Source organism: Cryptomeria japonica, chromosome 5 (genome assembly GCF_030272615.1).
Source record: "Cryptomeria japonica chromosome 5, Sugi_1.0, whole genome shotgun sequence".
Lineage (NCBI taxonomy): Eukaryota > Viridiplantae > Streptophyta > Pinopsida > Cupressales > Cupressaceae > Cryptomeria > Cryptomeria japonica.
Window position 1 is genome coordinate 646,768,224 of NC_081409.1, and position 144,179 is coordinate 646,912,402.

Here is a 144,179-nt window from a genome sequence, read left to right on the forward strand (position 1 = left end):
GATTTCATGAGTTATATGCTCCATGAGCATGTTTTGGTCAGTTGGTATTGGCTTTGTAATTAGATGTTATCATACATTCTGGTAAACCCTTACCGATACTAGTTTAAGGCTTTATTGATAGAGATCCATGAGCATGTTTTGGTCACTTGGTATTGGCTTGATAATTGGATATTATCATACACTCTGGTAAACCCTTACCGACACTAGTTTAAGGCTTTATCGACTGAGCTTTCATTGAGGAATCATAACAGGATGCACAATTAATGTTGGTGCAGCTTCTTTGAGGATTTCAGGATGCTGAAGATGTTCTTTGATCATGCTTCAAATGCTTGAAGACATTGCTTTGGCATGGTGGACCCAGAATAGGTCCAGTACCTATCTAGGTTATGGACCCGTATCATGCTAGCATGTACTCTACACGTTACCTGGATGATTCGAGATGATTTATGGATTTGTTATTATTTTTTTGGTCTTAAGCTGACATGGCATATCATTGTAAATAAAATTATGTAATGATATTATTGTAATATCTTTAGGTGGCCAACCTAATTGGTTTAGGCTTTAGGGTTTGTATAAATAAGAGATAGAAACTCTTTGTAAAGTATCATGGTTATTAGAAAGGTCATGGTCAAGGAATGTAATGTGCAAATATTATAATATCATTTAGGTAGAGGAGTTGATCGATCATTGGTGATCGAATTGGATTCAGAAGAGGATTTAGTCCTTCAACATTGAGCTTAACTAGGACTATAATCAGGCATCGTAGATGCTATTTCCAGCACTTCACTCTATTGGATTGTTGTCCTTTTATCTTGAGAAGGTTGTAGCATCTCTGTAGTTAGTGAGACTCTTTTGTAATGAGCAGTACGCTCTAAGCAATGGCAAGTGCAGGCCCCTCATTGTAACACAGACTTTCTGCAAAAGTATCATTTGACTGTGGGTAGGCTTCCCATCGTGGTTTTTCCCTTTCCGGGTTTTCCATGTACAAATCATGGTGTTATGTGGTATGGTTGCTTTGCATTGATTATCTGGTTAATTGTTAAGTTGTATTGTTTACTGGTATCTATTCCTACCACCATCTGTCTGTGCTTTACCGATACTTGATTTGTTTAAGGTTGTATTGTGGATTAAAAGTTATAATTTGTTAACAACTTATTCACCCCCCTTCTCAGTTGTTCATAGGTTAGCCTAACAATTGGTATCAGAGATTTGGCAGAAGCTTAACTGCTTGAGGTAGATCCAATGGTAACTAACACTTCTAATCCATTGACAACTATTTTCAGAAGAGAAATCCCTAAGCTTGATGGAACAAATTATGGGATATGGAAAATTCAAATGGAGACTCATCTTAGATGTCTTGGCAAGGATATTTGGGAGATCACTAAGAAAGGATACACACCTTATAATCTGACATCTGGCAATCCTACTCCTGCAGATGTGGATAAGAATATTGAAAATGATTGCAGAGCTAGAGAAACCCTTTTGTGTGCACTTACTAATCAGCAGATTATGGGATTGATTGACAAATAATTGGCTAAGGATATATGGGACAAATAATCGGCTAAGGATATATGGGACAAATAATTGGCTAAGGATATATGGGACAAATTGCAAACTCTAAATGAAGGTGACCCTACTGTCAAAATTGCTAAACTTGATGGTTACCGAGGAAGGTATGAAAACTTGAAAATGAAAGAAAATGAAAGAATTGTTGTGTTTATGGAAAGAGTAAATGAGATTGTTATGGGAATTCAATGTTGTGGAGGATTTCTAAATGAAGATGAAATAGTTTCCAAATTCTTCAGAGCCCTTCAACTGACTTACAAGATGAAGGCAACTACAATTAATGAGTTAAGAACAATGGCAAACACTTCAGCCAATAGAGACATTCTGATTGGGAGATTATCTGCTTTTGAGCTTGAAGAATTTGGATCTTCTGGAGTTGTAAAGTCTGAACCTGCTTTTCATGCATCATCATCATCAACATCCACCAGCAAAAGTGATTGGAGAACCCTATATGCAAAAGAATTGGAAGACATGAGGAAAGAAGATGAAGAGATTGAGCAACTTGAAGCCTTGTTTGCTAGAAGAATATCTAAAGGTCCAACTGGAAGTAAGTATGAAGGAAAAACACCTTTTAAATTTTTTGCATGTAATAAGATTGGTCATTTTGCATCTAGATGTCCTAAAAGGAAGTTTGAGGAAAGAGTTAATAAAATTCTTCAGCCTAACCCAAATAGATATAGATTCAAAAAAAGTAAACAATGCTACATAGCAGATGAGGAAGGAGTAATTGATGACTCTGGAGATGAACCGACATAAGACTCTGCTAGTGGATCTGGAAATGGAAAAGAATGGGTGTTCTATTCTTAGAAGGAAGATGAACCAGAACCGGCTATCAAAAATGAAGAGAAGGCCCTGACAACAAAAAGTTGAAGATAAGGATGAATGGGTAATTGATAGTTGATAAGGGTTTTCAACTTCAGTTTAAAGATAGAAATTGCAAAATTATTAACAAGACTCATTTGGAAATTGCAATTGGTATTCAGACAAGAAGTAATTTCTTTCACTTGAACATTGGTAATAAGACATGTTTGATTGCTCATATTGATGAGAGTTGGCTATGGCATAAGAGGTTGTGTCATGTTAATTTTGATTGCATTATTAAGATCAGTTCAACTAAGGCAGTTAGAGATATACCTATGATTATGAAGCCTCATAATTCGGTATGTAAGGAATGTCAATTGGGTGAGCAAATAAGAAGTTCTTTTAAGAGCATACATGATAAATCTAATGATGTACTTGATTTGATTCACACTAACTTATGTGGTCTAGCAAGGACTAGAAGCTTTCAAGGTGATAGGTATTTAATTTTGATTATTGATGACTACTCTAGAATGATGTGGGTGACTTTTCTGAGGGAGAAGTTTGAAGCCTTTGAGAAATTCAAGATCTTTAAAGCAAAGGTTGAAATAGAAACTGGATTGAAAATCAAATGTCCAAGATCAGATCATGGCAGTGAATTCACTTCTCAAGAATTTAATAATTATTATGAGACAAATGGAATCAGGAGACAACTATCTGCACCTAGGACTCCTTAGCAAAATGGAGTAGTTGAAAGAAAGAACATAACCATTTTGGATGCAGCTAGATCTATGATGATGGAAGCCAAATTACCTCATATCTACTGGAGAGAAGTAGTGAGTACGATAGTCTACACATTCAACAGAGTTCACATCAAAGGTGAAACTGGTAAGACCCCTTATGAACTATGGTTTGGACATACACCTACTGTTAAGTATTTCATAATTTTTGGAAGTAAATGCTATATCAAAAGAGATGATTCAATTGGAAAGTTTGATCCTAGATGTGATGAAGGGATATTTCTTGGTTATTCAATTAAGAGAAAAGCATACAGATGTTATAACAAAATATTGTAGAAAATTATTGAGAGTGCTAATGTGAAAGTGGATGAACAGTACAAAAATCATTCTATATCATATGGCAGGGAACCAATAGTGGAAATGATCATAACTGAACTAGCAATGCCTCAACCGGTATAAGAAGCTGAGACAGTTACACCGACACAATTAGAAAATTCAACTGTGACTGATGATCAGAGTGGTGAACCTGAAGTTCAAAAGACACCAAGGTATGTAAGATTAAATAATTCTGAAGATCAAATTATTGGAGACAGAAACCAGGGAGCTATGATAAGAAGAAAACTAGCAAATCAAGAGGTATATCTTATTTCTCAAGTTGAACCGGCAACTGTTATTGAAGCTTGTAAGGATAAAGATTGGTTAAAGGCTATGGAAGATGAATTAGATCAAATGGAGAAGAATGAAACTTGGTCTTTAGTTTCTCGGCCTAAAAATAAGAATGTTATTGGAACTAAATGGGTTTTTAGAAATAAACTGAACAAGGATGCTCAAGTTATAAGAAACAAGGCTAGATTGGTTTGTAAAGGATATTCTCAAATGGAAGGAATTGATTATGGTGAGACATTTGCACCTATAGCTAGAATTGAAGTTGTTAGACTTTTTCTTGTCTATGCAGCTTATAAGAACTATAAGGTTTATCAAATGGATGTCAAATGTGCATTTTTGAATGGTGTGCTTGAGGAAGAAGTTTACATTGAGAAACTTGATGGATTTTCACTTACAGATGACAAAGACATGGTCTGTAGATTGAAGAAAGCTTTATATGGTTTGAAATACGCTCCGAGAGCTTGGTATGCAAGGTTGGATAAATATCTTTTGAAGCTTGGTTTTACTAAAGTTTGTGTTGATAGTAATCTATATTATCAGATCATTGATAATGATATTCTGATTATTGAATTTTTTGTTGATGATATCATTTTTGGAGGAGAAGATAAACTGTGCATGGAATTTGCTAACAACATGGAATATGTATTTGAAATGTCCATGATTGGTGAGATGAAAATTTTCTTAGGTTTGCAGATTACTCAAAATGACAAAGGCATTTTTATCTATCAAACTAAGTATCTAAGGGAATTGGTGAACAAGTTTGGTATGGAGAATTCCAAACCGGTAAGTACTCTTATGGCTACAAGTGAGAAATTATCTATCAAGGATACTTCTACACAGGTAAATCCGACAAGGTATAAATCTATGATTGGTGGTCTATTATATCTAACTCAGACTAGACCTGATATTATGAATGCAATAAGTATTGTTTCAAGATATTAAAGTAATCCTAAAGAAAATCATGAATGTGTAGTAAAGAGGATATTCCGGTATTTGCAAGGAACAACAGAATATGGTTTATGGTATTCCAGAAATGATGATTTCACTTTATGTGCATATACTGACTCAGATTGGGTAGGTGATACTGATGACAAGAAGAGCACTTTTGGTGGAGCTTTCTTTCTTGGAAAGAAACTAGTTTCATGGATAAGCAAAAAACAATCATGCATTTTTTTATCTACTGCAGAAGCTGAGTATGTTGCAGTAGCAACTAATTGCACTCATGTTTCATGGATGAAGCAAATGTTGAAGGATATCAGAGTAAATTGTAGTGAACCGGTAGTTATCTACTGTGATAACTTTGCAGCTATTGACATGTCTAAGAATCCGGTATTTCACTCTAAGACTAAGTATATATTAGTAAAGTATAACTTTTTCAAGGACAAGGTAGAAGAAAAGGAAGTCAAATTGGTTTATGTGAACACTAAAGAACAGTTTGAAGACATATTCACTAAACCGCTGTCTAAGGAATCATTTGAATATTTAAGAGATAGGTTAGGGGTTTCTGCCCCTCCAACAGAGACTTGATTGATGAAGTTTTTCATCAGTCCGACATATATTATCAGAAACATTATTCATTCTGGCACTGATGAGTGGTTCTACTTCTAAGGGGGAGTAGTCAGCTTTGAGATTCAGAGGTTTATATCATTGCTTTGATATTTTTGTCAGGTTTCTGGCATTGATATCAAAGGGGGAGTGATAGTAATGTGAAAAATCATTCCGAACTTTACAGAGATATCATTCATAGGGGGAGAGCTATTGATTGTTGGTTATCTTCCATAGGGGGAAACTTTTTTGGCGTCTCTTGGTACTTAGATGTTTTTCACATCTAGTGTTGCCATCAATGCCAAAGGGGGAGATTTTTGGCATTATGGATGAATTGATTATGTGGTGTATTGATGTTTTGTCATTGATGTCAACACTAGCTGATATGGATGGTTACCGACAGACAAGTTCTAGTTAACTATAGAAGATCTAATGTTACAGACAGAAGAGATTATCTGTTGACACTTCCGACATGTTTGGATCAGTGAGGTGTATTGGATTTCATGATTTATATGCTCCATGAGCATGTTTTGGTCACTTGGTATTGGCTTGATAATTGGATATTATCATACACTCTAGTAAACCCTTACCGACACTGGTTTAAGGCTTTATAGACAGAGCTTTCATTGAGGAATCATAATAGGATGCACAATTAATGTTGGTGCAGCTTCTTCAAGGATTTCAGGATGCTGAAGATGTTCTTTGATCATGCTTCAAATGCTTGAAGACATTGCTTTGGCGTGGTGGACCCAGAATAGGTCCGGTACCTATCTAGGTTATGGACCGGTATCATGCTAGCATGTACTCTACACATTACCTGGATGACTCGAGATGATTTATGGATTTGTTATTATTGTTTTAGTCTTAAGCTGACATGGCATATCATTGTAAATAAAATTATGTAATGATATTATTGTAATATCTTTAGGTGGCTGACCTAATTGGTTTAGGCTTTAGGGTTTGTATAAATAAGAGATAGAAACTCTTTGTAAAGTATCATGGTTATTAGAAAGGTCATGGTCAAGGAATGTAATGTGTGAATATTGTAATATCATTCAGACAGAGGAGTTGATCGATCATTGGTGATTGAATTGGATTTAGAAGAGGATTTAGTCCTCTGAGATTTAGCTTAACTGGGACTGTAATCAGGCATGGTAGATGCTATTTCCAACAGTTCACTCTATTGGATTGTTGTCCATTTATCTTGAGAAGGTTGTAGGCTCTCTGTAGTCAGTGAGACTCTTTTCTAATGAGCAGTACGCTCTAGGAAGAGTGCCTTCTTGCAAGTGCAGGCCTCTCATTGTAACACATACTTTCTGCGGAAGCAACATTTGACTGTGGGAAGGCTTCCCACCGTGGTTTTTCCCTTTCTGGGTTTTCAACATACAAATCATAGTGTTATGTGGTATGGTTTCTTTGCATTGATTATCTGGTTAATTGTTAATATGTATTGTTCACCGGTATCTATTCCTACCAGCATCTATCTGTGTTTTATCGATACTTGATTCCTTTAAGTTTGTATTGTGGATTAAAAGTTATAATCTATTAACAACTGATTCACCCCCCCTCTCAGTTGTTCACTATTTATCCTAACAAGATGTAATCAATTTTCATGGAATAAAACAATCTGTTTTGCATTGCCTCCATCATATCTTTGTGTCTTCATTGTGTTACTCTTAGTGACCAGTCCAGATTGATCTCTTTGAGGTTGCTCCTCACCGGTGACTACTTCAAGTGCTATTAGAGTGAAGTTTCAGTCCAGAGGTTGCATGTCTTGAAATTTTGTTATAGGGTAGCAGATTGTGGATCTGACCCGTAGATGCAGAGGACTAGCGTGAACAATGGCACGAAGAGGAGCTAGGAATGGTGGAGCACATGGGAATGCAGACCCTAGTGTGATGGATATGTTGTGAGGTATAGCAGCCTGGTCAGAAGCCGTGGAGACAACCTAGAGAAGAGGCTGACATATCAAAGATGTGAGTGAAGATGAAGGAGAAGAAGCTTTGACAGAACAAGGAAACCTGCCGGTGATTGATCTGGATGAGGAAAGGTTTTTGAGGGTTTTGAGTCGAGAGAATACTAAACCTCATTTTACCCCACTGGAATATGATGGGAAGTTAGATTCAGATGAATTGATGGATTGGATCTCGGATATGGAGAAGTATTTGGATTTTGAAAGCACTACAGAAGAGAGGAAGGTGAAATATATCTATACCCGGTTGAAAGGTCATGCATCTCTTTGGTGGGAGAATTTGCAGGTTGATAGACAGAGAAGAGGTAAAGAGAAGATTAATACTTGAGATTAGATGATTGCTAAGCTAAAGTTAAAGTTTATGCCAGCTGATTATCAAGTGAATCTGTTCCAAAAGTTTCAGAATTTGAGACAAAAGGAATCTAGTGTGAAGGAGTACATCGAAGCATTTTATAAGTTGAATATCAGATCCAGACATGTTGATGATGAAGTTGAACAAGTTGAAAGATATTTGAATGGATTGCAGATGTCTATACAAGATGAACTCAACTTGATCAAATTGGAGAGTGTAGAAGAGGCTTACCAGTATGCCCTAAAGGCAGAAGAGAAGTTAAACAAAAGACATGAGTAGATGTAGAGAGGCAGAGGTGGAAGGTTTACTGGAGGAAGATTTCAAGGAGGAAGAGGATATACCAGAGGAAGAGGAACAAGTATAGATCAGAACAAGGACAAGGAAGTGAACAAAGAAGGTAATTCATACCAGAAGGATGATAGAAATTTCTATCGGAGGAGAGAACCAGATGGCTACCAAAATGAGAATTTTGGAAGACAAGACAAGAGAACATTTAGAGGAACCTTCTTTAAGTGTGGAGGAGAAGGACATCATGTATTCGAGTGTAAGAAGAAAGAAAATACTGGAAGAGCAGCAGTGGTGGAAGAAAACCCCACCGGATTAGACAATAAATCAGAAGATGGAGAACTGTTGGTGATGAGGAGAGCTTTGTGTAATACGGAAGGAGATAAAGAGCCCTTGCAGAGGAAGAATTTGTTCAAGACCAGATGTAAAGTATCCGGTAAGTGTTATAAAGTTTTTATTGATAGTGGTAGTTCAGATAATCTTGTTTCAAAAGAAGTGATGAATAAGTTGAAATTGGAGAGATTGAAACACCATAAGCCTTATCAGATAGCATGGATTCATGATGAACATAAGTTGTTAGTAAGTGAGCAATGTTTGGTGAAATTGAAAATTGGGAATTATCATGATGAAGACTCGTGGGATATTATGCCTATGGATATTTGTCATCTTTTGTTGGGTGGACCTTGGAAATTTGATAGATAAGCAGTACATGATGGGAGGAAGAATACATACACTATTGTGGCCAATGGGATGAAGTAAACCTTGTTTCCTTTGGAAGAACCTTTGAAGAATGAAGTCTATACGAATGCTAGAATCTGTTTGGTAGATGGAAGGAAATTCCTGGGTGGATTGAGACATGAGAATGTGTGTTTTTCCTTAATTCCTAAGAAGACTGAGAAACTAGAACCGGAAGGAGAACACCCAGAAGAGATACAAGATTTGATGACAGAATATGAAGACATCATTTCAGATAATGTGCCTGATGGATTGCCACCTATGAGAAGTATTAGTCATTGCATGGACTTGGTTCCTGGAGCTAGTTTGCCTAACAAAGCTGCACACCGATTGACACCGTCAAAGAATGAAGAACTGAATAGACAAGTGCAAGAGCTATTGAAGAAAGGTTTGATTCGGGAGAGTCTGAGCCCTTATGCAGTACCAATAGTGTTAGGTACTCCATGAAGGCTTCTAATAATCCATTTGGCTATGAGGCACACTCCTTGTGGAAGTGGGTCAATCACTTCCAAACCCCGTTTATTTTTGGGATGAATGCAATGAAGACACAAAGTAGTTGGATGACCTTTCTATTATTTCATTTCTACCAAAGGAACCCTCTAATTAATTTTGTTAATTAAGTATAAGAATATTTTGAAGGAAGTCAACATGATGAAATATAAGCATGACTAGCTATAAGATATATTGGCAATTTGAATGCGTACAACCATAGAAAGAAATTTGTTTGACCAAAGATCAAGTTTCTTTTTAAGTTGGTGGATGAATAATTTCTAGATCTCGGATAGAGAAACTCCTATCCCAAAAGCAATGCCAAAGTAGATCTTGAAATCAAACCATGATTAATGTATCTATATTGTGGTGGTATCCAGCGTGGTAACTAATTTATAAAAGTCATGAAAAAATTCAATTTTATTGAGAGAGAGTTGAAAGCTTAATGTTGAACAAAGCAAGTCCAAGAGTTCAATAGTGCTATTGAGTTCTTCTTGAGAGTTTTGAATGAAAAGAAGACTATCATCAACAAACTGAGGTATGAGAGTAACTTCATCTCCCAATAGAGATATACCATGAATGAGTTTTTGTTGTTTTGTATGTTTTAAATAGTATCTAAGAGCATCAATAGTGAGAACATAGAGGTAAGTAGCTAAGGAGCATCCTTGTCTTGTCAATATTTGAAAAGAAAATGTCTGAGTGATTGAACTATTGATTGCATGAAAAACATTATTATCAACAAAGAGGAGTTTTATGTGACAAATGAGCTTGGGACCAAAGCCTAACTATTTAAGAATCTTTAGTATAAACTACCACCTAATTTTATCATATGCTTTATCAAATTCCAATTTAATGAGGCAATTTTGGTGAGTCTGTTGGGCTTGTTCCATAATTTCCTAAGCCAACACCAAGTTCCCAATAATGATTTTTCCTTCTATCAATCCAGTTTGCTTAGGCCTTACAATCTCTTGCACTGTGTCCTTGATTATTTTAGCAATAGCTTTTGCTATAATCTTGTAAGAGGTATTAAGAAGAGTAATTAGTCTCCATACTGAAATGTTATTCTCTTTTTCCCCTTTAGGAATTAATTTAGTCAGCCCTTGATTGATAGAAGACCCTAGTGATCCTTGATAAAGCTTATTTAGAGACCTCTTGGAAGTCCTCCCTATTGAAAGGCCTCATTGTTTTGTAATATTTTGCATGTAACCCATCCATTCCATAACTTTTTGAATCATCCATATCCATAAAGGAAGTATCAAACTCTTGAAGAGTGAGCATGTGATCAAGGTAGGTTTGTTGTTGAAAATCAATTTAGTAAAAAAAGAATTGTAAAAGGTATTTTTTTTCAAGGGAACTCAATGCTCTCTATGGCATCAATCTCTCATTATTAGATGTATCTAATATTTTTTTTTTTCTATTCATATTTTTTAACATATTCCTTCTTACATACTTTGTCCAATCAAAAAAGGAATAATAATAATGACAATTCTGTCCAATCAAAAAAGGAATAATAACAATGACAATTCTATGTGTGAAATATTTGAATATAAATTTTAGATTGTTTATAAGTTTATCATCTATTTAGGAGAATGTATTTAATACAATATATTACTATATACATTAATCTCAAAGAGTTATTAATGAATATTCTATGTACTAACATTTTATTTCTAAATAGGCATTGCATTCAGAATTGGAGAATTTGCAAAAAGGAATGACACAATTAGAAAAAATATATAGGTAAGAATTTTGAATTGATTAGATGATATTTTTTTATATTTAGGTTATAGATTTTGAATTCTAATATTTTATCTTGTTTAATAATAAAAAATATCTTATGATATAGGCATATGATTGGTGAAGATTTGGAATTGCTAAATTTTAAGGAGTTGCAACGTCTTGAAAAGAAAATTAAATTGGGTGTTAGGAAAATACACTCAAGGAAGGTAATTGATAACAACTTTTAAATTTATTTCAGTATTATATAAGTTTTCTTGAATATAGTTTTAGTTCCTCTTTTAGTACTTATCAAAGTTATATGATCTTAGATTAGTAAACATGGACAATTCTTTGAACATTTTCTTTTGTCAAAAATAATTATATTGAGAAAGACAAAATTGACTTATATTACATTTAATTAAAATTATATTATCTTATGGAGATCATGTTATATGAATGTTGCAGGAGAAAATGTTGCTAGAGCATATTCAATCCCTAAAAGAGAAGGTAGCATATAATTTCCTTATGAATAAAAAATATACTTCACTATTTTTTCTGATTGTATTACTAAATAAAGAAATGGTCTATAGATCATATCTCAAAATTAATAAAAAAATAATAATTATTAGCAATATACAAAAATACCATATCATTTTTTTTCTTAAGAATTAGATAATTAAAAGAGGATATTTTGTAAGTTTATTTTACATTTTTATTGGTCTCTTTAAAATACAGATATAATATACAAGAAAAAATGCATAAATCATTTGATTAGTGTACATAATAGTTTTTTACAAGAGTAAAGGAGGGTTTTACAATAACCCAACAAAATTTTACCAAAAAAAAGGAATATCAATGATAAACATAAGAATTAATCATAACAAAAAATGAGAAAGTGATTGAAAAATAGTGGTAGACCGCACATAAATGACCGCCCAACAACGAACATAAAGCAAAATGAAATAGGTTAAAATAGAAAAAATGTTGAGTTAGTGTAGTTTAAATCCAAAGTGTGCTCCCAAGATCTTTAAATACAGCCACCCAACTGACTCAATAAAAATCCTTATTATCAACTCTACCTTTTATGGTAATTTTCCTTAAATGACAAGAATTCAAGAAGCATATCATAAAACTCTCCTCCAAAGACTTCTTTCTTTCTTATTATATCTATATAAGAGATTGAGTGGTATTCACTATATCCTTGTTATATATTATGTTGTTTGTTTCAATTAATGACTTTGAGATATTCTAAAAGAATGCCAATCTTTACGCTTAAAGACGTCAAGGTTTTGGCCAACTTGACAAAGGATCACCTCTGCTAATATGATAACTTTTTTCTCATTAGGTTCTATTGGACTTAGGTGGGTCACCATATGCTAACACTTAGTTGAGAACTAGTGAAAACACAAGTGATGCTACACCAAATTGAATCTTAAACCCTAAAAAGAGTATACAAAGTTTGGAAATACGATGTGAAACTATTGTAGATTCTTAGGCTTCTATGAGATGGAAATTAAAAATATATCCTAACTAAATTGAACTATTTATAAATTTTGGCTTTGTGAGAGGATAAACACGAGCCTTAGTGGGATTAATACTAGACCATTGCCTAGAGAAAAAGAGTCAAATGGTCAATAAGTATCCTTTTATTATACTAAATCATAATTTAATGGATTTTATAGTAATCACAACCTTACAGTGATGCAAACTACTGAGGGCTTAGAACCTGAACATTATCAACAATCCAATTGTATTAAGATGCACTCTTTATTTTGTTGTAGAAGAAATTCTTCCACTCTTTGAGCAGAAGACAACTATAACAAGACAAAATGAAGGTAATTTTTTTTGGTAAAAGATATAATTCTTAACTATATATTTACCATAATACACCAACACAATGTTGAAGATACCGAATTAAAGCATGTATACATATAATAGTAATTAGATGAGAATTAAAGAATCGTAACTGCATTAAAGACTAGATAGTGTGACTATTATGCATAAAAATACACAATTAGTAATCCTTAATAAAAAATATAAGCTTTTATTCACATAAAAATATAACTATCCAATAATCTAACCCTTTGGATTGATTACTGTAACGTCCTAAAATTGCACCCCTCACAATTTTCGATTGCATTTGGGTCTTCGCCTTAGTGTTTGCGCCCCTCGAGCTGATCAGAGACCTGAATATGCTCATACAAATTAAAACTTGCATTCTTCTCAACCCTACACCTCAAAGACACCTTGATCTTGCCCCAAAATAGGGTAGGATCAGAGCATGGTGCCCTAGGATCCTCTATTTGGGACCTATCTTGGGGTCCCTCCCTTTGGCTCATTCTCAAATTAGAGCAGGAAAATCCCCCTATGTCAGCCTAAGTTGGAAAATCAGTCAATTAAACCCCACTGACAAGTATATAAGAGGAATTTCCCCTCTCATTTGAGAGGATCATGAAATTCAATCAAGCATCTGAGCATTCAAGCATTCAAGAGCAACTGAGCATTTTCAATCTTCCTTCAAGATTTGGAGTAGCAATAGAGACAAGATTTCAAGCATTGAAGACGAGATCAATATTCTACTTCATGAAACCCTAATTCCATGTGGAGGCAAGAAAAACTTCACAACGAGGTGTAAGCATTTCATTTTAAGTCAATTCAACATCCCCTCAAAGAGGAGGATTTCTAATTTCAGTCATTTCATTTTCATTACTTCAACCACTTGGTTAATTCCAAAACTAGGGTTTGATATGAGGACAAACCCCCATTCCCAATACATTTCCCTTTCTTTTTGTGTGCAGGAAACAGGTACGTAGCTGTACTTCTGGAATTGAGCTTTATTCGTAGAGACAGAAAAACCCTTTTCAATGTGCGGAAAGTTTAGAGGAGCGATAGGAGGGCACCCCTGTCTGGACACACAGTCCCTACAACTTTTGATGGATTTCGCAGAGCAGCTCGAAATCATCTCAAACTTCTCAAATCTAGGTGCACGACTAAATCCCGAATTTGTAGCTCGTTGTTTTCTCATACTTTGTCTTCATTTCCAACACTTTGTCTTAATTCAATCAATCAACTTACAAAAGAGGGTCAATTGCATTTCAATCACAACCAATATACTTAGTATTCAATCCTTGCATCCTTTGGGATTGGATCTAGTAGATTTATTCCCTATTTTGAATGTAAAGTTTTCCCCAAGTGAAAATTGAACCTTAGTAAAGTTCCCCTCTTCTTCCGAGTAGTGAATTGGCTAAGGTTCCCAATTTTCCACTTTGCAATTACAATACTTACCTCTATAGTTCAAGCCTAATTAATATGGGAAACTAAACTCATAATACAAAATTTAAACCTGCTAAGGTTAGAAGAAGAATTAATATCAATCTAATCTCACACATGTGGAAAATATCTTCATAGCATAAATAATGAATTTCATAGAATTATTACAATTGAGATTGATAGTTATCCTTAAAATTTCATCTGAGATGTTAACTTAGATACTCTATTAGACATGTTGGCATTGAGTTGTCATTGATGTCAACCGGTATTACAGGCTACCGGTAGGGTATGTCAACCCGGTATGAAGAAGATTGAACCGACATAAGATAGATTAACATGAAGGCTTGTCAATCGGTATGGTGGAAGACAAAATCGGTATGAAGGCGTGGAAGACAAGCAAGTATTGAGACTATCAGTGACATCACTGGTAAGAGGTGATATGAAGTTATGTGTTGGCATGACAAGTTGTAACTGGTATGAAGGCAAACTATTTGTTTGTGATAATGTTTGTGATAAAGAGGCAAAGTGACAAAGAGATCACAAACCACCGGAGGTGAAGTTGAGCTACCGGTGTAGTGTATGTTGTTGGATAGCAATAGGAGAAGGTTTTACCGGTAAGCATTTATGCCGGTATGAGGATTTGTCGAATGTGTCAGTGAGCTGAGTGTATGTCGATGTGATGCCACGTGGATCTGAGGTGGCAAGTGTAGTACCCCTACCGTAATCGATCTCTAACCTTGGTTTAATCTTGATTAGTTAATCGTAATATTATGTTATAGTCAGATGTTAATTTTACGCATAGCTATTGATGTGGTTCTCACACTAGTTGTATGCAAGTTGTTAGTGTTCTTATTTCATGGTATTCATCGAGCTAACGCATTCATTAAGTTATTATATATGTATGCATGTATGATCGTTGGTTGCAAGAGATTTCAGGTACGAAGTCGCATGAGTGCGAGGTTCGTCGTCACCTGGTTTTGCAGGTATGAGCATACCTTTTAATCCTTAGAGTTGGATTAGGTGGTCGTAAGACCCTAGTCGGCCTTAGTCGTGCTCAAGTGAGCATCGCCAGTCATCGTCGGTAATCCTTGTTTGTTTGGGTTTGCGAGTCGTCTGTTTGGTTGACTTTCTCGATTTGCGTGCTTGGTGTGCCTGGTTAAATTGATTAATTAGTCCTTAGTGATTATGTTGAGTATATATGCATTTGTGCATCGATGATTAATGGATTAGATTAATCTGGTTTCCGTTATGTGATTTTCGTTGATATTGGGTTGCTCGTTTTAAATTGGGAGTGAACTCGATTAAATGTCTGTTTTCGAATATTTAATGCATTGTGTTTATGCTGTTGAAAGAGAAAGTCTGATATTTTATCGCAATAGATTAATTGTATTCTGTTGGATTATTAAATTAGAAAGATTAAATTTGTTTAAATGAGAAATCGAATTTTGAATTGAAAAGGCAAGTTAATTTGTTGTGTTTGTGAGAAAGGAATTAAATTTTGTGAATTATTTTTAAATAAGAAATTTTATTCCAAAAATGGAATTTTTGGGTCAACTTTTCCATATAACCCAATTTGGGGGAAAATTGAAAAGATGGACATTTTTGGTAAAGATTTTGGTTGGGAATGAAAATTGGAGGATTTGGGAGCTGAAGATTGGGGCTCTCCTTCAGCCATGCCAGGATTGCGTATGAAGGTAGGGTTTATCCAAACTGTTCTTCCTTCTTGTTGTGAAAATGGTTGCTTGTTGCCAAAATCCAATCTTTTGATTGTTTTCAGATTTTAATTTGGGATATGAATTGGAAATGACTGTTCTTGATGAATTTCGGGTGTAAATCTTCCTTGGGTGTTAGTAAAGAATGAAAACCCTTCAAGAAAATGTTATTCCAAACCCAGTTTGTTTCAAACCGAAATTGTTAATCCAAATTTTGAGTTGGGTTGTATTGCTGTTTTTAATCCGAACTGTGTTAAAGAAAATTTATATGTTTTTTTTTATGAACTGTGCGTTCATTATAGTTCGGACTGTGTTTTAATGGAAATGAAAACATTTAATTATATTTTTATTATCGAACTGTGTGTTCGAAGATGATTTTAGTGTTTTGTTATCGAGCTGGGCGAACAGATTTCACTAAACCCGAACTGGGCGTGTGTGCGTGTTTCATTGTGGGTCGGGGTTTGGGAGAGCGGGGAGCGGAGCTCCACCCGCTCCCCTCCCCTTCCCCCGCGCGTGTCCCCCACTTCCTCCCCTCATCCCCCGCGCGTTCTTTGGTTACTGCCGCTCGCGCCCTTTGTGTTCCCCCCCGCTGGCGTTGCAAGCTCCGGCCGCGGCACACTGCGGTGGCCGCAGGGCGCCGTGGAGCCTGCGGGCACCGCAGCGGCGCCGCCGCTCGGGCAATGCCCTGCGGCTAGGGTTAGGGCATGGCCCGCCCTCGCCGCTAGGGTTTTTAACATGCGTTTTTTAATCAAAAAAAATAAATAAAAGAACATAGTTTATTAAATGGTATTTTGTTTAATGTATTTCTTTTTTTTTTATATATGATTCAAAATGGCATATGATAGTTGTAATATTATTTTAATGATAAGATTTAATTAGTGTTTAAAAGATGTTTTTTTTTATGTATTTTTTTTAAAAGAAAAGAAAATATATAATGTTTTTAATATTGTTTTATGAAGATTGTAAATCAAGTCGTGATGATGAGAAATGTGGCATAAATGGATTATGGCGAAGATTTTCTTTGTTAACGTATTATGCAAGCTTGAAATTTAATTGAGTATATTTGGGAAAGATCAATTATTGATATATTGGAGATTCTTGTTGAGTTAAAATATACCTTAATCACGAATAAATATATTGTTGAAGATTTTAATGTTGTAAGCCATCTAGAGATATTAGAAACGAATAATCAACCATTGGGCATTAGAAATTTAACGATATGCTTTTGAAAATGATTATCTTCTTTTGGATTTCCTTTTTATATTAATATTCCGTGATCCGCATTATGCATCTGGGATTGAAAATTATGAATCTGTAGGGATTGATTTCGAACCAGTATGTTAATGATGTTTGTTGGAGATTAAATACCTTGTTTAGTTGATTAATGGTTGTCCAAATTTTATTAATATGATTTGGTTTAAAAACTCATTATGGCGTAATTTGCCTGTTCGATGCTTTGAAACTTAGGAGTTAGAAAACCAAGAACCACTTATCCCTTGATGAGGTAGATAACTGTAATCTGATTTGGACCTTGTAGAAAACTTGATCGCCTTGTAATGATTAAATCAATTTGAGGAATATTGTCTTTTCTGATTATCGCCCTTGCGAGTTTAATTTCTGTATTCGCCTTTAATTATGAAATGGCATGTTTTGCTTTGTTTAGTAGGACCCTGTCGTATGGATGATTTGGTGTTCCTGTTTCAGTCCTCGGTTTCAAGTTGACTGTTGTTTTGTGATGTTGTCATAATTGATCATATCCTCCTTGTGTGTGAGTCGAATGATGATTGTGGTTGACCTTAATTTGTCAGGTCTCTAGTTAGAGTACCGTCAGTAAGTGTTCATCCTTGAGTCATGTTCGACCAGATGATTGTTTCTCTCTTCTTGAACTCCGTTCGTCTGACCATGTGTATTCCTTGGTTTTGAGTTCGTCTGAGTTTAGTCTAGTGTCGTATGGGAAAGTGGCTTTCGATTGGGGGCCGCACCCAAAGTGGTTGCTGGGTAACCCGTCGAAAGTGAGTCTAATAAGTGATAACCTAAATAGATTAGAATGTAATTTATAAATAAGATAATGTGCCTCACACATGGGACGAATGCTATCATAGATTCGACATGCTGTGAGAAGGCCTGAAATGGCAAACCATCTTCCTTGTCTTCACGAGAGGATGTGTGGGTCCACATGAGACTTGGATGGGCCGGAAGTTCGGATTAGGTTGCCAGGGTTACCAGTGTATGGGCCAGGACCTATGAAGACTTGCCATGGTATCCATACCAGGTTGTGTGATGACACTTGTCCCTAGGTTCGCTAGTGTGTTGTCGTTTTGTCCTGTTTTGAGTACCTTTGTGAGTCGTCCTTTGCCGCTGCCCTTGTGAGTGTCAGTTTCATGTTAGACCTTGGGTGGTGATGGCTCAGTTTTATGGATGCTCTTCTGGACCTTTGTTTTAGCTTTGATTATGTTCAGCTGGATCCTGTTCTTTTCAGGGATCGTTTATGTATTAATGGACCGATGTGGTCGTTGTATATTGTTTATGTATCGCCTTGATGGCTAGATTGTATGGTGTAACCTCTTGTACTCTTAACTGTATTATTTATCAGAGGGGGTCTTGCAGTTGAGCAGACCCGGAGATGTAGCCCTTTAGGGGTGAACTCCGAGATCATTATGGTGTTATGTGATGTATTCTCTTATGTTTTCATTTATTCAGCTTTATCATGCATGATTATCTTATGTTAGAATGGTTAAGTTGATAAATGGAATTAATTTTTAAATGCTTATATTCGGTTCTATCTTGAATGCCATGTTGACCGAATGCGTAAGTGGTTTAGATGAGATATCGTAGATGCTAGTATGCAATCGTCTTTTGAAATGCAATAAGTTGGAGTATAAAAGAATGTAACTTAGAGTAATGAATTATACTCAGTTGTTGTTAAGGTATTTAAATATGCTTGGAAAGATCTCTTATGTTGATGAAATCCTAGTGTATTAGAATGTTAGATGTATGGTTTGTAATTTTAAAAGAAAAGCTTGAATGAGAATTATGAATGGTTCCTAATGGATGAATCTTTATTGTGATTTATAATTCCATCCTTTGAAGAAATTATCCTGATTTTGAATTACCTCGTTATTAAGATATTTAGCTTATTGGATTAATGGTGCGAGTTAAATGAATTTTGAAATTAAGTAATCTCGTTGGGAAACTCTTTAGGAGATTGTTGCTAATGTCTTCCGCTATGTAATCTGAATCTTTGTTATCTTGTTGCATCTTATGTGTTGTAACTTTAAAAAAAAAATTTGCACTCTATTCTTGTAATTTTGGCTTATCCCTTCGGGGTTTCCTGGCGGGGCATTACAGCAAGCATATACAGGTCGGTGAAGTTTGCATCGACATGGTTGTTGGAGTAGTTAGTTGACATTAAATAAAATAGCCACAAATCATAGGTTGATGACAGATTGGTGCGGCTCGAGGAAGAATGAACGACAGAGAAAGATTAGGGAGTTGTTGGCGCTTGGATCGAAGCAAGGAAATCAGATTGCAGGAGGACCTCGAGAAGGAAACAACTAGGTCATAAATGTGTCAACAGATTTCAATGCTGGAAATCAAGGTCGGGTTTGCTATTCTTGGCACATACTTTAGACAAATGAAAAACAAGTGATGACTTATCTGTCCAAAGAAGGTGTGCAATCAAAGGTAGATCGGATCAGAATGGATGCAAATTTGGTCGGTAGAAGGAAACTCTATCTACCCTCTGTTTAAATTGGTTTTTAGTGGGAAAGCTTCAGGTTAAATATGGTGACCTAAGAAAGATAGTGTTGCAACTGAAGGGTGAAGAAAAGAGTGAAATTATTATTTGAGAGTCGAAGAGATAACCACATGAAGTGTTTGTGAGTAAAGATTATACCGGTAAGGAGAAGAAGGGTAAACCAGTATAAGGAATAAACTGATAGAGTGAGAATAGAACGCAGAGGTGACAAATTGAAAGAAGCAGTACCTAATAGAGAGTGACCAAGTGTGAGTTAAATTCAGCAAAACAAAGGGAGAGAAGATTTAGCAGAGTTAGAACTAGGAGAAAGGCTAAGTTGCAGTGTGTGTTGAGTTAACACGAACCGGTAAGATAGAAACTGGTAGTGCAAATCTTTGAAGGGTTGCAAAACTTCATTTGCAATAGGGATCTCATTTGTATATCTGAGTTTTCATAATGTTTTCATTGAGTAGGTTCTTAGTGCAAGGGTTGTAGCTCCTTTAGGTTGTAGCCTATAAATTGTGTAGGGGTTGGTGCTTCTTTGAGTTGGTACTCATAAATAAGGGGTTGGTGCTCCTTGGGTTGGTGCCCTAAAATTTGTAATCAGATCTTTTCATTGTGAGGCTGGATTGGAGTAGAAGATCTCCAGTAGCTATTCTCACCGAGGTTTTTGCCACAATTGGTTTTCCTCATATATCTGGTGTTGTGTGTTGCATCTTCATGTGTGTGTTGTATTAATGTTTTAGATATTTCTTCTACACACCTTGTTTGCATTGCTTTGGTAACCAGTCTACATTTTATTTATTTCATATCAAACCGGTATAGCTCTGATTAAGTAAAAATTATTTAAATCACTCATTCACCCTCCTCTCAGTGATCCATTATGTCCAACAAGACATTCAATACCTTTGCATGTTTTAAAGAAGCATGGCCATGAGAAAATTGAACCCTTAGGGTATAAAGGATAATAAATACCACCATTATGTTGTCTTGGATTTGATAAAATATGGTTGGAAGAGTTGGGATTCATTAAAAATGTCCTTTGTTCTTAGTTGTTTCTATAAAAAAAACTTGACCACCATGATCATTGGAGAATATTTAATTTTTTAAAAGTTAGTCATTTCTCTTAATCCTTGGTATACAATTGGACACTAGATAGGGCTCTAAAGCTTACATAATTCAACTTTAAAATAAACTCACTAATTAAAAAATATCCATGGTTAGCATGCATAATCTTCATAACTTTATTATGGTAAACCCAAGATAAGTGGAATATTTGTATGTAATAACAACTTTTAATGGGCATTGATAATGGCAATGTGCAACTTCACGTTACCATGCAACATGTGCCTAGTAGGGTCCATGGAACTCAATTTTTTAATACTAGCACTATTGGGATTAGGGTGATAGATCTGACGAGAGTGCAAACAAACAACACTTGTAGGGTTGATCCAACTATGCAATGCCTAATTGTGCTATATTTACACATAACAAATGAGGCTCTTAACTAATGACTGATATCTAAATTAATTTTTTTGCGTATGATTAAATTCATTGAGGTAGTAAGTAGGCCAAGGGGGTGGTAAAAACATGATAAAATTGTTGGCAATATGTGTTGTAATTGATGTCAACCTGATGTCTGACAATGTATATTTCCCTTGATTTTTATGGTCATTGATGATATTATGATTGGTTAGTAGAGTATTGTTGCAGTTGTTGAGAATATGACGATGAGATTGCATTGGTTACTATTTGATACTATTTGTCATTTGTTGTCATTATTTGTATGATTGGTATGAATAGTTTGATATGAAGAATAGATGGATATTGGTAGTATATGATCTATAGATGTCAACCTTCTTATGTGTAAAGTCTACACTAAGTATGTTGTATTGATACTATTAATGTTGCTGACAATATGGATAATGGAAATGATGGAATGATGAAGTTTATATAGGGTGTAAATGGTCAAAAGAAGACACCAACCTGAATCTGGTCAATAGAAGACGTTTTGGATATGTTCCCAAAAGTTTGGCCTAATTTTTTAGGACCAGGGCTCATCAATTCCCCATGGTCCTCCAAATTTCTCGTGATTAAAAGCTAAACCTATTCGCCTCTATGATTATGTTGATCCTTTCAAATGCAGCTTTGTACCTATTTACTACACATAGAAAGAAAGGGGAAATTGGTGGGAATAGGGGTTTGCCTAAGTCAAACCCCATTTTAGGAATTAACCTTGAATGAAATAATACAAATACTAAAATAAATGCTGGATAGATATGTCTTAGATCTGCAATTGTTGATGTTGATGCTTTTCTCTTTGAATGTAATCACATATGTTGTATGAAATAGCATGAACATGACAAAACCATAATCACACACACATGCTTGCATGAAACTTAACATGACTTTTCTCCACAATGCATGATGATGAATATGCAGCCTTGAAGATCTTTCAAAATGCATTACTATGGATACTTCACAGATGCAAGAATACATTAGGTCAAATGTAGATGGAGAATTAGAATGGATTGTTGAAAATTTTGGACAACTAAGAGGGGGAGGAGTGAATCAGTTGTATATGTTGGTTCAAAATTTTGTACACCTGGGAAGATGTGCAAAATTGTGCTTTCAGCAACAGTGTGTGAGTATAAAACTCTCCTAATTTAGGGAAGGCCCCCCATTTGCTTTCTACTTCAATAATTCAAAATAAACTCTAACTCTAAATCTATTCTAAATCTAGTTGAAACTCTGTCTTTTTCTCTTTTTTTAGAAAAGAAACTTAATTCTTTTCTCTTCTTTCAAAAAAGAATCACAAATGATTAATGAAATAAACTAAATAAAGAAGTAAAGTTTCCATAAAGGCACAAAGTCCTATGTTGCTTCTCTAGGATGGGAAAATAGAAAGAAAGCTCAAAGTCTTCAACTATCTACTCTCCTATCAACATTTTTAGATGATTTTCTAGTAACTAAGCATAGTATATAGTAGCTCAAAATCTAACTACATGATGCACCTCTTATGCACAAACATAGAAAATAAAAGCAACACAAAGTCTGCAAGTTACCCCCTTTTCTTGAGCATCCTACAATAGTTTCAAATGTGAAAAGCAACTCAATGTTTGCAGTATCAAATTTTAAAACCAATCAAAAACTCCAAACGCAATAAGCAGCTCAAAGTCTGCAAGATTGAGCTTTAATCCCTCTTGTATAACAACTGAAAACTCACAATCAATCTCTAGAAAATATCGTCACATAACACCTTGAATCAACACAAAGTTTGAAAGCAATTTTCCTCTTTGAATTGACTGCAATCTGATTTACAACTAAGCTCAAAGTCTTAGAGTGCACATGCAAATTGACAGAATTTTATTGCATTGACAAAAGATAAAAATGACAATAGACCCCCTCAAGTATTTATAGGAGAGGAGCCCTGAGAAAAAGGTGGGAGGATCCTAACTAACTTGAGAAATTCTCTCAACTGCCATGACTTATTCCAACTACAGTCTTAATCTAACTCAACTTGTAGTTGCTTTACATGTAATTACATTTTACAAAAATGCAAGTGAAAGTGACACTTGCAATTACAAAACTTGTTTTTACATGTAACTTGTTGAAACAAAATTACAAATACACAATTGAAACTATTCTGTGTCCGAAGACATGACTCTAACTACATCATCCTTTGTAAATGACATCTTGAACTGGAGTAAGATCTTGCATCCTTGATAGTCTCTGTCCTTAACTAGTGAACTTTAACCTTTCACATGCTTGGGGTAGTACCATTTCTTCAGGAGGGAAAGGGCTGCTTCCCTCTTTCCATGTCATGACCATCTCTGTCTTGAAAACATTCTATAATTTGCATCCATGAATTGTTGTTGTATCTCTTATTCTTTTGTTCATTGATGAAGAACTCATAGCACCTTATTCAAGATGATATTGTTATAAAACAATGACCATACCTTGATTTGTTGGTTTGATAGGTCATGTGTGCAAACAAGACTGCCAAGGGAAGGGATAAATTGATGCAAAAATGGGCTCACAAGTGAATTTTGGGTTTTGAGGAATGAATTACATGTGTGAAAAAACAAGAGCATTGACTTGCAATTATGGAGAATGAACATGCAACTTCATGTGTAATGGGAAAATACAAGTTTGCACTTGTAATTGGACCCTAGAGACTCATTTTCAAGTGTTTTTAAGTGCATTTTGGACCAATTTCAGGTTTTGGAAGGCTGACTGCAAGTGCAATGTATGAAAAAATTGTACACTTCCACTTGTAATTGGGTCTTGAAGACCCGATTGCAAGTAAACCTTTATGCATTATAACTTCTTTGAAAACACTTGAGTATGGAGAGATATGACTTGCAAATGGAATGAGCCCACCAAGTTAAGGTGTCCTGACAATTTTTATACCTGCAGTTGGGTCTTGGAGACCCGATTGCAAGTGTCCAAAGGGGGGGGGTAAAAAAAAATGCTTTATACTTGTAGTCGGGTCCTCAAGGCCTGACCACAAGTTGAGTCACAAAGACTTGAAAACACTACTTCTAAACATCTTCATGAGAACCAATTTTAAGCACCATGGGGGAGAATAAAATGCAAAAGGTGTTGGTTGAAAATTTTGTACACCTGGGGGATGTACAAAACTATGGTTTCAGCCACAACGTGTGAGTATGATACTCTCCTAATTAAGGGAATGATCCCCCAATCTATAAACTATTATTAAACAAAAAATGAATGAGACAACAATCTTTCTTCTTCTTTCAAGAAAAACTATATCCTTTTATCTTCACAGAAAATTGATAGAAATTGAAAATAGACAGCAACAACTACTTATAAAAAAAAGTGAGAGAAAGGAAATAAAGTTTCCTGAAAGCACAAAGATTTGTGTCACTTCCTTTGGGAAAGGACATCAATATCAAGCTCAAAGTCTTGAATATGTGAAATCCTATCTACCCTTTTCTATATTAATAATAAAAAGAACAAAGTATGGCAGCACAAAGTCTGAAATATCTTTCTCTTCTCTACATAAAACAACAAGAGTAGTGTGAGATCAAAGTCTCGCAGCTATTCCTTATCACAAAATCTACTTCTAATTTCTTTCAAGAACAAGTATAGGAACAAAGTCCTACAACTTCTCTTAACAAAATATCTACTCTAACTAATATTAATCTCGAATACTTGCAACACAAAGTGTGCAAATTAAATTTCATTAAGCTCTTATAGAAACACTAGAAAGAAAGATAATTTTGAACACAAAGTCTCAATCCTTGAGCAATCTTCTTCTATTTCTTTCAACTTCAATTTACACATAAAAAGCACAGTCTTTCTTGATGTAAATTTAGTAGAGTCTAGTTGCTTGCTTTCCCAAAAGATCCAAGATACAATAGACTCCCTCAAGTATTTATAGGAGAGGAGTCTTGAGAAAAAGGTGGGAGGATCTCAACTAACTTGAGAAATTCTCTCAACCACCATGACTTATTCAACTACTATCTAAGACTTATTCAAAATTACAAGTCCTAATCTAAATTGACTTGTAATCAACCTACTTGTAATTACAAGAATACAAGTAATGACTTAACTTGCAATTTACAAAATTGCTTTTATAAGTAAGCTTGTCAAAAGGGAAACAACAATATTGAAATTACAAATTTTAAAGTTTGATTTTTCTCAATTTGATCCAGCTCTTCCCTCATTGCTTTCATCCAATTTTGATTTTTGCAGGCTTCTTCAACTATCTTAGGTTCAAACTAAGAGAGTAAACATAGAAGAAATTTCTCTTCAACAACTTTGCTTCTTGTAATAACTCCTCTTTTTCCATCTCCTATAATTTGATTCTCAGAATGATTTTTATGCACATATCTTCAGGTTTTTGATATAGTTGCGGGAGCAACCTGGGTTTCTTCCTGCTTGTCTTCATCCTTGTTCTTCTTTTATCCTTCATCAAATTCATATTCAGCTTGAGTGATAGTTTCTTTTGAAATGTTCTCATCAACCTTCACATTTGTACTTTCAACACTTTTATTCAACCTTTTGTTATAACATCTGTAAGCCTTGCTCTTTGTAGAATAATCAAGAAATATACCTTCATCTACTCTACTATCAAAATTTCCAAGATTTCCTTCATCTTTTTTTATATAGCATTTACTTCTAAAAACTTTAAAGTACTTTATAGATGGGATCCTTCCATACCATAACTCATATGATGTCTTCCCAAACTTCTTTCTAAATAGAACTTTAAGGCTATATAAAATAGTGTCTATAACTTCTCTCTAGTAGAGTTTTGATAGATTTGCTTCTTTGATCATAATTCTTGCCACCTCTTGAATAGCCATGTTCACTCTTTCTCTATGCCATTCTACTAAGGTGTCCTAGGAGCTGATAACTGTCTTCTAATACCATATTTCTAATAGAAAGTATCAAATTCATCAAAAATAAATTCACTTAATTCTTCCATCAACTTCATTCTCAACTCTAGCTTTGAATATCTTAAATTTTTTTAATGCTTCTGACTTTTCTCTTAGAAATGCAACCCAAGTCATTCTAGAATGATCATGAATTAAGAGCCCTTGCAAACTCCTTGTTATGGTCAGACTATATAGGTCTGTGTGTATCAAATTGAATAATTCGGTAGAAGATTGTTAATTTCCTCTTAATGTTCTTTTTGTTTGCTTTCCCACTTGACATTCTTCATAAATACTATTATCTGATTTAGTCAATCTTGGTAAATCTCTCACAAATTTTATCATACTAATCTTCACCAAATTATGAAATTTGATATGACACATCCTCTGGTACCATAGCCAATTCTTATTGATCTATGATAATAAGAAATGTCTTGTAGCATCTTCCAATAGATACATGTTTTCACCTATCTTTTTCCCTATAGAAATAAAAGTTCCGCATCTCTTTTGGATCTCACAATCACCATCCTAAAATATAACATTATAACCATTTTCGGACATCTATCCTATTGGAATTACTTGTCTATGTTGTCATTAATGTTAAATCTGGTGTTCTGGATTTCTCTAGATATAGTGAAGAACAATATACACATGATGTATTGAAGTGAAAGATAGATGTGTATGTTGTGTTGTAGGAAGTGGAAGATAGGTATGTTGCAAATGACAAACTCCTATTGTTGTTGATGTTTCTATTGATGTTGCAAGCTTTTATTATATGTATCAGGATGTGTGAGTTGTGGTGTTGATCATAGCATTTGATTATGTGCTTCAGAAGTCATTCTCCGGATGTAATACTTCAGTTGTTTGTTCGAGTATGTAGTGATGAGAAAATTATTGTGCTTTGGTTCCCTTTGGTTTGTTTGATTTTTGGTGGTACTCATTTGATGATCTGTCAGTCACATCTTGGATCTCGCTTTGCTGACTTGGATCATGATTATTATCTTTGTTTCTTAACTATGGTCTATCTTCGTTTGTTTCTCTTTGGATATTCTACCTTGTGCTCCGATGATTGCAGCATTCAGTTAGCGTGTTGCTTTGGCACTTTGAGGATATGTTTATTTTAGGCTTGGCTGACATTAGAAATTGATGTTTTAATGCAGTGATTGTAGCTTACATATTGACCATTGAAATGTTCCTTTGGAGAAATTTTTTGAGGATGACCTAATGTATATTTCCAATTGACACTCATATATATGTAGGTACTCTTGATTGTAATTATCATCGAATTAGTAAGTGATTAAGAAAGCGTGAGAAGGATATTTTGTGAAGGAGAAGGAAAGCATGAGTGAAGGATAAAGTTGTGAGTATCAAGTAAGAGAGTTGATTCAGTGTGGATAGATTGGTGTAGTCAAATAGTCAAACATTTTTCCAGAGGTTCTTAATTGGATCTGCTACAAGCAGTCAGTTTATTGTCAGAGCTTTAACTGGAACTTTTCTCAGTTCACCTCTTTTTGTATTGAGCCCTTCTGACAGCAAGCCATTGTATCTGAGCAGTAAGCTCTTCAAGCAGTGAGCCCTCTAGAAATGAGCAAGTTTCCTAATCCCATATAACTAGTTATATTTTTCTTGAGAGTTAACCCTCTCCATGGTTTTTCCCATTTGGATTTTCCACGTATAAAAATCTGGTGTATCTTGTGTCGTTGTGTTATGTTCTATTTTTCATTTCAAGGTTAACTAAGATTAGGTTAAGTTTTAGAACATCAGGATATTATGAGTTTCAATTTTATAAATTAGAGGAATATTGATTCACTCTCCCTCTCAATATCCCATTTTATTCAACAATTGGTATAAGAGCTTGGTCCCTTGTTGCTAAGCTTAACTGCTTGAGGGAGATATTGATTTGAACAGATGGCTCCCATGGAAATAGATGGAGAATATTATCTGGATTAAAAATTGAAGATAAATCTTGAAGATCTTAAAAATGTGTAATTTGAGAATGAAGAATTGAAAGAGAATGTGAAGGTAGTGAATGAGTGTGTAAAGAAACTAAGAGAACAAATCTGGAAGTTCAAAGAAAGACATTGAGAGGTTAACAAGGAATTGAAGCAAGTGAATGAGACAATTGTAAACTTAAAATTGCAGATGGTGGAAAGCAGGAAAGTGGAAGAAAAATTCAAGAGCATAGTTCATTTGAAGGTTGAAGAAAATGGAAAGTTAGAGCAAGAAATATAGAAGCTAAAATTAGAAGCAAGAGTTAGTGAAAGTAGTGCGTTATTAGATCAACTGTTGTTAATGAAGAAAAATCATAAGGATAAGGAAGGATTAGGATTTACCGCTGATTGTTCGAAAGACAACAGTAAAGGGAAATAAAAGATGGAGACTGAAAAAAATATTGAAACTGGAAACAAAGTCCGGAATCTTGGACCAGCTACAAACAAACCTCTTGTTTTGCAACCTAATGCTCAAAGGTACTCATCATTTAATGGCTATTATTTTCAGTGCAATTATTTTGGACACAAAGCTATAGAACGCAAAAGAAATATAAATAAGAATATTCAATATTTTGGATGTAGAAATTTTGAACATAAGGCTAATTACTACAATAATACAGTTATAAGCAGAAGCTATAGAACATTTGTGAATGGAATGAATGGATCGCATATGAATATGCCCTTTCAAGGTTATTGTGGTATATGCTATAAATTTGGTCATAAAGCTAATCAGTGCAGATCTAGAGCAAATTAAATATATTTAATATAGAGGAATGTAAAGTGCTATAGTTGCAACAAATATGGACATTTTGCTAACAAATGCATAAATGTGAAATCTTCGGTGAAGTCAACTGAAGTTAAGAATAAGAATGTCGTGGTCTAGAAAAAGGAAAAAATCAACTAAGACTGCTACACCTAAGTTTGGTGTTGGAGCTTTGTCCTCTAGAATGTTTTTGAGAGACAAATCTATCAATACCCTGTCGAGTGAAAAAGATGCATTATGATTGTAGTTGCAGTGGATTGCGCATGTTGTATTGAAAAATTGGATGATGTCACTTTGATAAGAGAGGTGCGCCTGATGTGTTCACAATATATGCCGCAGTTCTGGTCAATTACTTTTTGTTCATCTAATAGTTCACATTATCATGGAGTTACGTGATTAACCAAAGCCACTCATAGGAGCTAACTCCACAACTTCACCTGCATATGTGGTGTGTGGGCCCTACCGATGATGATAACATACAACTGGACTAGTGAAAAGACAAAATATGGAGGAATGTACGATGTGGCAAGGATGTGGGTCCAAATTTCTCACCTCTTTGGTAATATAATGAACGATTATCTTTTATAGGATTGACGGTCATGATCTTCGTGTGATTACGCGATTAGCTGGACCTACTTGAAAAGGTTAGCTCCACAACACTGAAAGACTTTTATAAGTGGTGGTGAATAAAAAGTAGTAAAGGTCTCCATGCGCTTGTTTCTCATTTATTGTCAACTGACAATGCTCTTGTTGTTGGGGCCTTGACGTTCAAATACGAATTTAAATGGCTAGCTCCCACCATCAAACCAACTTACGTGCCTGTAGTTAATGTGCCTGAATTCCCATTACAATCCAAGATTTTGATTATATTAACTCCATTCTAATTCAATTATGCACTTAGTATGTTCTGAAAATGCTTTGCATCTCTCTTGCAAATTCAAGTTGTTACTGTTAGGGTTTATGTTCTAGGGTTTTCTACATAGGCCAAAATTGCATTTGTTGCATTAGTTATTGATTTCTAAGTATTCTACATTTCTATAAGCTAAATTGATCATTCAAAGTCTCATAGAGGATCATTCTAGCTTTTATTGTGAAACCCTAGCTATTTTGTATCTTTTTACATAAACCCTAATTTTGACAATGGTTTAATCTTATAGCTTGGGCAAGAGGAAATTATCTGAGGAGATAATTGCACAGCTCCTTGGGTCCATAGAAACATAGAAGAGATCTAGGCAAGGGGCAAGACCTAAGGAATTCATCATTGACTATTCTGATGGATGTAGGGATTCTTCAATCCCACCTTGGGGTTTTAGCCTATGGAGAAGGGGATATAATAAAAAAAAGGAACGAATCCTAGTGTCAAACATATGGAATTGTAATCTTGCTAGATTGGTGGTTCCCAATGTATATGTGAACATTGAATTAGTTTCTACTATTGCTAATAATTATAGACCATAGACCAGAGAAGTCTTCGCCAAAGGAGGAGGTAGATTGATAGCCATCACTAAGGAGGTCATTGATGAAATGTTTATGATAAACCCCAATATGGATTGTCTTATTAATTAAGAAGAGTTGGAAAGAGTATAAAAATAATAAAGGGTTGTACAGAGACAACTGGGCTTCTTTTAGGCCGAAGGGCGCTTACAAGAGATGAGATACCGTTGACTTCAAAACAAACTACTCCCTATAATGTTAATTTATTTGCTAGTTATTTTCTAGAAACATATTATGCTTTGTGTCAAGTGTGTGCTGCACATGTAAGAAACATGATTCCTAATTGGATGCTAGTATTATGTGTGGATATCCAAAGCATGGATATCAATAGACCATTTGACTATGCTAACCTAGTGGCGGGGGGTCTCCACAATATCCTCTTTGATTTCAAGAGTGGAGAAACAATGACTTTCAAGTATTTTTTTCTATTGATGTATATTTTCTTGTATAAAGGTCTTAAGGTCTATCCTACAGACCTACATATTACTACTATAGTGAAAGGTGAGTTTCTTCCAGTCTAGGAATGGACTTACATTTGGGATATGAATATGGATGAGTCTAACCATATGGCTTTTGAAAATTTGTTTGTTAGAAAGTATTGAGCATCCTCTAAGGAGAGGTAAGGTGGGGTTTGAGTAAAGAAGTAAAGAATTTCTTAAGGCCTAAAGACCTAACACATGAATTAGAAGTTCCTCACAACTGGGGATCATGATTTTATTTTAAGGATCACATAATCATAAGGATTTTGGGTAGCCCTGTTATTCTCAGGCTTTTGCCTATTACTATTTAGGATAGAGTTTCTTTCCTTGAGATTATGCATCAAATGGTAGAAGCAAAGAAGTCCCTAGTTATATGGGCTCACAAGAAAGGATCATTGCTCCCATCACAAGTTTTGGTAGGGATGTACCATGTTTCTAATAGAAAGGCATATGAAAATTTGGATTCTTTGCTAAATAGCTATTGCCTTCGTTAAGCTCAATACAAATACTATGACTCTGAATGGTTTATTCAGGCCCTTGGAAAGGCAAAACCTCAAAATAATGAATGACATGATGAAGATGAAGATGATATTATCAAAAATATTGAGGATTATAATGATCTAAAAGGGAAGGAGAGGTGGTACTAAATTCAATATGAAGAACACAAGAAGAGGGAAGATAGCACATACTCTCCAACATGGCATATGTTATTTATTCCAAAGCTAAGGATGAATACTATCTTTACTACTTATCCAGATATTGATAGGATTCCTTTTCCTCACGAGAGGCCTAGATTGGATATTGTGCTACTAGTCCAAGAGGTGGAGGAAAGGCTTGGTTCTCCTTAGTCCATTGGTTCCCCCTTTGGTCCTACTTCCCCTCCATCATCTCGTCTACTTGGCCATGAGGAGCCTTCATCTACTCCTACTTTTGTCCAAATTGCATTAGAACCTCTCCTATCACACAGATTGCTTGCACAAGATGCCATGAAAAAACACATGATTGCTTCATCCTTAGGAAGATCATAGTACCAACTTCCAAAAAGCCTAAGAGCTATCACTCCATTTCATTCACTCTCTTCGGGGAGAGATATTTCATTTCAGAATTATGACTGCTTTGAATATTAAGGAGAGGCACCTCTACCACCTCATAGGTTTGACACCAAGTTGGGTGTCAAGATTCAAGACCCCTCTTAAATGTGGGCACTTGATGATTTTAAGCTTGGGGGTGACCTCGATGAATACATAAGGCTGAATGCCCATGAAAAAGTTATCGATGATGATGAGTTCATCAACACAAGGGAGTTCTAATTTTTTGTAATAAGGAACATGCTAGATGAGCTAGAAAGAAGGAAAGGGATTAGGCTTGATAGCCTAAGTAAGGATGAAAGATTCAAACTAAAAATGAATTACTAAGAGCTACCAAGGAACAAATGGCTACCATGATTCCTGAGATGTGAAGGTAGATTGTGAAGAAAAGTGGCGTGCTTCTCCTAGAGAGATGGGATATCTTCTCTACAATAGCTTTTGATGCCTTATGGAAAAGGCATGATATTGACTCTAGATATAATGAAACCACAACAAAGAAATAAGGTGCTCTCAGGAAATTTTTGATGACCACCTTAACCAATTGGTCATTTGGTGTGTGCACTCGGTTACAAGAAGACCAACCCTGAGTCATGAAATGGAGCAATTATTTGGAAGCCTCCTAGTCAAGAGGGTGGTAGATACTACTGCTACAAAGGCCACAAACATGACTTTAAATTTAGAAAATTTTACCCACAAGGTTGCAATGAAGCCAGATGAGGAATTTCATATCCTAAGTGATAAGGTGCAGTCATTGCAAGAGAAATTGTAAGAAAAACAAATATATAAACCTCCTGGTATGATAGAACATTCCTCTCATGAGGTAATGGAATCGAGAAGAGATTTGGCTGAAGTTACGATAGAAATAACAAGATTGAATCATGAAATTGAGATATGGAAAGTAGATACCTCAAGGATAGAGAAGAAGGCAATAACTGAGATAATCCAATCTTTAATTGAGACAAAGATTTGTACAACCTTGGACCATGTCAATGCTACTTGGGATGAGCACATGGAGATCTTGGGACTCCTTGAGGAACATCTTAAGTGGATTTTTTTTGGGGTTTGCTCACTATTTTTCATGAGTAAAACAATTCCAGTGTTAGAGGTAGCTTTGGTTAGGCCTCTTCCTACCTATTTGTATGATATTTTGATTCAGTTCAGAACAAGGTTTGAGGTAATGAATCAAATTTTATTATCCATAAAATGTATACTCAAAGAATAAAGATTGCGCTCAAGAGTTTCTAGTGTCTGGTTACAAGCCACATGCTAGCCCTATTTGACAAAGAAAGGAGCAATGCAGAAGGAAGAAAGGTATTGAGATCAATGACAAAATGGAAGACATAAATTGATCAGCTTTAGACCCAATATTGATAGAAATTTTTATAAATGAAGCATAGATACAGGGGAAGATGTAGTCACACATGGATGCACAGTCAATATTTGATAGTGGGATGACAAAAATGGAGGTTGCAAGATTAGATATAGATGATGACAGCTATCAACAACATATGAGGAGGCTGCAAGAGTTCAAGCAATATGGATTTGAATTCTTGTAATCCTTCTTTCTTCTATTTCTAAATTTTGAATTTTTGAAGCTACGGTTTCCCGCCTTTTTTGAAAATGTTCTTTCTTTTCTTTCTCTTGGTGTATTAAATCAAAAGGAACATATTTCTTATTGGTATTAGATTGTCATTGATGTCAATAGTGGATAATATGTAGTGGATAGAGATGCAGGGATGATAATGTTGGATATTGTTGAGAAGGTTGCCAGAATGATGTGTTGTCATTGATGTCAACATATTCTTCTGTGTATTCTATTGTTGCAGTTAGATTAGATCAGTTGGTTTGGTTAGTGTGTTGCAGTTGAGTTGTTGTGGTTTAATGAGTTTAGAGATACTTATCTCTAGTTGATTCAGCAGAAGTTTCAAAGATTCGCATGGTGATTTGATTGAGTTGTGTGGTCTGGTGTTATGATTGGTTATTGAGTTGTTTGTGTTATTCGGTATTCTTGTTTCTACTCTACATTGCTTTGAAATTGCATTATCTTGGTTTGTGGACCTGACAGAGTATTTGGGACATTCAAATGTGTCCTTAATTCAGATGGTTCATGATTTGGAAGTCCGTAATTGAATCTATCAATTTGGCAATCAGTTCAACATGTGTTCTTGAGGTTTTTTATATTGATGATGTAGATTCTAGTAAAAGATGATGTTGCGGTTATTTTTGTGGTGATTCACATTTCTTGTGGATGTTTCTAGATCATGTTCTATCCGTGTTGTTGGTCTGCATTAATCATTGTGCATGGTATTGATCATTTTCTTGATCCGGTGGTGTTTTTCATGTTATGCGATATTATTGGTGATTGTAGCATGTTGCGGATGATTGAGGCATAATTCTTGGTGGTGTTTCTTGGTTATGGTATTGATCTGGGTCCAAACTATGTCTTAGCCAACATTGTTTTGGTCTACATATATTTGTGAGATGTATCTTCTTAGTATCTATGAGTGTGTGATCGAGTAAGTGTGTGAACAAGTGTTGTGATTTTTCGGAAGTGTGAAGAGAATTGTGTGGTAGAGGAGATCAGATTGTGCTTAACCAAAACTGTAACCAGGCATTGGGAGATGCTATTTTCACAGTTCATTTAATCTGGATTGTTTTCTAATCTTTGTAAGGCAATGATCCTTCCTAAGAGTTGTAGCCCTTCTTGTTCTTGAGTAGTGAACTCTAGGTAGTGAACCTGAATGTATGTGCATTCCCTATTGTAATATTTACATTTACTCCTAATAGGGTATTATCTCATTGTGGGTAGGTTCCCACCATGGTTTTTCCCTTAATCAGGTCTTCCACGTCAAAAATACTGGTGTTATGTGTGTTATTGATGTGGTGTTGATTTGTTTTTTTATTGTTAATAATCATATCTGAATTTAAGTTTGAGTTGTGTAGAGTTTGTGAGAAAATTGATTCACCCCCCTCTCAGTTTACTGCATTGTTGCCAACAATTGGTATTAGAGCTAGATCCTCTAGAAGAAGCTTGATTGCTTGAAGAGATCTACAATGGAAACCTTTTCTTTTAAGAAGGACAGTCCAAGATTTGATGGAACGAATTACACTCTTTGGAAGAACGGGATGGAATGTCATTTGAGATGCATCAGTGGAGGCTATTGGAAGATTACTAAGAATGTGTATAATGCTCCTCAAAATGGTCCTACTACTCCAAATGAGATAAAAGAAGCTGAATTCAATATTAGAACTAAGGAAGAATTGCTAAGTGCCTTGTCTGATTCTGAGATGACTAATGTGATGGATTTGGAAACTGTTCATGAGATATGGAAGAAGCTAGAGGCTTTGTATGAAGGTGATAGCTATGTGAAAGTTGCTAAGTTGTAGAGATTAAAGGGAAAGTATGAAATGATGAAGATGGCTAAAGATGATAATATTACCTCCTTTATGCAAAAAGTGAATGAGTCGGTGTTGAACATCAGATGTGCTAGTGGAGTATTGGAAGAATCTAAGATTGTTGCTAAAGTGTTGAGATCCTTGCCTCCTGCTTACAAGCATAAGGTTGCTACTATTGAAGAGATTCAGACTGTGACTAGAGATATGTTGATTGGTAAGCTTGCTTCTTTTGAGTTGAGTGAGTTTGGTGTAGCCCCTCCTAAATTTGAATCTGCATTTAATGCTATTGTATCCAAGAAGCAAAAATATGATCTGGGAGAAAGTTCACAAAGAGTATTCAGATATGAGAAGGAGATGGGAGAGCTTGAAGAAGATGAAAGAGAGCTTGAATATCTTGAAGCCCTGATTGCTAGAAGATTGCCTAAGGGTGTCGGTAAGTATGAAGGAAAGCTAACTCTTAAATGTTTTTCATGCAATTAGATAGGACATTTTCCCTCAAGGTGTCCGAAAAGAGTTTCTAAGAATCCAGTTAAGCCCCATAAGTCTAACTATTAGAAGAAGTGTTATTTTGTTGTTGTTGAAGGTGTGAGTGATGATGAGTATGAGAAAGGAAATTCAAGAGATGAGTGGGTGTTCATTGCTATCAAGGAAGATGATATAATGACTGTTGATTCTACTAGCTCGTTGAAGAGAAAGCTTTAGCTGCTAAGATTGAAGAGAAAGATGAATGGGTTATTAGTAGTGGTTTCTCTCATCATATGGTAGGGGATAAAATTAAGTTTGTGAGTATGGAAAAGTATGATGGTGGTGTAGTGAGATTTGGAGATGACATAGCTGGTATAATCCATTGTAGAGGTTCTATTTGTCTTGATGGTAAGCATAACACCAATGGTGTCTTGTATGTTTATGGTCTAAAGCATAGTCTTTAGAGTGTTGGACAGATGGTTGATAAGGGATATGATTTGCAATTCAAGAATGGTAAATGTAAGATCTTGAGTAGCTCCGGAACTGAAATTGCATCAGGTACAAAGACTAAAGGTAATATCTTTTACTTGAATGTTGGTGATAAAATTGTTGAAAATATTCAGGACTAACCAAGTTACTGAGAGGGGAGGGGTGAATCAGTAACACTTAAATCTTTTAATTCATTTCTGCACTTGCATATATTAAACCATTCATCCTTTTAATCTACTGCATGCATGGAAATATAATCATTCACAACACATAACACAAAGATTTGGTGACCCAGAAACCTTCCAAATAGAAAGTAAAACTGGGGTGGGGATGGTACCCACAAAACTTTGGTACTGCAGTAAAAGTTGGCCGGTTAAGGCTTACAATGATCACTTCTGATGATCTGCCCTGTTAGAAGAAAATTTGGACTGCTAGGTCCACCTTGTTAGAGGATTTACAAACATACAATGAAGTATGCACTCGGTTAAGAGATTTACAAAAGACTGTTAAGTCTACCCGGTAAAAGGATTTACAAACTGATTCAACTGTTAGGATGAAACAGTAGATCTTGACTTACAACTTTATTGCTGATAAGATCCTTTGAGTATTGATCTCCTTCTGAGATAGATATGTCGATTCTGCTCCTTTACTGACTCTGCGAAAATGTTCTGGTCTGCTGCCTTAATGCAGTTTCTGCTCTACTCTTTCTAATTTCGCATATCCATACATCTTACATTCATTCATACTACAGATGGTATAATACATCACATATATATACCGTCCATAATTACATTTACATTTCATAAAGTCGGCCTCATACAAATTAATAACATAAACTCATTCTTAAGTCGGCCTTACATAGGTGAACAAAATATTACTGAGTCGGTAGATACTCGGTTCCTCAAGCTGGCTCGGTGATCTTCTGATACACGGTGTCCACTACAGTACTCGGCATTGTCATGCTCTCGGTAAGAGTAGAAGCTTGGTCCATACTAGTCCTGAAGTGTAGCTTGGAACTCGGTAGCTGTGGTGACTCGGTAGATATAGTGTCACTCGGTAACCACTGGTGACTCGGTGAGAACTGACTTCTCGGTAACTGCTGTTTGTCTCATATGCTCGGTGACAGTCTTACTGCTCGGTTTGAACTGTTTAATCGGTGAGCTTTACTGAATGCTCGGTATAGGCTGTAGACTGAGTGATGAGCTCGGTAACCATTCAAAATCGAATAAGTGTTTTCACTAAGTGTATTCACTAATGACAAATATATCATTATTCCAACAATCTCCCCCTTTGGCATTAGTGACAAAAACACTTATGAGACAAAAATGAATCTGTCATGCTGACTTGATTCTTCAAAATTGATATCAATTGTAGATTGCTGTATATACCTATATATCTCACTGTACATAGCTCCCCCATAGAATATACATATGATTCTATACACTTATCTCTATACCAATTGTTATTTACATTCTCCCTTGATCATTCTCCCTTTGTCTCTAATAATATGTTCCATATTCTTCCCCTTTTTGACAATAATGCCAAAGAATAGATAACTCAAATAGAAATATTAAAGTGTGAGATAAACTCTGAGTGTACTTGTTTGATATGAGCCAAGGTCTTTTCCCAATTTTCTTGCAAAATTGTGCAAATAGACAATGCAACTTGAACTTTGGCTGAGAGTTCAATTACATGCTCTGCAACTGAAAAAATGTTATCATGGATCAATGTTTTGGAATGTGTAATGTGTTTCTGCATTGTATCCATGTTAGGGAGGATCATATTCTGAATATCTAACAATGTAGACCGGATCCTTGCATCTTCCCTGAGTAATTCTGATTGCTTATCTAATAGGAATCTGATGTTTGAATGGTGAGTTGAGCTTGAGCTGGGGTCAAGCTGCAACTGTTGTGCACTTGCTTTCAGATCATCATCAATTTTCTTCAGTTGATCTCTGATTCCTTTTGTGAACTCGGTAACATCACATAACTTTGCAAAAAATGAAGTTACATTATTAAAAGAATTTTCTAACTTGGCCAAAATAGTGGTCAATTCAACTTGTTTTATTGCTATCTGCTGAGCAATGTGCTCAAGCACCTTGTTATCAAATTTCTTCTCGGTTCTTTCTATCAGTTTCTCTTCTCCTGATGAGTCCTCATTGAATCTATTCACAGCCTCTTCGAGTTGTAGCAAAATGTGTTGAGAGGGATCAACTTTTATACCTAAGGCATCTGTGAGAATGGTCTTTGCACCGTTTATGATGTTGAATTCCCTGTCTCTCTCACTTCTTAGTTGTTTTTGTTTTGCTTTCTGTTCTAACAACTGGATGATCAATCTCATTTCATCAATTGATGCAGTATTGAGGTCTATTTGTGGAATGACAATCTCTTTATCCAGATCTATATCATCCTCTATAGCCTTTTACCAACTTAGGAGGAATCCTAAACCTGTTGTTCATTTTGTCCTTAAATTCTTCAAAATAATTATCCATTACTGTCTCAAAATTCTGACCTATTTCTGCTATAAACTCATTTATCTGATACAAAATTGGAGTATCCTTCCTCCATACTACTGTGCCTTTAGAAGGGAAAAAGTTTTGTACATAGAAAAATATTCAAATCAACAAAGAACCAAATTTGCATGGATTATTCTTTGATGTCCTTATACTGTCCATGTTCTTGTTGAATTGTGTTAGTAAAACCTCTGCTAGGTCAAAATCTATGTTCTTCTTTACTACCTTGTAGGCAAGGTCTACTGCCTCACATGCCACACTATTTAGCCTACTGGAACTATACAGCTTATATGCAATGATAATAATACCAAATTTAAGTTCAACATCAGATACATTGTTAATTTTCAATCCTCTGCCATCCCATTCGGCAAGAGTTAACTCCTGCAGTTCGTCCCGACCTAGGGTTTTGGTGGATTTTGCTTTGTCTGACATCGGTAAACCTGTGATTCTATGAATCATCTTCTTTGTTATTAAGATAGGTTGATCTAACCATAGTTGCCCATCATGTACACGGCTCAATACATACCTAATCCATTTCACTTGAAAGTTTCTTGGTAGGTGTGGGATATGGGTCAAACCTTTGATTTCCAAATGTCTATGCTCGGGTTTTAGGGTTTTGTCAACACATAGCTGACTTAGGGCATTGTCCATTTCTAAAGTCCCTAACTCCTGAATAGTGCATTTGAAATGAGTACGAATGTCATTGATAAGAAGTACCTTGGAAGGGATTCTGGACTGTGCTCCATTTGGGTCGAGTGATTCTGCGATCGCTGGAACGAGTTTGAAGTTCGGCGCTGTCCATTTAACTCCTTTCACTAACATATTGGAAGTCTTCTTCGCCTTGCTCCTGCTGGTGGTGCTAGTGGAAGTCATTGCTGAATGGAACGAGTTCTTTTTAGATCCTTCGCTGCAAATTCATCTTAAATCTCCTTAAGCACTTTGAAAACCTAAGCTCTTCGAATGCTGAATAACGCGGTGAAGAATGAAGTCAATTTTGCCCTTTTTATTAAAATTCTGTCATTAATGCTTGATAAGTGGGTAGGTGAGATGACTTAATGACTTTAGTGATTGCTCGGTAAGACTGACCTAACTCGGTAAGGTCTGTAGTTTTACCATGCTCGGTAACATTCAACTCGGTAAGTGACTTTTCTGTATGTATCGGAAATACTGATTTCATCGATTATGCTTTTGTATTTTGGAACTGCTTATGGTAAGGCTTTGAAGATGCAGTTCCTTATCTTCTTTAATGGATCTAATTTGTAATGGTGGGGTCACCCAATTCTTGAGTGACAGGACCATTGCTTGAATTATCCTGCTTGGTAGATTTAGGAACCCACTGCTGTCTCATCTGTTTCCAAATGTTGTCAGCTTTAGCTTTCTTTTCATCTTCAACCTTCTTTGTGTTCATGCAGTTCTTGGCTATATGTCCAAGTTCAGTGCATGTATAACATCTTACGGTTGTATCTTTCTTCCTTAGATGATGCCTTGTACAATTCATCCCAATGTGTCCATATTCTCCACAATAATGACATCTGCACCAGGTATTGTAATCCCAACCAAATATTGCTTTGACAATTTGTTCTGCTAGAGTGAATGTCTTTGTTCTACATTCTGATGCCTTGTGACCTTGTTTCTTGCATTTGTGACATTTGCCTTCAAATTTTGGTTTTTCCTTGCATTCACTAGCCTTGTGACCATGCTGATTACAGCTGTAGCATTTGCCTTTGAATCTTTTCTTTCCATTGCTCCAACATTTGTTTGATGTGTGACCTGTCTTACCACAGTAATTGCATGTAGGTCTTTGATTTCTTTGGCTACCTTGCTCGGAAGATTAACCTTCTTCATTCTAACCAAGACCAGCTTTACCTTTTTGTTTGTGAAGATTTTGCTCATTTGATTGATCCAAGTCTGTTTGAGATTTCATCATCCTTTCATTTGCTTGCTTTTGAATATCTAGCTCATTTTCCAAACTTTCATTCTATTCTTTGAGAATTCTGATCTCTTCATTTGCATTGGAGAGTTGCTCGGTGAGATTTTCATGCTGTACAATTTCATTGTTTCTTCCTTCTATTTCATTTTGCATTTTATTCCTTTGTTCCAGGATTTCACAAAATCTTGCAGACTGAATTTCCTATTCTCTTCTTAGCATCCTTACTTCTTTTTGCAGTAATCCATTTTTTTCTAGGAGTTCTTTGATTGCATTGTTTGCTTCATCTACTTCATTTGAACTACTTGTAGGAAAGAGATCTTCAATTTTTGTTTCAACATACTCATGATCATTTATTTCTTTTGCTAGTTCCTTTCTTCTTTTTAGGGATTGGGAAAGATGTTCTCTTGCTTCTTTGAGTTGTGCTATGGCCATTTCCAGATCTAGCTTTTCATTCTCAATAGCTTTGTCAAGTCTGAATATCTCCATTGTCTTGATCTTTTCTCAAGCTGTCAAACTTTTACTCTGAGAACCACAATGCTCTGATACCAATTGTTGAAAATATTCAGGACTAACCAAGTTACTGAGAGGGGAGGGGTGAATCAGTAACACTTAAATCTTTTAATTCATTTCTGCACTTGCATATATTAAACCATTCATCCTTTTAATCTACTGCATGCATGGAAATATAATCATTCACAACACATAACACAAAGATTTGGTGACCCAGAAACCTTCCAAATAGAAAGTAAAACTAGGGTGGGGATGGTACCCACAAAACTTTGGTACTGCAGTAAAAGTTGGCCGGTTAAGGCTTACAATGATCACTTCTGATGATCTGCCCTGTTAGAAGCAAATTTGGACTGCTAGGTCCACCTTGTTAGAGGATTTACAAACATACAATGAAGTATGCACTCGGTTAAGAGATTTACAAAAGACTGTTAAGTCTACCCGGTAAAAGGATTTACAAACTGATTCAACTGTTAGGATGAAACAGTAGATCTTGACTTACAACTTTATTGCTGATAAGATCCTTTGAGTATTGATCTCCTTCTGAGATAGATATGTCGATTCTGCTCCTTTACTGACTCTGCGAAAATGTTCTGGTCTGCTGCCTTAATGCAGTTTCTGCTCTGCTCTTTCTAATTTCGCATATCCATACATCTTACATTCATTCATACTACAGATGGTATAATACATCACATATATATACTGTCCATAATTACATTTACATTTCATAAAGTCAGCCTCATACAAATTAATAACATAAACTCATTCTTAAGTCGGCCTTACATAGGTGAACAAAATATTACTGAGTCGGTAGATACTCGGTTCCTCAAGCTGGCTCGGTGATCTTCTGATACACGGCGTCCACTACAGTACTCGGCATCATCATGCTCTCGGTAAGAGTAGAAGCTCGGTCCATACTAGTCCCGAAGTGTAGCTTGGAACTCGGTAGCTGTGGTGACTCGGTAGATATAGTGTCACTCGGTAACCACTGGTGACTCGGTGAGAACTGACTTCTCGGTAACTGCTATTTGTCTCATATGCTCGATGACAGTCTTACTGCTCGGTTTGAACTGTTTAATCGATGAGCTTTACTGAATGCTCGGTATAGGCTGTAGACTGAGTGATGAGCTCGGTAACCATTCAAAATCGAATAAGTGTTTTCACTAAGTGTATTCACTAATGACAAATATATCATTATTCCAACAATTTGTTTGATTGCTCAGATTGATGAAAGTTGGTTATAGCATAGAAGGATGTATCATGTAAAATTTGACTGCATGGTTAAGATAAGTTCCACTCAAGCTGTAAGAGATCTACCTAGGATTATAAATCCTTCTAATTAGGTATGTAAGGAATGTCAGTTAGGGAAGAAGACAAGAGTTTCTTTCAAAAGAAAATAGTATACTTCTAATGGGATATTGGATCTTTTGCATACTGATTTGTGTGGTCCCTCTAGAGTGAGAAGCTTGTAGGGTGACAAGTATTTCATGTTGTTGATTGATGACTATTCAAGGATGATGCGGGTTATCTTCTTAAGGGAGAAGTCTGAAGCATTGGAGAAGTTCAAGATTTTCAAACCTATGGTTGAGATAGAGACTGATAAGAAGCTAAAGTATTTGAGCTCTGACAGAGGTGGAGAACTTACTTTCCATAAGTTTAATTCTTTTTGTGAGGAGCATGGGGTAAAGAGACAGTTATATGCTCTGCGAACCCTTCAACATAATGGTATTGTGGAGAGGAAGAACAAGAGAGTTAAGGAAGCTTCTAGAACCATGATGATTGAAGGAAATGTTTTGCATATTTATTGAAGAGAAGCTATGAGTACTGCAGTGTACACTCTTAAACGGGTGCATATTAAAGATGATACCAGTAAGACTCCTTATGAGTTATGGTTTGGTCATGCTTCTACAATTAGATATTTCAAAAATTTTGGTGGTAAATGATATATTAGAAGAAATGAAGATCTAGGGAAGTTTGATGCTAGAAGTGATGAAGGAATCTTTCTTGGTTATTCTACTAAGAGTAAAGCCTATTGGTGTTATAGTAAGAGATTGAGGAAGATTGTTGAAACTGCTAATGTGAAAGTGGATGAAGGAAATGAGTATTTGTCCAGATGCTTCAGATATGATTCAGATGATCAGATTGTTAGTGCAGATAAAGGAAAGCATGTGCAGACCCAAAACCAAGTTCAATTTGCTCCAGAAAATCTTGAGAATGAAGGAGAAGCTAGTGCAAAAGAAAGAATTCAAGAGTCTGAGAATCATGGAAATCCTTAGACTCTCAAGTATGTAAGGTTAAATCATTCAGAGAATCAGATTATAGGTGATAAGAATAAAGTTGTGATGACTAGGAGAAGTGTTGTTGAAGAGTATTGCTTGATTTCTAAGATTGAACCTAAAGATGTTAATGAAGCTTGTAAAGATGTAAGTTGGGTTAAAGCTATGGAAGAAGAGTTGAATCGGATTGAAAAGAATAATACATGAATTTTAGTTCCCAGACCCAAGGATAAGAATGTAATTAGAACTAAATGGATGTTTTAGAATAAATTGAATGAGCAAGGTGAAGTTGTTAGGAATAAAGAAAGACTTGTTTGTAAGGGTTATTCTCAGATGGAAGGTATTGATTTTGAGGAGACTTTTGCTCTAGTAGTAGAATTGAAGTTGTTAGACTATTTCTTGCTTATGCAGCTTAGAAAGATTTCAACATGTATTAGATGGATGTTAAGCCACCCTTTCTTAATGGTGACCTGGAAGAAGAAGTCTACATTGAGCAACCAGATGGTTTTCAGTTGACAGATTAGAAAGATATGGTTTGCAGGTTGAAGAAAGCACTGTATGGGTTAAAGCAAGCTCTAGGAGCTTGGTATACCAGATTGGAGAAGTATCTGATGAAGCTTGAATTTAATAAAGGTACTACTGATGTTAATCTGTACTTTAATATTGATAGTGATAACATCTTGATTGTTGAAGTTTTTGGTGATGATATTGTTTTTGGTGGAAATGATGGTTTGTGCAAGAAGTTTGTTGATGATATGCAAAATGAGTTGGAGATATCTATGATAGGTGAGATGAAATTCTTTTTGGGATTGCAAATTACTAAGTTGGATAAAGGTATTTTCATATCTCAATCTAATTATGTGAAGAAATTGTTGAAGATGTTTGGTTTGGATGATGTAAAGCCAGTGGGTACACCTACAAGTGGTCCTCTAGACCTGCTATCCTCTACATAAATGATTTTCTGGTCATGTCTACTTCCCCCAGTCTCCATGTCCTGCTCCTCTGTGGATATCATCTCATCCTGAACCTAATCTGTGATAGGAGTGGCCCTGTGTTGTGTCTCGCCTTGGCCAACTGCCATGTCATGTGGTGAAGGCAAAATGGGAAGGTGAGGTGCAAGTGCAAACTTCCCGAGCCACCCATCCAAGGATGCATCCATATCATCGTCAACTAATGCACCCAACACTGCCAAATCCTCTTGGCCGTCCCCTCCCGTGTCTTCCATCAGTACGTCCATAGAATTATTCCCTCTGAGGGGTGTCGTACTACCCTCAACTATTACGGTCACCTTCTTCGTACTAGTACATGTCTTACTAGTACCTACCTCCTATAGGGCTACCTCCTGGCTCTCATCATTTTGCATGGTGTCAGCTTCCCTGGCATGTTGCACATCCATCCCTGCCATCGTATGGTCCACCACTACTATGTCGCCTAAGTCTCCACTCGTACGGTCTGTTGGTCCACTAGTACGATCTACTCCTGGTACGACTTGTCATTCTAGTACGACCAGGCCTATCTATGACAATGACACTCACCTTTGTTATGAAGGCACCCCTTCGTCAACCTTTTTGAACAACACTCCTACTGGTCTCACATCACCTACCGGGCTAGCCACTGTGAGTGCTTCCTTGGGTACTAGGTGCACGGAAGGAGGCAATTTGGGATGTGTAAATTTCACCCGAGTGCTTCTCCACTGTACTCGCAACCCTCCATGCTCTGGATGCTCTCCTTCCTCATCCCCTTCCTATTGTTGTGACTCTACTTCTTCTTCTTCCTCTCCTCTGGCATTGTGTGGTGCCATGCGGAATCCCTCATCCCCACTCTCATGTTCCTCTATTTCCTCTACTTCCTCATTTGAGTCTTTCATGCCGCTATCTTCTTCCACCTCTACTTCTATGTCCAACTTCCTCCTCTTCATTGGTTGCATGGCATCTCCAAGGGTGTCCACGTGAACATAATAGTACATGGAGGGTTGGTTGGGTTCCACCCTACTGCATGGCTCAAAAGTACCCCACATTTCTTACCTGTGTACGTATTGCATCTAGAAACAAACTCATGGCATGGTGGCATGTATAGAATGTTTTATTCTCTAGGTTGAGGAAATTAGGAATCCTTTCTGATAAGAGTTGCGCCCACTAATAGACCTTACCACACTTGATGTCGTTCATCAGTTCTATCATCCAGATGGCTATGTCAGATGCTCGGTTGTCCCCTATGAGTCTGCTTTTCACCAAATCCATCAACATCCTCCACTCCCCGGGTGCAATGAAAGCACGCTTCAGTCCTCTACTATTATTTGTAGACCAAACACCATTCCACTCTTCTTCCGTCAAATAATCCCTGCACACCAACTCTAGCAACCATTTTTTTCCTCCCTGGTGAGGTTCTTGGTTGGTTTCACTACAGATGCTCCCATATTGGGTATACCAAATACCCTCTTGAAGTCCTCAGCTTTGAAAGAAATCCTAACTGTGCAGCCCTGGAACTGAATAATGGAGGCTCTCTCATGGCGGTTGTATTTGGACACCATAGTACGAAGCACAGGTTCAAAAGTCTTAATATTAAACATCGACATTTGGATGGCATGGTCCACCTATGCTTTTCAGAGATAATCTTTTATCACATGGTCGAAAGGGTTTTTCTCCTAACAAGTATGACATTCACTACCAGTCATAGTCTCAAAAGCCACACTTTTTATAGTGATTCCTTTCGGGTCCTTTTGTATTTTTGGCCTGATCTTCACCTTCTTGCTGTTGCTGCTAGGCTTCATAGCTGTCATGGTGGTGCTATGGTTGCCTTGCCCTCCATACTGATTTTTCCCTTTATCACTTTCTGATCCCTGGTCATTATTATAACTATCCGAATTTGTTGCACGCTTGTGGTCCCCCCAACTAGTACGGACCATCGTAGCAAGTTCCCTGCCAAGCCTATTATAATGCCTGCACGTGATACTTCCAGACTATACGTTTTCTTCAACTTGTACAAAATCTACCCATAGCTCCATACAGATGGCTATAATTCCTACACAGATGCCTTTGATTCTTTTCTGCAACTTCTCCCTGCATGTACGGATGCCAAAGCTGAATTAATTTTATGGTTGTTGACTGTACAAGGTACACACCCCCTTATGTTGGTCGTACGATCTTTCTTGTTCTCTTGCTAGTATCCATACGCTATCGTACGGATTGATTTGCTCCTTACCATGTCTGACAAACCTTTTTTCCTACAGTACGACCCCCATGAGTTCATACGTGTGTACTGTATGGACTCCTTGGTTTGCTAGTCGTACACCCTATGGATTAAACTAATACACTTCGCGTACCACTTCTCCTACCCTGTTCATACATGTTGACCGTATGAGATCCGAATTGGTTCGTACTAATGAGTTTGCCAAACATACAATCTTAGCTCAGGCTGCTTTACAATGTACGAATCTGTACGATCCTGTACTTCGACTTCTGCCTTCACTCAATTTTCTTCCTTTGCAAATTCTGCTTCTACAAATTCAATTTCTCCTATGTAATGTTTAAAAATGGGCTCTTTGGGGATTTTTATAATCTTTTGCACTTTCTAGAGTTAGGTTTAGGCATAAATACTTTATCAATTTTTAATAAAATAATCTCCTTTTTATTAAATGTATCTTTCCTTTATTTACTTCCATTATTTTTTCCTTGTCTTTTAATTTTCTAATATTTGCTAACTCTGTCCCTTTTATTCTTTCCATATGCTTTTTTTTTTCAATTTTTAATACCCTCTTCCTTAGATAATTTTTTAAAATCTTCCCTCGACAATGTTTTTGAATGCAATTTCTTGTACCTTCAACTTACTATCGTATCCAAGGGCCCATTTTTGTCATTCAGCTCTCCCTTTTTGATCTTTAGAATAGCTTATCTCCTCTTCTGACACTTGTACATAACATTTTTTCTCCCTTGGCTTCCTTTTTGACGTACGGATACTTGATTTTTTCATTCTTATTTTCTTCCATCTTTTATTTGGTCCTTCGTTGGCATCCTCGTCCTCTATGTTCCTTTCCACTCCTGAAGGATCGTCTTGAGATCTTAACTTAATCTCTGAATCATGTAGACACATACATATGTACAGAAACCTCATGTAGCATTCTTCTGCACAACACGTCCCCACGTACTCCAGATCCCATATCTTATCCACCAACGGAGCGGGTCCCACTCCCTTGTACTGCTCATCGATGTATCGGCCTTTGTATTGCTGGTACCACGTTAGCCTTTCCCCATTCACCTCTGGAGGTCCCGCGGGGTTAGGTATCACCCGGTACAATGAATTTGGTCCAGCCTCTAGTTCTCTTAGTTGTGAGGCTATGATGAACAAGTCTTCGATTTTCAACACCATCTTCAAATAGGGACCTATTGTTGCTCCGTATTCCTCTATATCAGAATAGCTATGCTGACAAGGAGACTGAGGAGGTGTATCATAATAGCTACCAAGGGTGGAATGGCAAATTTACCCTATGCTAATAGACCAAGCTATGCTGATAGGGGAAAATGAAGAGTTGACCTTTTGGTTGTGATTTCAAAATAACCTATTTTGATGGCGTTCGTCACCGTGGAGTTTGATCATCGGGATAACATATGTTGATAATGAGAGATCGACAATATGTCATTGGTATAACTTGTTCTATCATTTTGGCATATTTTCTCTATGTCGATAGTTATGACTGTTTTGATGAATGGTTGTCTGGCTTAAAATCTTTAGTTCGGGATAGCTTATGCTGATAAAGGGTGAGATAATTGTGTGTCATCGGAATGACTTGTTCGATCATTCTCACCATTTTTTCCTATGCTGATAGTGGTGGTCATCCTGATAAGTGGTTGTTTGGCATGAATTTTTTCAGTTAGGAGTTTGTTTGTCACTACGGAGTATGCATTTCGGGATACCTATGTCGATAAAGGGAGGTAGATAGTATGGCATCAGAATAACTTGTTCGGTCAATCTAGCATGTTTTCCCTATGCCGATAGTTAATTATATACCAATGGAGCTTTGAGAAACCGACTTCGGGATTGCTATAGTGATGAACATTTTTTGCAGACCGCATAACATGAAGGTTAGTCTCAACATGGAAATTGACTAATCTGTGTAGCCCGATGGTCCATATGGACCTTGACCGACCTTGACCATTTGAACTAGATGAAGAATAAGAGGACAAGTGGCTCCTTGGTGGATAGAACAAATTAGATATGTTGTAATCGGTGATGGTGGATCTCATATAGTCATCAAACCTGTCTGGGTAGATCGATAAGATGATAGTAATCTCATTAATCGGGATTGAGTTGCAGATGCTTGATGGGATCCAAATGATTGATAGAGGTAGGATCAGATTTGGAGTATAGATCAAGCTTGCTAAAAATAGCAACCCAGTGGAAGAAAGTGAATTGAACATAACCCCAAAGGGCAGAAAACAAAGTAGGGTCAGTCGATTCAAAAGATCAAATCCAATCTACTGCAGACCATATTTTAGAAGGGTAGATTCAGATTACTAAGTTTATTAATATATGTACTGATCAACCTGAAGATAGTTAAAACACATTTAATGTATGCAACTAGTCTGAAATCATTATGTAGACAAAGAATAAGATCTTATTAAAAAAGAGAGTTGAGAGTAGGTAGAGCAGTCTGATATGATTATATGGGAGTAGATGAGAAAGAGATATTTCTAAAACTAAAGACATCTCTTGAAGTTGATTGTGTGAAAGATGTTATGTGCCTAAGTGAAGAGCACTGCTAAATAGTATAGATAGAGAGAGTTAGAGTGTGAGCAGTTGCAAAAACAGAGTAGTGAGGGTTGTTGTAGCAGCAGAAGATTGAGGACAGAGAGTAGTCTGAGATAGGTGAAGCTGAGGCATAGTAAAGAAGACAAAAGAGTATAGAACAAAGAAGAAGAACAAATAATTGTTTGTAGAGAACTGATAGAGTGTAATCCTTAGAAATAGAGAGTCATTCTCAAGATATGAGAATTTTGTAGTGTTACGAAATTCATTTGTAACCTTGCTTTATCATTGTAAACTTGAATCTTATTATATTTGTTCTTGTTTACTAGACCATTGTTACTCATGTTTTTACTTTTGCAGAATTTTGCAATGTGACTAGATTTGTTGCATGCATAATAGACAACACTCCTTTGCATAGGCCTAAAGTTCATTTGATTAGGTCTCATCCTCCATTGATTTGAAATATGCCCAAACATTCCACAAGCATAACATCTCTTATTCTGAAAGTTGTTCATTACTGTTCTGTACATGTTTGACTTATGTCCAAAGTTGTTGCATATTAAACATTGATCGGTAAAGGTAGGACCATTGTTCATCATATTATTCATCCTACTTCTGCATTGCTTTGCCATATCACTGAATTTACCACAAACAAAACATTTACCATTGTATTTATAGGCAGTAGGTTGTCTTACTGGAGGTTACTTGTTCTTATACTGATGACCAGACCCGAAGAATTCTCCTTTCTCAAATCTAAGTCCTCACATGTCTTTTCCATGTCTTTGACTTTCTAGCATCTCATCCAACTGGATTGGACTAGCTTTGAATTTTTTTTTGTACTCATTAGCAATAGAAAGCTCATCTCTCAGAATTATGATCTACCTTTTAAGTTCGTCTCCATCATTCTTGCATTGCACCAATTCAAGATTCAACTGATCATTCTCATATGTCATTCTGCAACATTCATCATATCTGTCCTTCAGTGACTGAGTTAGGGTTTCTTCATTCTTCTTTCGATCTTCTATCTCCTTTGTCAGCTTCATAACAATGGATTGTATTCCATTCTTCAAAACAACATTCTCTCTAGCCATCTTCTCACATTCATCTGTTTTGTCTTCTAGGGCTTGATTATCAATGCTTTGTTCTTCTTTCTCCTTCAGCTTATCCATCAATTCCTTTCTCTTGTCTCTAGAAGTGCTCACTTGATCTTTCAGTGTCTTAATGAAATCTTTAGATGCATTCAGGTTTCTTTTTCAGGGAACTTACTTCTTTTCTTGTTGCATCAAGAACTTCAAGTGCCACACTAAGTTGTCTTTGCAAACAGAGTCCATTGATTCAATCTTTCGGATCTTCCTCAAGTTATTAGGCTTCTTTAGAGGAACTAGGCTCTGATACCAATTGTTGGAATCAATGAACACTGAGAGGGGGGCGGGTGAATCAGTGTTCTATAATTTTCAAACTTATAATTTGATTCTTAAACCACCAGATGCATGAGAAAGTAATCAAAGTGCAGAAACATAAAATAAACAACCACACAACCATAACACCAAGCTTTTTACGTGGAAACCTGAAAAGGGAAAAACCATGGTGGGATTTGAACCCACAATATTATTATTCTATGGCCAGTAGTAGAACAATATTAGAGAAAGGGAATGCACTTGCATTCAGGCACACTACCTAGAGCTCACTACTCAAATACAAAATAGGGCTGCAACCTCAGAGAATTCACTGTCCTAAAAATGAGATATAATAGTAAATACAATGTCTGAACTGGAATACAACATCTATAAATGCCAGGAATTAGTTCCGGTTAGGCTCAAAATGATTCGTTGTCACTATTCTGAAAGACTTCTATGTTCTATTTTTCTATCAAATATCGGATCCCCAAGACTCAAGATGCGCATGTGAAACTGCGCTCAATATTCCCAAAACATTCTCTCTCACACCTTATCTCCCAAAATCATCATCCAAGTCAATCTTATATATCTGCAATGCAAGAATGGATCTCCAACAAGTCGACTTCACAAAACTACAAAATATGAAATGTGTAGTCTCATGTTGTCTCAATCCACCATAAATCCATATACCGGACCTAAAACATGAGATCACAAGCTTCACACGCAACGACACAAACTCCTCCAACACAACACCAATCACCGAAATCATCCCTAGAGCTCCACAATACACATTACCCAACTTGTCCACACAATAACTCTGCTCTTTCGGAATCACCAGATACTGGACCAAGAATCATGCACTGGAATCAACACTAGAGGCTTGAATTAAAAGATGGTCTGTCTTAAACAACCAATTGACTATCCCAATAACCACAACCAAAGTTACATCACCGGAAATGAGTTGTGCTCATTGAATTTGTGCAGTGTGTTCACACTCTCTCGGACTTATGCCTAAAGTCAATATGACTTCTGGTAGATCAAATCTACAAGTACTAGATAGGATTACTAGACTGAGTTTCCATCAATGACAACCCCTAAGTAATCTCCATACATCTAACATCAGAAAAAGAGTGTCTCTTGCCAACAGTTTCTTCCTATGGTTTTGAGGATCTTGTTATGATTCCCCATTTTCTTTCTTCATCAACGTTGATAGTTCACATGGATTCCAAGACTATTATTGCCTTTCAGATTTGGCTGAGGGATACACTATCAAATTTTTATTCTTTGGATCTTACTCCATACCAATTTGGGCATAGATCCGGCTTGTCACCTTCTTGTTTGTTTGATTGGAGTGTGGCATCATCATCTTTCATGGAAAAGGAGACATGTAAGCCATTTTTAGAGATATAATCATTTTTCATGCTTCCCTTTTTGAAGCAGTCATCGGCGAGGAGGGACATCAAAGAGATCAAGCTGGATCAGTCAGCAAGAGTAAACACAATGGAAACACAAAGATATGATGGAGGCAATGCAGAACATATTATTTTATTGCATGCAATTTTCTTACATCCAACTGATAATAACCGGGTTACAACATACCGGCTCACAGGCCTAGTAGAATAGGTCACAACTGGGACCTTGAATCTTATGATCTATCTTCTATGCACAGTCTAGCTACTTGATTATCCTATTGATTACTTTCCAATACACAATTATATATATATATCGATCCAAAGATCCAGTCAGCCCAAAAGGGATCAAAACCCGAAGAACAAGGCCTAACATGAAAATAACAAGGTCGACCTCTGCTAAGAGATTCCTCCAGAAAATTCAAAGGATGAAACGTAGATCGTGGGAAAAAGTCAACCAGATGTGAAGGAACATCAGATTCAATGCCCAAGGCTCCACAAGCTTCAGAAGAGGTTTCGGTAGATCACCATAATAGATCTAGGGAACCGGTAACAAAGGAACAACTGGTAACAGGAAATTGTCATAGAAACCGGTAGCAATATCTTGCCGGAAAATGATCCAAATGTGATGCTATCTGGAAATAAGAAAGATGATCAAGTCTTCAAGTAGAATCCAACTCCACAAGATCAGGTGAGTCAAAACTGGGACACACAGAAAGGAAAACAAAAACTGCAAACAAAAAAAAAACCAGAAAGGAAAATGTTTTTTTGGTTGATGCAAGATTGTTGTGAACCAAGGATGCTCCTACATCACACATCCAGGGTTAATAAAAAAGTGAGCCTCTCACTTTGCTGGGGTCAAAGTAAAACCAAGGCGGTCTACCTCTGACTAACAAATCTAAGATAAATCTTCAACTGGTTTGTCCTTCTACTTTACAAGATATTCCTTATACTTGTTGCTCCGGGTACTACGCCCAATCCTACTATCAAAAATATCTTCAATTTGATCTGATTCCTTCCAAGGCAACTGTTTCTCCAAGTCTGCAATACTTTCCTTACTGAATTCTAGTTCATGCTACTCATGAAGATCTATAATGTTAAATATAGGTGAAATACTTAGACTATCTGGTAACTCCACTTTATATGCAATTCTAGAACTGAACTTCCTCAGAATCTTGCAAGGTCCAAACTTCATCTGCAACTGATTATAAGTTCTAACCAAAAATCTCTCTCTTCTCAGATATACCATCACTTCATCTCCAACTTCAAATTCCTTATGTCTCCTCTTCTCATCTGCCTTCCCCTTATACTTGTTGTTCATGTCCTCCAAATGCTGCTTAACCTGAATATGCAATGCTACCATGTGATCTGCAAAGTCTTCTGCTTCCGAACTTCTTTGGTCTTCACTACTAATGTCTCTCAATTCTGATATCCCTCTAGGATGCACTCCGGTAACAATCTCAAAAGGTGTTCTTTGGGTACTTCTATTCACTGAATTATTGTAGGCAAACTCTGCTTGTGCAAGAATCAAATCCCAACTTCTAGTTTTATCTCCAACTAAACATCTTAACAAGTTTCCCAAAGTTTAGTTAACAACTTCTATTTGTCCATCAGTTTGTGGATGAAAAGTAGAACTGAACTTCAAATTTGTCTTCATCTTCTTTCAAAGTGTTCTCCAAAAATAGCCAACAAACTTAGTGTCTCTGTCTGAAACTATGTTCTTAGGTAGTCCATGTAATCTCACCATTTTCTTGAAAAATAGGTCTGTTACATGTGATGCATTTGATGTCTTCTTACAAGATATGAAATGAGCCATCTTCGAGAATCTATCCACTACCACAAATATAGAATCATTCCCTCTTGGTGTTTTAGGCAATCCAAGTACAAAATCCATGCTTATATCCTCCCAAGGTCTTATCGGTACTGTCAAAGGTTTATACAATCCCACATTCTGACTACTACCATTTGCAACTTGACAAACTCTACAACTCTGCACATATCTCTTAACATCCTTATGAATCTAGGGCCAAAAATACTGCTCACTCACCAATGCTACTGTTTTGTCAATGCCAAAATGTCCAGCTAAACCTCCCTTGTGTTTCTCCTTTATCAGATTCTCTCTCATAGAACTCTTAAGTATGCACAACTAAATTCCTCTGAATAACATCCCATCCTGAATGAGATAATCCAACCATTTGCTTTTGTCTACAATAACCAGTTCTCTACATGCTTTCCAAGGTTTTGCAAAATCTGGGTCATCATCATACAAGGTCTTCAAATCTTCAAATCCTAATACTATCACTCTCATCTCTATCAACAAATTCCTTCTCCTACTTAATGCATCAACAACTTTATTAGATTTCCCACTTCTATGCTTTAACACAAAGGTGTAACTCTGCAAGAATTCTACCCATCTCATATGTCTCTGATTCAACTTACTCTGACTGATCAAATACTACAAAGCTTGATGATCTGTATACAAAACAAACTCCTTAGGCAACAAGTAATGTCTCCACGTTTTCAAGGCTTGAATTATGGCATAAAACTCCTGATCATGCACTAAATATCTCCTTCGGTCATCATTCAATTTCTCACTGAAATAAGCTATTGCTCTCTCTTCTTGACTCAAGACTACTATTTCTGTTCCACTTGCATCACAATCCACTTGAAATACTTTATTGAAATCCGGTAAAGCTAACACAGGCTACTCAGTCACTTTTTGCTTCAACCGTTCAAAACTTTTGTTTGCTCTGGTGGTCCACTTGAATTCCTTCTAATCTCCTCTCATGGTCTCAGTCATAGGGTTACAAATTGAACTGCAATTTCTGATAAACTTTTGGTAAAAACTAGCCAATCCCTAAAATGATCTTACCTCTCCAATGCTTTTCGGTGTAGGCCATTCAACAATTGCTTTCACTTTCTCAGGGGCCATCTTCAAACCATCCTCAGATATCACAAATCCCAAATAGACTAATTCATCCTTCATGAAAGTACACTTCTTGATATTGATCAGCAATTTCTCTTCTCTAAACCTCTACAAAACTTGTCTTAACTACACCAAATGCTCCTCTTTTGTCTTACTAAAAATCAGAATGTCATCCAAATACACAATAACAAACTTACCCAAGAATTTCTTCAATACCTCATTCATCAGCCTCATGAAAGTACTCGGTGTATTAGTCAATCCAAAAGGCATGGCCAACCATTCATATAGTCCTTCATTTGTCTTAAATGTTGTCTTCCACTCATCACCTTCTCTGATCCTGATCTGATGATATCCACTCTTCAAATCTATCTTTGTAAAGTATTTTGCTCCACTCAAACAGTCCATTATGTCATCCATTGTAGGCAAAGGAAACTGGTATTTCACTGTGATCTTGTTTATTGCTCTTGAATCGGTACACATTCTCCACTCTCCATTCTTCTTAGGTACTAATATTGTTGGTACTGCACAAGGGCTGAGGCTCTCCTTGATCAAAACTTTCTTCAACAGCTCCTGCACTTGTCTATTTAGTTCTTCATTCTCTGCCAGTGTCAACTGGTGTGTAGCTTAATTAGGCAAACTAGCTCCAGGAACCAAGTCCATGCAATGACTAATACTTCCGAAATGATGTCCTCATATTTTGTCAACAAATATTTTATTTCTTTTGGGTATTCTTCTTCCGGTTCTGGTCTCTTAGTATTCTTAGGAATTAAGGAAAAACACACATTCTCATGTCTCAATCCATCCATGAATTTCCTCCCATCTACCAAACAGATTCTAGCATTCATACAAACTTCATTCTTCAAAGGTTCCTCCAAGGGTAACAAGGTTTGCTTCATCCCATTCGCCACAATAGTGTATGTATTCTTCCTCCCATCATAAACTGTCTGTCTATCAAACTACCAAGGTCTACCCAACAAAAGATGACAAATATCCATAGGTATAATATCACACAAGACTTCATCATCATAATTCCTAATTTTCAATTTCACCAAACATTGTTCACTTACTAAAAACTTGTGTTCATCCTGAATCCATGCTATCTGATAAGTCTTAGGGTGCTTCAATCTCTCCAATTTCAACTTATTCACCATCTCTTCTGAAACAAGATTATCTGAACTACCACTGTCAATAACAGCTTTACAACACTTACCAGATACCTTACATCTAGTCTTTAACAAATTCTTCCTCTGTAAAGGCTCTTCATCTCCTTCGGTATGACACAAAGCTCTCATCATCAACAGTTCTCCATTTTCCAGTTTATTTTCTAATCCGGTGGGGTTTTCTTCCACCACTATTGCTCTTTTGGTAGTCTTGGTCTTCTTACACTCGAATGCACGATGTGCTTCTCCTCCACACTTAAAGAAGGTTCCTCTAAATGTCCTCTTATCTTGTCTTCCAAAATTCTCATTCCGGTAACCATTTGATTCTCTCCTCCGGTAGAAATTTCTATCATCCTTCTAGTATGAATTATCTTCTTTGCTCACTTCCTTGTCCTTGTTCTGATCTGTACTGGTTCCTGTTCTTTCGGTATATCCTTTTGCTCCTTGAAATCTTCCTCTGGTAAACCTTTCACCTCTACCTCTTTGTCTTTGTTCATGTCTTTTGTTTAACTTCTCTTCTACCTTTAGGACATACTTGTAAGCCTCTTCAACACTCTCCAATTTGATCATACTAAGTTCATCTTGTATAGACATCCGCAATCCATTCAAGTATCTTGCAACTTGTTCAACTTCATCATCAACATGTCTAGATCTGATATTCAACTTGTAAAATGCTTCAATGTACTCCTTCACACTAGATTCCTTCTATCTCAAATTCTGCAACTTTCAGAACAAATCCACTTGATAATCGTCGGCACAAACTTTGATTTCAACTTAGCAATCATATGATCCCATGACTTAATCTTCTCTTTACCTCTTCTTTGTCTATCAACTTGCAAATTCTCCCACCAAAAAAATGCATGACCTTTCAATCGCGTACAAACATATTTCACCATCCTCTCTTCTATAGTATTTTCAAAATCAAAATACTTCTCCATCTTTGAGATCTAATCTATCAATTCATCCAAATCTAACTTCCCATCATATTCCAATGGGGTAAAATGAGGTTCAATATTCTCCCTACTAAAAACCCTCAAAAACATTTCCTCATCCGGATCAACCATTGGTAGGTTTGCTTGTTCTGTCGGGGCTTCTTCTCCTTCATCTTCACTTACATCTTTGATATGTCGGCCTCTTCTTTGAGCTGTCTCCATGACTTCTAACCGAGCTGCTATTCCTCGCAATATCTTCAACGCAGCAGGGTCTGCATTCCCACATGCTCCACCATTCCTAGCTTCTCTTCGCGCCATTGTTCATGCTAGTCCTCTGCAGCTGCAAGTTAGATCCGCAATCCGCCACCCTACAACAAAAGTTTTCAGGACACGTAACCTCCGGAATGAAACTTCGCTCTAATACCACTTGAAGCAATCACCGATGAGGAGGGCCCTCAAATAGATCAATCCGGACCAGTCAGCAAGAGTAAACATAAAAGAAACACAAAGATATGATAGAGGCAATGCAGAACAGATTGTTTTATTGCATGAAATTTGATTACATCCAACTGGGTTACAACATACTGGCTCACAGGCCTGGTAGAATAGGTCACAACCGAGACCTTGAATCTTATGATCTATCTTCTAGCTACTTGATTCTCCTATTGATTACATTCCAATGCACAATTACAAATATATATATATATATATATATATCGATCCAAACGATCCAGTCAACCCAAAAGGGATCAAAACTCGAAAACAAGACCTAACATGAAAAAAAATAAGGTCGGCCTCCGCCAAGAGATTCCTCTAGAAAATCCAAAGAATGAAATGTAGATCGTGGGAAAAGATCGACCACATGCTAAGGAACATTAAAATAAATGCCCAAGGCTCCGCAAGCTTCGGAAGGGGTTTTGGTAGATCACCAGAATAGGTCCAGGCAACCGGTAACAAAGGAACAACCGGTAACAGGAAATCATCATTGAAACTGGTAGTGATATCTTGTCGGAAAATGATCCAAATGCGATGCAGTCTGGAAATAAGAAAGATGATCAAGTCTTCAACTAGAATCCAACTCCACAGGATCCGGTGAGCCAAAACCAGGATACGCAGAAAGGAAAACTGAAACTGCAAACAAAAAACAAAACAGAAAGGAAAATGTTTGAGAACCCTACTTGACAAATAGGGAAGCTAAAGTTAAGATTGCAAGACACTATATAAGTGGATGGTAGTGGTTTCCTATAACTCCGCAAGACAGGCAGCTAAGTTGAAGTTTTGATTGCAGGTTATTGGGGTGAGGATGTGTTAATAAGTTCCCATGGTCTCACATAGGCCTAATAAAATATTATCAGCTAATTCGTGGGCTAGTAGTTAATAAGAATAAAGGGTGGTAACTGTCCAGCGAACCTATGAGGGTTAAGACTTAAGTCAAGTTGAATCCGCATGATGGAGGGGTGTGTTCTAAGCCTTGTGTTTGGTGCCCCATGGTCCTGTTGTGGGTATGAATAGAGGTTAAGGTCAACAAAATGAAAGAAAATAAACCCCACTATGCATTTGTTAATCAATCCAGTGTTATGTGCACCCAACCCATCCATTACTCTATGATCAAGGGGGGAGATTTAAACAGAGACACGACTACCAAGTTCACTAGTTTCACACAAGCTAATTGATTGGTGATATGATGGATGGTTCAATTATAATCAATGAATAATAAATTCAAAAGTTTTCCTTTCATTTTGATCACCTTACATTCAAAGAAATTAGTTGGTGGAGCTCTACACTTCTGAAGGCGAATTCAACAATAGCTAGGGTTTCAAGTATTCAGAAAACCTGTAAGTGATTTGTCTATCAAAAGTAGTGTTTGGAGTGGTATTTGAAGTAGCGTATTGTCTTGCATTTCCCTTTTTTGTATTTTAGGTAAGTCTATTGTTAGAAGAGGCAAACCCTAGTTATATAGTGTAGTATTTTATCAAAATGGCTCGAAAGACTGAGTCAGCTTCCCAAATAGAAAAACCTTCGACACCTAAAGAAGAGAAGAGAGTATTACAACAATCCATCTTGGATGTTTTACCCAAATCAATGGATAAGAATCATAAGAAATTGTTTAGGGATGTAGTCCAAGGATCTAGGGATACAATAATTCCTATTTCAAGATGGGCTCTGTTTGAATATTTCTTTGCTTGGAGAGAGGAGAAAGTCCCAGTATCTAACCCCTAGACGTTAGAATTGGCAAACTTAATTGTGCCAAATATTTTCATAGAAGTTTACTTGATCAAACTTTTGGCTTAGAATTACCATGCAGTATAAAAAACAGTTAGGAAACTTGATGCTTCACCATTGGTAACCTTGGATGAGCTTGCAATTGTAGAGTGTTTTATGTTAAATAAACTAGCCCTTGACAAGATTGAACCAAAAAATCTAATTAATGGTTATAAGAGGCTAAGAAAAACCTCTAGCAGAGATGAATTACCAATGTACAAGAAGAAAGGTGCTGACAATAGGAAAATGCCACTCCCATCGATTGAATAGGAACCATTCTTGTTTGAAGATTTTGAAAGGTATTTTGCTAGGAATTAGTATTCTTTGTGTGAGGTAATGAGAAAGGATGCAGAGGACGTAATTCCAATAGATTTGATGATGATGGCAATGAGAATACAACATTTAAAGGTGAATATAGAATTTGACTTTGCCACAAAATTATCCTAAGAAATGCATGAGGGATTGTTGAGAGTAAAAGGGAACTTGACCTTGGGTGACTTCAAACATTGTTCTTTTCTTTGTCACTTAAACATATATCAGAACAGAACTCAGTGGAGTGCAAAATTGGGATTGGAGATGGTGGACAAATAGGGTCAAAGGTTGCTAGTTCAATGCTGGAGTCAATCAGACTCTATTTTGTTTATTTTTTCTTTTTGTTGAACTTAATATGAAAAAGTGTCTTTCTACCACCCAATTATTTTTTAAAAATGTAACATTACCTTTTTTATTAATAAATTTGTTTTTGTGCTATATTGATAAAAAAATTGTGATTTCTATACACTGCATGAACAAAACCACTATAAATTTTGTATTGACCACAACTTTTCTGACTTTACTATTGGAATTTATTGTCCTGGCCACTAGACAACCCCCAACAGATATCTCCCCACCTACCTGTCAGGAGAGAGATGTAGCAAAACAACCTCGAAAAGTTTTGGTTGGGATCTCCATCCCAATATCCCCTAACGTGAACTGCACATTGGCGGTGGAAATTAATTTGGTAGGTAAGTTTTTGAATTTGGAATTTGGGGGGAATTTTGAATGGACAGAAAAGAGATAAAAGGGAGAACATTCTCTAGTCAGTAAGTGAAGCACAAAGAGAAGTGAAGATCTACAAATCACAGAGAAGAAGAAGTGTTGCTCCAAAGTGAGTGCAGAGAATAGGAACAGTAGCAACCTGTGTGTTTGTATGATTGTTTTGTCAGCTGAGCAAGATAGCTCCTAACTATATGGTGTGCCAGTTGAGTAGTGATTTCTCCTAACTGTGTGTAGCTCCAAGTGAGAATTGTTGTGAGATTAGAGAAGCTCCTGATCGCTGCCTATAGGATTAGGAATCTGTAGTTAGTGTTTACAGTTTGTTTTGTGTTTTGTAATCCAGTTTAATAGAAAGCAAGAAATATTCCATGTCTCCCTGTGTGTTATTGTTTTTAATCCTGTGGGTATGTTCCCAGCTATTTGGGAATTGAGACAACAGTCTCTATGTGCTTGTGTTTGGGTCCACCCAGCTTGAAGGATTTCATATCCTCCACATGGTATCAGAGCTATAGAGCTATAGAGCCTAAATCCTTGTGTTTGGGCATTTGTATTTTCTAGGTGCTTGAGTTTTGTGTAGGAGACATGGCTGGAGATGAAGGAAAGAGATGGCAGCAACCTCCGTCTTTTAATGGACAAAATTATGATGTTTGGGCCAAGAAAATGAAGACCATCATGGTTGCAAATGATTTGTGGGAACTTTGTGCAACTAGGTTTGTGGATATGACTAATCTAGCTCAGTATGCTACCCTCACAAACAATCAAAAGAACTAGTTGAGGGAAACAAGAAGGAAAGATGCTAAGACATTGAGTTTGATTGAAGCATCCTTGACAGAGGCAATATTTCTGAGAATAGCAGCAGCTAACTATGCTAAGAAAGCATGGGAAATCCTCCAAACAAGCTACAAGGGACTGATAAAGTCAAATTGGTGAAGCTCCACATGCTTAGAAGAGATTTTGAGACACTTCAAATGAAGGATAGTGAGTCCATTTCAGAATTTCATACAAGAGTCTCTGGTTTGTTGAACCAGCTAAGGTCAAATGGAGAAACCATAGAGGAGAAGAGGATTGTTTAGAAAATCCTCCGAATTTCGCAAAGTTTGATGTAATAGTGATTGCCATTGAAGAGGCAAAGGATTTGTCAGTTTTGACCGTTGATGAGTTGATGGGTTCTCTTCAAACCCACGAGCAGCGACTAAATAGGTCTGCTACTTCTTCCCAAGAGAAAGCTTTCAAAGCTCAAGCCAATGCAAAAGGTAGGGGGAGAAGAAGAAACAGTAGGAGTTCAAGAGGCTAAGGTCATGGCAATGAAGATAACTCAGGAAGAACAATCAACCAAGAGGGAGCGAACAACTCTCAAAATAACTGCAAACAAGCCAAGAAGAACAACAACTTGAATCATAGGTATGACAAGAGCAATGTGGAGTGGTTTAATTGTCATAAGTTTGGGCATTATGCAAGAGGTTGCTGGAAAAAGAAAGTTAATCAGTCAAAGCAAAGTGCTAATGTGGCTAATGTGAATGTGGGTGAAAGTAATCAGTCCACAACCTTCATCATGTGCAACATTGGTGAAGAAGGCAGCCCTAAAGTATGGTATTTGGACAGAGGTTGCAGTAACCACATGAGTGGTAATGATAGTTTGTTCTCATTTATTGACAAGAATGTCAAATCTAAGATCAAGATGGGGAACAATGGAATAGTTCCAGTTGAAGGAAGAGGATCTATTATGATCCGCACCAAGCAAGGTGAGAAGGAGATTGAGAATGTTTATTTTGCTCTAGGCATTAAACATTATCTCATGAGTGTTGTTTAGCTGATCCAAAATGGATACAATTTGCTGATGGAGAAGGGCAAGTGTGTCATTTTTGACAAAGATGGGAGTAAGAAAGTTGTTGTAGCAATACAAATCACAAAGAACCGGATGTTTCCTTTGAGAATAGAGACGTGTTTCTCTTCTCAGTCCGGCACTGCACCTCCCAAGCAAGCATGCACAATAGTGAAGCAGTTGAAGGGCTTCAAGAGAAGCATTGAAGACCCTTCCAAGCTATGGCATCTCAGGTATGGACACTTGGGTTATGCTGGCTTGAGTTTATTGTCCAAGAAAAGAATGGTAGATGGTTTGCCATGTATTGAAGAGCCTACTAGCAAGTGTGATGCTTGCATTTTGGGTAAGCCACATAGGCTTCCTTTTCAAAAAGGCAACTCTAGAAGGGCAAGAGTACCATTGGAGTTGGTGCATACTGATTTGGTTGGCCATATGCAAACCATATCTATTGGTAGAAGCCAATATTTTATGACCTTCATTGACGTTTTCATCCATAGAACATGGGTTTATTTTTTGAAGCACAAATCTGAATCTTTTGATAAGTTTTTGTTGTTTAAAGCCCAAGCTAAAAAGGAGAGTGCACATTGCATAAAAGTCCTAAGGTCGGGTCATGGAGGAGAGTATACCTCCAATGATTTTGTGAATTTTTGCAAGGAAAATGGCATAAAGGAGCTTATAGCCGCATATACTCCACCACAAAATGGCATGGTTGAAGGGAAGAATAGAACCATTGTTGAGATGGCAAGGAGCATGCTTAAAGGAAAAGGATTGCCAAATGAATATTGGGGTGAGGCTGTAGCAACAATAGTGTATTTGATAAATAGAAGTCCAACCAAGGTGGTTCGTGATAAGATTCCGAAAGAGATGTGGTCAAAGCACAAGTGGACTGTTGAACACCTTAGAGTATTTGGGTGTGTGGCATATGCCCATGTGCCAAAGGAGGAGGTAAAAGTTGGATGACAAGGGTGAGAAGTGCATTTTCATGGGGCTATAGTGTTGAGTCCAAGGCATATAGATTGTACAACCCCGTCACCAAGAAGATCATCATAAGTAGAGATGTTGAGAATGAGTCATGTAATGGCTCGATGGATACCTCTTCGTCCACCTCACAAATTGTGCCCATTGATGATGATGATGAGTATGAAGATCAGGAAGTAGCTCCTGAAAGCTCCTGACAGATCATGATAGCTCTTGATGTGGACAAGCAGTCAAGAAGAGTGTCATAGAATTCTCAAAATTCAGTGAGCGCTAGACAGTTCCAGACAGCTCCTAAGAGCTTCGGACGGCTCCTGACAGAAATAGGCAGAAAGACAAGCAACTAGAGGTAGCCAAAGAATCAGCTCCTAAATGCTCCCAACGATACAGATCAGAGTCTGCACAACAAAGTAGCAGTAGTAGTGAGAGTTCAGAACCCATTCTTGCCTCCCTAATGCCAAAGAAGATCAAGAGTCTAAGGGAGATCTACCAAGGTGAAAGGTATGATGATGAGTTTGATAAAAATGTGAACTTTGCATTATTTTCTCATAGTGATCCAATTTATTTTGCGAATGCTATTAAGGAGGAGAAATGGTGTGAGGGCATGGATGAGCAAATAGATGCAATAGAGAGGAATGACACTTGGGAGTTAACTGATTTGCCTCTCAACAAGCAAATCATTGGGGTTAAATGGGTCTACAAGACCAAGAGCAATCTTGAAGGCATAATAGAGCGCCACAAGGCATGATTAGTGGTCAAGGGGTACAAACAATAGTTTGCTAGAGACTATGATGAGACGTATGCCCCCATTGCAAGAATGGAGACCGTATGAGTGGTCATAGCTATTGCAACCCAACACAAATGGAAGGTATTTCAATCGATGTGAAGTCTGCCTTCCTTAATGGAGTGTTGAAAAAAGAAGTTTATGTGGAGCAGCCGCTTGGTTATGAAGTTTCGGGTAATGAAGGCATAGGCTAAAGCAAGCTCCACGGGCATGGTATAGCAAGATTAACTCATATTTGATGAGCAATGGCCTTGGAAAAAGTGATGGTGAGCCCACTCTTTACATCAAGACAGCTAATGGTAAGATTCTCATTGTTGTCTTGTATGTTGATGATTTAGTTTTTATTGGCGATGATGATTTTCTCATTGCTGATTTTAAAGAGGCCATGGAAAGATAGTTTGAAATGACAGATTTGGGTCTCTTGAGGTATTTTCTAGGCATAGAAATAAAACAAATGCATGATGGTATATTTATCTCTCAAGAAATATATGCTAATGAAATCTTGAAGATATTTAGAATGTATGGTAGCAAGCCTGCACCAACACCAACAGCCATAGGTCTTAAGTTGAGCAAGGAAGATTGCAGCAGCAATGTTGACTCTGATATCCAGATTTATAGAGAATCCAAAGGACACTCATTGGCAAGCGGGTAAGAGAATCCTGAGGTATGTGAATGGCACCAAGGAATATGACAATTTTGTATAATGCAGTGAATGATTTTACGCTGATTGGCTACACAAATAGTGATTGGGCAAGAAGTGTAGATGATAGGAAGAGCACATCAAGCTATGTGTTTCTTATGGGTTCAGGGGTAATCTCATGTGTTGGCATTATGTGAACCGACATGATGACAAAATGATATTGTATGTTGTCATTGATGTCAATATGAGACATGGTGAGAACAGACACATGTGATAGGTGAAGAGAGAGGAACCAACATATATATGAACTGGTTTATATGCCAAAGTGAAGCAGCATATTTGTTCAAGGTGAACCGGCATATAGTTATGAGAACCGGCACATGGAAGCATTGTATGACTACCGGTTGGTAGGCAGCTTCCACTTTGGGGTTTCCGGTTGGAGTACCTCAAGTCTGTGTGACTCAATCGGTGATCTTTGTGTGATGAGTTAGCAGTATGATGGAGGACAAATCATGTTGCCACGTAAGCTCTATGCGCGTGAAGGATCTTGCATGAAGAAGACTATTCCTATCTACCTCGGGAATGTGCGAAGTCTGTCAAATGGTGATAATGCGTGATGGGTTATCCGCCGCCATGAAAACGGTGTATAATGGACAATGGAGAATGTCTTGAGATTGATTCAAGATTGTTGCATTTAATGCAGTATGATTCAACGGTCAGAATCGAACCGTTTGAATTGCTTAACCTAACAGGTTTAGGGTTTAGGGTTTTTGCTACCGACCTGTATGTTTCCTATAAGGTCGATGTTGTGTTTCTTTCTGAAGTTGTTGGCAAAAGTTGTGAGTGTGTATCCAAGGGAAGTGATACGTGTTTCTTGCCAGACCAAAGGAGAGAAGAGATATCTGCAAAGTGAATGTGCAGAAGGTGAAGAGGAGCCAAAAACGGATTTGCATTAGCATTGGGTGCTATTAACAGATCATTGTAATACCTATTGATCTCTAACCATTTCAACAGTTGTAAAATCCCCTAACAGGGTAGCCTTAACTGGCTTATTCAAAATCCCTTAAATCGGGTGGTCTTAACCGGCTTGTTTTAAATCCCTTAACCGGGTAACTTGAGGCTAATGAGTTCTGAGAAGCTTGAGAAGCTTAGGAGATCCTTTCAGCTATTGAGTTCTTGAAATCCTCTAACAAGGTGACCCTACCAGGTTTAACCCTTAACCGGGTGATCCCTAACAGGATCGGTTCCTAGCAGAACCAATTGTAATGTCCTTAACCGGACAAGGCTCCTAACAGAGCGGACTTCCAGAAAGTTCAAAAAGAAGCTTGTGGGTATTCATCCCCACCATGGTTTTTCCTAGTTGGGTTTCCACGTGAAAAATATCTGTGTCATGTGAAATGCTTTTGTCTTGTGATGCTTTGTTTTATCTGTTAAGCACATGAAGGTTCTATGTTTTATGCCTATCTATAAAACATATTGAACTCACTGTTGTGAAGATCTGATGGTTAAGTTTACTTGATTATGCATGAGAATATAATGATACTGTAGTATTGAGCTAAGAGGAAAGCTTATTGAGTGACCGGTTCATGACTAATTGAGCTATACTAGATGTTACCAGTTGCACTCTATTTTACCGATATTCCTGTTTGTCAGTCTTTTGGAGTATTTGCTGTCAAACCGGTTTTTGACTGTATTTGTGTTTGTACTGATTCACCCCCCGCCTCTCAGTACCGGTTTGGTACTAGTGGTTCATCATTGAGTTATCATCATGGGCTTCTAAGAGGCAACCCATTATTGCCCTATCAACAGCCGAGGTTGAGTATATAGCAGCGAATGCAACAACATGTCAAGATATTTGGCTAAGAAGAATCTTAGCAGATTTAAAGGAAGAATAAGAGGATGGAACAACAATCTTTTGTGACAAAGTTTCAACGATTGCATTGAGCAAAAATCTTGTGTTTCATGGAAGAAGCAAGCACATTGAAATCAAGGATCACTTTATTAGAAGTTTAGTTGATAGTGGTGAAATAAAATTGGAATTTTGTAGGTCTGAGCAGCAGCCAGCAGACATTTTCACCAAGGCATTGGGCAGACACAGTTTGGTGGGCCTCAAGAGAAATCTGGACGTAATTGATTTGAATTTTGATTGATTTTGTTGGCTCGAGACAAAGGGGGAGTGTTGAAATTTATTGTCCTGGCCACTAGACAACCCCCAACGAAGATCTCCCCACCTACCTGTTAGGAGAGAGCTACAACAGAATAGCCTGGAGAAGATTTGGTTGGGATCTCCATCCCAATAGCCCCTGATGTGAACTACAAATTGGCAGTGGAAATTAATTTGGTAGGTAAGTTTTTGAATTTGGAATTTGGGGGGAATTTGGAATGGACAAAAAGGAGACAAAAGGGAAAACATTCTCCAATCAATAAGTGAAGCATAGAGAGAAGTGCAAATCAGTAGATCACAAAGAAGAAGTGTGGCTCCAAAGTGAGTGCAAAGAATAGCAACAGCAGCAGCCTGTGTGTTTGTGTGATTGTTTTGTCAGCTGAGCAAGATAGCTCCTGACTGTATGGTGTGTCAGTTGAGCAGTGATTGCTCCTGACTGTGTGCAGATTCAAGTGAGCATTGTAGTGAGCTTAGAGAAGCTCCATTTTGTGTAGAACAGAGCAGCACCTGATCGCTACCTGTAGGATTAGGGAACTGTAGTTAGTGTTTACAGTTTGTTTTGTATTTTGTAAATTATTTCCAGTTTAATAGAAAGCAAGAAAGCTTGCATGTCTCCCTGCGTTTTATTGATTTTAATCCTGTGGGTGTGTTCCCAGCTATTTAGGAATTGAGACAGCAGTCTCTGTGTGCATTGTTTGAGTCAGCCCAACTTGAGAGAACCTGATCTCTCCGCATTTACTTTGCAAATGGCTGATGATCTCATTGTCCTGCAACAGTGGAAAATGCAAATCCGATGAAAAAGGTAAAAGACTGTTCCAACTATATCCTCTTTGTCATCATAATGTTTCTTTTGCTTTTGATCTCAAGGAATTTCTAAATCTGATACAAATTTGAGTGATACAAGATTGCCCTTACACCACTATAAGCTCTTACATCATTTCTCTTCCTGTTAGTTTGATTTATGTTTACTGTTTATCAGATTCTCCTTTTATTTATTCGTTCTTTGTTTAGACTTAATCTACCTAAGCTCTTAAAATGTGTCTCTCTACTACCCACTTTGATTTTCTTTGATTTTTAATACTATATCATTCTCTTTTTAATTAATAAAACATACAGTATGCTTTATTGATGAAAAAATTGTAATTGCTAACTGCTGCAAATTCCTTACTGATCACAACTGCTAATAATCTCATTGTCCCGCAGGAAAAAACACTTACAGTGGAAAGCACTAATCTGGAGAAAAGGGTAAAAGACTCCTATCCATATCTTCATTGGCATCATGCCTGATGCTTCTTTTGCTTTTGACCACAATGAAATTCTAAACATGATAATGACATCAGCGATATTGACCAGATTGAGAAAAGTCGCAGGAAGCACCTTAATATTGACATCATGGAAGGTGTCACCAATGATTTGAAAACTCAACAAGATCCGCCTCAAACTGATCTCAATCTCGCGTAATTTTCATTATCATAATTTCTGCTAAGTAATTCCTCATCATCTCATAGGATAAAATTTAATGAACAGATTGTGTGTGCAGCCTGTCATGAATTCCAGGGCACTCTATGTTCCATGAGATTTTCTGCAACTTACTTCAGGCGCTGTGAAGCTCCTACTCTATTTAATGAGATCATATATTAGGAAGTCCAAATATTCCGTTAAAGTTGTTATACTCACATATCTCTCAGTTTTCTGTCTATGCTTATGATTTGTGCTTGAAGTTGAAATTTTAAGAACTTGAAAATAATTCCTAGTTTCAAATTTCACAGCGTCTTATGGTTTTCTTTCTATGATAGTTTTTCAATAAACAAATCCGTCAGAATTCCTTTCAATTGTTTTTATCCGCTATAAGTTTTTAGCAGGTGGGTAACGTTTACGCTAATGAAAATGTGAAGGAAAGAAACTGGTTGTGGGCTCTAATGCATGTACCCAAAAAAAATTGAAAAGAAACTTTATGAAGATAATCTGAAGTTGATATTTTGGGCTCTAATACATCTCTGATCAAATCATGTTGCATCAATCCTTGCAATATACCCAATTCTTAATTCCTAAATAATCAATCTCGTATTTTATCATTGTCTACTAGATTCTAACATCCTCTCCATTGCTCTTTGAAATCTACATCTTTAATAAGTTCCAACCCTGTAACTTCCAGTCGTCTTTGTGATTAATCCACTCGTCCTGCTCAACACATCTTGCTACATTGTTGGACTTACCACTCGTATGCTTCAACAAAATGGGTGACTTTGCAATTCAGGTGTCTTTGATTCTTGATTGTTGATAAATTAAAGTGCCTAATGATCAATCTACAAAACACACTCCTTTGGTGACAGTAGTGCCTTCAATCCATGCCTACACAATGGCATAAAACAACTCCTTATCATATACAGAATACCTATGCTTAGTGTGATTCAACTTTTCACTGAAGTAAACAATTGATCTTACTTCTTAGCTCCGTATTATTCCAGTTAGCATCACAATCAACCTGAAGCATTTTGTCAAAATCTGGGACTGCCAACAATGATTACTCCATTACCCTACATTTTAGCAACTCAAAACTCTTGGGAGTAATAGATGATCACTTGAACTACTACTTGTCACCTCTCATGCTTTTTGTGATTGGTGCATGGATATTGCTAAAGTTCCTGGTGAACTTATAGTAGAAACTTGCCAATTCATGGAAGCTTCTAGCTTCAATCAAGTTTTCAAGTGTCACCCACTCCATAATTTCCTTCATCTTCTCAAGATACATCTTAGTCCATAGTTGTAAATCACAAATTTCAAATACCCTAACTCCTTCAATCTCTACAAAACTCGGTAGAAATGCCTCAGATGTTCCTCGTTTATGTTACTTAATATATCACCTAGATATACAGCACAAACTTCCCAATGAAAGGCCTCAATACTTCATTCCTGAGCTCAGCGAGTGTATTGGGCGAGTTGGTCCACATGGCATGATCAAGAATTCATATAGCATTCCTTTGTCTTGAAGTTCCTCTTCCATCCCTTATGTGGTCTAAAGATAGTAGTTCTTCAAAACAATATTTCACTCAAACAATCCATTGAATCATCCATACTTAATAACGAAAACCTACAGTTAATCTTATCGACAGCATACTCCATTCACCATTGGTATTTGGGTGGCGAAAGCCATTCATATAAATTTTTGTATATAGTGTTTTTAAAAAGCCCTCTCTTTTTACTGCTCTAGAAACCTGTTGTATTGACAAAGTTTTATTTCAAAATATAACATATACAGAGAATGGACCAAATTTTCATTTAAAAAAATGCCTTTGAAAGAGTTTAGGGGTAATTCCATTCTAAAGGCCTTTGAAAAATGCATATTTAAAAAAAAGAGAAAAACTAAATTTTCTCATGCAAAAATTCCCACTGAATGCTTCTATATGTCTATTAGAATAACTTTCTCCTCTAAGAAAAAATGCCTCTTATTCTTCCTTGGACTAGTACACATTTATTTTTTCATTGTGAAGATGTTTAGCAACAACAGAGGTTTCCAACAATGGTGGAAAATATGGATGCTACAAATCTATTTAGAACTAGTTGTAATACAAGATAATCTGCTATATTAAACTCAAAAGTATTCTTATGAATCTATTTAAAGATGGTGTAGGGTCCATATTGAAAGGGTAAAAGTTTCATATGTGGCTCTTGAAGGCTCTTTTTTAAAGATGGATATAAACCTTATCACTAGCCTACAGTTGGTGAGGCATGTGATGGTGATGATTCATTTCCATGTTCTTTTAGTTAGTATGTTGTAATATCTCATTGATCCACTACTCAATAAGGTGAATCTTCTTAACAAACCTATATAGTTTACCCACCTCCAATTGATCCTATGTTGATGTTTCATTTGACATGGTAGGAACTATTGTATCAACATGCAATAATGCTTAGTAACCAATAAAAATTTGAATGGACTATGCCTTATAGAGCTAAACAATGTATAGTTGTAGCTATGTTGATGTAGGGCTTCCAAATATTTATCCCACGTGTGAGGATTCATTAAATGATATATTTGTAAAATGTGAATTAACATTCAAATAATAATTGTATTGATTTGTTAATGAATTGGAGTTTACTACAATATCACCATATATTGTTGCTATAGTTTTTGCTACTACTTTTTGTGGATTCTATACAAGTGTTTAATGATAGGTCAATTTAGATTCGAAAGCAAATATTTGGATGATCATTGTTGAATGATGTTCTTATTACTATTTATTTTAAGAACCACTAATGTTTGATCAATAGTTATTTGATTATTTGGGCATGCGAATCTCCTATTCCATTGTAGTATTATTATCTATCGCATAACATTTGAGGAAGGACATTTGAGAATACAAAGAGATTGCATCAAGTGTAAGGAATTAAATTTACTAGTATTTGATTATGGAGTTTTTTACTATTTTAATCTTTGTAGTCATCAAACAATCACATCGCTCTACATCATCATTATTGGTCATTGCAAGCTTATATGAGTTGTATTTATTAATATGAATTGAAATATACAGTTGGAGTAGGTATTGTAAATGATTTGAAGAATAAGTGTATTGATTATAGTTTTATGCAGATTATAAGTGTTAGAGTAATCTTTTATTAGCTAATAATTATTTATTTAATTATTAGTCTATTATACTCTATGCTTAAGCTAAACTTAGGAATCTTATAATTCTTTAAGATTTTCACCTTTAGGATTTCGAGTATCCTCTTATAAGGATTCTCTTTTTGTATTTTCATAACAACTGTAATTATTGAATTGCATTCTTGTAGCAAAATCAAAATGACTCCTCTTTTCTAGATCTCTGAATTCTTGCCTCCATAGCTATTTTGCTTCTCTCTTTTCTGTGACAGGTTTGCCTGCAGGTGATCTTTGGGAGCTGTAGAGTTGATTTTTCCTCAACTCCAATATGGTAGCAGAGCTCCAGATCTGTATGCCCCTTTTCTCTTCATGAGAGTTTTTGGGCCTTGTTCTTCAGAATTATGTATACGAAGGTTTGTGCAGTTGTTTTTTTTTTCATTTCTGGGGGTAGCTGATTGTTTGGTACATTTTGGTGCCAAAAGAACCTCACGGTTCAATTCAGGAGGCCGATTCCATGAATTTTGATATATAATTCGGCCTATTTTGGTGACAAGGGCATCTGGGCCATGATTTTTCATTGGCATGTTTTACGAAGTACAAAAATCTATACGGTTGTACTTGCAAATGCGTCAAAAAATTTCCTTCAAAAAAGAAATAAAAATTTGTTAACCCTCTTTATGCCCTAAAAGAGGGTTTTTTTTTCTTTTGGCTGTAACTTGGTCATACGAAGGCGTTTTTCGACAAATCTTATGTCGCAAGAAAGCTCTTTCTGAGCTCTATCCATATTTGGAAGTTTGAATTTTTGATTTAGTTTTTTTGATGGTGTTTTTTTTTCTGTCAAGACCAGAGGTTCATTTTTGTACTCCGGGAGACATGACTTGAGCATCCGAACTTCGTTTTTTGAAAACTTTATATCGTTGGAAAAATTGTTCTATGTTTTTTCCATTCATATGAGTTTTCTTTCCAAATTCTGGTCTAGGTATATTTTATTCAGTTTTTTGTTTTTTAGCACTTTGGTGAATATCTTGGATGTTTCAGGTCCTGGGATCTCTTTCTTTGAGTAGGATGTCTTGTCTTTGGTTGTTCTTTTTATTTTTAGTCTTTTGTCTCTTCTGATCATTGTAGTATTTTATTTATGCAAACGCATTGAGATAAAGTGCCATCATGCATTGTATACTTGGGATCTTGCACATCTTATGTCTTACTGTAATGCACTACTTATAAAGTGTCATGGGGGGGTTGATGTTTGTCCTTTATTTGTCATCTACTTTTGTCAAGTGAGTGTTCCTTCCATGACATTATCCTCATGATGTGTGTCAAGTGAGTGTTCTTTCCATGACACTATGTACTTTCTCTGCACCTTCGATATTCCTAATTTTTCGTCATGTAGTTCTTGTTGGTCGTTCTTTTCAGTGTATCTGTCCCTCTCTCTTTTCAACATTATGAGGAGCTTTGTCTTGTTCTAATTATTCCTTGGTTCGATTGATCAACTTTTTAGGCTTTGTTGTTTTATGTCATCTGTATCTTCGAGTTCAGTTGTTTGCCTTTGTTTGTCATTTGATTCGAGTGGTGTCATTTGAGGGAACTCATGCAGATTAAAGTCTTCTCTACCTGGTCATGTTCTATTTCAGTGGAGGTTCTTCAGATCTACAGTTACTCTTCAATAATGTTTGCAGCTATTTCATGCTTCAATGGTGGTCTTCATGCTTTTTTTTGTTCCTATCTTCTGGAACACTCTTGTTTGGAGGCTTCTTAGTCCTTCACTTGAGCTTTCATATCTTCTTGGAGAGGAGTTTTGTTCCCATGGGGTTTTCTCTTTTATCTCCACTTTACAAAGATTTTATTGTACTTGGGTACCTCATCAGACCTAGTTGTTGGGACCCATTGTTGCTTTCATGCATTTTTTACATGTTTTTTTAGTCCTTAGTTGTTTTTTATCTACTCCCTAAGTTCACCCTAAGGGGGGTGTTAGAGTAATCTTTTATTAGCTAATAATTATTTATTTAATTATTAGTCTATTATACTCTACGCTTAAGCTAAACTTAGGAATCTTATAATTTTTTAGGGTTTTCACTTTTAGGATTTCGAGTATCCTCTTATAAGGATTCTCTCTTTGTATTTTCATAACAACTGTAATTATTAAATTGCATTCTTGTTGCACAATCAATATGACTCCTCTTTTCCGGATCTCTGAATTCTGGTCTCCATAGCTATTTTGCTTCTCTCTTTTTGTGACAGGTTTGCATGCAGGTGATGTTTGGGAGCTGTAGAGTTGATATAATAAAGGTTTTAAATGGATAATTATTTATACTTTGTAATTTTAAAATTTAATTTAATTGTGAAGTAAATTCCATTTATATTTCTCTTGAAAAAAATATAATCAAAGTAATTAATTTTATATGTCTGCGGTTATTCATGAAATCATAATTTGCACTTTTCACAACCAATGTTATTGTTAGACTCAATTATTTGTTTGTTTGCAAATATTTTGGGTTCAGTCACTTGAAAAATAAAAACAAAATAAAATATTTAAAATATTCACACATAAGTTAAAAAATCGGATGGATCCTAATCTAATCCTCAAGGGTTCATTTGGGATTACCCTAATACCTCTTTTGAAAATAAAAGGCCTTATATTTTATATGTGAAAGGCAGATATAATTCATCCTCTTGTCTTATATGATATATATAAATATACTTTTAAATGATAAATATTCATTAATCTTTTCTTCCAATTTAGTTCAATTAGAATAGTATGATATCAAACACATTCCAAACAAGTCTTGGTTAAATGTTATTATTACTATATGATTTTGAAAAAAGTTGCATAGGGACAATATTATTCCAGCATCAATTGTTCACAAAATGGTACCTCAAGTATTAATCATATAGAAACAATAGGTGCAAATGAGGGTTATCTTGAGAATACATTACCTATTCATAGGGTGATTAGTTAATACCCATATCATAGGTACTATGATGACTAATTTAGGCATATATCACATATACATAGTCTAAATAATTAGCACTCCAATCAAATATACATAATGTAATATATAGTCCATGCATCACATATTCATAGTGTTACTAAGACAAGAACCAAACACATACACAAATGTGAATAAATTAATTAGAAATACGTACAGTTGTCAAATAGAAAAGGATAAGTAGTTGCAACCTTATTGTTTGAGTAATTAAGACACTTTATCTAGTTATTTATCAAGGCAAATAACTCAATATGGATGTACACACTCATATCAAGATTCTAACTCAACCTCTAAAGCATATCCAAACTAAAAAATATGATCCAAATAAGATAAATTAACCGAGTTGTCCAAAGACCAACACAATTAAACATGCCAAAACATAGACCAACATAATTTCACTTGATGATCAAACAAATACTTGAGATTTGAACTAGAATATTGCATGAACCATATGAACATCCTTCAAGTAGAAACACATCAAACAACATAGTGGAGAAATGCAAAGCATTCTCAAGACTAGTACTGATAGATACCCCCATTGTTAGAAAATTACATCAATCAATCTCCACCATCTATGAAATTGAGGACCTAACAACATGATAGTGCAACATCTATAGAACATGGACATTATGTCCCAAACCACAAACCACAATCTTCAAAAATTGAAGGAATATAGAGCATTCTTCCATAAGGACCTTGAATACATTTTCCTACATATTACAACTTCCATTATTGTTACCTTCCAAAAACACCTTATACTTACTCAACGCCATCACTAGACAACATAAAAAATCTGAATACTCATTTCCAAACCATATATTACATCCCCACAATTGAACAACTCTAACTTCCTCTTCATACACTCTGACATTAGTGACAATACCAGATAAGTTTGACATTAATGACAACACAACTCAAGTTTCCAACTTATTTTCATTTCAATCTCTTAGGTTTGCATTCAAATATTCTTAAAATTAAAAATACCAAAAACATACAGATGCATTTCATCCTTAAACTTAAGAAATCCAAAAAATATAGAGTTTCATTGCCATTTCCTTAATTGAATTTTCATACTTAAATTCAAAAATTTCAGAAACATAGTATAGTTTACTTGCATTACCATAGGCCCATAGTATCTAGTATAACTTGAACTTTAGGATCATCTTTTGCATCCATTAGCATAGCTCTAGGAAAATCTCAAAGTCTTATATGGTTAGCATGCAATCATGAGCCAAAAAGATAATGGAATGAACTTTTTATTCCAATGATAATCCTACAAACACCATGAAATTTGGGTCATCTTCAAGTTCATACCAAGAATCTCGAAGTGAAGCCTTATTTCCTCCCACTAATGATGAATTCTCTTTATAAAATATTCAGAATGGTATTGAACCCAGCAAGAAATTGATGACAAATCACAAGATTCCCATGTGCTTGTAGTCATCAATGCATTGCTATCTATAGATCCAAATAGATATCTTATACTGCTTACGAAAAATAAATCAAAACTTCTATATAGCTTTGATGTCTCCATGGTTAAATAACCTGATGTCAATACCACATTTTAAAACCTATGAACTTCCCACATACAACCCTCATCTCAAAAATTAATGATAATTATTCTATTTGTTAACACTTCTCGTGATTTTACTCATGTTAACATGTTTGTGCCACCCACATGACTTACAATTCAACAAATCACTCTTCACCATGCAATCATTGGACCAAACTAACATTATCCAAACTCAAAATAACATTCTCCTAAACAAAAACAACCAAAACTCAACTAACATACCACCTCTCGCACCACAAGTAAACAACAGTAACACATTTCACTATAGCTTACAAACCAACACACCTCTAAATTAACAACTTGTCTATCACAACATGAATCCTTTTATGGATTCTAATCAAAACCTTGTCTCTCATCTTCCACATAACACTCATGCCCAATTGTCTACCACAAGGATCCTATTATAACAAGTCCAAAGTCTACAACAATAAATAGCAAACACGCAAGTTAGTGGACTTAAGAAAACACACACAATGGAGGACTTGTGTCATATCCTTTCGATAAGACACTATATATACCACCCTTTGTTGGAATCAATGAACACAGAGAGGGGGGGTGAACCAGTATTTCAGTAATTATAAATTTGTTAATCTAATTCTTAATCAACTGGATGCATAAATAAGAAATTGAATGCAGAAACACAAAACAATAAAGCATATAACCATAACACCAATATTTTTACGTTGAAACTCAAAAAGGGAAAGGCCATGGTGGTATTTGAACCCACAATATTATTCCACTATGGCTAGTAGAAAAACAATATTACAAAAGAAGAATGCACTTGTATTCAGGCACACTACCTAGAGCTCATTGCTCAATTACAAAAATAGGGCTACAACCCCGGAGGAAGACTCACTACCTTACAAGCTAATAGAGAATGATTATAATGATTAATGAACTGAATAAAAGCATCTGACCATGCAAAATAATAGTTTCGGTTAGGCACAAAGTGATCCGCTACATTGTTTTGCTAAACTGCTCTGTTCTACTCTGCTCTACTTACTGAATCAACATAATTCAGGACGTGCACATGAAATGATGCTCAATCACTCCAAAATCATCCCACACATCATATCCACACCCAAATGCATTAACCAAGTCAATCTTATATATTTGCACTAGCAAAATTGATCTCCCACAAGTTGGCTTCGCAAAATGTCAAAATAAGAAATGTGTAATGCTACAAGTTGGCTTAGATCTTCACAAAACATATTCCGGATCCAACACACACGATAGCATGCTTCCCAAAAGTTGGTCCAATCACTTTTAACTTTCCAATAACCACTAGAATCAACTCAAGGAATCTGGTCCACACGTTACACAACAAAAAATGAAGATAACCCTATTTTGTTGCTCAACCAGATACCAAACCTTCTAACATGCCAAAGAATCATCACCGAAGGATAATATTGCATGATACTCTTCTTCTCATACCCAATCAACATAACTCAAATCATTGGAACCAAAAGAACACCACCAAAATAAGAAATGCCCACAAAATTGTACACTGAGCTTCACCGGGTAGACTTGATACCAAAAAACTTACTCAATACATTCGGTTAACCAAAACTCCATACTGGATAAGATCAATAGGCTAATTCGCCATCAATGACAACTCCTAAGAATCTACATGCATGAGATATAACCAATCTTCCTTGGAGCATCACCAGAACAACATCAAATGCCAACAATCTCCCCCTTTCGCATTGATGGCAACACTATGAAAAATGATAAGTACTCCCAAAAACTGCAAGCGATCCAACAATCTAAAATATGTACACTCAAGTGTTTCCATCTAACTCACCCTAAGAATAAGTATCATTTCTCACTGCTCTATCCAACTCTCTCCCTCTTTGACATCAATGGCAAAGGGTAGGAACCCGCCAAAACTTATGTACAAAAAAATGTAATAATTTACATGAAATTAAAAATGTCTACGTATGTAACCTTCAAGAATTGTAGTTACCCATTTCATCCTCTCAGAAAACAATCTAGAACATTAATCAGAGAACTAGACATATATGCATGCACTTCAACTCCTTTGAGATCAAATGGCACCAGTTTACCTAGTGCACCGACTGCATCTTGTTGAGCTCCAAGAAAGGTGTCCATCTGGGGGGTAATTAGACTTTTCAGTTCTCTCACTCTGCTCAATATTTTCTTCTTTTCTCTATTCAATCCTTTTATTTTGTTAGTAAAATCCATTATTTTTGCTTCAAGGGAACTAGGAAAAATTGAATGAGGTGCAAATGAATGACCTATACTAGCAAGCTTCCCTTCAAAATCTCTTATTTGCTTATCAATGTCAGTAGTAAACTTAGGAAAAAATAGACATGATTTAAATAATATACCACCTTCACTTAATGCATCCTTTGTACTCTTCACCACAATCTTCAAAACTTCTCTATCATCTTCAATTGCTTTCAGATAGGTTTGAAGTCTCATCTCAGTGAATTTATTCAAGACCTTTATGTCAGTCGCTTTCTCTAATGACACAAAATCAAATTTTACCTTATTCAACATATCCTTAAGCTTACCAGATGGTGAGTCGTTTGAAATCTGCTTAAGGTCAGGCAAAATTTTTTCCAAAAATGCAGTAGCCAAAGATATCACCTCTTTCTCCTCAGATGCGGACTTGAGTAAGTCCTCACTGGCCTTGATCTACGCAAGAGTGGCCAACTTCAATGCTTGAAGAGGGGACATGGTGCTTAAGTCTACCATACCATGAGAAAGATCATCATCAACTACAATTTGCTTTCCCTTATCAGGGATAGTGGCTTTGGTCATGATTACCAGAGCTTTATCTGTTTGTCCTTCACCCTTCTCCTTCATCAATTCTGCATTTTTATCCTTATCACCTTTTTCATCAACTTTGTCATCATCTTTATTCTTTCCCATTTCACCTAACTCCTCAGCTATCATTTTTGCAATTATTTCTATTTCAAAAGGATCCTGAATAGCATCACTAGAGTTATCCACAACTTGATTATCAAAGCCATCAACAGGAGGTTGTCCAATCAGATCAATAGATGATTGATCTTATTGTTTACCAAAAACATCTATAGATACATCTGGAATAGATGGAGTATCTTTAGGCTCAAAATTTGTTGCTTTCTCTTTCAGAATAATTTTTTCTTGAGAAGAGTCTGTTGGATTTACATCTACTCTTTGTTCAATCAAAAATTGTCTCAAAATTGTTTTAGTTTCTTTTACCACCTCATCTTTCTTTCCTATCATGAGCTTATTTACCCTTCTCTTGCTTTGAAATTTATCATTGGCAAGTGTTAATAACCAGGCGACTTCATCTCTAGAAATAACAAAAGATATATTTACAAGCAAATACTCCTTTATTCTCTCATCCTCAAGCGAAGTTGTATGTCTTCGTGCATCCAAAATGTTATACAAGCTCTTGGGGATCATAGATGATAATTCTATTAATACCTTACTAAATTTATCCATATATTCTAAATTGCCTCTTCAATTTCTCACTGATCTTTATCCTCAAAATTCTCATAGTATACAAAAACATTTTTGAAATTACCATCATTCAAAATTTAATCAATTAGCTATTGCAGAGTCAATGGGGGCACAATTTCACATGGGCTTTCTATCTTATTGGATTTGAGAGCCTCATATATTCCAAACTTCTTCTTCTTGCCAGGTCTAGCCTTTCCAAATGACCCTGCTTGAGGCTTATCTTTCTTAGCAGGAGGAGCATCATCGGATGTAGGCTTCCAGACTACCCTTGCATAAGTGGCAGTCTTATTTACTTGCCTTACCTCTTCATCTGACTCTGTTTCTTCTTCTACTACAAAATATTGTCTAGTAGGCTTCTCCTTCTTCCTTTTCTCTACTCCACTGGTAGATACTGTTGGTTTAGGCTTAGGTGGAGGTACCGATTTTTGCACACCGAGGGTAGGTATTGATTTGGTAGGCTTGGCCTTCCAGATTGCTTGGAGGGAATTGATTTATCTTGTGGCTTCACCACATCTTCCTCCTTTAAAATATATTTTTCTCTTTTCTGTTGCACTGCTTCCTAGGTAATACCCATCTACTCTGCAAGTTCCTCTACCTCCTTTCTCACTTTCCTCTTTCTTCTGGCATCAGCGAACTTTTTAAGCAAGTTATTGATCTTTATCAACCATAAAATAAATTGTTTTCTTATATTTATCAACTATTTCCTTAGGAATTCTTTCTCGAGCTTTCATAGAGGCTTGAAAGGTCTTAAAATAGCCCCATAATGTAGATATTCTCATTGTGGCATAACCTATGCCCCACAACCCTTCCTTAATTTGCATTGCCACCAGTTTTTCATAAGCCCATTGGACTTTTCCTTTTATTCTAGGGATCTCATTCAAGAAGTATAATACCAAACAAATAAGAAGGGACTCAAACTTGAAAGTGTGTTTCTTGTCCTGTTTAATCTTCTTCAAGTTACTTATCAATTCATTCAGGAGAATTATGCACAAATCATACCTTTTATTTTCCTTGAGCATTTGATATGCTGAAAATATTATAGTACCAAAGACCAAGTTCTACATGCTTGATTGATAAACATTGTAACCTACCACCATTGAGTCAAATATATCATCATGCTCCAAGATATTACTAATAGTCATTGCCTTGTTGTCAAATTTGGATCTAGTAGTGGCTATCACTGTGTTTTTTTGTACTTTTCTCAGACCAGGCACTTCACTAGTTGCACTTAAGCATGTGACTGCTTGAATGTCTTGCTTTGTAATCTTATGCGGTCTATCCAACCAAAAAAATTCATCATGAACCTTACTAAGAATATATCGGACCCATTCCGCTTCATCAAATACTAGGAAATGAACAAACTGTGCAAAGCCCTTGTCATGAAGAATCTTATGTTTCAGCTTCAAGTTCCCCAAACTATCCACCAAATGCTTGTTGTAGAGTGTAAAAATGTCATCATTTCTGAGTTCCTCAATATCACAATGGACAAAAGCTCTAATGTCTTGATTATGAAGAAAACCGTACGAAACTGAAGAAAATTCTCCTTCCAGATCATCTTCAACCGATTTGAAAGGATGTCTCTTGAAAATAGGCCTTGCCCTCTTAGAAATATCAACCACTAGAGGAGTAGAAATACTGGATGTAGATGTCATGATGATCCTAGGGTTTTAAATGATAGCTCGTGAACAAATAAATACCTTTTAATTCATAATCAGGCGCAGGAAATTACTAGATGATCGCTTCAAACTTGGCTTTGCTAACAAATCTCTTACACTTAGATGCTCTGCTCTTTTTTGTTGATCGCATTGTGAAGAATAAGCTTTTGAAATGCCTTTATAACCTAATTTGTAGTTATAATCAATTCTTTCACCTAATTGCCAAACTGATACAGTAATCTTCCAGATATCAACTGCGTGCTTGATCTAGATCTTTTGCAACCTTTTGCAACCAGTTACAATTCATTGAAAGGGGGTTCTAAGGATTTGCATACACACAAGATTATTGCACACACATTTTCAGTACATTATCGACTATTTGTGGAGGTGGAAATCACCAAAAGCAATGGGTTTGACTAAGGCAAAACCCCATATAGCCACCTAGACACCCTTTTCCAAGTTGTAGGTGTAGGTGCAGAAATCCAACAGACGCATGAATTTTGGGACTGATAGAAGACACAGAGACAACCTTAGTGCCAAAATTGATCTCAGATCACAGAGACAGGGGTGTGGCACCCTGGTCCTTAGGGTTTTACAATTTTTTATGCCAGATCTACATCTCAATCCCTTAGGACCTCATATTTAGAAATCCAGCCTTCTATCAACATAAGGACCAGTCACCCAACACCGTGGTCCTGCCCATTCCACATCAGATTTCAGCAGCAGGTGCACCTCTGAGCCTCTTTTCCAGTCTTGCTTTCTATAACTCAATTTCAGTTTGCACAGAATTAACATTTTTTCAGTTTAAGTGTATTTCATTTCTCATATCCTATCTTAGTTGATTGTTGCATCATATTTTGCATATCTACTCCTTATTTACGACAAAGTAATATAAACCCTAAGATATATTCCTTGACTCTCTCTTCCCTACAAGTAGTCAAAGCGAGATATCTCCATAGGCTCTTTCGTATTCCACCATGTGTACATGAGAGTGAGATTAGGTCTTAGTCACTTGATTCCATTTTTGTGCATCACACCGGCAGATACATTTGTATATCTAAGAGATAAGTTAGGGTATCTACCCCTCCTAATGAGAACTAGATACATTGAGATGCATCAATCCGATGGACTTCATAGTCTTACCTTCTTATCCAGATTGATGAGCAGGTGCTGCTACTCAACTGGAGTAGTCAGTGTGTTGTTCAGATGTTCAAATTTGTGAGTTTATCCTAAGGGGGAGAGATTGTCCATCTTTGAGGAGAGATGCATGATTTGTATGTATCTTTGGCATTATTGTCAAAGGGGGAGAGAAGCATGTGAAAACAAACCTTATCTTGGAAGCTTTGTGTGCATGATCTTAGGGGGAGAGTGATGGTTTTGATTTATTTCTTTGTATTGATTATTTTTCACATTCATATGTTGCCATGAATACCAAAGGGGGATATTTTTGGTATAGAGGAGGGGATTTGTCACCTCCAAGATGATATATCTCAGACAACAAATCAATCCATCACTACCTAACTCGAACCGGTGCTAAGGTGAGCCAGGGGATAAAAATAACAAACTAGAAAAACCACCCGCAACCTTAGATTCTCAGACGACTCTGTCAAGCCTCTATCCCAAGGACAAGCACATATAGATGGGATACCAGTGCGACACACTTTCGTCCTATGTAGATGAAGTGCAGAGGCCATATAGAAAGTGCAGGACACGGGTGCAATGTGATGAAAGTGTAGAAAGCTATGAAACCAAGTTAATAGATGCAAAATATGAAATGATTAGGATAAAGTAAAGAGGAAAAGATAAAAGGAACTCACAACCAGTCCATGATTGGATCCTCCCACATTAAAATAACTTTCCCACAATTATAAACCTACACACAAGCCACAAAGGAAAAATGTTTGGGGCTGCTTGGGGACTTGCCTCAGTCAAATCCCTTTTTTGGTGTTTCTACCTCCACAGACGGCCATATCGATTGATAGAATAAAAGATAAATACAAGATAAGATAAATGATAAATGATAAATGGTAGTGTTACCTAAAATTTCATTACCCATGTAATTTCGGCCAAAGGATGCATTTTTATCAAATGATTGCATTTACAAAAGGTACATTGCAGTGTTTTAAAAAGTATTTCCATTTGTATTGAACAATGATAGACTACAAATTGAGTTCATGCATTTGAAGCATATTTATACATGCACCGAATCCCTTAAAACCTCACACAAGACGTGAGCTTAGCATTTCTATCTTTCCTACATATCCAAAACAGAAAAGGATAGAATCAAATAGTGAGTGTAAGGATAACCACTCATTGCCTTGGGTTGCTTTGACTGGTTATTGGCTGTCCCGTTGCCCTTATGACTGTTTTCTCGGTCTTCAAATTCTAAACAAACCCTACTTTCCTGCACAAAAGAGAAAAGGTGTCAGATCCAAAAGATCTAAGCAATGAAAGATTATCCTACAATGTACCATTTATCATATCCTATCTTATTTCTGTTTCGAAAGAGCAGGAAAGATAAAGACACAAATCACTGCTTCAGGAGAAAGAAATGTTTATGCTAATGTGTTTGTTTCATGTGCAGATAATTGGTTACTCTAATTGGCATGTGCCCCTGACCGAGGCTCCCTTCGGGTATGAACCCGACATACCCTTTAGAGTAACTAATCTCAGAATATCAAAATGGAATGATGAAGAAACCAACTGAAGTATCAAAGGGACATATTTGTTTTAATATGAAACCTTTTACTTTACTATTCCTGATATGTATAAAAAGAAAGCATTAATGGATAAACTATTTTAAGGGACATATTATTCTAATGTGAAACCTTACAGTATTGAAAAGTCAATGCTACATAGCGAAGATAAATGATTCAATGCAACAGGTTGGTATAGAAACAGAGCATCTGAAATATTTTATGAACAGGAACAAACAGCAAACTTCAATGAAATCAGAATCAACTGGTAATGAAATGAGTGTCACGAGCCCGTGCTCGAACTTCATTTTTACATAAGATCAAAATGAATAGTCAGGTGACATAAGGAACGCATGTTCAAATAGAAATTTTGCCCACCAAAAAAATTGCAGCTAGTTGTTTCTTTTGTCAATATCATTAAAACAAAACTATATCGAAAGGAAACATCAAGTTTGGGAAAATTTTGAAGTTTCCAACATAAAATCTAACATAGATTTGCAGATGTATCGCAGTAAAAAACCCTCTTCGTACTTCCAGCAATAGCATGCTAACAGAAAATAAAGCAAGAAGAAGCCGTTTCACTCAAGAGAGCAAGTGTTTATTAAAATTTCACAAAGGCTTCATACCTATAGAAAATGGGACTTGTATTTAAGAGAAGATTCAGAAAACTTCGGCATGCCTTCAAGAAAAGTCTGAATGCACAGTGGCGACTTGGATTGTTCGAAGACTGCAATCAAATATATCTTGGGCGACAGCACCAGTAGTAAACGCATATTCTTCATTCAAAAAAACTTCATAATGGCGGCTATAGAAATAACTCATAATGGCAGTAGCAACACAAAAGAACTTCATCAAAAGACTTCACAAAGCAACAAAAATCAAAACAGCAATGGCGGCATCTTGGGGTCTCAAACCCTCAAAAAGCTTCTCCAGTTGTTTTCTTCATTTTGCAAAATGAAAGGCTAAGTCAATGCGAAAGAGTATAAGCTTTTAAGGTTATGACAAAGCCCTTTGCAATTTTTATTTTTTTTCTTCAAGTCCGTTGGGCTTTGTGGACAAAGAAAACAAAAAACATTAATAAAATATATTTGGTAATATCAATGTTTAAATGTTTCATTAAGCATTAATATTATCAAGTATGTTTTATTTTTATATTTTGTTTTCTTTCTTTGTCTAAGCTTGTATCTTTTTGTAAAAAGTATTTAATTACAATATCATTATAAATTGTAATTAAGTATTATTATTATTAAAAGTGAAAAAGGTGTATCCATGTGCTAAAAGGAGACCATTTTTGAAGGATGAGTTAATTTTGGAGAGATAAGGCTACCATTGAAGAAGCCTTTTCGGTTTGGAGACATAAGGAGAGCATATAGGAGTATTCATGACTACTTGGGAGATGTTCAAAAGGAGTTGAGATAATTTTTGAGATAAGGACATTTTAATAGGAACATGAGGTTGTTTGAAATCAAATGGAGTGAATTTAGGGAGGTTGGAGCACTTTTAGGCAAAGGGTCAAGTTTGGACTTTTTCATTATTTTAGGGAGCTTTTATTACTTGGTTGAGCTTTTTGAGGCCATTTCTAGTGATCTATTGGGTTGGTTATTGATTGAAGAAGACTTTTCCATGTTTGTAGCCCTTTTGGTGTCTTCTAGACTCCTCTTTTTGAGGCCCTTTTCTTGCATCCGACCCAATCAGTTGGAGAGGTTTTGTACTTAGTGTCTTGGGACACTTGATTTGAGAGAGTTCAGATTTATGCAAGAACAGTGTTTTCAGAGATAGCTTCTTGTCCTTAGCATTTCTTTTGCATGGATTCTGTAACTCAGATTTAGAGATATTTTATTTGTGACATCATCTTTTGGAGCGGTATTCTATGGAATCAAGCCTTGTTTTCTTTCCATATTTTGTGTACAAGCATGATTGATGAAATTAAATTTGTGAGTTATATTGCTCCTTGTTTACTTGTCTCAGATAGTACCTTGATATAGGAACGTATGTATGTTTGCAGGTCATAGTATGTGTTTAAGAGTTCAAAACTTTTGAGTGAAAAATTACTCTTCATCATTGGTTCATCTCAGGACTTTATTATGAAACATTTATGCAAACTTATACAGGAAAGAAGTGTTTATGAATTAAAGTAGAATATTGTAGACCGAGATCGGTTTTTATCATTTATCTCTCACATTTTGGTGTATCACCAGGTTCTAGTTAAGTTTAGTTCAGTCTTAAGTTCCTTTTCTTTAATTCTTATCCTTTACCTTGCAAAGTTAGTTCAGTATTAGAGAGTATCAGGTGATTATCCAATAGGAACCAGCCTAGGAACCAGAGGTTTCATTTCAGGTTATGCATTGCCCACATGCAGAAGTGAATCCCATGTTAGGTCAGATTGATAAACTTATAGTTTAGTCGGGTGCAAATTTTTGACTTAACAGTTTTGGCACGCCCGGTGGGACCTTAAAAGAAGTCCATTTGTATATTTTATGCTGATTTTGATATGTTGTCAACATAATATAGACCTATAAGAGGTTATTTTCAAGTGTATCTTGTGACTCCCTGGTAAAAAGATCAAGTGTGAGTATAACTATTTTGCCTTATGAGAAGAATTGAAACTAGAAGTTCCACAAACTTTGAATATTTGCAGCTTTCTTCGCCAAAAAGACAAGGAAGATCAGCCAAAAGAACTGCATATACAAAAAAAGGCAAGTCATCACCTCCTACAAGAGTTTATCAAAGAAAAGGTAAAGCTGCAAATAGAAATCAAAGAGATAGGCATTCAGCCTCACCCACTTGTAGAGTTGCTGCTCCTCTTCCTTTTAATTTTTCATTTTTTATAGAAGGAAGCTTAGCTGCAGCAAGTACATCAGTTCAGCTTGGTGCTATGGCCTTACCAAGAGCCTTTGCTTTCATGCTTTTCAATCAAGGAAGCCCATTAAATTTCACCCAGCATCATGACGTGCCTTTGGCGGCACTAAAAGGCTTACCAGATTTCACTAGAGAAGGCCAAACACTGGCAATAAACCACATCCGTGATGTGGCAAGTTTATGTAATGTGCACCACGTTACAAAAGAAGATGTTGTTGTAAAACTGTTAGCAGTATCCTTGAAGGGAAAAGCTTTAGAATGGTTCAGAACTCTGGCTATCAGGTTAGTTAACTCATGGGATGAGCTTGGGGATCTGTTAACCAAGTATTTCGAGGACAAGTCTGATCACTTGTCCTTGGTGGAGCAGCTCACAACTATCAAGCATGCTCCTTAGGAGTAGATGACAGATTTCAACTCTCATTTCCAAAAGACATGGAAACGAATACCAGCAGTGGTAAGACCAATCGCAGAACATGCATTTTTGTATTTTCTGAAAAGTTTGAATAGTGATATCTCAGTAATGATTCAATCGATGGGTGGTACTTCACTGCCCCAAGCTTTTGGCATTGCTGTTAGAGCAGAGAATAGCTTCATACAGGCTAGCAAGATAGCCCTGGCCTCCAATGCCTTATTTTTCGGCCATTCAACCTAACATGCCAATTAATATACCACCTCTTGCCTCTTTGCTTGTTATACCAGCAATGCCTATTGCTGTTCCTTAAGAGACAATGGTAGTAGGCACATCAAATGAAATACATGAGATAAGGAGTAGCTAGCAGAAGATAGAAAATATTTTGCAGACTTTGGGAAATGAGTTGACAAGTATTAAGAAGCATTACCAAGCTCCAAGGCCAACTTTTCAGCAACCAAATCAAGGTTATAGTCAGCAAACTCAAAGTCAAGGCTAAAATCAGCAGTACCAACAGAATAGATAGCCTTATCAGAATAATTACCAAGGTGCGAGGCAAAATATTAATCAGAGGTCTTATCAGCCTTACAATCCAGCACCTTTGAATGCTACAAATGCAGTCAGAGACATTGTACCTGCTCAAAACAATTTAATATCAGAAGTAGATTGGTATTATCCCTGCAACCAAGCTCATAATCAGTCTACATGCTCTAATGGCATGATAAATCAAGCTCTCATGGTACAAAATGCTGCAAACTCACAACCGGATATACCTCCTGCTGCGCTTGAACAACAACAGGATATGCATACTATGGAAACCGGTTTTCTTAACTGGCAAGGTGAAGAATTCAGTGGCATGAATGGCAACTCACCGATTGCAGCCAATACTTGAGCTAAGAAAAGATCTCTTGATATAGGCCAAACATTAGAGAGAGGTAAAGGACCTGCAACTTAAGAATCGTCATCCAAATCCACGCAAATACTAAGCATTCTGAAGAAAGTACCTGTTGCGGCAGCTAAGGAGCAGTTTCAAAAGGATGTAGATACATCTGTTGTCAAGACACAACAGAAAGTACATTCAGCTGTACCTTACAGCATTGTGGACATCATGAAAAAGATGAATGTTACCATGAGCATGTGGGATTCTTTGGCTATTCCTGGACAAGTTAATAGTTTGAAGAAGGCATTGAATGAAGAAATTCCTCCTAAGGTGACATTTGCTGATGCTGGTAAGGAGGCTGTGTTGACTAATGCTGCTGTCCAGAATGATGAAAAGGGGAACAACAATAAAGAAGCAACTTCAATCCAAGGTAAGAGCATGAAACCACCTCCATTTTACGTTTCTCTTATTATTGGTGATAATTTGGTACACAATTGCATGGTGGATAGCGGAGCTACATGCTCTATTATGCCTAAGAAGATAGCTGACCAACTTGGTCTGAAATATGATTTATTAGAGAAAGGCATAGTACAACTTGATGGTTCGGCTATTAGGACTATAGGTTTTATCAAAGATGATAGTTTAACCTTACATGCTTGTCCTAATTTCTCTATATCTCAAGATATTTATGTCATAGATCTGCCCCCATATTTTGCCCTATGTTTATCAAGAGAGTTTACTGCCAAAATAGGAGGATATTATCATCTGACTGGTCACACATGCTGTTCTGAACTAGATATGGAACCAAAGTTACTATCCAATCTGAATTGTTGTCTAAGAACCATATAGAGCCTTATACGCCTAACATCATTAATGCTAATTGTATGGTTTTTGAGCATGATGAGTATGCAGTTGTTCATGAGCCTGTAACTCAGGTTAGTGAAATATCGGATGCCCTATTAGATGAATGGGTAGCAAAGAATGTTTTGGAGGATGAAACTAGTCTCCTTGTGGATACTGGTTTGGGAAACTATATGTTTCAAGAAGCTGGTTTAATTATGCCTAATCTGGTTAAAGGACAGGAAGTTGATATTGAATCTCGAAATGATGTTTGGGAGATGTTCTTTGATGGGTCACAAAGTAGGAATGGTTCAGGAGGTGGGGTTGTGCTTGTTTCACCTAAGGGTGAGAAATATTATGCAGCTTTCAAGTTTGGTTTTGCCTGTACCAATAATACAGTAGAGTATGAGGGGCTAATTCAAGGTTTAGAGTGGGCGAGAAAGCATGGAATAAAAAACCTGAAGGTGCATGGTGATAGTGAGCTAATTGTTAATCAAGTTAGAGGTTTGAATGTAGTAAAAAATGATAACTTAAAAGCAAACAAGCTCAGGGCTTGGGATTCCATTGAAGATTTTGATGCATTTAACATTGTAGCTGTTCCAAGAAGTAGAAATCAGCATGTTGATCAGTTAGCTGCAGTTGGAGCCCAATATGATATACCAAATAGTATAAAAAGGATTTGTGATCAGCAACATATCAAGATTATTATCCGGCCATCAATTCCGGATAATAATGTTAATTGGCAAGTGTTTGAATCAGATGAACAAATTTTACAATTCCTATTGGAGGAAGACGTGTTCGCTGCCTCAAATCAGAACAGAATTCAACAACAATATCGAGATCAAGTCATTCAACTGAAGTCAAATAAATTGCCCAAGGGTCTCGTTACCTTGGAGTCAATTTTTAATTCAGATGATCAAGCTAAAAAGAATAAGACCTATTTGTTGGTCCCGTAAGAACATTATGAAGAGTTGGAGGTTGCACCCGGGAAAAGCTTAAAGGTAGGTAAAGTGAATACCCCTGCTAAAAAGGAGTCATATGTTCGGCTTTTTCAAGAGTTTGCAGATATTTTTGCATGGGAATATGGTGATTTGAAAGGTTTCAATCCCGAATTAACACAACATACCATCGAGTTAGAACCAAATGCTAAGCCAATGAGACAAAGGCAACGTCCTATCAACCCAAAGATAGAGCCATTAATGCAAAAGGAAGTTTTTAGGCTGATTGAAAGTGGCATTATCTTTCCCATCAAACACACCAGCTGGGTGTCCAATCTTGTACCTGTTAGGAAAAAGAATGGAGAGCTTAGATTATGTGTTGATTTCAGAGATCTGAATAGAGCATCCTTGAAGGATAGGCATCCCCTTCCTTCAATGGAACAAATATTGCAGTATGTGGCTGGTTCGGAAAGATTCTCACTGCTAGATGGTTATTTAGGATATAACCAAATACTAGTCAGAAATGAAGACCAGTATAAAACAGCTTTTACCACTAAATGGGGTACCATGGCCTACAAAAGAATGCCCTTTGGTTTATCCAATGCAGGGGCAACATTCCAGAAAGTCATGGATATGGCATTCAGTAATCTGATGTACCAGTTTGTTTTGGTTTATCTTGATGATATCATAGTTTATTCTAAGAAGGCAGTAGATCATCTTGGGCACTTAAGGCAGATTTTTGAGCGCTGCAAGGAGTTTGGTGTTTCACTTAACCCTAAGAAATGCATGTTTGCTATTCATGAAGGAAAGTTGTTGGGTTATGTTGTTTCTAAGCAAGGTGTCACAGTGGATCCAGAAAGAATAGCAGCAATCTTGGAGATACCCCTGCCACATCACAAGAAGGGATTGCAATCTTTCATTGGAAGGATTAATTTCGTTAAGCGTTTCTTTCCTAATATTGCAAATTTATTGAAACCACTTACAACCATGCTGAAGAAGAATGTTGTTTTCCACTGGACAAAAGAAGCAAAGCTTAATTTTCAAACTATCAAGGAGTCACTCGCGGCAACTCCTGCTCTAATAAATCCAGACTTCAGCAAAGATTTCATTTTGTATGCGTATGGTGGTTATGAGGCTATTTCTGCAATGCTAGTTTAGAAAAACACAGAAGGATAGCCTATTGCATTTTTAGCAAAGGATTGGAAGATTATGAGTAGAGGTATTGCTTTGTTGAAAAGCATGTCCTTGCTGTTGTAAAGAGCCTTAAAAAGTTTCAGCACTTGTTGTCTCATAACAAGATACACCTGAAGCTTGCTCATCCAAGTGTAAAAGAGTTTCTCCTTAGTAAGGATCTCAGTGAGAAAAGAGTTGGTTGGATAACATGGGTCATGGAATACAACATAGACATTCAAGTCACCAAATTGGTTAGAGGTAGAGGCTTGTGTGAATAGATTATTACAAATGAAATTTCAAGAAAGGAAGAAGGAGTAGAAACAATTTGGTCATTGATTTGATAGCTGATCATGACAGTACATCAAGTTGGTTGCAGGATATGATTCACTTTCTAAAAACTAGTGAGTGTCCAGCAAACCTAGATAAGGCAAAAAGAAGGTACTATTGGTTACAATCAGTTTCTTTTGTCTTGATTAATGATATATTGTACAGGAAAGATCACAATGGTGTCCTCCTTTGATGTATTGATTCAAATCAGATTACAGAAATCTTGCATGAATTCCATGATGGCCATTCAGGAGGTCATTTCTCTCCCAGGACTATTGCATATAAAATCCTAAGGGCTGGTTACTATTGGCCAGATGTTTTCAAGGACTGTCACGCATATGTAAGGAAGTGTGTTAAATGTGTTATGTTTGCAGGGAAAGAACGGCTGCCAGCATTACCTTTACATCCCATAAAAGCAGAACAACCTTTTGACAGATGGGGTGTTGATTTCATTGGTCCTATTAACCCACCGTCAAGTACAGGCCACCGGTAGATAATCACTGCAACCGATTATTTTACTAGATGGACTGAGGCTGCAACACTGAAGGATGCTAATGAGATGACTGTTCTTAATTTTTATGATGATATTGTGAACAGGTTTGGAGTTCCTGACTCCATAGTGTCGGACAATGCACTCCCTTTTGTAGGCTTAAGGGTGACTGATTGGGCTATCAAACACAACATATATCTCAATACTAGCTCAAATTATTATCCTCAAGGCAACGGATTGGTAGAGTCCACGAATAAGAACTTAATCAGAATCATCAAATGGACTTTGCAAGAAAATCAGCGTGATTGGCATTCAAAGCTAAAGGCAGCCTTGTGGGTGGACATAATCACACCAAAGCAAATTATTGGCAATTCACCTTATCGGTTGGTATATGGGAAGGAAGCAAGGTTATCAATAGAAATAGAATTGCCAGCACTAGATATGGCTACTCAAATGGTGCTATTTGAGGAAGAAGATCCTATGCAAGTGCGTTATGCATAGTTAATGGAACTGGAAGAAAGTAGGAGAAAGGTAGGACAAACAATGGAGTTTCAATAGTTGCAGGTGAAGAAGAGCTTTGATAGGAAAGCTAGAGCTAGGGAATTCAATGTGGGAGATATTGTACTCAAGTAGGATGAGCTCAAGAGCAGACCAGGCAAGCACACCAAGTTTGATTCATTTTGGGGAGGTCTGTTTGTCATCACAGAATGCAAGGAACACAATGCTTTTCAGCTGGCCACGCTGGAAGGGGAAAATCTGCCATTACCAGTAAATGGTATTCACCTCAAACCTTGTTTTGAGGTCTATCCTATTTTATAAGTAATAGATTAGTGGTTGAATAAAGTGTTGCTGCACTATTTACTTTCAGTTTTGGTGCTCCTAAGTGTTGTTGCATAGTTAGCAGTTAACTAGGCAGTAGGGCTACTAATAGTAGTACATTCATACAAACTAAGAGGGTTGTGTAATCAAATTTTGCATTATATATGCTGGAGTGTACTCAACATACATACATAATGAAAAACCTCATTACCCAGCCCTCTTACTTCATACTACCTTGCCTATTATTAGTATCTCTAATGTCTAGCTAACTTTTTAGTTTCCCTATTTTCAATAAGTGTTTTGAACATGAGTTGCTGTTGTCAATATCCAAATCTGATAGGTAGCTCAAACAAAATAGTCCACTACAGGATTCTGAGTATACACCTATCCCTCGGGATAGGGGAGCCAAGCTATCCAAAGCCATAAATCTGCACTCAGAATTCTATCTTACACTATTTTATCTAAGCTATTTACCTTAGTCCAGATTTGTTCCTAAAAGACTCACTGCCCAATGGATTTCTAAGGCTACTGGTTCCTATATAGCAGGCATACATTTAGTAGAGGTCGCCAAAATGTTACCTAAAATTTCATTACCCATGTAATTTCGGCCAAAGGATGCATTTTTATCAAATGATTGCATTTACATAACGTACATTGCAGTGTTTTAAAAAGTATTTCCATTTGTATTGAACAATGATAGACTACAAATTGAGTTCATGCATTTGAAGCATATTTATACATGCACTGAATCCCTTAAAACCTCACACAAGCCATGAGCTTAGCATTTCTATCTTTCCTACATATCCAAAACAGAAAAGGATAGAATCAAATAGTGAGTGTAAGGATAACCAGTCATTGCCTTGGGTTGCTTTGACTGGTTATTGGCTGTCCCGTTGCCCTTATGACTATTTTCTCGGTCTTCAAATTCTAAACAAACCCTGCTTTCCTGCACAAAAGAGAAAATGTGTCAGATCCAAAGGATCTAAGCAATGAAAGATTATCCTACAATGTAACATTTATCATATCCTATCTTATTTCTATTTCGAAAGAGCAGGAAAGATAAAGACACAAATCACTGCTTCAGGAGAAAGAAATGTTTATGCTAATGTGTTTGTTTCATGTGCAGATAATTGGTTACTCTAATTGGCATGTGCCCCTGACCGAGGCTCCCTTCGGGTATGAACCCGACATACCCTTTAGAGTAACTAATCTTAGAATATCAAAATGGAATGATGAAGAAACCAACTGAAGTATCAAAGGGACATATTTGTTTTAATATGAAACCTTTTACTTTACTATTCCTGATATGTATAAAAAGAAAGCATTAATGGATAAACTATTTTAAGGGACATATTATTCTAATGTGAAACCTTACAGTATTGAAAAGTCAATGCTACATAGTGAAGATAAATGATTCAATGCAATAGGTTGGTATAGAAACAGAGCATCTGAAATATTTTATGAACAAGAACAAACATCAAACTTTAATGAAATCAGAATCAACTGGTAATGAAATGAGTGTCATGAGCCCGTGCTCGAACTTCATTTTTACATAAGATCAAAATGAACAGTCAGGTGACATAAGGAATGCATGTTCAAACAGAAATTTTGCCCACCAAAAAAATTGCAGCTAGTTGTTTCTTTTGTCAATATCATTAAAACAAAACTATATCGAAAGGAAACATCAAGTTTGGGAAAATTTTGAAGTTTCCAACATAAAATCTAACACAGATTTGCAGATGTATCGTAGTAAAAAACCTTCTTCGTACTTCCAGCAATGGCATGTTAACAGAAAATAAAGCAAGAAGAAGCTGTTTCACTCAAGAGAGCAAGTGTTTATTAAAATTTCACAAAGGCTTCATACCTGTAGAAAATGGGACTTGTATTTAAGAGAAGATTCAGAAAACTTCGGCATGCCTTCAGGAAAAGTCTAAATGCACAGTGGCGACCTAGATTGTTTGAAGACTGCAATCAAATATATCTTGGGCGGCAGAACCAGTAGTAAACGCATATTCTTCACTCAAAAAACCTTCATAATGGCGGCTACAGAAATAACTCATAATGGTGGTAGCAACACAGAAGAAATTCATTAAAAGACTTCACAAAGTGACAGAAATCCAAATAGCAATGGCGGCATCTTGGGGTTTCAAACCCTTGAAAAGCTTCTCCAGTTGTTTTCTTCATTTTGCAAAATGAAAGGCTAAGTCAATGCGAAAGAGTATAAGCTTTTAGGGTTATGACAAAGCCCTTTGTAATTTTTATTTTTTTTCTTCAAGTCCGTTGGGCTTTGTGGACAAAGAAAACAAAAAACATTAATAAAATATATTTGGTAATATCAATGTTTAAATGTTTCATTAAGCATTAATATTATCAAGTATGTTTTATTTTTATATTTTATTTTCTTTCTTTGTCTAAGCTTGTATCTTTTTGTAAAAAGTATTTAATTACAATATCATTATAAATTGTAATTAAGTATTATTATTATTAAAAGTGAAAAAGGTGTATCCATGTGCTAAAAGGAGACCATTTTTGAAGGATGAGTTAATTTTGGAGAGATAAGGCTACCATTGAAGAAGCCTTTTCAGTTTGGAGACATAAGGAGAGCATATAGGAGTATTCATGACTACTTGGGAAATGTTCAAAAGGAGTTGAGATAATTTTTGAGATAAGGACATTTTAATAGGAACATGAGGTTGTTTGAAATCAAATGGAGTGAATTTAGGGAGGTTGGAGCACTTTTAGGCAAAGGGTCGAGTTTGGACTTTTTCATCATTTTAGGGAGCTTTTATTACTTGGTTGAGCTTTTTGAGGCCGTTTCTAGTGATCTGTTGGGTTGGTTATTGATTGAAGAAGACTTTTCCATGTTTGTAGCCCTTTTGGTGTCTTCTAGACTCCTCTTTTTGAGGCCCTTTTCTTGCATCCGACCCAATCAGTTGGAGAGGTTTTGTACTTAGTGTCTTGGGACACTTGATTTGAGAGAGTTCAGATTTATGCAAGAACAATGTTTTTGGAGATAGCTTCTTATCCTTAGCATTTCTTTTGCATGGATTCTATAACTCAGATTTAGGGATATTTTATATGTGACAACATCTTTTGGAGTGGTATTCTATGGAATCAAGCCTTGTTTTCTTTCCATATTTTGTGTACAAGCATGATTGATGAAATTAAATTTGTGAGTTATATTGCTCCTTATTTACTTATCTCAGATAGTACCTTGATATAGGAACATGTGTATGTTTGCAGGTCATAGTATGTGTTTAAGAGTTCAGAACTTTTGAGTGAAAAATTACTCTTCATCATTGGTTCATCTCAGGACTTTATTATGAAACATTTATGCAAACTTATATAGGAAAGAAGTGTTTATGAATTAAAGTAGAATATTGTAGACTGAGATCGGTTTTTATCATTTATCTCTCACATTTTGGTGTATCACCAGGTTCTAGTTAAATTTAGTTCAGTCTTAAGTTCCTTTTCTTCAATTCTTATCCTTTACCTTGCAAAGTTAGTTTAGTATTAGAGAGTATCAGGTGATTATCCAATAGGAACCAGCCTAGGAACCAGAGGTTTCATTTCAGGTTATGCATTGCCCACATGCAGAAGTGAATCCCATGTTAGGTCAGATTGATAAACTTATAGTTTAGTAGGGTGCAAATTTGTGACTTAACAGGTAGAAGAGTGATATGATAAATCCTAAGATGCCCAAAGATAGGATAAATAGATAGATATTACCAAAGAGGCTAGAGAAAGCCAAGTGAGTTGCAAAATAAATACTGTGAGAGATTGAGAGTGATTTAGCAAAAGAGAGACTGTTTTAGCAAGAAAGAGAGAGCTGGAGAGAGTTGTGAGAGCCCAAAGAATAAGAGATATTGTATGGAGGAACTAGAGAGCTTGAAAGGAGAGAAATGATAGATTTAAAATGAGAGGAGGAGGGAAATAAGGGCTAACAAGTTGTTTGAAAGATTCGGGGCCATTTCCACTGACATGCGCAAGTGACAAGTGGAAAGGCGCTCAGAACCATCATTCAAACATTAAGACATTGCAGGACGAATGTCGATGCGCTAGTGTCCAAATTAATCACTCTAAAAAACAACAAGAGACAAGGGAGACATGTGGCTAACAAGACTAATGCCACGAGGGAGCTGCTGAAAATGGGGTCTTGAGAATCTTGAGAGGGAAAAGGCTGATGTAAGGGTTGAAGTGAGCCTACCCAAGTGCTAGGGGAATGGACACCAAAGTGGTTACCAAAGATGTAGGTCAAATTACAAGGGGTATGCAATTTTAAACACTACTGTTGAATATTGTTGTTGCTATGATATGTTGTTGTCATTGATGTTAACATATTCTTGTGTTCTTGCATTCCGGTATTGTAGAGAGTTGGTTGGCTGTTTAAGTTGGGTGTTACAGATGTGCTTGTGAGGATTTTTTTATTTCATTAATGAAGTATCTCTAGTGATTCAGTGTTGGTTTCATGATGCTACGTGGTGACTTGATCGAGTCATGGATTCTGGTATGAGGATTGGTTTTTCAGTGTTCAGTGTTGTAGTGTTATGGTATTTGTTCCATTGTGCTCTAGAATGATTACATCTTTAGTTACAGATTTGGGAGAGTGTTTGGGATGTTAATGTGTATCTTCAATTCAGATGGTTCATGATTGTTTGCTCCACAAGTTATCTTTCTAGTCCCAGTTGCTGCTATTGAGTGTTCTTGAGTATCAGCATGTTGATCGATGGAGATTTGATTAAGTGGTGTTGGTATAGCTATTACAAATGATTCTAATGTTTTTTTTGATGTTTCCTAATCATGTCCTATTTATTGTTCTTGTCCGCATTGAACATTGTGCATGTCATTGAGGGTCTTATGGGTCTGGTGATGTTCTTCGTGTTATGCAACATTTTTGGTGGTGTAACATGTTGCAGATGATCTTGGAGAGATTTTTGGTGCTGTTGCATGTTCATAGATTTGATTTGGGTCCATACTATATAATCTTGGAATTGTATTGGTTCTGTGGTTGATCTATGTATCGTGTGATGTAATTTTCTAATTAGGTCTTAAGGGTTGAGCCGACCTTGTAGTCAAGGTTGATAATTTGTTTAAATAGGTGTCATATTCATGTAATTTGGATATTGGTGTTGTGTCTGCATTATTAGAGAGTGGTGTATGTGCGAACAAGCAAACTCATCTTTTTGATAAAAAGTGTAGAGCAGAGAGTGTTGCAGGGCAGACAAGCTTAACTGGAACCGTCATCAGGCATTTGGAGATGTTATTCTTTCAGCTCATGTAATCTGGATTGTTGTCCCATCTTTGTAAGGAAGTGAGCCTTCCTCAGGGTTATAGCCCTTCTTATTTTGAGTAGTGGGCTCTAAGAAGTGTGCCTGAATGCATGTGCATTCCCCATTGTAATATTTACACATACTACTGTAGAGTATCATCTTATTGTGGGTAGGTTCCCACCATGGTTTTTCCCTTAACCAGGTTTTCCACATCAAAATCTTGGTGTTATGTGTGTTGTTGTTATTGCTCTTATCTTTGTTCTTGCTTCAATTGATCATATTTAAAGTTGTGATTAAATTGTTAAATCTGGTGAAAATTGATTCACCCCTTCTCTCAGTTTTCCTTCATTATTGTTTCCAACAAACAAGAATAGATAGTTTCACAACTTAAGAAAGAAAATAATGATTTGAGGGAAACATTGAGAGTGTCTTCAGGCAAGGGCCTCTTATTGGAAGCAAAGGCTACAAATTCAAAGTTACAAACTGATGTTATTTCTGAGAAAAAGAAAAGAGAAGAACCAAAGAGGCAATTAGTCAAAGTTCAACAAGAAAATGTATCTTTGAAAACAAAACTCAAAATTAGTAAGTTCAAAATGGTTCAAAATATTATGAAAGCCAAATATGAACGAATGTTGTCTCATTTGCACTTCCTCTGAACAAGGTACTAAGAGATTATCTAAATCATTGAAAGACAAAGAAAAGTAGAGCTTCATTTAAATCTTGTGATAAAATATTTGTCTAAAAAGTAGAAATTACTTTATTGCTTAGATAAGATTTCTGAGAATGTCAAGGATGAAGTGGCTTGAAGCCATGGGCCAACATGATGAATGAGTTGGAGATCACTGTTAGAATCCAATAACACTAAGAGGGGGGTGAATCAGTGTTCTGGCATTTTGAGTATTTTTAACCTTATTAACACAATAACTTAGCAACTGGTAAATATAAAAGCATATAATAATAAGAAACAATGTAATCACAAAGATGAGCACCATAACACCACATATTTATACATGGAAAACATCAAAGAGAAAAAACCATGGTGGGATTGGAGACCCACAATATCTATCCACTGATCAGATGAATAAATATTACAATAAGGGGCCTGCACATGCAGGAAGGCCAACAACCTAGACCACATTTCTCATCACAAAAGGAGCCTCACTAACTATAGAAAACATCAAACAACAATCTAGAATGAAGATTGAACTGCAAGTATAGCATCTTCTATGCCTGAGTACAAATCTGGTTAAGCTCAATACCAGAGGTCTTAAACCTCTTCCACAAACCCAATTCAATCACCTACGATCAACCAAAACCTCTGCATATTATTATAGTATTATTTGCATATAGATAATCTCATTACCTTAATCCCATACCATGACCTAAAAAGAGATCTTACATCATATTTATATCAACCCCAAACCTAAACAATTAGATCGACCACATAAAAGATAATACAATAAATCCGTTACATAATCCAACAAACCAATGATAAACCAAGTCAGCCTAAGATCGAAACAACATAAACCAAACAATAAGTCCAACTGGTGATGCATTGGGAGCATCAACCAACACGTTGCATAAACCGTACCATAACCTAACAGAATAACCATCAAACCTATAATAGGTCACCATAAGCCAAACAAAACACCACAAACAACTAGAACACGAAGATGATAACCATCAGCATCCTGATAACCTTCTAGAAGCTGCAACAACACCACTTAGCACATGCATCAAAAGATCTTCAATAAAGCTCTCTTGGTAGAACCCTTACCGGTGACCAAAAGGCTTACTAGAACAAATGATAGCTCCTGAGTCATCAAATAGAGAACCAATTGATCGTGATACACATTTGAATAACATGAATGATAGATCCAAACCAATTCCACAAACTGAAACATATCAGAGCATGCCGGATCAATATCATAATCCAACCACTCTACCAGAACCTACCAAAAATCAATAAACAAGAAAAATAGTTGGTGTTCCCATCAATGACAAAACATCAATGCAACACATAATCAATTCCTCCAATTTTCCAACAATCTCCCCCTTTGGCATTGATGGCAACACTAGATGTGAAAAAAATTCAAGTGCCAAGAAATGCCAAAAAAGTCTCCCCTAAAGGAAGACAACCAACAATCTCCCATAAGATGATATTACAATGAAGTTAACAAACTCCCCCTATGAATGATATCCCTATTAAGCTCTGCTTTTCACATATATCTCTCCCCCTTTGACATCAATGCCAAAAAGCAGACATGAATATCAAAGAAAAATCATAAATCCACTGAACCACACAGCTGACTACTCCCCTTGAGTAGTAGCACCAACACATCAATCCAGAATGAATGATAGCATTGATAAATGCATACTAGACTGATGCCAATAAACATCACTCAAGTCTCTACCGGAGGGGTAGAAACTCCCAAACTATCTCTCAAGTACTCAAATGGTTCCTCAAACCAATCTGACTTCATTTGCTTCCACCTTCTCCTTCAAAAAATTATACTTGATATAAATCCGCTTTGTCTTAGAATGAAATACTAGATTCTTTGATATGTCAATAGCAATAGAGTTATCATAGTGAATAACTACCGATTCATTACAATCTACCCTTATATCATTCAACATTTTCTTCATCCATAGAACTTGTGTATAGTTAGTAGTAGCAACAACATACTCAGCTTTAGTAGTAGACAAAGAAGTGCATGGCCTATCCCATGTTGGCATTATGGATGAATTGATTATGTGTTGCATTGATGTTTTGTCATTGATGTCAACACTAGCTGTTATGGTTGGTTACCGGCAGATAGGTTTTGGTTACCGATAGAAGATCTAGTGTTACTGGCAGAAGGGACTATCTGTTGGACACTTACGACATGTTTGGATCAATGGAGTATGTTTGATTTTATGTGTTACATGTTCCTGGAGCATGTTTTGGTTAGTTGGTATTGACTTGGAAATCAGATGCTATCATACACTCTTGTAAACCCATACCAGTATTGGTTTAAGGTTTAACCGACAAAGCTTTCATTGAGGAAACTTGACATGATGCATAAGTGGTATTGGTGCAGCTTCTAGATGGATTTCAAGATGCTAAAGATATTCTTTGATCTTGCCTCAACTGAATGAAGACATTGTTTTGGCGTGGTGGACCCATAATAGGTTTGGTACCTATCTATATTATGGATCGTTATCATGTTAACGTGTACTCTACATGTTACCGGGATGTTTTGGGATGTTCTATGGATTGATTATTTTTTTTTGGTCTTAAGCCGATATGGCATATCATTGTAATATGGATTTATGTAATGATCTTATTATAATATCTTTTAGGTGGCTGACCTAATTGGTTTAGGCCTTAGGGTTGGTATAAAATGATGTAAGATCTCATTATAGGAAGTGTGTCACTGTGTGGAATGCAATATCATATGTGAATGAGATTTTGTCGATCATAGGTGATCAAATTGGGATTAAGGAAGAGGTCAAAGGCCTTTGGTATTGAGCTTAACCGGGACTATAATCAGGCATGGTAGATGCTATCTCTGACAGTTCATTATTATGGATTGTTGTCCATTTATCTTGAGATGGTTATTACCTCTCTGTAGTCAGTGACTTTTGTAATCAACAGTACGCTCTAGGCAGTCTACCTTCCTGCATGTGCAGGCCCCTCATTGTATCACATACTTTCTGTAGAAGTATCATCTGACTGTGGGTAGGCTTCCCACCGTGGTTTTTCCCTTTCTGGGTTTTCCACGTACAAATCATGGTTTTATGTGGTATGGTTCCATTGTGTTGATTATCTATTTTATTATTAAGTTTGATTGCTTACCATTATCTATTTCTACTATTTTGGTAATTGATGTTTATATGCTCCGGTTTAAGGTTATTAAGTGGATTCATTGATATAATTTGTTAACAACTGATTCACCCCCCCCCCCCTCTTGATTTTTCACCGATTATCCTAACAATTGGTATCAGAGCTTTGGTCCTCTTTTGCAAAAGCTTAACTGCTTGAGGTAGATCCTATGGCAGCTAACACTTCAAATCCACCGGCAACTATTTTCAGAAGAGAAATCCCTAAGCTTGATGGAACAAATTATGGAATATGGAAGATTCGAATGGAGACTCATCTTATATTTCTTGGCAAGGATATTTGTGGGATCATTGTGAAAGGATACACACCTTATGATCTGACATCCGACAATCCTTCTCCTGCAGACCTGGACAAGAATATTGAAAATGATTGCAGAACTAAAAAGTCCTCTTGTGTGCACTTACTGATCAAAAAATCATGGGATTGACTGATAAATCATCAGCAAAGGTTATGTGGGATAAATTGTAAACTCTGAATGAAGGTGATCCTAGTGTCAAAATTTCTAAACTTGACGGTTACCAGGTAAGATATGAAAACTTGAAGATGGAAGATAATGAAAGAATTGATGTGTTTATGGAAAGAGTAAATGAGATTTTAATGGGAATTCAATGTTGTGGAGCATCTTTGAGTGAAGATGAAATAGTTTCCAAAGTCTTGAGAGCCCTTCCACCATCTTACAAGATGAAGGCAACTACAATTAATGAGTTGAGAACAATGGCAAACACTTCAGTTAACATAGACATTCTGATTGGGAAATTATCTGCTTTTGAGCTTGAAGAATTTGGATCTTCTGAAGCTGCAAAATCTGAACCTACTTTTCATACATCATCATCTACTAGAAAAAGTGATTGGAAAGCCTTATATGCAAAAGAATTGGAAGATATGAGGAAAGAAGATGAAGAATTTGAGAAACTTGAAGGCTTATTTGCTAGAAAAGTACCTAAAGGGCCGACATGAAGTAAGTATGAAGGAAAAGCACATTTTAAATGTTTTGCATGTAATAAGATTGGTCATTTTGCATCTAGATGTCCTTAAAGGAATGCAAGATTTGAGGAAAGAGTTAAGAAATCTTTTAAGCCTAACCAGGACATATATAGATTCAAGAAAAGTAAACAATGCTACATAGCAGATGAGGAAGGAGTAACTGATGACTCTGGGGATGAACCAACATAAGACTTTGCTAGTGGATCCGAAAGTCAAAAGGAATGGGTGTTCTATTCTTTAAAGGAAGATGAACCAAAACTGGTTATCATGAATGAAGAAAAGGCCCTAGAAGAAAAAGTTGAAGATAAGGATGAATGGTTAATTAATATTGGATGCTCACATCATATGACTGGATATAAAAGAAATTTTTTGTCCTTGCAAGAATACAATGGCAGTCAAGTCATATTTGGAGATGACAAAGCATGTATGATCAAAGGTAGAGGTATTATTTCTTTGAATGGAAAGAATAATACTGATAATGTATATTATGTAGAAGGTTTAAAGCATAATCTTTTGAGTGTTGGTCAATTGGTGGACAAGGGTTTACAACTTCAGTTTAAAGATAAAAAATGCAAAATCATTAACAAGACTGATTTGGAGATTGCAACCGGTATTCAGACTGGAGGTAACATCTTTCACTTGAACGCTGGTAATAAGACATGTTTGATTGCACATATTGATGAGAGTTGGTTATGGCATAAGAGGTTGTGTCATGTTAATTTTGATTGTATTGTTAAAATCAGTTCAACTAAGGCAGTTAGAGATATACCTAAGATTATGAAGCCTCATAATCCGGTATGTAAGGAATGTCAATTGGAAAAGCAAGTTAGAACTTCTTATAAGAGCATACATGATAAATCTAATGATGTACTTGATTTGATTCACACTGACTTATGTGGTCCTGCAAGGACTAGAAGCTTTCAAAGTGATAGGTTTTTCATTTTGATAATTGATGACTATTATAGAATGATGTGGGTGACTTTTCTTAGGGAGAAGTCTGAAGCCTTTGAGAAATTCAAGATCTATAAAGCAAATGTTGAAATAGAAACTGGATTCAAAATCAAATGTCTAAGATCAGATCAAGGCGGTGAGTTCACTTCTCATGAATTTAACAGATATTGTGAGACAAATGGAATTAGGAGATAGTTATATGCACCTCATACTCCTCAACACAATGGAGTAGTGGAAAGAAAGAACATAACCATTTTGGATGCAGCAAGATCTATGACGATGGAAGACAAATTGCCTCACATCTACTAAATAGAAGCAAAGAGACATCAGTCTACACATTCAATAGAGTTCACATCAAGGTGAAACCGATAAGACCCCTTATGAATTATGGTTTGGACATATAGCTTCTGTTAAATATTTCAAAATTTTTGGAACTAAATGCTATATCAAAAGAGATGATTCAATTGAGAAGTTTGATCCTAGATGTGATTAAGGGATATTTCTTGGTTATTCAATTCAAAGAAAAGCATATAAATGTTATAACAAAAGATTATAGAAAATTGTGGAGAGCGCTAATGTGAAAGTGGATGAGCAATACATAAATCAATCTAGATCATATGATAGGGAATTGGCACTGGAAATGATTATAACTGAACCGACAATGCCTCAACCGGTACAGGAAACTGAGATAGTTACACTGATACAATTAGAAAATTCAGTTGTGACTGATGATCAAAGAAGTGAACCTAAAGTTTAGAAGACACCAAGGTATGTAAGATTAAATCATTCTGAATATCAAATCATTGGAGATAGGAATAAGGGAGTTATGACAGGAAGAAGACTGGCAAATTAAGAGGTATGTCTTATTTCTCAAATTGAACCAGCATCTATTATTGAAGCTTGTAAAGATGAACATTGGTTAAAGGCTATGGAAGATGAATTAGATCAGATAGAGAAAAATGAGACTTGGACTTTAGTTCCCCAGCCTAAAAATAAGAATGTTATTGGAACTAAATTGGTTTTTAGGAATAAATTGAATGAGGATGGTCAAGTTGTAAGAAACAAGGCTAGATTGGTTTGTAAAGGATATTTTCAAATGGAAGGAATTGATTATGGTGAAACATTTGCACCTGTAGCTATAATTGAAGCTATTAGACTATTTCTTGCCTACACAGCTTATAAGAACTATAAGGTTTATCAAATGGATGTTAAATGTGCATTTTTTGATGGTGAACTTGAGGAAGAAGTATACATTGAGCAACTTGATGGATTTTCACTAACAAATGATAAAGATATGGTTTGCAGATTGAATAAATCTTTATATGGATTGAAACAAGCTCCTAGAGCTTGGTATGCAAGATTGGATAAATATCTTTCAAAGCTTGGTTTTACTAAAGGCAGTGTTGATAGTAATTTATATTATAAGATCACTGATGATCATATTCTGATTATTGAAGTATTTGTTGATGATATCATTTTTGGAGAGAAGATTGTTACTACTTATCAAATTGCCATTAGTTTCATATCAAAAGTCATACTATATATTCTAGTTGGTTAGTATTACCGAATCATGCAGTCGGTACACATAGAGAAGTCGGTATGAACAGTCTAGTCGGTTACAGAAGAAAGTAGTCACAGAACGCAGTATTCACCAAGCTATTTATTGAGTAATGTTTCATGGCTATTGAGCAATAGAGTTAACTCACCAAGTTGATATTCACCGAGTGAAACATTTTACCAGATACATTGAACCTGGACATGCACATGAAAACATGTTACAAGATCGAGGCACATCTAACCATTTTTGCATTGGAAATTGCATTAGGAGATTGTGTATGTTTACAAGGTCAATCTAACTAATGAAATATTTTGTTTAGTTATTCATTCGATGAATCTTTTGTAAGATCGAAGCAATGAATTAGATCACCGCTGTAAGAGATCTATTTATACAACATGATTCTAGGGTTAGAAAAAGATATAAACAAGAGATGTGAGATATGTGTGTGTATGCATGAAGGAAGATTGTTATAGAGACACAAAGAGGTCACCGAGAAGGTTATCAGTGAATAGTCGAAGAATAGAGTAAACAGAAGGGTTTACCGAGTTTCATTATGGGTTACCGAGGCATGCTACAAGCTAGGTAATCTTATTCTGAGCACATAGAATCTTCTATAACATTTCAGATGTAAAGTTGTAGATATTTGTAATGATTCTATTGTAATATTTTGAAGTTGTAAGAGAAACCTTTAACAAGGTAAAAGACTCTAACCAAGTCTATAAATTATAAATCCTTTAACCAGGTGCAACATTTATATAGTGTTGTAAAATCCTTTAGTAAGGTAGATCTAACTGATCTTGATACTCCTAACAGGGTAAGCTATCAGAAATAGCTAAATGTAGCTCTAACCAAGCATTCTTTATTATTGCAGTAGTGAAGTTGTGGGTGCCATCCCCACTGCAGTTTTTCTCTCTAACCAAGAGTTTCTGTGTGACCAAAATATATGTGTTATGGAGTGAATCATGTATGATTGTTATCTGTTTATTTTAGCTTTATTTTATGTTACTGCACTATTCTATTTATGCATAACAGTAAGGTTATTATTGAAGAAAAGTTTTGGAGTACTGATTCACCCCTCCCCTCTCAGTACATTAGCTTTCCATATTGGGCCTAACAATTGGTATCAGAGCTTGAATCTTGGAAAAGGGTTTAACTACCTAAAGAGAAAGATCTTAGCAATGGAAGGCTACAAACAATCTTGGAGGATTGCGCATCTTCAAGAAGAGCTAGATAATGCAAATCAAGTGATTGCAGACATGTAAAGGCAAATGCAAAAATCTCTAAAAGTAAGGAGAAGATTATCTGATGACTTGCAGGATTCTCAAGAGCTAGTGGAACAAATCGATACATCATCTAAGAACAGTATATCTGAAGAGACTGAAGAAATGATTGGAATGTTGAAAGAAAAGAACAAAGTATTGGCTGATCAACTAAAAGCAATGAAAAGAGAACATGAACATTTTAGTACACACATGACTGAAAATCTAGATGCATTAAGGATAGCTGAGGATAAAGAAAGAGATCTACAAAGAGAGAAACAACAACTTGAAGCTCTAGTATCTGATAAGGATGAAGAAATCATAAGGTTAACTGGTATTCAACAAAATATGACAGATCAACTAGGTTATGCACATCATGAAGCAATTCTAAAGAATGATGAAAATCAATCATTGAAACTTGAAGTATCAAGGTTGACTGGTGAACTTGAAACAGAGAATAAATCCAAAGAAACATTGGATAAAAGTTATGAAGCATCAAAGATGTTGGATGAGCAACTGAATACAAGAAGACCTTACAAAGATGGAGGACTCAGTTACAAAGGAAAAGAATCAACTGAGAAAGGAATTCATACTACCAAGAGAGGAGAATCATCAAAACAAGTTGGAAACAGGATTAACATCAAAAGGAAGAAGCCTATTTTCTACTACTGTGGAAATCAAGGTCATACTGCCAACATATGCCAGATCAGAAAAGGTAAGCAATCGAATATCTCTAAGTCCAATGGATATTGTTACAATTGCAGTAAATATGGTCACACACCTAATCAATGTAGGACAAAGTCTGTTAACAACTATCAGAAGAAAAAATTCAAAGGGTTTTGTAGAAACTGGAATAGATATGGACATAGTACCAAGAAGTGTTGGTTTAAGCAAAAGAACTACATGAAGTATCCACACCGAGCAAACACTGGAGGTTACCGAACTCACATAGATCCTTACCGACAATATACAATAGTACCATGGGGTTACAATACAAGGATATGGTGCAAATGTTGTGGAAGATATGGACATATAAGTGCCAACTATTTTATAAGATTTGGAATGAACAACCGGAGATCATGGAGAAATCCCGGTATGGCATGCTTTCATTGTCACAAAGCTGGACATTTAGCTAGAGATTGCAGAGATCAACCGAGAAGAGACACTGAAGAGATAAAAGAAAAATTCAAGATGATTTGGAAAAAGAAGGAAATTATGTCTGATGAAGAAAGCACCTTACCTACCAAGTTAGGTGTACCTATTTCAAATTAGTCAAGAAAAGGTATGAAGGGACTGCATTCTCTAAAAGTTAAATCATAATAGTTCCTATTCTATTGTGTACCAAAATTCAAAATCTGCATAGTTAAGATGCAATTAGTCAGTTCATATACTATACAGGAAACCTGTCAGGTCAGTGTATACAGGAAACCTGTCAAGTCGGTTAATAAAGGAAAGTTGGTTACTTGGTGAAAATAGAAAAAGGAGTAAATTGGTAAAAGGTGAATCGAGTGCATTTAATATTTTGACCTAACTTGTACAGAGCCTGATGAGGTATTTTTGAGTACTTAAAAGTATTTTCGCGGTCATTTTCATTCACCCAAGTTTTTGAGAAGCAGAGCAGAGCGAATCAAAGTGATCAAACTTCATTCAGAGCGAATTTTGAGGTATTTACATCAATCTATTCATTGTTAAGCTGATTTCTGATCTAGTCAAATTGCTATTGTCTACCGAGTGTGAAGCGTCAGTCACTTGTAAACCCTAAGGATAACTTGTCGAATCTTACCCAAAACCTACCATGGTGCCCAAGATCCAAGACCCTATAGTTGTCCAAAATGTGGAGAAGCCCTCGCTGAAATATTCTCTAACTCCTAAAGTTGCCTCAGAACTAGATGACAAAACTGCATTTTCACTCACTCCGGATTGAGTCTTGTTAGTGGAAGATGTTAGATTCTTTACCAAGTGTCGTTTTGAGGAACTCGGTCATGTAGAGATTAGTGACACATATGACGAACTTTGCACTGATGGAAAACTAGATAGCAAATTTGAGCATATCAAAATCAAGGGATTAACTGAAGCCCTAGTCTGTCCCCATGTGTTCAAACCCTAGTGGGTTAAGTTTGTCTTGAGCAGAGTACATGATGATTTCATGTGGCTACAAGAGCAACCATTCAAGATCACGAAGGAGTCTAAACCAGTAAGGCAACATTAGCAAGCAAAGAAGAGCAAAGAAGGCAGAGACATCGTAGAGGAAGAGTCAGAGAAGTTGAGTCATTCACCTGATCACCGGGTATCCCATCTATGATCATGCTCGTGCACAGAAAATGATATCACAGAAGGAGCTAATCAGTCTAACCAGAGTAGAATCTGATTACCGAGGACTGAAACTGAATAATGTCACTGATGCAGAACTAAAGTTTGCAATGAGATTTATTGGTTACTGTTTCTTCCAATCTGCAAGGGAAAACAGTGTACATTTTTTGCAGTGGACTTGGCCTACAAAATAGTGAAGAAGGGAATGAAAGTAGACTTATGTGAAGTGCTACTAAAGAACTTGTTTGAGAACCTAAAAACAATAAGGAAGCCAAAGAAGAACAACTCGACAAACACACTAAAGTTTGGTTCACTACTTGTATGTATGTTTTTCTATTTTGAGAAGTTCTTTCCCTCAGTCGGTAAAGCAGTATGGGAGCTACACCGACCTATCACCCATCAGATCAATGACTACATCAAGAAGTTAGGAGATAACTTTAATGATATCATGGATGATTACTTCAAAAAATTCCAAGAGAAAATGCACAACAGGTACAGGATTCCACCACAGCTGGTCAAAAAATACAAGGACAATATATGTTTTGAAGTCGACACTGATTATTGCTATGTAAATGCTATTGAATTGAGGACTCAATCATTGCAACCAATGGGTTATGAGATTGATTATGATATTACACAACAACAAATTGATGCCTATTTATCACTGCCAAGGCATGCAATCGAACTAAGGTATGGAACCTATGAAGAGGTGAAGGAGAAAGTAAAAATGAGCATTGTAGTACCTAAGGCTACAAGAAAAGCTACAAAAATGATAAAGGTTTTATCTGAGAAATTCAGAGAAGAATCCTCCTTTACACCTGTCAAAGACAATCTTACCATTACCAAAGAGGAATCAGAAGCATAGGAGGCTACAATAACATTGAGCACAGAGTTGCCAAAGGGTAAAGTTCTGAAAAGAAAGAAACAAGACATCACAAAGACTCTACCGACTCCACCAACAAAGAGACCCAACACCAGAGCATTAGCTGCATCACCGAGTAAGAAGCAAAAGAGTGTTACTACACCAAAGGTAACCAAGACCTATAAGAAATCTACGTAGAGACTCATTTTGGCAAAAGAGTCGAGTGATATAGAGTCTGATGATGCAAACAAATTCCAGATTGTGAAAAGCAAAAAGGTAAACATTCATAGTGTTGAAAATTTTTGTGCCAATCTTAAATAATATGGTGGATTTGCAGGATTTAGATATGTTAAGTATGAGACTAGGAGTAATGATGAGAAGCGACAGATTGAAGAAGCTGTCATATGTACACTTCTAAAGTTTCGGTTAGCACCATTAGAACTAGCAAAGTCACTTCCGAGTGAACTCTACTTACACATTGATAACAGATGGAAATATGCAATGGACTCAGAGAGACAAATAAGAGAAAGAAGTCTAGTCCATCTATTTCCTGACAAGTCCGTAGCTGAAATCAAGGAGCATTTGACCACATACAATTCTAAATTTCTTGTGAAACAGAGAGCCTTAAAATTGATGAATGGGCTATACATTGATGTGGAGAACGAGACAAAAGCCAAGTGGCAAGAGATCTTCAAACAAAAGGATGTCGGTGAACAATCTCAAATTGAAATTGTTGATGTCACTGAGCAAGATCCAGATGTCACCGAGCAAGGTCCAGACCCGGTTGACACTATACAAATTGATGAAGATGTAATGGATGAAGTAGCACCAGAGCAGGAAATGATTGAAGGCACTACCTATGCAAAACTTGTCTCTAGTGAATCTGTCTTAGAACAAGCTCAGCCTTATCCGCTAGTGAAGCCACCTGTCTCAATCGAAGCTCCCAAGGACACAGAGAAAGGCACCGAAGGTACCAAATTTGAAGCTGCATGTGATACAACCAAAGATCAGACATCTCAAGCACAGACAAGCACTGAAAATGTTACAGTTGAGACCCCTAGCATCGAGAGACCCAAAGACACTGCAATGGCTATAGGAACCGACCAAAGTGTTGCATCTACCAAGCAAAATACCGAGGGTCAGCAAGCCTCACAAGCACTTGTCTTAGTGCCACAGACCAAAGGAAAAGAGAAGAAGATGAGAAAGCATGGTTTCAAATTTGACTTATCTAAACCGATCGTGTTGCCCAATGTAGACATCTCCAAATTGAAAGGGCAAGCACTCACTGAATTTGGTGAACTATGCAAAGCAAAGGCCGAACAGGAGAAGCAACTGGCCATACAGAAGAAGAATAAAGTACTTCAGAAGGTTAGGACACTACTAATAGAAATGCTACCTTCAGCAACAGTGTCAATCGATGCAGCCATCCATATTCAATTGGATGAACTCCTCAATTAGATTGAAACATCTGGAGTTGATGCATTTGAGTACTTAAGCAAGCTCAAGGATAAAGAGCTTACAACAAAAATGATAGAGGAAGTACATAAATCAATTGCTATTGGCAAGGTAAAACTTGTCAAATTCATTGCTGAGTTGTCCCCTCAACTCAAGCATATTCTTTATTTATTCCAGAAATTGTGTACATTTTCCTTATTTATTAAAGATGTCAAAAATAAAACTGATGCAATTGAGAAAGAGATCACTGATCTCTCATCTAAGTTGACCACCGAGCCAAATTCAGTTTAGAATTTTTATACAAAGCTACAACAGCTCATGGATCAATAGTTAGAACCGAGGAATGAAGAGCATAAAATCAGGATGGATATAATGACCCTTCAGACATTATTCCTTCCTCATCTCTCATCAGTACAAGAATAGATCAATCGAGCTACACGCTTATCAACTACACAAGAGGGAAGCACTCTTGATGGCTTAATATCACTCTTATCTGATATTCAAGCACAAAATTTGTTAATGGAAAGTGTCAAGGACTCACTCTCAGTCGCCCTCACCGATGCCCAGACCAAGTATAAGACTATTTTTGATCAATTACCACCTCCAGATGGAAATTAAGTTTTTAATGTTTGTCAAAAAGGGGGAGTAATATTATGCTACCACATAGAGGAAAGTAATACCCAGCAAAGGGGGAGTAATTCCATATTTGGAGAGTAATTCTACATTTTGAGTATTGTATACAAGGGGAGTATACCAAGCAGAATATACAGAGCATTCAGAGCACACAAGTATAAAACATAACCGAACATGCAAAATTCAGAGTTATGTATAGAATAATGATAAGGGGAGTATATCTGCATATACTATTTTATTGACAATTGTATCTATTGTCAAGTATAGTCATTTTGCAAGTATATAGTTTTTGAGTTATGACTTTGAAAGTAGTTTTTGTCAAACATCTCAACTAATGTCAAAAGGGGAGATTGTTACTACTTATCAAATTGCTGTTAGTTTCATATCCAAAGTCATACTATATATTCTAATCAGTTAGTATTACCGAATCATGCAGTTGGTACACACAGAGAAGTCGGTATGAACCGTCTAGTTGGTTACAGAAGAAAGCAGTCATAGAACACAGTAATCACTTACCTGTTTACTGAGTAATGTTTCATGGCTACCAAGCAGTAGAGTTAACTCACTGAGTTGATATTCACTGAGTGAAATGTTTTACCAGATACATTGAACCTGGACATGCACATGAAAACGTGTTACAAGATTGAGGCACATCTAACCGTTTTTGCATTGGAAATTGCATTAGGAGATTGTGTATGATTACAAGGTCAATCTAACCAATGAAATATTTTGTTTAGTTATTCATTCGAAGAATCTTTTGTAAGATCGAAGCAATGAATTAGATCACCACTGTAAGAGATCTATTTATACAGCATGATTCTAGGATTAGAAAAAGATATAAACAAGAGATGTGAGATATGTGTGTGTATGCATGAAGGAAGACTATTACAGAGACACAGAGAGGTCATTGAGAAGGTTATGAGTGAACAGTCGAAGAACAGAGTAAACAAAAGGGTTTACCGAGTTTCATTATGGGTTACTGAGGTATGCTACAAGCTAGGTAATCTTATTCTGAGCACATAGAATCTGCTATAATATTTTAGATGTAAAGTTGCAGATATTTGTAATGATTCTATTGTAATATTTTGAAGTTGTAAGAGAAACCTTTAATAGGGTAAAAGACTCTAACCAAGTCTATAAATTGTAAATCCTTTAACCAGGTGTAGCATTTATATAGTGTTGTAAAATCCTTTACTAAGGTAGATCTAACTAATCTTGATACTCCTAACAGGGTAATCTATCAGAAATAGCTAAATGTATCTCTGATCGAGCATTCTTTATTATTGCAGTAGTGAAGTTGTGGGTGCCATCCCCACCACATTTTTTCTCTCTAACCAAGAGTTTCCGCGTGACCAAAATCTATGTGTTATGGAGTGAATCATGTATGATTGTTATCTGTTTGTTTTAGCTTTATTTTATGTTACTGCACTATTTTGTTTATGCATAACAATAAGGTGATTATTGAAGAAAATTTTTGGAGTACTGATTCACCCCTCCCCTCTCAGTACATTAGCTTTCCATATTGAGCCTAACAAATATAAATTGTGCATGGAATTTTTTAATAATATGAAGAATGAATTTGAAATGTCCATGATTGGTAAGATGAGATTTTTCTTAGGTTTGTAGATTAATCAAATTGACAAAGGCATTTTTATCCATCAAACTAAGTATCTGAGGGAATTATTGAAGAATTTTGGTATGGATAATTCCAAACTGGTAAGTAGTCCTATGGTGGCAACTGAGAAATTATCTATCAAGGATACTTCTACACCAGTAAATCTGACAAGGTATAAGTCTATGATTGGCGGCTTGCTATATTCAACTCAGACTAGACCGAATATTATGAATGCAATAACTATTGTTTAAAGATATCAAAGTATTCCTAAAGAAAATAATGAATGTGTAGTAAAGAGGATATTCCAGTATTTGCAAGGAACAACATAATATGGCTTATGGTATTCTATAAATGATGATTTCACTTTATGTGCATATACTGAATCAGATTGGGCAAGAGATATTGATGATAGGAAGAACACTTCTAGTGGAGCTTTCTTTCTTGGAAAGAAACTGGTTTCATGGATCAGCAAAAAATAGTCATGCATTTCTTTATCTACTGCAGAAGCTGAGTATGTTGCAGCAGCAACTAATTGCACTCAAGTCTTGTGGATGAAGAAAATGTTGAAGGATATCAAGTTAAATTGTAGTGAACCAGTACTTAACTACTGTGATACCTCTACAACTATTGACATGTCTATGAATCCGATATTTCACTCTAAGACATCATATATCAATAAAGTTTAACTTTTTGAAGGACAAGGTAGAAAGAAAGGAAGTCAAATTGGCTTATGTGAACACTAAAGATCAGATTGTAGATATATTCACTAAACCACTATCTAAGGAATCATTTGAGTATTTGAGAGACAGGTTAGGGGTTTATGCCCCTCTGACAGAGACTTGATTGATGCAGTTTGTCATCAGTCTGCCATGCATTATTAGAGATATTATTCATTTTGACACTAATGAGTGGTACTACTACTCAGGGGGAGTAGTCAGCTATGGGATTTAAAGGTTTATATTCTTGCTTTGATATTTGTGTCAGATTTATGGCATTGATGTCAAAGGGGGAGAGATAGTGATGTGAAAAAAAAAAGATTTTTATAGAGATATCATTCATAGGGGGAGAGTTATTGATATTCAGGAGATTGATGGTTGTCTTCCACAAGGGGAGACTTGTTTGGCATTGTTTTGGTACTTAGATCTTTTTCATATCTAGTGTTTCCATCAATGCCAAAGGGGGAGATTGTTGGCATTATGGATGAATTGATTATGTGTTGCATTGATGTTTTGTCATTGATGTCAACACTAGATGTTATGGTTGGTTACTGGTAGATAGGTTTTGATTACCAGTAAAAGATTTAGTGTTACCAGCAGAGGGGACTATCTGTTGGACACTTCTGGCATATTTGGATCAATGGAGTATGTTTGATTTTATGTGTTACATGCTCCTAGAGCATGTTTTGGTCAGTTGGTACTAACTTGGCAATCAGATGCTATCATTCACTCTTGTAAACCCATACCGACATTGGTTTAACGTTTAACCAACAAATCTTTCACTAAGGAGTCTTGACAAGATGCATAAGTGGTGTTGGTGCGACTTCTATATGGATTTCAAGATGCTGAAGATGTTCTTTGTTCGTGCTTCGACTGAGTGAAGACATTTCTTTGGTGTGGTCGACCCATAATATGTCCGGTACCTATCTATAGTATAGACCGATATCATGTTAATGTGTACTCTACACATTACCAGGATGTTCTATGGATTGGTTATTGTTGTTTTGGTCTTAAGCTGACATGGCATATCATTGTAATGTGGATTTATGTAATGATCTTATTTTAATATCTTTTAGGTGGCCGACCTAATTGGTTTAGAGCTTAGGGTTGGTATAAAATGATGTAAGATCTCATTATACAAAGTGTGTCATGGTGTGGAATGCAATATCATATGTGAAGGAGATTTGGTTGAGCATAGGTGATTGAATTGGGATTAAGGAAGAGGTTAAAGGCCTCTGGTATTGAGCTTAACCAAGACTGTAATCAGGCATGGCAGATGCTATCTCTAGCAGCTCATTATTTTGGATTGTTGTCCATTTATCTTGATATGGTTATTATCTCTCTATAGTTAGTGAGCCTCTTTTGTAATGAGCAGTATGCTCTAGGCAATGTGCCTTCCTGCATGTGTAGGCCCCTCATTGTATCACATACTTTCTGTAGAAGTATCATCTAACTATGGGTAGGCTTCCCACCGTGGTTTTTCTCTTTCTGAGTTTTCCATGTACAAATCATGGTGTTATATGGTATGGTTGCATTGTGTTGATTATCTATTTTATTGTTAAGTTTCATTTCTTACTGGTATCTATTTATGGTATTTCGGTACTTAATGTTTATATGCTCTGGTTTAAGGTTATTGAGTGGATTAATTGATGTAATTTGTTAACAACCAATTCACCCCCCCCTCTCAGCTATTCACCAGTTATCCTAACATCCCAATCCGCATATAAACATTCTCATAGTGTAAAGTCATCATAAAAAAAAAACCATACGAAAAAATCATTTAAAATATCTGAAAAAATCCTAGCTACCGGAGCAAGGATTCAACATAATCAATTCCTTCCTTCAGAAAATATCCTTTGTAAACCAATTAAGCCAAGTTCCAATAACATCCAAGTCTATGTGTTGTCCTTTTCCAACTGATCTAATTCCTCTTCCATAGCTCTCATCTAACAATCATCCTTACATGCTTCTTCCACTGATGCAGGTACAATTAAAGAAATTAAGCATACCTCATCAGCTACCAACCTTCTCCTTGTCCAATTATCTGATCTTCTGAATGATTCAACCTTACATACCTAGGAGTCTTCTAACTTCCTATTCCTCTGATTTGATCTTCAGTTACTTGTTGAATTTTCTGATACTGCTAGAGTAACTGGTTCAACATTTTGTTCCGGTATAGGTGCTACCAGTTCAGTTATGATCATTTCCACTTCCAATTCTCTCTCATAAGTTCTGATTTGACCTTTGTACATCTCATCCACCTTGACATTAGTGCTCTCCATAATTCTCAGCAATCTTTTGTTATAATATCTATATGCTTTTCTTTCATTAGAATAACCAAGAAATATCCCTTCATCACATCTAGGATAAAATTTCCAATTTACTACTAAAGATTCTGAAAAACTTGACTGTAGATGTATGACCATACCATAAATCATAAAGTGACTTACTGGTAAACCAAACCAGATCCAAGATCTAACAAATCTTCGTCGGTTAACCTTCAAGCCAAGTCCTCCAAAGTTTGAAATAGGATTTAAGACCACTACCAGGGGCAATGCAAGATTTGTCATCAATTTGCCTCTCCCTAAGTCAAATGCCTTAGATATCGGATGAGTTTCCTGTCAGTGTAGGAACATTCTGCCCTGCTAGTCGAGTAACCGAAGAATATGCTTCAGTTAAATGAACATCTAGGGCAATTGATTCTATCGGTTGATCCTCAGATTTCATAACCCACTTCTTCCCATGCTCCTTCCGAATATCAGATCAACCTTCTACTTTCCCTTCTCATTAGATCCTGCCGATAGGTTCTTTCTTCTGCAAAATTTAGCAATATGTCCTACTTTGTTGCATGCATAACAAGTAATATTGTTCTTTAGAATTGCCTTACTATAACCTTGATCATTCATCGACCTACATTGATTAGCCATATGTCCAAACTTTCCACATGCATGGCATATCACTTTCATTCTAGAACCTTCTGTCCTATGACCATACTTCTTATAATTTGAACACTGACTGTAAACTGGATTATTGTCTTGATTTTCTTTATTTTTGTATTAACTTTCTCTATGACCAAACTTATTGCAAACAAATCATCCACCATTAAATTTATGTGCATTGGGTTGTCTTACCGGTGATTTTTGATTTTGGTTGACCTTGTGACCGAATGTGTCATCCTGATTTGTAGTACCAAAGCTTTCACCATGCTCAAATCCAAGACCTCTAGTGTCTCTCATGTGCCTTTGATCCTTCAATAATTCATCAAGCTTAGTAGAACTAACCTTGAACTTATCTTTGTATTCATTTGTAGCATCCAGATCATCTCTTATGATTGTTACTATCCTTTCCAACTCTTGTTCATTGTTCCATGATTGCACCAATTCAGTTCTCAACACATCATTCTCATGCGCCAACCTAATGCATTCCTCAAATCCATTTTTTCATAGATTTAGCAATATTTTCTTCATTCTTCTTGTGATCTCCAATCTCCTTAGACCTCCTCATAGTTGTAGCTTTTATTTTATTCTTCATGACAGTATTCTCCTGACTCAACTTTTAACATAGTTATTTAAGGACATTCTTTTCTTCATCATCCTAATTTTGCAATTGATCACAAAGTTCCTTCCTTTTAGCTTGGGCGGATGACAACCTATCCTGCAGAGTAAAAATGAATTCCTTCACAGATCTCAACTCATCTTGTAGCTTCATGTTCCTCAACCTTTCAACATCATAGTATTCAAGAGCTACTTGAAGTTCCCTCATCAAACTTATCTCCATGGATTCCAGATACAGGATCTTCCTCAAGCTATTAGACTTATTCTGAGGCACTAGCTCTGATACCAGTTGTTAGAATCCAAGAACACTGGGAGGGGGGTAAATCAGTATTCTATTGGTTTGAGTATTTTTAACCTTATTAACACAACAACTTAGCAACCAGTAAAAATCAAAGCATATAACAATAAGAAACAATACGACCATAAAGATGAACACCATAACACCACATATTTATATGTGGAAAACCTCAAAGAGGAAAAACCACGGCAGGATTGGAGACCCACAATATCTATCCACTAATAAGATGAATAAATATTACAATAAGGGGCCTACACATGCAGGAAGACCAACAACCTAGAGCACACTGCTCATCACAAAAGGAGCCTCACTGACTATAGAAAACATTGGACAACTGTTAATCCTATGAGGATTTGGTTAATACTGAGAGGGGGGTGACTCAATATTAATACTAATTGAAACTTTAAACCTAAAATGAAACTTATATCAGATCTGAAATCATTTATCAAATATCTCAACTTCTTTCATTAGATCTAACAACCTCCTTATCAGATTTGCTAACACATTAATCAAATCATTTACCACATCTATCAATTCTTTCACCACTTGAGCAATCATATAGATTTGATCATATACCAACTTATTATCCTCATCTATCAAATCAAATAATTTCTCTAACAAATCTTATCAATACTGATAACCTTTGATAAACCTCTAATAAAACATCATAACTAGTGTACTCAGAAATAGTACATGAAATGAAACATAAACAAGAACATTACATGAAAAGCATTCCACACATGAAAACCATAATTTTTTGATGTGGCAAACCAAATAGGGAAAAACCATGGTGAGAGTTGGCACCCACAAATATTTGTACTCTTTTGAAGTGCACCTTGTTAAGAGCTTAGCTCTATTAGAAGCTTACAATATGCCCTGTTAGGAGTCACCGGGTTAAGGGATTTGCCTAGCAACCCGGTTAGGAGCTTGATGATCTATTAGGATCAACCTCATGAGAGGATTTAACACTCTTTTTAGAGCTTCCCTATTAGGGGACTTAAATGTTTAAGGCATGTTATGACCTACCCGGTTAAGAGATTTAACCTGCTACAACTGTTAGGGAGCAACAATGAAAAATTGATCTATAACTTGCAATTCTCAGCTTACTCGATCAGATGTGGTTATGATCAACACTCTACAACCCTCAAGCATATCTCACACTTCTCTTGGATGTCTCAACACATTCTCTAAGATCATCAACACAATAAATATCAACTATGCCATCTAAATAGCCATCTCAACTAGGTCCTCCATTAAACCCTAATTACATTAGGAATTTATAATATAAATCATAAGAGATCATCTCAGATCAATATATAGATAATTACATCAAATTACAATGCAATATCAACCATTGGTTGATCGTAACCCATCACAAAAAATCAGATTTGTACCAAAGTCAAAGCCTCAAAATCCGATCTATACCAAAGTCAAAGCCTCAAAATAGTAATCAAATATTTCACATGGGTTGTGTCATGTTACCACCTTCATGTAGACTCATTGTCAATCATCATCATAACAAAAATCATTACTAGTTTGATGATTTTTTCACTAGTCTTAAACCCTACTAAAACCTTAGCAAAACTTCATCAGAAATTAGAAACATGCCTTCTGGTAGTCATCACAAGTTTCGGTTTTGGTCAGATACTTCTTTCCATGATACAACCTCACATTCCAAACCACAAATCACCAATCATCGCTGATCATCCAATTCAATCAAAACATCGAGTTGCTTTAGCGGTTAAAGTCCTATTTCATAGACTTCAGTTCTCTGCCACTAAACCCTATCTTCCAGTAAACCAAATCACTTAGATAACAAAACAAAACATCAGTAGTCATCATTTGAAATCATTTGCTATCAATGACAAAACAATAACTAATCAAGTCATCTAATCAAAAAATCTCAATCTCTTCATCACAAATAGACTTGTATCCTTTATCGGTGTAGTCATCCATCTTCAACTGCATCACCTCATCTGTATCAGTTATGCCAAATGCCAAATATCTCTCCCTTTGGCATTGATGGCAACACTAATCAGATATACAATTAGAGTAACATCATCATCTACAACTTGCTTGCCGGTATCACATCATCTGTCGGTTCTCCTCCTTTTATCTTCCCCCCCTTAACCAATGCTTCTCTTAATCAGTTCTTTTGATCTTCAACTTCTCTCATATGTTTTCTTCTCCCACATCTGATTTCTTTTCTTCTCCCCCTTTGACAACAATGCCAAAGGTATAAATGCATCACTTGTTTTCAATTTTGTTGCTGCCTCTTCCATCATCTCGGCTAATCAAATCAGAAAAATTATATCAAAGTATTAAATCAGAACTTTACATCAGACTTGCTCCCCCAAAGGAGTAGCCTGCACCTTCATCAATCCTTAGCGAAAGATAAACATGAAATCCATAAGATTGATATATCATCATCATTCTAGTTCTTTCGGTGTAGGGGTCTAACCCCTAGTTTAACTCTAAGAAACTCAAAGTTAGCCTTCGATAAGGGCTTAGTAAAGATATTAGCTAACTGATCTTTACTCTTCACATATTCCATTTCACCTATTTTTCTTGAACTCTTTCCCTTAAGAAATGATACTTCAATTCAAGGTGCTTGGTTCTAGAATGAAGTACACAATTCTTAGAAATGTTTATTGCACTTGTATTATCACAATAGATAGTCACTAGTTCAAACATATCTATCTTGAATCCTTCTAGCACATGTCTCACCCATATTTCCTACGTGAAATTCATGGATGCATCTACATACTCTCCTTCAGTTGTAGATTGAGAAACACAAGTTTGTTTCTTGCTTCTCCATGCTACTAATCTTGCACCAAGTAGAAAAGCTCCACCGATTGTTCTTTTTTGATCATCCACATTACTTGTCCAATCAGCATCAGTAAAGACATCCAAAGTAAAATATCCTTTTTAGGGATACCATAAACAATAGTCTATTGTGCCTTTGAGATACCAAAAATTTATCTTCACAGCCACCATGTGACTCTCCTTAGGCTCTTTTTAAAATCTAGCCACTAATCCAACATGAGCAATATCTGATCTTCTATGAACAACATAGTGGAGCTTGCCAATCATAGATCTATACTCTTTTTCACTAACAACAGGGGAATAATCTTGCTTGGACAACTTGCAACCTATCAGTATCGGTGTTTCTACCGGTTTGCAGTCTTCCACGTCGAAATTCTTCAGCACCTCTTTGATATACTTGATTTGACAAATAAAAATACCATCATCCAGTTGTTGAACCTATAAGCCAATAAAGAACTTTATTTCATCGATTAGAGACATTTCAAATTCCTTTTTCATTATATCAGAAAAATCCATACACATCATCATTTCCACCAAAAATTATGTTATCTACAAACACTTCTACTATCAGCATCTTCTCTCCATCAGTCTTTAAATAAATGTTGTTGTCCTCACTGGTACGTTAGAATCCAATTTTGATCAAATGTGCATGTAATTTCTCATACCATGCTCTTGGTGCCTACTTTAGATTATATAGTGCTTTATCTAATTTACACACCATGTCCTTATCATCAGTTAAGGAAAATCCATTTGGTTGTTCAATGTATACTTCTTCTATAATCCCATTTAGAAAGGCTGATTTGACATCCATTTGATAAACTTTGAAACCCTTATATGCAAAAAATGCCAACAATGTCCTTACTCCTTCTAATCTAGCAACATGTGAAAATATTTCACCATAATCCTCACCTTCTTCTTGAGTATACCCTTTGTAGACTAATCTCGCCTTGTTTCTTACAATTCTTCCTTCTTCATCTAATTTATTTCTAAAGACCCATTTTGTTTCAATTGCATTCTCATCCTTCAGTCTATGAACAAGTGACCATGTTTGATTCTTCTCAATTTGATCTAATTCTTCATTCATTGCATTCACCCAATCATCATCCTTTAGTGCTTCCTTAACAGACAGGTTCAATTTTTGATATCAAACATGAGTTCTCTTGGAGATTTCTCCTGGTTTGCACACATGTGTTCTTATCTCAAATTATCTGCTCTTGTGAATGGTTCAATCTGACATATCTAGGTATTGCCTATGCCAATTCTGCATCTTCTGCATCAGGTTCTTCATTTTTTTCTTCACTATCATCGCTTACCGGTTGAGCATATGATTCTGTATTTACCGATTCTTCATTATTCTTTGTCTCCGGTTCAATGATCACAAGTTTTTCTTCATTATCATCCTTTTCAGGTTCTGATCTACTCATACCTTTAGACTTATCAGATAGATCATGAACTTTTACATTATCACTTTAAATTATTTTCTTAGATCTCTTATTGTAACATTTATATGCCTTACTCTTAGAAGATTAACCAAGAAAAATTCCTTCATCATATTTTGCATCAAATTTTTCAGTGTAGTTATCTCTCTTAATAAAATATTGACTTCCAAAAACTTTAAAATAACTTATACAAGGTGTTTTTCCATACCATAACTCATAGGGTGTCTTATTGTTACCTCTCTTCACCCATACCTAGTTTAAAGTGTATACAACAGTACTGTTCGTTTCTCTCCAAAACACTTTGGATACATCACCCTATAATAACATTGTTCTTGCAGCTTCAACTATTTTTATATTCATCTTTTCTGCTATGCCATTCTATTGTGGTGTCCTCGGAGCAGACATTTGTCTCTTGATACCCTATTAATCACAATACTTAACAATTCATCATATGTGAATTCACCTCCTTGGTCTGATCTTAAACACTTTAGGTTCTTACTAGTTTCATTCTCAACCAAATCTTTAAATGATTTAAATTTACTAAATGCTTCTAATTTCTCCTTAAAAAATGTCACCCACATCATTTTAGAATAGCCATCAGTAAAAATCATGAAATACCTATCATCGTAATAACTCTTTTCTCTCATAGGGCCACAGAGACCAGTATGTACCAAATCTAAAATATTCTCATAAATACAATTCTTGGCTTGTTAAAGAAATAGAGGTCATCTTACCGATTTGACAATATTTTCATATCACACTATCTGGTTTGACAATTTGTGGCAATCCTCTTACAACACTTGACTTTCTTATCTTAACCAAATTATCAAAATTAACTTGACAAAATCTTTTATGTCATAACCAACTGTCTTCCATTCTTGCAACTAGACAATTATTAATATTACTATTCAAATGGAATAAGTTACCTCTAGTTTGCTTCCCGGTAGCAATCAGTTCACCATTACCTCCAAGAATTCTACAAACTCCACTTTTAAACTCAAGCAAATAACCCTTATCATTGAGTTGGCCAACACTTAAAAGATTATGCTTTAGACCATCAACCCAAAACACATCATCATCATTACTCTTCCCATTTAGAGAGATTGGACCTTTACCTTTCACCATGCAAGGAGATTTATTTCCAAATCTAACAACACTTCCATCAAATTCCTTAAGGGTTAAGAGCTTACTTTTCTCTCCAATCATGTGGTGTGAGCAACCACTATTTATAATCCATTCATCACTATTCTCCATATGAGATACTAGTGCCTTTTCATCTATCAGTTCCTCCTTCACGACTACAAACACAATTTCCTTATTATCATCTTCATCTTTAGACTCTTCGTCGGTCACACCTTCATCTACTACAACATAACAGTGTTTTTTGCCCTTTCCTTTGAATCTCTTAAACTTCTCTTTCTTATCAGTGTTAGGGCAGTTAGCATAAATATGACCAATTTTACTACAAGAGAAACACTTCAAAGGTAGCTTTCCTTTATACTTACTGGTGCCTCTTGGAAATCTTTTTGCTAATAGTGCCTCAAGTTCGATCACTTGATCTTCATTGTCTTCATTTCCCTAGTTACTTCCATGACTTGACCTGCACTCATGATTTTGACATATATCTTTTCCTTTTCTAGTAGATAAACTAGTAACAGAAGCTTTAAAGGCAAATTCACTTGATTTTGTCACAGTATTGTCAAAACTATTTAACTCAAAAGCTATAAGCTTACCAATCAATGAATCAATAGTTACATCATCTTCAATTTTACCTCCAGCACTCTTTATGCTGCCAACAACTTCTTTGATTCTCTGACCATACTGTGAAATTTCTCCTCCTTCAAACATTCTCATGGCATTGAACTTTCCTCTCAAGCTTTCCTATTTGGCTCTTTGAACATGCTCATCTCCTCCATAGATTGAATCTAACTTTTCCCAAACCTCACCTGTAGTTTCCAATCTTTGAACATCAATATATTCTGGATCAGATAAAGTACTTACAATAGCTTCTAGGCATTTCATGTTATCTTGTTGCTCTCTAAGTTCATCCGATGTCAAGGGAGTAGTAGTAGGAGCAACATATGTTGTTTCAACTTGCTTCCAATATTATGCACCAAAAACTTTGATGTAGATCTCCATTCTATCTTTCCAAATCTTGTAGTCATCCTTGTTTAACTTAGGACCCTCTTTCTTCATCATCTTTACTTCCTCAGAATCTGTTCCTCAAGTGGTTAGGCTTTCTGCACATAGAGGACCAAATCTTCTGATACCAATTGTTAATCCTATGAGGATTTGGTTAATACTGAGTGGGGGGGGGGTGAATTAGTATTAATATCAATTGAAAATTTAAACCCAAAATGAAACATATATCAAATCTGAAATCATTTATCAAATATCTCAACTTCTTTTATCAGATCTAACAACCTCCTGATTTCCTAACACATTAATCAAATCATTTACCACATCTATCAATTCTTTCACCACTTGAGCAATCATATAGTTTTGATCATATACCAACATATTATCCTCATCTATCAGATCAAACACTTTCTCTAACAACTCTTGTCGGTACCGGTAACCTTTGATAAACCTCTAATAAAACATCATAACTGGTGTACTCAAAAATAGTGCATGAAATGAAACATAAACAAGAACATCACATGAAAAACATTCCACACATGAACACCATAATTTTTTGATGTGGAAACCCAAATAGGGAAAAACCTTGATGGGAGTTGGCACCCACAAATATTTGTACTCTTTTGAATTACGCTCTGTTAGGAGCTTACAATATGACCTGTTAGGATCAAAACTTGTCAGGAGTCACCCGGTTAAGGGATTTGCCTAACAGCCAAGTTAGGAGCTTGATGATCTATTAGGATCAACCTCATGAGAGGATTTAACACTCTTTTTAGAGCTTCCTTGTTAGGGGACTTAAATGTTTAAGGCATGTGAGGACCTACCAAGTTAAGGGATTTAACCTGCTGCAACTGTTAGGGAACAACAGTAAAAAAGTGATCCATAACTTGCACTTCTTAGCTTGGTCATTCAGATCCGGTTATGCTCAACACTCTACAAATCTCAGATAGATCTCACACGTCTCTTGGATGGCTCAACACATTCTCTAAGACCACCGGCATAATAAACATCAACTGTGCCATCTAAATAGCCATCTCAACTAGGTCGGCCACTAAACCCTAATTACATCATGAATTTAAAATACAAAACATAAGAGATCATCTCCAATCACTATACAGATCATTACATCAAATTACAATGCAATATCAACCGTTCGTTGATCGTAACCCATCATGAAAAATTGATCTATACCAAAGTCAAAGCCTCAAAACACTCTACTAAGCGTTTCGTTATTTCCTAAGAAATTCTTCCTTGAGTCATGCCAAAATAGTAGTCAATTCTTTCACGTGGGTTGTGTCATGTTGCCACCTTCATGTAGACTCACCATCAATCACTAACATAACAAAAATCATTACCGGTTTGATGATTTCTTCATTGGTCTTAAACTCTACTAAAACCTTAGCAAAACTTCATCAGAAATTAGAAACATGCCTTCCGGTAGTCATCACAAGTTCTGATTCTGGTCAAATACTTTTTTCTATGATACAACCTCACATTCCAAACTACAAATCACCAATCATCGTCGATCATCCAATTCAATCAAAACATCAAGCTGCTTTATTGGTTAAAGTCCTATTTCATAGACTTCAGTTCTCTACTAGTAAACCCTATGTTCTGATAAACCAAATCACTTAGATGATAAAACAAAACATTAGTAACATCAGTAATCATCATTTTACATCAATTGCCATCAATGACAACACAAATAACTGATCAAGTCATCTAATCACTAAATCTCATCTCTTCATCACAAATAGACTTCTATCCTTTACCGGTGCATTCATCCATCTTCAACTGCATCACCTCATTTGTATCGGTTATGCCAAATGCCAACAACAACAATCTAGAGTGAATATTGAACTACAAATATAGCATCTCCTATGCCTGAGTACAATTATGGTTAAGCTCAATACCAGAGGTCTTAAACCTCTTCCAAAAACCCAATTAGATCACCTATGATTGACCAAAACCTCTGCATATGATTACAACATTATTCGCATATAGATAATCCCATACCATGATCTACAAAGAGATATTACATCATATTTATACCAACCCAGGACCTAAACAATTAGATCGGCCACCTAAAAGAATATATAATAAATTTGTTACATAATCTCACAAACCAATGATAAACCAAGTTGACCTAAGACCGAAACAACATAAACCAAACAATAAATCCAACTGGTGAGGCATTGGGAGCATCAGCCAACATGTTACATAAACTGGTCCATAACCTAACATAATAACCACTGGACCTATAATAGGTCGCCATAAGCCAAACAAAACACCATGAACAACTGGAACACAAACATGATAACCATCAACATCCTGATAACCTTCTAGAAGCCACACCAACACCACTTATCATGTGCATCAAAAGATCTTCAACAAAGCTCTACCGGTAGAACCCTTACCAATGACCAAAAGGGTTACTACAACAAATGATAGCTCCTGAGTCATCAAATCTCAAACCAATAGATCATGATACACATTTGAATAGCATGAATGACATATCCAAACCAATTGCACAAAGCAAAGTATATGAGAGCTTACCGAATCAATATCATAATCCAAATGCTCTATCAGAACCTACCAGAAACCGGTAATCAACCAAAATAGGTGGTGTTATCATCAATGAGAAAACATCAATGCAACACATAATTGATTCCTCCAATTTTCCAATAATCACAGTGTCTGAGGTGGATGCACTGCTAATTGGGCATCACAAATTTCATGGACAAATAACAAGAGCTCTTGGCAGGTTTAATAGGTTGCAGGGCACCACTCCTCCACCATTTGCTAAAGACAATGGGGAGTACAAAATAGAGCAAGAGTGGAGGGTTGAGATTAGAAAGTTTCTTTTACATAATGTAATTGACAAAGTCATAGATGATGTTGATAAGCTAGAAGAGAACCTACAAAAGTAATTGGATGGTCTATATGAGCTAGACTATAACATTAAATTTTTGAATAAACAAAATGCAACTATAGCAGGACTAGTATATAATGCTCATCTTGATGCTTGTAATCAGTTTTTAATGAAAGAGAAGTAAATAATAGAACAAGAAAAGGTTTCAATGCCTTGGTCATTTGTGACCAAGCATATTTTGTCTTATGTACATGTCATTTCCAATAGGACCCACAAGTGCTAGCTCACCATTAGATTTGGTTTTTGTTTCAACTTAGCATGGACATTTAAGCACCTAAAAAATCATGAGATGAGTAATCCTTAGAAGTTACAAGTTGAGTTTTTTACATACTCTTGTAGCATCATAAATTGTACGCCCTAAATTAGTGTGTCCAATTGCACACTCTCCTAGCATCTATTTTAGTATTTCCCTTTCCTCTATGCCTTATAGGACCATTATGGTGTAGGGGTACCTCATCAACATTCCAATAATGGCTCTAAGAATGAAGACTAGGATCATTGTAGTGTCTTAGTGTGTCTTGTGTTTATGAAAGTTTGTTTCATGTATTCAATAATCCCCACCATGTAAGCCCATGTCACCAATTAGGCAATTTGATAAGCCAATTGGGACAATGTGGTTAATAGGGGTAGTAGATGGTTTATTTTTGTGTTTGATATTTTTTTGAAATGTTTTAGGAGTGGTTGGTTGATCCAAGTGTGTGGATCCTAACCTTAGAAAGTGTGACAACATTTTGTGCAAAATTGCAAAATTGCAACTTTTGGAAAATGCAACTTTTGAGTGCAAAAGTGCAACTTTTTTGAAATGCGGTTGGGGAAGCCTTTCAATGGCTCCAAAATCCTCCAAATTAGGTTGGAAACTATTGGGGAGTTTTATAAACCTTATGTAAATGATTACCAAGGGGTTTTTTGTTGTGTTGTGAAGTTGTGAAGCAATAGAACACAAAAATACTGAAGTTTTCCTAGAATTTCTGTCTTTGCATTGATTGCACGTGCCTGTATGGATTGGATTGAAGAACACCATTCATGTATTAGATATAGGGATGAAGTATATTTGGTTTGGTGGTGGTCTAAGGTTATAATTCTTTCCGAGTAAAGAGAACCGTCCATTTTTCTGACTGTAACCCAGAAAGTGAGGGTTTGGAGAGGGTTTTGAATAAAAATGGCCTTATCTTGCATTCTAGTCCACTAGAAGACTCTTCTTTTGGTGGGATGTAGGATAGGCCTCTGTACTCTATGTTTTTCATTTTTTTTTTCATGGGAGACTTTATTGTGTGGAGAAGGAAGAAAAATTAGTTAGGCATCTCTATGTGACTACCTAGGACAAGATTTAGGACAATCTTCCTAAAATCTAATAGCAATGGATTCTAGGTATGTAACCTTGGAATTAGAATTTATTCACCATCCCCCACATGCTCATAAAGTTGGTTTTTCAGTTGGGATACCGATAAAGGGGGTTGCTTTGTAAATTAGGCCTAATTGCCCCTATTAGGTCTCTAGGTCACTAAGGGGTTCAGACCCTGGAAGTACAGATTTGATCAAACCATTTTGGGGAAAAGTAAAAATCCTAAAAGGGTATCTAGAATGGTGAGTAGTTTGTTAGAGTGTGTGGAATATTTTGGAGTTAAAGGCAAAATACCGGTGTAGGAGGGCTACTGGCCTAAGGGGTAGGTTTCTAAAGGAGGTATAAGGAATTGATGCCTAAGTCCAAAACCAATGCTTGGAATAGTTCTCAGATGTCATGACTGGACCAATTACAAAATCCCTAAGAGTAGGAGTCACCGGTAAGGCATATTTGAGAAGTTGAAGCCTTTTCCTCATCTTGAGTAGGTGTCAGACTTGAGTAGTGGAGAGTAGTTCTAAACCTTAAGATGTGGAGTCCTTTCTTGTAGGGTCATTTTTGACATTTGAAGGGTCAGACCCTAACCTTTTGGACTTGTCCTTAGGTGTAAGGAGGCCTTTGCATCACATTATAGTAAATAATTAATATTTAATTCAATATTATGGTTCTTATTCCACTTTATTACATCATCACACTCTTATTTGGGCCCTTAATTATAGGTGTACCCTTTATCATTTTATCTTGATTTTTCCTTAATCCTACCCTAATTTCAACTCTTAAAGCATATTTTTCATATTCATGCATCTTGGGTTGAGCTACCAAGCTAGATTTAGCATTAGAATCATGAAAGCTCATATCCCTAGAAATAAAAAAAAATAATGGTCAAGACCAGAGTGTTGGTCGCTCTGGTCCTGTGCTTTTTTTCCTAAATTTTGGGCAGATGATTGGGTGGTCTTATCTTATTCAAATTTAGATCCATCAAAAAATATATTAATTTCAAGTCATCCTAGAGGTGATTTTAATTATGAAATCCCTATATAAGGCATCCTTATCAACTCATTTTCATTTAATCTTAATCTAAGCATCCATCTATTCAAGAAATCAAGCATACTTCAATCCATGAAGCATTATCGAGCATTTTTAGAGATCCTCAAGGTTGCATATTCTTCATTCAACCCTTTAGAAGCAAATTACATCATTTTTATTCAAGCATATGTGTGTGATTAGGTTTTTGTCATGTTCATATCATTCATACAACATATGTGATTGTATTCAAGAAGCAAAGCACTATTTTTTGTCATTATAGATCTAAGGTATATACATCCATCATTTATTTTAGTATTTGCAATATTTCATTCAAGGTTAATTACTAAAATAGGGTTTGACTTAGGCAAATCCCTATTCCCAACCTATTTCCCTTCTCTAGTGTGTGCAGGAATAGGTACTGAGTTGTGATCTTCAAAATTATCTTTATTTACATAGACAAATAGATCCCCTTTGGAGTGTGAAAAGTATAGAGGACCAAAGCGATCGTTTCTCTGATCCTGACAAATCAAGAGCTCCTTCTAGGATAAGGTTCAAACACACTTATATTCCTTGAATCTAGGTTTGTGGCTCAATCTGACGACTATAGCTCAATGTTCATGCATTTTTACCTTAATTTCAACACATTTACCCTAATTTCACCATCTTCAACAATTCAATTTAACTTAAGGGAAATAAGAGGCACATTCAAGACCCTTAGAATCTTATTAGAATCTAGATTTATTAGGTTTAGATCTATCAAATTCCTATCTTTCCCCTATGTGATGGTAATTAAGAAAAATTAGTGGGTTTACTACATCCAATGGTGGAAACCTTAATTTTCACCATTACATTTTGGTGAATCTGACTCCTTATGCCCTTATTTCTAATTTATGTTCTCAGATATAAGTGTTTGTGCAATTTAAAAATCAAATTTACATTAGCAAATTTAATTTTCACTTGAATTTCAAAAATTTAGAGGTTAAATTCACAAAACCCTAATTTTTTAATTTTAAAATTGAACTTGTGAGGTGTCTTATTTAGATCAATTTTTTCAAATCTAACTTGTGAACATTATAATTTTAAGTTTTGCAAGTATGTTTCCTTTTTCTTACATTAGAAAAATGTCAAACTTATTTTTACAATAGAATGTTCCTAAGTTGTAAGGCTATAAGATATATGAAAATCCCCTTTATGAGCCTTTCAATGATTCCTCTCCCAAAGATTCTCTCCCTAAAGAGGACATATTGATGCAAGAAAATAATTTTAACACTTCTCACAATGATCTCCCTATTTGGGATGAACCGTTGGATGATGGTGTGGATTATTCTCTTAATATGTTCCTCCTCCATGAGGGTACCTTGGTGAAAGAGGACGATATTATGGTAAAAGAAGGTGATATGAGTGAGAATTAATTTAATAAGACTTCACCTTCTATTCATTTTAGTAACCTTCCCCCTTGAGATGAAGCATCAATAAGACTTGATTATCCCTTTCCTAAGGTTTGTCATGAAGATACTTTAGAACAAGAGGATAATGCGATTTCCCATCATGTTTTCAATGCTCTCTCTCCTAAAGATGAAGAACCTAACCAAGATCCAGTCAATATTATTCATGTTACTGAAGAACCTAAAATTGATGTTAAGGATGTGATGACTTGTCAACCTGATTATCATGTAGTTCCTTACATATATAATAATGAAATGTTTTCTTTGGAAGTTGATAAGAATATATAAATTGAAGAACATTATAATTTGCTAGTTCCTAGAATCCTCTCTCCAATTCAAACAAATACACCATCTCCTACTAAAGAAGTTTTTGGAGAAGAACTCCTAGAGGATGATTGGGGGTCATTATATTTCACACCTCCTTTTTGTAGAAAATCTAAGATGACTAAATTTGATACTCAAAACTCTTATCCTAACACATGTCTAGATCTTGATTGGGCTTCTTTTAACTTCAATCCAATTCCACCTAAGAGAAAACTCTCTCCTAATCTTACACATGGATACAATGGACAAGTTTTAGGATATGTGCAACAAATTCATGATAAATCAAACTTTTCTAATGAAAATCTAGGTTTCCAACCTCTTCCTTTGTCAACATCCCCTCCTCCATTGTCTAATGGATTTGCATCTTCTCATTTCCATATGGCATCCCAACAAGCTAATGTCTTATCCAATTTTATTTATACAATCTTGAATTTACTTCTCTGCTATAAACTTTGGCCTAGTACCCAAGGACCAGGGTGTCCAATGCCCCAGTCTTCCTAATTCTGATCCAATTTTTTTAATTTCCTTCTCCATGTCACACTTTTATAAAGGAAATGACCAATGTTGATTCAAATTTTCAAATTGAATCAGTATAAAGTGAAATATATGTTTTGAATTTTGAAATGATGTAAACTAATAAAATGTATATTCTTATGGTATTTTATGTTTGTAATTTTTATAAAAAATTAAAAAATTATTTGAATATAGTTTTGTATAAAGTAAACACTATAATTTAGTTGCTGATAAAATGTTGAAATTGAAGTTACACAAGCCGCCACACCTTATGTAATAAGTTTTACCTTTTTAAAAAAAAAATTGTGTATATTGATAACTTGAATATATATATATATATATATATATATATATATATATATATATATATATATATATATATATATATATATATATATATATATATATATATATATAATTTACTATTTTTAATAAATAAAGTTTTTAATATATTTGAAAAGTTGTGTGTATGGAAATATAACTCTTTCCATTTGTCGCAACCTTTTTTATTCATTATTTATCCAAATTAGAAAATAATTATATCATCTTGGCATAGATTCTTTTCTCTAGTGCATCATATTTTTTTCAAAAATTTTAAATAAATTTTAGTATTTTTTCTTGTCAAGATAATCGATCTTATATTTTAGTGTTGATGACCTACTTTCAATAAAAATAAAATGTAAAATATAAAAAATAATTAAAAGATTAAAAGATTTATATTTTGAAATATTCACTTGTAGGTCTATAAAAGGGTATTTTTACATTTCAAAATTTTAACAAATTTATAAGAGTAGGAGTTGTTGGAACATCAAGTTTTTCAAAAAAAATTTTTTTTTAGTAATTAGACCCAAAGTTATATAAAATATACATTTAGTAGACACTTCCAATTGGAAAAGTTGTGGTCCATATAGAAATTATATATAATAAATCTATATAGATCATACGTTTAACTGAAATTAATTTTTAGTTAGAAAAACTTAACTTCACTTTTGCTGATAAGTTGGCCTGCAACATGACATAGTATTGTACTTTTACCCCTTCTTTTTGTAGAAAAACTAAGATGACTAATTTGATACTCAAAACTCCTATCCTAACACATGTCTCGATATTAATTGGGCATCTTTTAACTTCAATTCAATTCCACCTAAGAGTAAAATCTCTCCTAATCTCACACATGGATACAATGGACAAGTTTTAGGATGTGTGCAACAAAGTCATGGGAAATCAAACTTTTCTAATGAAAAATCTAGGTTTCCAACCTCTTCCTTTGTCAACGTCCCCTCCTCCATTGTCTAGTGGATTTACATTTTCTGAGTCCCATATGACATCCCAACAAGCTAATGTCTTGTCCAATTCTCTTTATACAAGCTTGAATTCACTTCTCTCCTTTAAACTTTGGCCTAGTACCCAAGGATCAGGGCACCCAACACCCTAGTACTCCTTAGGCCAAGGTTCTCAATGCTCTAGTCCTTGGGACCAAGGTGCCCAATGCCTTGGTCCTCCCACTTCTGATCCAAATTTTCAGATTTCCTTCCAAACTATTTCAAAATATAGATTTCCAATTCGCACCTCTGAAGTTCATAAAAATAACATAAAAGTAACAGGTGATAATGGATGGCATATTTTTCATGATCGTTTCAAATAACATTCAAGTTCCTATTATGTTTCTCCTCATTATGTGACATTGTTAGCTTATGTATTGGGTGTTGATTGTCATTCAAGGTGATACAATTTTGGGTGCAATCATACTTAGTGAGAAACATAATAGTTTATTAATTCTTGTCTCTATGATTGGGGGGTAAGAATATTATTCTTTATTATCTCTTTCTTCTCTCATGTGTCACTTTTCCCTTTAGGGGTTGCATTTTTCATGTATTTATATCCTTTCTTTCATAGAATGGTATATCTCTTATGTTTAATCTTTCCTTAGTGGAGTATGTGATCCTTTTTCTAATTCTCTCTTTTTCTCTTTGAAGATTACATCTTCTTTAGAGTAGAATTTTACATATATTAATGTATTTTCTTGCATTGAATATTCCTTCATGTGAGTGTTACCTAATTTCACTTCCAAGTTCTCAATCTAGAAGAGCTCGAAAAGTGTGTATAACTAAATAGGTATAGTTGCACATTTAAGTTATGTTGTATTATTCTTTGGAAGAGAAATGTAATCAAATGAACAATAGATTCAATGGAGTGTTCAAAAGAGAAGAAAATTACATAGCTTTGAATATCAAAAGACTACTTTCTTTATTCATTAATGATAAAATGTCCCACACAAGCCATGAGAATGACTATTTTAATGCATTACAAAGAGAAAACAATGCATATGAGAATGAAACATAAGAAAAGAAGAGGGATCCGTCATTGCCTGGAATGACGAACCCCGTAGTTGAATTATGTATCTTCATCTCTAGTTGCTTCACCATTCAGAAATACCTACAAGGAGAAGGGAGATATTGTGCTAGAGCTCAAGACTCTAAATCTTTACTTACACGCCATCAACTGATGCACAGTTCACCCTCATAATACATCAAATAGTTAGCATATGATAGATGCCCAAAAAACTGGTGAGTCATCAAAAACACTTACCATATGCTTATTTTTATCTAACATTGTTTGTTTCCATGTGCAGATATAGGTAAAATAATATGATTAGGTTTCACTCAGTGTTATTATTACAACATGTGGAGTAAAATGAGGCTCCCACAAGGGTTGATCCCAACATGCTTTTATATCAGTATTGCTTCGTCAATTAGGAACTCATCATTCAGAATAATGAGTCATTGAAAGATCATTATTATAGATAATGAGTTTGTGCCCAATGAAACCATACTGGCATAAGGAAATCCATTCAATGAATAATCTTAGATGCAAGTCCAAATACCAATCATAATATCAATAACAACATTTAAAGAACGGTTAGCACATGACCTAATTGGTAGGGGCAAGGTATGAAGACATCATAATGAGAGCAATAATAGAGAAACAATAAAGAATCATTTTGTCACAATCATATGAGTAAATGGAGGAGATTTTAGTCATGATATAATGGGTCTCAATGATTGGATGTAGTGATCAGATACTACAGTCATAAGGGGTTTAAGAGAGAAATCATATAAGAATAGTCAACACAAAATCTAACAATGAGCATGTGAGCAACCTTTTGTTCCCAATGAATAACCCATCAATAAAGAGTCATATATTCATAGAGGTAGTCATTGTCAAAGGTAGCAACTATAGGGTTGTAATCACAATAATGAACCAGACTTGTAGGCTAGTCTTATTGTGGCTTTTCATGGTCATTATTGAGGAAAACACTATATAGCAGCATCCTTGAGGTTGTGGTAATCAAACCAAGATTGTGACAATGAAAAGAAACAAAGCCAATAGCCCAGACCAGGGTAATAGGAAGAGGGTAAAACAATATGATAATCACAAGGCATGAGGACCTTGAATGATAGTGACATTAGCTCCAAAGACTAAGGATACTGTTGTAAATGGGCTTCCAAGCCACAAGAAATCCTCATGTTATAGGCATAACAGTAGTGCAACCTTCTATGATATAGATTAAAGAAGTCATGAGGACCATAATCTATATCCCAATCATAAAATGAGGTCACAGTAAACTCCATAAGGTTATGAATAAAGGTCCTTTTAAGGCAAGGTTTAGCACTATGAAGGAGCATTACAATGAGAGGCATAATCGACAATGTCAGTCCAAGAACATTTGATGAAGGAGAATAATGATAAGCTTTCTTCTCCATATAGGGTATTCAATAAAAAATAGAGATCATTTTAAAATATACAGTCCAATGAAAAGAAGACAATGCAACATTCCTAGAGAAAATAAAGTACCTCAAAGGACTATCTTCCATTCTTATCATATAATGAACACATTTCTAAGCCCTAATGAATGAAATGATAGAAGTGACCTTCATATGATGACCATAAAGCAACAAAAGAGAGATGTATGTTGAGAGCCACTATTAAAACAAAGTAGTGATAAAGACTAAGGAAGAGAAAGTATATTGAACAATTATGGCAAGGGCCTAATTTTGAATTAGCTCAAAACAATCTCAGGAAGTCACACGACAGATTCATCACAAAGATCATTCAAAGAACCTAAGGTGGAAAAATGTTGCAGCATCTAGGGACAATGAGCATAAAGAAATACATGTCAAAGATAATGACAATGCAAGATGTTCCTGCAACAATGAACTACAAGTATAATCAAAGCCATCTCTAGCCACAAAATTTTATGGATACCAAAGAAACACATTTAAATGTCATAGAGCTTGTACATGATATGTTGTTGTTATTGTTTTTGTTATGACAGTCAAACCTAGTTAGAGCATTCAAGAATAAAAGACACCATTCTTGTCAAAAGTAATGAAGGCACATCTTGTACATAAGAATCGATTGACATAGGACATAGCTTCAAAATAAATGCATTAACTTAGACCAAAAGAAGCCACAGTGTATGGAAGTCATAACCTAAAGGCGGCCATGAAATTTGAAGAAGGGCTTTAGTTACATAAAATAAATCACAATGATGAAATCTGCATTTTAGAGCTACAATTACAATGCAAAAACCTATAGATGAAGATACTTTTAGGTAGATACAAAGAACTATGAGAAGAGTTTTTATAACAAAGCTCCAATCACCAAAGGGCAGAGATAGAGGGAATCAATATCATGTTAAAAATCCCAAAATCAAAATGGAGTTTAAGATTTGAACACTCTATGTATAGCATACTGAGAAGTGAAAAATTCACAGAAGAGCAACAATATTACTCATGTTTAGCATCTCAAAGGCAAGTTGTTGTGTAGCTCACCTGGAACGGCCAGTAATGGAGTTCTTGATCTGCAAACCCTCCAAGAAAGCTTCCATAAAACCCTCAACGAAGGAAAAAGTCCTCATGGTGATGCTCAACATAGAGAAAAAATAAAAGCAATAATTCCAAAAAGATGAAAATGAATGACTTAGGGTTGGTGACCCTAATATGTCGATGGCACTTAGGCATTTTTCTTATAACTCAATGATGAGCAAATAGTACCAAACCGGTACTGAGAGGGAGGGGTGAACTAGTACATACAATGGAATTTCTCTTAAATCGGTTTGACAGCAAACACTTCAAAAGACTAGTAGATAGTGACACCGGTTTGAAACAAAGAGCAACCAGTAAAGCTAAGAATGTTTGAGGCAAGCATTAACCGGTTACTCATTTAGCCTTTCACTCAACTTGAGACTACACTACTAGTTCACCCTTATGCATAAACAGGTAATCTATCATCAGATCATAATAGCAGCTAGTTCAACATGTTTTATTGACAGGCATAAAACACGTAACCATCATATGCTTGACAAACAATAGCAAAGCATCACAAGATAAAAAAATCGCACATGACCCAATTATTTTTCATGTGGAAATCCAACTGGGAAAAACCACAGTGGGGATGAATACCCACAATCTATTTTTGGACTCTTTGGAAGTCTGCTCTGTTAGGAGCCTTGTCTGGTTAGAGACACTACAATAGGTTTTGCTAGGAACCGATCCTATTAGAGATCACCCTATTAAGGGATGGCTACAATACCCAATTAAGGGTTAAACCCTATTAAAGGTTACCTTGTTAGAGGATTTCAAGAGCTTAGTATCTAAAGGACTTCAAACTCAATAGCTTAGAGTTACCTTGTTACAGGATTTACAGCAAGCCAGTTAAGGTTACCTTGTTAAGGGATTTTCCAACTGTTGAGGTGGTTAGAGATCAATAGGTATTACTATGATCTGGTAACAACACTTAATGCCAATGCAGATCCACTTAAGCTCCTCTTCTCCTTCTATACTTACACTCTGCAGGTATCACTTCTCTCCTTTTGGTTTGGCAAGAAACACGTATCCTTTCTCTTGGATACTCACACACAACTTGCCAACAACCCTAGAAAGAGTCACAACATCGACCTTATATAAAATAGTTAGGTCGAAAGCATAAACCCTAAACCCTAAACCTAATAAGTTAAGGAATTCAAATGGTTCAATCCTGACCATTGAGCATACTGCATTAATCTCCATCGTTCATTTTCCACCATTTCAATGGTGGCTGATAATCCATCACATGTTATCATCATTTTACAGTCTTCTCATATTCCTGAGGTAGATAGGCAAGATATTCTTTATGCATGATCCTTCATGCACACAAGGCTTACATGGTAACATGATCTTGTTCTTTGTTATCATGCTACCTCATCGCACAAAGTCATTAGTTGAGCCACACAGGCTTGAAGCACTTCAATCGGAAACCCTAAAGTTGAGACTACCAACCGGTAGTCATACAACACTTCCATATGTCGATTCCCATAAGCATATGCTGGTTCATCTTGAACAAGAACACCACTTCACTTTGGCACAAATGTCGGTCCACACCTTTGCAACATATTGACATCAATGACAACATACAATGTCATTATGTCCTCATATCGATTCTCATAATGCCAACAATCTCTCCCTTTGGCATTGATGGAAATATACACAAATATCTCTCTGCTTCACATCTTCTCCCCCTTTGACAACAATGCCAAAGTGGAGGCATAAGTTTCCCTATTCCATTATGCTGCTCCCCCTTAAGAGTAGCATCCTTCAACACACCAATCCAAAAAAAATTTGACTATGCAGTACCTAACTAATGTGGAGCATATTCTTTTAGTTCACCTCCTGAAGGGGTAGTACCCCTAATTCACCTCTTAAGTATGTAAATGTAGTCTTTGGGAGAGGCTTGGTGAATATGTCTGCTAACTGCTCCTTACTGGAAACATGCTCCAGTGCAATCTCTTTGTTCTGAACCTTTTCCCTCAAGAAATGGTACTTAAGCTCAAAGTGCTTGGTTCTAGAATGTAAAATTGGATTCTTGGAGATATTAATTGCACTAGTATTGTCACAAAATATGCTTACTGGTTCATATACAGGAATTTTGAAGCCATTCAATACATGCTTCATCCAAATTGTCTAAGTGCAATTCATGAAAGCTGAAACATACTCTACTTCCGCTGTAGACTGAGAGATACAACTCTGCTTCTTACTCATCTAGGAGACTAGTCTACCACCAAGGAAGAATGCACCACCGGTTGTGCTCTTCCGGTAATCTACATTACTAGCCCAATTAGCATCTATGAACACTTTCAAGTTGAAATTCTTGCTATATGGATACCACAATCCATAGTCAATAGTTCCCTTCAGATACCTAAGAATCTACTTGACTGCAACCAAGTGGGATTCCCTTGGACTTTTTTGGAACCTTGCAATAATGCCAACTGCATGTGCAATATCCGGTCTGCTATGCACTACATAATGCAATTTGTCAATCATTGATCAGTATTCCTTCTCGTCAACCAATGCTGAGTCATCCTCTTTGGATAGTTTACAACCAGTCACCATCGGTGTACCAACCGGTTTGCTATCTTCCATGCCAAAGGTATTCAACACCTCTTTGACATACTTGGACTGAGTGATAAAGATTCCATCTCTCATCTGTTGGATCTGCAGTCCAATGAAGAGCTTAATCTCCCCTATGAGTGACATCTCAAACTCTTTCTTCATCTCATCTACAAACTCATGACTCATCTTGTCATCTCCACCAAAGATAATTTCATCAACAAATACCTCACAGATTAGGATCTGATCTCCTTTAGACTTCAAGTAAATATTGCTATCTTCACTTGTTCTCTCAAATCCAATCTTCACAAGATGGAAATGCAGGCGTTCATACCATGCTCTAGGTGCTTGCTTTAGACCATATAAGGCTTTATGTAGCCTACACACCATGTCACTATCTTCAGATAGGGAAAACCCATCTAGTTTCTCTATTTACACCTCCTCTTCAAGTACACCATTTAGAAATGCAGATTTTACATCCATTTGATATACTTTGAAGCCTTTAAAGGCTGCATATGCTAGAAGCATACAAACTCCTTCCAATCTAGCTACAAGAGAAAAGGTTTCACCATAGTCTTCTCCTTCTTCTTGGGCATATCCTTTGCACACCAGTTTGGCTTTGTTTCTAATCACTATGCCATCCTTATTCAGCTTATTTTTGAAGACCCATTTGGTACCAATGACATTTTTGTGCCCTGGTCTGGGTACCAAGGACCATGTACCATTTTTCTCTATCTGGTCAAGTTCCTCTTCCATTGCCTTGATCTAGTCTTCATCCTTATGCGCCTTGAATGTTTTAGGCTTGAATTTAGAGATCATGCATGAGTTTTCTCTGACTTTTCTTCTTGTAAGGATTCTTGCATCCTTATCTCCTATGATCTGCTTAGGATCATGATTCAGCTTGATGTATCGAGGAATGGTCTTGATAGATTCCTCTTGCTTTTCTTCTTCATCCTCATCTCCATCAGTGTTAGCATCTACACCAGTTGGTGTAGGAACACTATTGTTGGGACTCGGTTGACTGACAACTGGTTCCTAGAAGGTTGCAACCGGTTCACTTACCGCTTGCACACTGTCGGTTTCCTTAGTTTTCTCACAGGTTTCATCAACTCTTATATTGATACTTTCCAAAATTCTCTGAGTCCTGTTGTTGAAACACTTGAGAGCTTTGCTTTTGGTGGAATATCCTAGGAATATTCCCTTATCACATTTCACATCAAATTTGCTCTAGTGTTCACTTCTCTTGATGTAACATTTGTTACCAAACATTCTAAAGTAGCTAACCACAAGTGTCTTACCAGTCCAATACTCATAAGGAGTTTTATCCTTACCTTTCTTGATGAGTACCCGGTTCATTGTGTAGATTGCAGTGCTCACTGCTTCTCTCCAAAAGGTGTGAGCTACCTTTCCTTGAATCAACATGGTTCTAGATACTTCAACCATAGTCCAGTTATTCCTCTCTGTTAGGCCATTCTATTGTGGAGTTCGGGGGGCAGACAATCACCTCTTGATGCCATGTTCTTCATAGTACTTGTTGAATTCACCGGAAGTGAATTCCCCTCCTTGATCAGTTCTCAGGCACTTGATCCTTTTACTGCTTTCCTTCTCCACTAATTCTCTAAAAACTTTAAACTTTACAAAGGATTCAGACTTGTCTTTCAAGAATGTGACCCACATCATTCTTGAGCAGTCATCAGTGAGAATCATGAAGTACCTATCACCCTGCACACTCCTAGTTTTCATAGGACCACACAAATCAGTATGCACAAGATCAAGCAAGTTGTCAGTAGTGAAAGATTTACCTTTAAAGGTTAAGGAAGACACTTTCCCCAATTGACACTCTCTGCACAAGGTATTATCCGGTTTGCTTAGCACCGGCAACCCTCTAACTGCCTTGATCTTACTTGCCTTTACAATGTTATCAAAGTTTACATGGCAAAGTCTCCTATGCCATATCCAGCTATCATCAAATTTAGCCATAAGACATGTACTTATATTTGCATTTAGATGAAATAGGTTACCTTTGGTCTGCATGTCGGTGGCCACCAATTCACCATCTTTTCCTTTGATTCTGCAAACTCCATTCTTGAATTCCAAAGTGAGGCCACTGTCATTCAGTTGGGCAACACTCAGAAGGCTGTGTCTGAGACTATCAACCCAGTACACATTGTCAGCACTACTCTTTCCATTCAGAGAGATGGACCCTCTACCTTTGACCATGCATGGTGCATCATTGCCAAAACAAACCACACCACCATCATACTCCTCCAAGGATAGGAACTTGCTCCAGTCACCAGTCATATGGTGAGAATAGCCACTGTCAGTGATCCACTCATTGGAATTATCAAACTAGGAGACAAGAGCCTTCTTGTCTGACACTTCTTCGTTGACATCCACAAACACAATATCTTCATTTTCTTCATCCCCCGATTCTCCATCTGTGACACCTTCCTCGACTACCACAAAACAGTTTCTCCAGTTTCCCCCTTTGAATTTCCTGAACCTTTCTGGTTTGTCCTTGTTATCACCATTAGGACAGTTTATAGCAATATGTCCTATCCGGTTACAAGAAAAGCATTTCAAAGGTAGCTTACCTTTGTATTTACCAGTTCCTTTAGGAAGCTTCCTAGCAAAGAGAGCTTCAAATGCCATTAGAATCTCCTCATCATCCATTTCTCTACTCTGTCTTGGTTCACCACTGGTGCTAGCTTCTTTTCCTTTTTTTGATGGAATAGAAGAATCTTTAAAAGCTAATTTAGTCTTTTGAACAGTGCCATCAAAACTATTTAGCTCATAGGCTATCAACTTTTCTATGATGGAGTCCAAGGATACCTTAGTCTTGTCTATTGATCTCAGCTCTTGAATAGTGGCAACCCTTATTGCATAGACCAGCAATAGGGATCTCAAGACTTTGCTTACCACAGTGGAATCTTCTATTTTAACACCTGCACTCTTGATATCTCCAACAATGGTTTTGATTCTTATTCCATACTGTTGAATGCTCTCACCTTCAACCATCTACATATCTTCAAACTTCCCTCTTAGGCTTTCTTCCTTAGCCTATTTTACATGTTCATCACTGCCATAGATATTTTCAAGAGTATCCCATACCTCTTTGGGATTTACCTTGTCCTGAACATCAATAAACTCAATGTCAGATAGACTTCTAATAAGGGCATCCATGACTTGCCCATTTTCTTATATCTCTCTCTTTTGGTCATCGGTGAGATTACCCGTAGGGGAAACATAGACATTCTCAACATAGCTCTAGTGTTGATCACCCATGCTTCTTATGAATATCTTCATCCTATCTTTCCATATACCAAAATTTTCCTTGTTAAACTTTGGACCTTCCCTCTTCATCATTTGACTGGGATCTTTACCTCAAGCGGTTAAGCTTATAACACAAAGGACCTGGAGGACGCTCTGATACCAATTGATAACTCAATGATGAGAAAATAGTACCAAACCGATACTGAGAGGGGGGGTGAATCAGTACATACAATGCAATTTTGCTTAAACCGGTTTGACAGCAAACACTTCAGAAGACTAGCAGACAGTGACACTGGTTTGAAACAAAGAGCAACCAGTAAAGCTAAGAATGTCTGAGGCAAGCATTAACCAGTTAATCATTTAGCCTTTCAATCAACTTGAGACTACACTACTAGTTCACCCTTATAAATAAATAGGTAATCTATCATAAAATCATAATAGTAGCTAGTTCAACATGTTTGATTGACAGGCATAAAACACAAAACCATCATATGCTTGACAAACAAGAGCAAAGAATCACAAGATAAAAACATCACACATGACACACATATTTTTCACATGGAAACCCAACTAGGAAAAACCACGGAGGGGATGAATACCCACAATCTATTTTTGAACTCTTTGGAAGTCCACTCTGTTAGGAGCCTTGTCCGGTTAGAGACATTACAATAGGTTCTGCTAGGAACTGATCCTATTAGAGATCACCTGGTTAATGGATGGCTACAATACCCGATTAAGGGTTAAACCTTGTTAAAGGTTACCTTGTTAGAGGATTTCAAGAACTCAGTAGCTAAAGGACTTCAAACTTAGTAGCTTAGAGTTACCCTATTATAGGATTTACAGCAAGTTGGTTAAGGCTACCCTGTTAACGGATTTTCCAACTGTTGAGGTGGTTAGAGATCAACACTTATTACTATGGTCTGGTAACAACACTCAATGCCAATGCAGATCCACTTAAGCTCCTCTTCTCCTTCTGCACTTACACTCTACAGGTATCACTTCTCTCCTTTTGGTCTGGCAAGAAACATGTATCCTTTCTGTTGGATACTCACACACAACTTTTGCCAACAACCCTAGAAAGAGTCACAACATTGAACTTATAGAAAATAGTTAGGTCGGAAGCATAAACCCTAAACCCTAAACCTAATAAGTTAAGGAATTCAAACAGTTCAATCCTGACCGTTGAGCATACTTCATTAATCTCCATCATTCGTTTTCTGCCATTTCCATGGTGGCTAATAACCCATCACACGTTATCATCATTTTATAGTCTTCTCATATTCCTGAGGTAGATAGGCAAGATCTTCTTCATGCATGATCCTTCATGCACACAAGGCTTACATGGCAACATGATCTTGTTCTTTGTTATCATGCTACCTCATCACACAAAGTCACCAGTTGAGCCACAAAGGCTTGAAGCACTTCAACCGGAAACCCTAAAGTTGAGACTACCAACTGGTAGTCATACATCGCTTCCATATGTCGGTTCCCATAACCATATGCCGGTTCATCTTGAACAAGCACACTGCTTCACTTTGGCACGAATGCCGATTCACACCTTTGCAACATATTGACATCAATGACAACATACAATGTCATTATGTCCTCATACCGATTCTCATAATGCCAACATTTTTTGCCTTCCTTTTAGCATTTTTCTCTTTCTCATTAATAACCCCGTGGGTATGAGAGTAAGACATTTGTTTTAATTTGCATCTTTTCTTCAATGTAATGATATTTATTGAGGGATTTATGATTGATCACTTAACAAATAATAATATCAATCTAATGATATTTATTA

At 36.2% G+C, this 144,179-nt stretch overlaps 2 protein-coding genes across 3 annotated transcripts; both read left to right on the plus strand.

Annotated features, from left to right (window-relative positions):
- The first annotated feature begins 10,819 nt into the window (after nt 1-10,819).
- LOC131078454 (MADS-box transcription factor 14-like) lies at nt 10,820-68,388 on the plus strand. Of its 2 annotated transcripts, XM_058016167.2 has the most exons (6): nt 10,820-10,888; nt 10,995-11,094; nt 11,333-11,374; nt 67,828-67,869; nt 67,978-68,081; nt 68,165-68,388. In XM_058016167.2, the coding sequence occupies exons 1-6, from the start codon at nt 10,863-10,865 to the stop codon at nt 68,172-68,174; spliced, it is 324 nt and encodes a 107-aa protein (XP_057872150.2). In that variant the 5' UTR covers nt 10,820-10,862; the 3' UTR covers nt 68,175-68,388. The 2 variants fall into 2 exon arrangements, with proteins under 2 accessions (XP_057872150.2, XP_057872157.2); XM_058016174.2 differs by lacking the exon at nt 11,333-11,374.
- A 23,014-nt stretch (nt 68,389-91,402) lies between these two features.
- LOC131078293 (uncharacterized) lies at nt 91,403-92,029 on the plus strand. The gene is made up of 2 exons (XM_059220778.1): nt 91,403-91,527; nt 91,636-92,029. The coding sequence occupies exons 1-2, from the start codon at nt 91,403-91,405 to the stop codon at nt 92,027-92,029; spliced, it is 519 nt and encodes a 172-aa protein (XP_059076761.1).
- Nucleotides 92,030-144,179: the final 52,150 nt, after the last annotated feature.

Bases quoted from the DNA above. Each gene is read 5' to 3' on its own strand.
- LOC131078454 (XM_058016167.2), top strand. From the start codon at position 10,863: ATGACACAATTAGAAAAAATATATAG. The intron at 10,889-10,994 runs GTAAGAATTTTG...CTTATGATATAG, and splicing joins CAATTAGAAAAAATATATAG to GCATATGATTGGTGAAGATT. The intron at 11,375-67,827 runs GTAGCATATAAT...ATTGTCCCGCAG, and splicing joins TTCAATCCCTAAAAGAGAAG to GAAAAAACACTTACAGTGGA.
- LOC131078293 (XM_059220778.1), top strand. From the start codon at position 91,403: ATGTTTGCAGGGAAAGAACGGCTGCCAGCATTACCTTTACATCCCATA. The intron at 91,528-91,635 runs GTAGATAATCAC...TATTGTGAACAG, and splicing joins CCGTCAAGTACAGGCCACCG to GTTTGGAGTTCCTGACTCCA.